Source organism: Archocentrus centrarchus, unplaced genomic scaffold (genome assembly GCF_007364275.1).
Source record: "Archocentrus centrarchus isolate MPI-CPG fArcCen1 unplaced genomic scaffold, fArcCen1 scaffold_24_ctg1, whole genome shotgun sequence".
Classification (NCBI taxonomy): Eukaryota; Metazoa; Chordata; class Actinopteri; order Cichliformes; family Cichlidae; genus Archocentrus; species Archocentrus centrarchus.
In genome coordinates this window covers 3,360,689-3,504,773 of record NW_022060254.1, presented here as the reverse complement: position 1 = coordinate 3,504,773, position 144,085 = coordinate 3,360,689, and the positions used below count along the sequence as shown (strand labels likewise).

General features: G+C 42.6%; 1 protein-coding gene and 1 long non-coding RNA gene across 2 annotated transcripts; both read right to left on the bottom strand.

Annotated features, from left to right (window-relative positions):
- Window positions 1-60,610: 60,610 nt before the first annotated feature.
- On the bottom strand, window positions 60,611-64,160 carry LOC115775817 (uncharacterized). The gene is made up of 3 exons (XR_004019397.1): window positions 63,726-64,160; window positions 63,261-63,577; window positions 60,611-60,667 (listed from the first exon to the last, which is right to left on the bottom strand). It is a non-coding gene; the product is annotated as an uncharacterized LOC115775817 (long non-coding RNA).
- Window positions 64,161-67,926: 3,766 nt separating this feature from the next.
- Window positions 67,927-100,324, bottom strand: LOC115775626 (NLR family CARD domain-containing protein 3-like). The gene is made up of 8 exons (XM_030723095.1): window positions 100,314-100,324; window positions 99,404-99,482; window positions 97,355-97,571; window positions 93,822-95,622; window positions 82,059-82,232; window positions 75,732-75,905; window positions 73,490-73,536; window positions 67,927-68,465 (listed from the first exon to the last, which is right to left on the bottom strand). The coding sequence occupies exons 1-8, from the start codon at window positions 100,322-100,324 to the stop codon at window positions 67,927-67,929; spliced, it is 3,042 nt and encodes a 1,013-aa protein (XP_030578955.1).
- Window positions 100,325-144,085: the final 43,761 nt, after the last annotated feature.

Genomic DNA, 144,085 nt, shown 5'->3' with positions numbered 1-144,085 from the left:
GCGGCAGCTCGTCTTTTAACCGGTTTAAAAAAGCATTAACACATTACCCCAGTCCTGTCATCCCTTCACTGGCTCCCTGTCCGTTTTAGAATCAATTTTAAGATTTTATTGCTTACTTTTAAAGCCTTAAACGGACTGGCACCTTTGTATCTGTCTGAGCTGCTTCACTGTCACACCCCTGTAAGAGCTCTGAGGTCATCGAACCAGCTGCTCTTACAGAGGCCTAAAACTAGACTAAAACAGAGAGGTGATCGAGCTTTTGCAGCAGCAGCACCAAAGCTATGGAACGATCTACCTCTCCATATCCGCACAGCTCAGACGATACACACATTTAAATCTCTATTAAAAACACATTTCTTTTCCTTGGCATTTGGCTGCAGTGCTACCTCCTTTTAGATGATTGTTTTATGGTATTTTATGGTACTTGTTTTAAACGTTTTAATTTTTAATTTTCTTATGTTATTTATTGTTCTTAATGTTTTTATTTATTTATTTTATTTTATTATTTTATTTATTTATTTATATATTTTTATTTTTATTTAGTATAGTCCTTGGGGTTACAGATCTTGTACAGCACTTTGGTCAACGTCGTTGTTTTAAATGTGCTTTATAAATAAACTTGACTTGACTTGACTTGACTTGGAGGAAGAAATGTTTGAGGGCGTGAACTGAAAGGCTGTTTTTCTTGTTATCATGAGACATTTGGAGGCACGGTTGCTGCCACTCAGTTTCTGGTTGTGCTTCAGTGAAGCTCGGTCTGAGAAGCTGCTGTTGGTGTTTAACACAAAGAGAAAAGCTCACTTCTTTGAAATGATTCACAGTTACAAAAATGTGACTTTAAACAGCTTTGACAGCTTTGATCTTCTGATCATCACACTATATCTGAGCTGCTGGACTTCATCTCAGAGCTTTCTGGGTCCTGATGCTGCGTTTCCACTAAGCAGCGACACTTTGATTAGGACACATTTGGAATTAAGATCCCAGATTTGCCAAAGATGTGTTTTTGTGTTTGTTATGCTGCAGCTTCACAGCAGATGGAAGGAAACTCAAAGAGCCACTAATGCAGCCGCTGTGCTGACTGCACATGGAGGATCTCTGCAGATCGTTGTGTTCCTCATCTTCCTCGTCAGCCGCTGCTTCAGGTCTCGCTGACACTATCAGACAGCAGCAGCTGTTATTGAGCCATGAAGCATCTGTAACCTTGTTGAAGCTGTTCAGGAAGAAGCACTGAGATTAAAGAGCCCGTTTCCCACAGAGATCTGGAGACAGAAGCAGCAGAAACATGAAGATACAACAATAAGAACAGATGTGGAACAGCTGCTTAGATCACTGAGAGCTCGACCATTGAAGAGTCTGATTCAGCTTCTTCACATAGAAATGAATATCAAATATAAAGATGGCCGACCTTATGAAACTCATGTGTCCATGATGATTGTTTTTATATCTCACCATTGAGCCATGAAGCTTAAAGTTTAATGGGTGACACCCCCCTGTCCCATTACCTAAGCAGCCAAAGCTAACTAGTGGGGGTATTTCCACCCTCCAAAGCAGTGGGGTAAAGAGAGCAGCAACAAAGCTGCAGCCTGCACAGCCACAGACGTTCTCCCACCCACGTTCACGGCCACCTAAACACGGCGGGTTCCCCTGAGAACCTCACTGAGCCTGACAGGGGATAGGTACGACATAAGCCCAGATACAGCCCAGCCACAGAGAGAAGCACATCATTGAGCCAATGACAGCAGAGGAACAAATGCTCGTTCTCCTAAACTCAGCAGCCTGCACCAAGCTGACCTTTGACCTCCCTGAGTTAAATGGATGATGGAAGTGAAATGGTCAGAGACATAAAAAGCACTGGTTCCCAGACAGGAGCTCCCTGACACTGTGAGTGTTCCTGTAGTGAGCTGATCTCAGCAGCTGTGACAGACTGAGCTCCCTGAGACGCTGCATTGAATTCCTGGATATATCTGAGTGATTTCCCCTCACATGTTCTTCCTCCTCCTTTTGGTAGATCACAGCAGCCTGGGCTCTTTCTGCCACTTTGATGCAGAGAAGAAGAAGAAGCTGCTTCAGGAAAGCAGCTGCGTTCATGGTCTCAGTGCACAGGCTGCCAGTCACGCTCACACACTGCATGTGGCTTTAAAGCAACATGTGTGTTCACTGCCACGATCCAAACACTGAGGAAAAGCTCTGAAATGTGTGCTGTTTGGAGCTGTGTCATATTACTGCATGCTAGGGTGTGTTCCTACAAACAGCTGAGCTCTGGTTTCTATTTTGAGGAGCACCTGCAGCCCAGATCTTGTTTCCAAAGCTTTAGTTTAGTTCTTTCTTCCTGTTTCCTTGGACATCATCTTTGCTCTTCTCTCTTCTCTCATAGAGATCTCATACAGACACATTTTAGTGAGCTCATTATGAGACTGGGCTGCTTCACTCTGATCTGGAAGTGTTTCCAAAAAGCACATGGAGCAGTGATGTGTGTGTGCAGCTGTTTTTAAAGAGCAGCTGTCTGTTTGTGAGGATGCACAGATGAAGCTGGGATCCAGTTTCAGCCTGTATCCACTGTTTAGCTCAGATCTGACTGAAGTCTGCTGAGCTCCAATGATCATGAGACTTTCTCCCAGCTGTCACAGGGCAGAGGAAGGAAACAGTCTCATCAAACTCTGGGATCAGAGACACAATGTGAAGCTCACACTTCTCTGAAATCCAACTTTAATGACAAATGTGAGCAGCTGTGCTTCTTTCTGAGACATCAATGTTTGTGAGCAGAGCTTATTATGATCAACCACTTTCTAACATCTTTATGGAACAAAGAGCATCAGTGCTGGAAGCCTCCTCTTTCTCTCTCTGCTGTGAAACGCAGAGATCCAGGAAAACATTGGTACCCACAGCCGTCAGGCTTTTCACTGCTCATACAAACAGCAGCTGAGCTTCAGACACATGAACTTCCCTCTGGGATTAATAAAGTTCTTCTTCTTCTGAACTTCCTGTAAGTTTGGCTTCATAAAGCGGGCTGATGATTGATGTCAGAGCATATGTTCATGTTCATAAAGCAGAGTTTAGACTGCACCCTGCCTTCATGCTGCTGCTGCAGCTCTGATCTCGTTACCTTCACATGTGTCAGGAGGAAAGTTTACCTGCTGCAGCTTTGATGGGGCAGGAGGAGGATGCAGTCACACACACATCAATGTTCACATTTTCATTTTCATGCACGGAGCCTGCTTTGATTTGACTTTGTGTTTCTATTGTTGAACCAAATGTTGGACACAACTCTGATGGAGCGGAGAACCACCCAGGGTGGAGCCAGGATAGAGCCCCCCCCCCCCCCCCCCCCCCCCCCGAGACCCTGGGTGGATAATAAGTGGCTCTAAAATGAAGGACTGATAGAATCAGAATCAGAATCAGAATCAGAAGGTTTTTATTGTCATATGGGTGAACAGGTTCACAGCATTAGGAAATTGCTGCGGTACTTCGTGCTTACAGAAAAAACAAATAAGTATAAAAACTATAAGACAATATACAAGTATACAATTTGCAAATATACAGAGATATTAGAGCTATAACTATAGCACAATATTACAAAATATACAGTGCAGAGACTAATTAAAAGATAAAAGAATGTAAACTATATTCCACTAATATGTACATCAGTGCAATCAGACAGGTGCATAGACATAGGGTCATCAGCGTTTGTGGAGGGTGGTGGTAACAGTCTTAGGGTAATTGTTCATGAGTCCAACAGCAGAGGGGAAGAAACTGTTCTTATGGCGGGAGGTTCTGGTCCGTATGGACCGTAGCCTCCTGCCTGAGGGGAGAGGGTCAAAAAGTCTGTGCCCAGGGTGAGAGTGGTCGGCTGTGATCCGACCTGCACGCCCCAGTGTCCTGGAGGTGTACAGGTCCTGGAGAGATGGGAGGTTACAGCCAATCACCTTCTCAGCAGAGTGCACAACGCGCTGTAGTCTCTGTTTGTCCCTAGTGGTGGCTCCAGCGTACCACACAGTGATGGAGGAGGTGAGGATGGACTCAATGATGGCAGTATAGAACTGCACCATGGTCCTTGCTGGCAAGTTGAATTTCTTCAACTGCCGCAGGAAGTACATCCTCTGCTGGGCCTTTTTGACGACAGAGGTGATGGTGGGCTCCCACTTGAGGTCCTGGGTGATGGTAGTTCCCAGGAAGCGAAAAGAGTCCACTGTGGTGATGGGGGTGTCAGTCAGGATGATGGAGGGTAGAGGGGCTGTGTGCTTCCTAAAGTCCACTATAATCTCCACTGTCTTCTGGGCGTTTAGTACCAGGTTATTGTGGCTGCACCAGGACGCCAGACGTTTGACCTCCATCCTGTAGGCCGACTCGTCCCCGTCTGAGATGAGTCCGATGAGAGTCATGTCGTCTGCAAACTTAATAAGCTTGACAGACTGGTGGTCAGAGGTGCAGCAGTTGGTATACAGGGAGAAGAGCAGAGGAGAGAGGACACAGCCCTGAGGAGTGCCAGTGCTGATGGTCCGGGAGTCCGAGACATTCTTCCCCAGCCTCACGTGCTGCTTCCTGTTCATCAGGAAGTCAATGATCCACCTGCAGATGGGATCTGGCACGTTCATCTGGGACAGCTTTTCTTGGAGGAGATCAGGGATGATGGTGTTGAAGGCAGAGCTGAAGTCCACAAACAGGATCCTGGCGTAGGTTCCCTGGGAGTCCAGATGCTGTAGGATGAAGTGCAGAGTCAGGTTGATGGCGTCGTCCACAGACCTGTTGGCTCTGTAGGCAAACTGCAGGGGGTCCAGAAGGGGGGCTGTGAGGGACTTGAGGTGGGACAGCACCAGACGCTCAAATGACTTCATGACCACAGAAGTCAGTGCCACAGGTCTGTAGTCATTTAGTCCAGTGATCCTTGGCTTCTTGGGGACAGGAACAATGGTAGCGGTTTTAAAGCAGACAGGCACGTGGCAAGCCTCCAGTGAGGAGTTGAAGATGTTCGTGAACAATGGGGCAAGCTCGTTAGCACAGTGTCTCAGTGTGGCAGGTGAGACACCATCTGGACCTGGAGCTTTGCGAGCTTTGACACTCCTGAACTGCTTTAGCACCTGGTCCTCCTGAATACAAAAGACTGTGGGGGTGGGGGAGGAGGGGGACTCTGGGGTGGGAGTCCTTGATGATGTGGGCTTCTCTGAGGTGTGGGGAGTGGGGGAGGTTGGGGGGTGAATATTTGTGTTGGCTGTATTGTGGTTGGGACTGGTGGAGGTGTGAAGGCTGCTGAACTGACCATCAAAACGACAATAGAACTCGTTCAGTCTATTTGCAGTTTGTAGGTCGTCTGTGGAGTGGGTTGTTTTAGGCTTGTAGTTGGTAATCTGCCTAAAACCTTTCCATACAGAGGCCGTGTCGTTCTCTGAGATCTGCTGCTGTATATTCTCAGAGTGATGTGATCTAGCAGTGGCCACTTCCTTGCTAAACCTGTACTTGGCCTCTTTGTAGCAGTCTTTGTCCCCACTTTTAAAAGCCTCCCTCTTCTCTATCCACAGCTGCTTCAGTTTGGGAGTAAACCAGGGTTCGTCACTGTTATAACACACCCTGGTGCGTGATGGCACAATGCTGTCCTCGCAGAAGTGGATATACGAGGTTACAGTGTCCGTGTAGTCATCCAGACTGTCGCAGGCAGCCCTCATTGAGTCCCAGTCTGTAGTTTCGAAGCATGTGCGGAGCTCCTCCACAGCCTCACGGGTCCACTGCTTTGTTGTCCTCACCACAGGTTTTGAGAGCTTCAGCCTCTGTGTGTACGCGGGGATCAGGTGGATCATGTCGTGGTCAGAGAGGCCGAGTGCAGCGCGGGGCACTGCGTGATAAGCCCCGCTTATCGTGCTGTAGCAGTGGTCTAGTGTCTTCTCCTCTCTGGTCGGACATGTGATATATTGTTTATATTTTGGAAGTTCCTGTCTCAGGCTGGCTTTATTAAAGTCCCCAAGTACGATGATAAGAGAGTCCGGGTATGTCCGCTCCATGCACAGAATCTGCTCTGTGAGCGCGCACTGGGCCTCGTGCACGTCCACGTCCGGCGGGATGTAAACAGCAGCCAGTATGAATGAAGCGAACTCCCGCGGAGAGTAGAACGGTTTACAGTGAATGAAAAGATATTCCAGTGAGGGAGAGCAGTGCTTAGCAATCACTGTCACATCCGTACACCAGCCACTGTTTATGTAGAAGCAGACTCCTCCACCTGTAGCCTTGCCGGAAAGCGCAGCTTGCCGGTCTGCGCGGAGGAGATGAAATCCCTCCAACTGGAGCGCGCAGTCCGGTATTTCCTCACACAGCCATGACTCCGTGAAGCATAACACACAGGATATGGAAAAGACTATTCATGCTCCTCATCAGTGTCAGTTCGTCCATTTTGTTCCTAAGTGAATGCACGTTGGAGAGGAAAATCCCAGGTAAGGCTGTGCGTAATCCACGTCTCCTTAGCCTCACAAGCACGCCAGCGCGCTTCCCTCTCTTTCGGCGTCTCACTTTCTGGGCCAGAGTGTGTAATAAAACCGCTGCAGATGCGACAAAAACAGGAAATAAATCCGAAGGTGTTGTGGACCTAATGTTGAAAAGCTCTTCTCTGGTGTAAGAATACCCAGAAGAGTGTCCAGACACAGAAATAACGCACAAAAACAAACAAAACAGAGCGCACCGAAGTACCAGGGCATCCATTCGCGGCGCCATCTTCGCCATATTCATACTGAATATGAATATTAAAGAAAAAGACACTGATGACACAGTTTCTCAGGTATGTGTCAGACTGAGCCAGAGTAACATGGATGAGATTTACAGTGTGAGCTGCTGACCCTGGATCAGCTACAATGATGTCCTGGACTGTCAGTATTATTACAGGTTGTGACGGTGACTTTGGTGTAACATTGTGAGGTCACTTCCTCCCCGACTGATGAGACCTGGAAGAAAAATGAGAGCGTGATACGAGAGGCTGATTATTCATGATGACTCAGCAATAATGCTGTGACGTTAGATTAGAACATGTGTGCAGTTCTGCTCAGCACCTCCATTCCAGTATAACATGCAACAAACACAAGGACAGCTCTCCTTGAATTTGACCGACAGCTTCATTAATTAACAGCATTTTTCTTCTAGTCATCATTTACTTATTAAAGCAGAAGCACACAGAGCAGCAGGGATCAGATGCTGATTGGTGCAGGAACACGCTCACCTGTGGAGGGCGCTGCATGCTGCTGTGTTCTCCTGTGGCCGGTCTCAGCCTTTGCTTGAAGCTGCTGCCTGTTTGGACAGTCTGATGCTGAGATCCTGCCCATGTGAGGAAAAGCTTGTAAACACACAGCAGTGATTAGTTCCAGATGTTCTTGCGTTTCTAATTTAAGGCTGAAACAGCTGCCACAGTCTCTCTGACAGGATCTCCTGTGAATGCGCTGACAGGTGTATCCACTGATCCACCTCACCTGGATGTTGTCTTTAAGCTGGAGGAGGACTTAAAGACTCACACACTGATTAAACAACAGTGACAGGTGCTGCTTCTGGCTGCTGTCTTTCATCCTGTGTCTGCAGCTGCAGTCTCACACACATTTGCACAGTTGCATGGTCATTAGCAGTGGGTGTAGCAGGGAGAGTTAGCTCAGAGTCTGAGGAGTGCTGAGAAGCAGGAGCCTGGACATCAGTAGTGTCTCCATGAAGACAGACGGTTACACCTGAGGGTCACACCTGGGTACGTAGGCTGGATCACCTGAGCGGGCCACTGGCACCGTGCTGGAGGCTAGAAGACGAGGAAGTCCCAGACATCCTCTTCCATCCCCTCTTTGTCCACCTCTGGGCTCAGGCATGCTCCATCTAAACAGAGGACAGGAACATGAGCGGGTACTGCAGCAACACTTCAAGATCAGTGAGAAGAGAAAGCTGCTGAAGTTAGGAGACATTAACTGATGCTCCAAGTGAAGCCTCTTTGTTTCCTGTAAAGCAGCTGAAAGCTGTAACGCACAGAGAGTGTTCTGCTCAGCTCTTTGAGCCCTTTATTAATATAATTACTGATGTCAGTGTGGGTCACTGATCCAGGAGCAGCTCAGCCTGTCTCAGTGAGTGCTGAATTGCAGCTTCATCACAGACACAGCATCATCTCCATCAGCAGCAGCAGCAGCAGGAGCATCTCCTGCAGTTTGTCTTCTCACCAGCAGAGGGCAACAAATCAGCTTCAATGGCGCTACAAACTCCTTCACAGTTAATGTCAACTACGTTAGTTATATTTGAGCTCTGCTGAGCCTCATCAATAATCCATCTTTAAACATCATTACAGTGTTTGTCCAGTTTGATCAATGACAAACTCGTCACATGTGACACTATTAAAGATGTTTGCAGCCCTTAAATGATCCTGTAATCAGCTCTAAATGTTCACATGATAAAAATATTGATCAGAAGAAGCTGAACTTTACAGAATGGATTTTTCTTCTCTTTATCACTCACAGCCATCTGCAGTCACTGTGAAATTTCTCACTAAAATCTCTTTGATTTCAGATCCCTGCTGTTCCCCACTTGTCCTGTAGGTGGCCTCACTGTGTTTCCAGTCACCCAATGCCCTCATCCATCAGCACGCCTGTTTCCTGCTCCTCCTGAAAGCAAACAGTGTGGCTGTCAGAGCTGAGCTGGGATCAGTGTGTCACACTGGCAGCTACAACGAGGTTTCATGTTAACAAGTGAACTTTACACTGACCCAGTCTGAAGTGGTATTAGACCTTTACAGAGATCAGGGCAGAGATACTTTTGCATCATTATTTAATAAACTAACTGACCTCCAGTTATCCAGATAGAATTTATCTTTGCAAACACAATGAAGTCTGGTTCCAACTGTAAATCTGTTTGTTTTCACCGAGTTACACAAATAAAAAATGTCTCACATGTCCTTTGGTTTAGAGAGTAACACAGGGAGGGAATGGCAGGCAGTGGACCAAACCACTGTCAGAGATATACGGGGGGTCCATTTTCCTGAGTGTTGTTGCTGACCATGTTCATCCCTTTATGACCACAGCGTACCATCTTCTGATGCTGCTTCCAGCAGGATAGCACACCGTGTCACAAAGATCAGATCATCTCAAACTGCTTTGCTGAACCTGACTCTGAGTTCACTGCAGTCAAACGGTCTCCACAGTCACCAGATCTCAATCCAACAGAGCACCTTTGGGATGTGGTGGAACCGGAGGGTCTCATCATTGATACACAGCCAACAAATCTGCAGCAACTGTGTGATGCTGTCAATATGGACCAAAATCTCTGAGGACCTAATAAAGTGGCAGTCAGTGCAGATTAAACAGAAGATGATAATAAAGGAACAACTCTGAGCAAGTAAAACCAAAACCAGCATTAAAACCACAACTTTAACAAATCATTTCAATATAATTGAAATAATCAGCAAATATTTGGAAACATGAAACATTTTAAGGCCTTATTTTTCTTCCTGTTAATGTCAGAGTTTTTAATAAGCTGCAGGAAGCCTGTTCAGTGTGAGTGGAGAGCAGCCAAGTCTCCTCCTCTGATAAATCTCCATCTGTGCCACTGAAAACAGTTCATCTGACTGCAAACATGTTTCCATTTGGCACTTCAGTCTTTACTCTGAAATTCAGCCTTCTTACCAGAACTTGTAAAACAGAACATCTCTCCTCTGTTCTGGGCTCCCTTCACTGGCTTCCTGTGTTTTAGGATTCATTTCAAGATTTTATTGTACGTTTTTAAATCTCTTAATTCTCCATCATATCTGGCTGAAGTAACACCTTATGACCCCTCAGGGTCACTGAGATCAACTGACCTGCTTAATGGACACGTATCATGCAAGATCCACTTTTTTAGCCCTTAAATACGTTTTGTTGCGTACTTTCAGTGTGTAGCACTACAGGAAATTGAAATGCATTCTATTCCGGTGCTGCGTAGATATCTTTATATTCTTTATGGGTCATATTTTTCAGGCTGTTCAGTTTTCTCTAGTCCCTGTGATATTTTCTGTCCTGTGATGTCAGCATTTGCCGTGGAACTGCTAAACAAGGTGTTCTGCTTCATCCATCTGAGTGTTCAGGAGTTTCTGGCTGCTCTTCATGTCCATCTGTCCTTCATCAACTCTGGAGTCAATCTGCTGGAAGACCAAAAGAGAACCTCCAAGAACTCTGAAACAAGAAAATCTGCAAAGAAATATTTCTATCAGAGTGCTGTGGACAAGGCCTTACAGAGTCCAAATGGACACCTGGACTTGTTCCTCCGCTTCCTCCTGGGTCTTTCACTGCAGCCCAATCAGAGTCTCCTACGAGGTCTGCTGACACAGACAGGAAGTAGCTCACAGACCAATCAGGAAACAGTCCAGTACATCAAGGAGAAGCTCAGTGTTCGTCTGGACATGTTACATATGTGTACCAAATTTCCTACATGTACGTGAAACACAGCAGTGGGAATTGAACTAAAGGTTGTGCTGTAGAGCCATTTTTAAAGGGCCATACCTGAAATGGTAAATGGACTAGTTCACACTTTTCTACTCTGTCTGAGCACTTGAGCACTACTCTGTCTAACATGTTTACATTTACCCAGTCACACAAGCACTTCCATGATTAACTAAGCTAAGTGCTTACTGTCTAACATTCATACTCCAACGCTTGCGTCGGAGAGCAACTTGGGGTTCAGTGTCTTGCCCAAGGATACTTTAGCATGCAGTCTGGAGCAGCCAGGAATCAAACTGCCGACCTTCTGATCAGTAGGTGACCTGCTCTACCTCCTGAGCTACAGCCACCACAGTAACCATTGAAACCATTACAATACTTAAATTTTCATCAGACCTGATGTGTGCAAAATTTCTTGAGTTTTTGAGCATGTTTAGGCCCTCAAAAAAGCAATTCTTATACCTAGATGTCCAAAGCAGTTACAATAGGGCCTTTGCACAGGTTGTGCTTGGGCCCTAATAAAACAGGTTTTTGAATTTCCCAGTTAGGGTGGACAAGACTTAAAGTGAGGCTTTCAAAAGAATTAAAACTTTGTCTGGGTCTTTGATTAATTACTAAGCTGGAATGGAAGATTGTGGCTAATCTTTCTTCTGAACCTGTGCTTTGAGCATTCTGACAGTTTGAATGTGGTATGTAGGGTATGTGGACCAAGTTGTTAATTCAGTCGTACAGGGACTGAATGGCCTGTAACAATGGGCCAGACACCCCATACTCCTGCAGCACCCCCACAAGATACGCTGAGGGGAGCGGCTTCTCTAAGTTCACAAGACACATGTAGTTTGGGTGGATAAACTCTCACACAAAGTCAGATGTCCTCAGAGGATAACGAGCTGGTCCAGCCTTACAGTCTTCCAGCCTGATTGCAGGCCCTGTCTCTTTTGTCTCTCTCCTAGGATTCTGCGGCTTCCTCTTTTGTTTGCTGACCAGGGGCTCCTGTCCTAAATCATTGCTGGGATTCTGTTGTTTTTTATGTTTGTGAAGATGCTGGACTGTTCCTTTATCAGTGTCTAACAGTATGTGTATGACAGTTATGTAATGTCCATGTGTACATACTGTGCTGGTCTGCCCCCCCTTCAGGATGGAGCCTGCTGGAGTTCAATGGCTGAGCCCAGGTCTGAGGAAGTGTAAGTGTGTTTTTAATGTGATTGATGAAAACAAAGCAGCACACATTCAACCATCTTCAAACTGTCACATCACTCATTCACATCTCTGATGTCAGGAGTCATCATCAAAGTGTCAATCAATGAACAGATGATGGATCAATAACTGCAGCTGGATTGTGTTTGTTCTCTCCATCAGATTCCTGTCAACTCACAATCGACACAAACACAGTGAACAAATGGCTCAAACTGTCTGACAATGATAGGAAGGTGACACAAGAGGGACATCACTCATATCCTGATCATCCAGACAGATTCGATGTCCATCCTCAGCTGCTGTGTAGAAATGGTCTGACTGGTCGCTGTTACTGGGAGGTCGAGTGGAGCGGAGCAGTTGAAATATCAGTGAGTTATAGAGGAATCAGAAGGAAAGGAGACAGTTATGACTGCAGGTTTGGACGGAATGATCAGTCCTGGAAACTGAGCTGCTCAAATGATGGTCCTCATTCTGTCCTTCACAATAAGAGAGAAACATCCATCTCTTCCTCCTCCTCCTCCTCCTCCTCCTCCTCCTCTGTCTCTAACAGAGTAGCAGTGTATGTGGACTGTCCTGCTGGCACTCTGTCCTTCTACAGAGTCTCCTCTGACACTCTGATCCACCTCAACACCTTCAACACCACATTCACTGAACCTCTTTATCCTGGGTTTTGGTTAGACTATGATTCATCAGTGTGTCTGTGCTGAGCTGAGTGTAAAGAGCGTCCTCCTGTTAGAGAAACACTCTGACTGTTGAACAGATAGTTCAGTCTGTACATGTCTGTCTCTTTCACTCACAAACACGTTTTCACATTCATGGATTCAATCAGTTGATGTTTGAAATTGTTCTCAATGATTCCTTGTAAACTTCTTCCTCTTCAGTCCTTTAAAGATGGAAGCTGTGATTATTCCAGGATCCACATGTTGTTTTTCTGTCTTTTTCCACTTTTGCTCTTTTCCCTGCAGTTCGTTCCCACAATGACTCCATGATGGAAATCTCTGATAAACTCATCAAATGAACAGCATGTCTCCCAGTTTTTGTGTGTCCTTTCTGCTCTTCTCCTTGTATCCAGTCTCTGCTGCTGTGTGCTGTGCTGCACTCACTCACAGATCAGAGTACATGTACAGTTATCCCACCGACACCAGGAGGAGACAAATGTTTGGCTTCATTTACAAACAACAATCTCAGCTATGGATTCAAACAGCAGCAAATATGGAAATGAATCCTATTCAAGCTCCACCTTTGACCTTTTCTTTCCCTTACAAAGATCGGAGCACTGGGAAGCGTAATGTTGGCTTTATTAAAAATCAGCAGCTTGAAGCTGTCAGGGAGAGTCTCAGGGTCAGGGTGCTGTCTCACTGCAGAGTCTTCAGGCTGAATCCTCCTGAGCTCACACACACAATTATTTCTATATTATATTTAGCTGATATTTTAAAAACAAAGCTCCACTGGAGTGAACAGAGATGAGGCCACTCTGACTGTTTGAGGTGCCGTTTACACGAGACCGTTTTCATTTTGAAACGGTGTCGTTTTGATGCGTTTCGGCCTTGCGTTTACACGACAACGGTGTCGTTTTGATGCGTTTCGCCCTTCTGTTTACACGACAACAGAGTGAAAACGATGTGTTTCAGAAACGGGGTCCAGAGTGGAGCGTTTCAGAAACGCACCGGCTTGCGTTTTCGTGTAAACACTTGAAACCGGGGTGATTTGAAAACGCTCGACTCGCACATGCGCACTATGGTTGCGACGGCCAGTTTTTCGCGCACGCGCAAACTGATAAACAGTACTCGCGGATTCACGAGTGCTTCTTATGCTTTTCCTGTGTTTTTACCGTTTTGTAATTCAGCGTTGTGTGCAGCAGCGATCCAACCTCATCATCGGTCCACACAAAACCTCTCACATTGGCCGTTTTGTAAGTAATGAACAATTTGCCGCACTACCTACTGTGTCACTCCACGCATGCGCGTCTTGCGTAAACAAACTGCAAAGAGAAAACCAACGCCAACTTGTGGCCTGGCATGGGAACTACATCGTTTTCATCGTTTCACATGTCCTCGTGTAAACGCGGATCGTTTCTGAAACGCCATCGTGTAAACGAAAGGCTGAAACGCATCAAAACGACACCGTTTCCAGTGAAAACGGCTTCGTGTAAACGGCACCTGAGGTCTCTGCAGTTGTTCCAACTTCCAGCTGATCTGAGAGCAGTGAAAGCAGAGCAGCAGCAGCTTGTCTCACACGCTGGTCTCCATCAAAGACTGCAGGTTTATCCACAGTGAACAAACAACCAGAGAAAAGCTGCTCCACCCAACAAGCTCCAGCCACCTCCAGCTTCTTAACAGCACACACACACACACAGACACTGAAGCTTCAGTGACAATAGCCAACTGTGGCCACAAGATGGCAGTAATGTAAAGGACGGATGCAAACAGGTGAGGGTGCTGTGGGAGTCAGGTGACTGAAAGCAGGAGGAGAGTGTGAGGACACCTGGTGGCTGGATGGAGAGTGAAGAGGTGAAAACAGCACAGGGCTGAGACAGGAACGCAGACAGGGGGCGCTACTAGACGGGGATCTGACCCGAAACAGAGCAGAGACCTCCTGTGGGTCTGAGGACGGCCTCACGCTGGAGAAGGATGAAGGAGTCTGACCTCTGACCCCCTTCACCTGTTTTCAATCTGTTCTGCTCCCTGTTTCACACCAACATAATCATAGCATCCTGTTCAGGGTCGCGGGGGGGGGGGGGGGGGGGGGGGGGGGGGGGGCTGGAGCCTATCCCAGCTGTTATAGGGCGAGAGGCAGGGTACACCCTGAACAGGTTGCCAGCCTATTACAGGGCCAACACAGAGAGACAAACAGCCATTCACACTCACATTCACGCTCTCATTCACACCTATGGGCAATTTAGTGTAGCCAATTAACCTAACCCCAGTAAGTACATGTCTTTGTAATGTGGGAGGAAACCGGAGCATAGCGGAAGCGAATGAATGAATGAATGGAATAATCATAGCATCAATATTAGGAATCATAATCTCTGCAAAGCTCTGCAAAGACCCCCTGCAGAGTCTGAATCAAGCCTCAGAGTCTGTTTGTGGTGGAAGGCCTTTCAGATCAGAGCCTCCTCACCTCTCTGAAGCTGAGAAAAAGGGAGAACTTGGCAGCAGTCGGCAGTGGTGGACCTGAGGCCTGAGCTGCAGAGTGAGTTCAGAATAGGTTATGTTTCTGTTAGCTGGATTAATTTAACCTAACATGGAGTCAGGTGAAGCTGGCTGTCAGCTCCCTCAGTGAACCCGTTTAAAGTTTGGACTCTCTGAGCTCTGAGAGCAAAGATTCAGTCTAAAAACAGCATTCAAACACAGGATCAGTCTGCATGTGGATCTGATCTCAGGTCAGCAGTGTAGCTGTCCTGTTTCAGGATCAGGAGACTGAAAAACAGAAACCTGCAGCCAAACAGCAACACTGTGTCTGAGAATGTGTCTGTTGTGCTGAGAATCTACCTTGTTGATGCCAGAGGTCAGAGGTGAAAGGTCAGGCTGCTCTGAGCTGATATAAAGTCAACAGTAATTCAAATACCACTCATTGTAACCAAGGTATGCAGAAGAGCATCTCTGAGCACACGTCAAACATTGAAGCAGACAGGCTGCAGCAGCAGAAGACCACACCGGGTACCACTGCTGTCAGCTAAGAACAGGAAACTGAGGCTACAGTTCACACAGACTCACTAAAAGTGGACAACAGAAGGTTGGAAAAATGTTTCCTGGTCTGATGAGTCTCAGTTTATGCTGCAGCATTCAGATGGTAGGGTCAGACTGTGGCATCAATAACATGAAAGCATGGATCCATCCTGCTTGTATCAGAGGTTCAGGCTGCTGGTGTTGGTGTGATGATGTGGGGATATTTTCTTGGCACCCTCTGGGCCCCTCAGTACCAGCTCAGCATCATTTAAACACCACAGCATTCCTGAGTGTTGTTGCTGACCATGTCCATCCCTTTATGACCACAGCGTACCATCTTCTGATGCTGCTTCGAGCAGGATAACACACCGTGTCACAAAGCTCAGATCATCTCAAACTGCTTTACTGAACCTGACTCTGAGTTCACTGCAGTCAAACGCCCTCCACAGTCACCAGATCTCAATCCAACAGAGCACCTTTGGGATGTGGAGGAACGGGAGAGTCTCATCATGGATACACAGCCAACAAATCTGCAGCAACTGTGTGATGCTGTCAATATGGACCAAAATCACTGAGGACCTAATAAAGTGGCAGTCAGTGCAGATTAAACAGAAGCTGATAACAAAGGAACAACTCTGAGCAAGTAAAACCAAAACCAGCATTAAAACCACAACTTTAACAAATTATTTCAATATAATTGAAATAATCAGCAAATATCTGGAAACATGAAACATTTTAAGGCCTTATTTTTCTTCATGTTAATGTCAGTTTTTAATAAGCTGCATGAAGCCGGTTCAGTGTGAGTGGAGAGCAGCCAAGTCTCCTCCTCTGATAAACCTGAGGCCACTGAAAACAGTTCATCTGACTGCAAACATGTTTCCATTTGGCACTTCAGTCTTTACTCTGAAATTCAGCCTTCTTACCAGAACTTGTAAAACAGAACATCTCTCCTCTGTTCTGGGCTCCCTTCACTGGCTTCCTGTGTTTTAGGATTCATTTTAAGATTTTATTGTACGTTTTTAAATCTCTTAATTCTCCATCATATCTGGCTGAACTAACACCTTATGACCCCTGAGGGTCACTGAGATCAACTGACCTGCTCCTCCTCAGTGTTCCTAAATCTAGATTTAAGAACGGGGGGAGTTGAGCTTTCTTTTTACATTTGTGATTTCTTGTTTATTGTTGTGTGTGTGTTATATTTATTTTATTGTGTTATCCTGTTTTCACGTCCATCACTTTGGTCAACCTTGTTGTTTTACATGTGCTTTATAAATAAATTTGGACTGGAAGTGACATCATGGCTCAAATGATTCATTATTAAACTGTTTCTTTAACATTTTTATTTAACCTTTGTAAGATTTACAACACAAACAATAAAACAGCAACAACATGAAGATAAAACAGATTCAGTACAAACTAACATGTAAGATAACTTTATAATGCAAATACTAAAACTAAATACAAATAACTGCATGCTACTACTTTCTAGAAAAAATGTAACTATGTAACATTTTCTTTCACAGCTCCCTCATCAGATCTTTACAGGAGATTCCATCAGAATTCTGTGGAGCCGGATCTCAAGGTTTTTAAGTTTGACCAGAAGAGGATCTTTGTGTGTCTGCAGATTCATTGTGATCCAATGATGGGAATGATTTCAGGCCTGCATGATCACGCTGATGTTTGCACAGAGCAGATAATTTAGTGAATGTTTTTGCACATTGGTAACAGTGAAACAGTTTCTTTGCAGCGTGGTATCGTTTGTGTTGGGAGTATGAAGTGAGATTCCTGAAGCTCTTGTCACACTGGTCACAGCTGTAGTTCCCTTCAGTGTGTTCAGTGTGTGTACTTTCATGAAGGTTACGATGACTTGAATGTGAGAAGCTTTTTTCACAGTGTCTGCACTTGTATGGTTTCTCTCCTGTGTGGACTCGTTTATGTACTTTAAGGTCACCTGCAGTGGTGAAGGATGACCCACACTGGTCACAGAGGTGCTTTTTAACCCCACTGTGGATGAGTTCGTGTTTCTTTAATTCACCTGTTGTGGGGAAGCTTCTCCCACATTCTTTGCAGTACTTCAGTTTGTGTCCAGTGTGTCTACGCTGATGTATTTTTAGGGTCACTTGATGACTGAAAGTTTTCCCACAAAGGTCACAGCGAAACGCTTTCCCACCACCACAGCGATGACAGGGCTGAGAACTGGATCCATCTGTGTGGCTCTGCTTCTAAACAAAGACACAAAGACAGTGTAAGTCAGGGAATTCCTTCAACATTTTTATCCTGTACGTCGCCTGGAATAAAGAGCATCTCTGCCAACGTCCAATTACATTTTACTGTTTACATTACAACACTCAGCTTACTGGATACAATAACTACAATACTACCACCATAATACTACAATAATACTCATTTAATACTGTAATAACCTTAATGTTGTAGTGGCACAATAATAATGTCACACAATAATACTAATGTAATACTACAATAAAACTGTAGTACTACATTACCACCACTGTAAATGTGCAAGAATATCAGTCTAACACTATAATCTTTATATAGTACCAGAATACCACAGTAATACTGCAATACTGCTAATGAAATACTATATACCACCATCATACTATCCAGACTGCGTTCATAGAGCACAACAAACTGTGGGACTCACTATAAGTGAGCAGTGAGTGATTTTGGACACAGCTGTGTCTGTTCATTTTTCATACGGCTCATTTCATACAGACTTTCTCCTGCAGTCTTCAAACAAGTCACACTTTGACTCTGTGAGCTGGAGAACGGTGGAACAAAGAGAGGACATGAGAGGAAGATGAGACTCTTTCTAAGGTAAAGAATCAAAGACAAACAATGTAAATGGTTTTAAAGGCCCACTTCCAGCTCTGCTGTGGAAACATTAACGTAAACGAGCCAAATATACGACAAAAAGTGGCATCAGAAGCAAACAGCAGAGCAGGCAGCCTGTTAAAGACTGACTCCCTGTGACAAATATTTAAACTGTTTGTAGTTTGGCTCTGTTTACTCTGTGCTAACAAAGCTTACAGGTGTTTTTACCTGCAGAGAGAAGAATTTGGGCTTCAAAGCAAAGAATTAAACAGAAATGTTTTGATAATTTGTTCTATGGTTGTATTTTATCATTTATTTTTTATGACAAGAAATTTTTTTTTATTCTATATACACCTGACTGAAGAAGGAGCCACTGTAAACCAACATAAAGACACATATATGCAGAAATAATAATACCATGATATACCAGGAAACTGGTGTATCATAAATAATACAGTGATATAAATGTTTGTCACTACAAAAAGTAATAATTTTGTTTCTTTTGATCATAGAAGCAAAAATCATAACTGAACAGTTGTTCCCAACAGTCAGGCTAAAGTTACAAGATCAAAATAAAAACACATACCTCACAGTAACTGCACTTGTAGAGTCTCTTTCTGCTGTGGATCTGTTGGTGTGCTCTCAGGTGATGTGGGAGTTTAAAAGTCTTATCACACAGGTCACATTTATGAGGTCTCTCCTCAGTGTGGGTAAACATGTGGGATTGTAACTGTGAGTCTGTTCCAAACTTTTTGCCACACTGATCACAGCTGTGCACATCATGTCCAGTGTGAATGCGTAGGTGTCTATTTCTGCTCCCTAGCTGACTGAAAGTTTTTCCACAATAGTCACAGCTGTATGCCTTAATTCCAGAGTGGGTAACTTGATGCTTCTTTAAGTGGGTACTGTGATTAAAAGCTCTGCCACACTGATCACAGCTGTACAGCTTCTCTCCACTGTGGATGAGTTGGTGTCTTTTTAAGCTTCCAGCCAGGCTAAAGGACTTTCCACACAAGTCACAGCTGAACGGCTTTTCTCCAGTGTGGATGACTTGGTGCATTTTTAGGCTACTCTTCGAGGTAAAATCTGTCCCACACTGATCACAGGTGTATTTTTTTCCTCCCTTCCTTCTGTGAGGTTTGTCAGCCTCCTGAGAGCGCTGACTTCTCGCTCCATGTTGGTCCTGCAGTGACAGAGATACAAACAGAGGCAGTGAGTGAAATGCAGTCATGGAACAAACTTCAAACTCCATTAATATTAGAGTTTTTTGGTCGCCTCCAAAGATCTACTAGGTCTATTACCTCCACCTACTGGTGAAAAAAAAAAGAGAAAACATAAATTTATGTAAAATGAATTCAAAGCATTAATTGGACATCCTGCTTATAAAGAATCATAACAGTCCAGCTTCAAAATGCCAAAGGATGGGACAACACTGCAAATGGATGAAAGCCATCCTGGAAACTTGTTTTATCTGTGAGCTAACAGACACATCCTGGTCAAAGATGAATCCAAGATTCCTCACAGGACTACTGCAGGCCACATGAATGCCATAAAAGGACAGCAAACACACACTTTTCAAGTACTGTATGTATATATTTTCTAATAAATAACAAAGCAAATATGAGCTCTCTCTCACTGAGTTTCTGATCACACTGACAGACAAACTCCACAGTGTTGAACTGCAGTTTGTGATGGTAGTTGTTCTGCTCTGCAGCCTCTGTGAGTTTGGTGTAGCAGCACATGAAGCAGCTCTCCACCTTCTGCAGCTTCTGCTTAGAGTGACCCTAAAGCTTGAAGCAGATCTTCAGAGCAGAACAAGGACTACTGCCACCAGCTGCACATCCTTGATGAAAATGATGTATTGTATGATAAACTGTGGGTTTGATCTGAATCTTGATTATTAATGTCTTTGTTTCAGTGTCCTGTTAAAATGTGACCTTTTTATTTTGTCTTGTTGTAACTTCAGTGCTAATTGGGACCATAATAAAACAAACCAACAGCAGCTGATGAAGTCACACAGTTTCAATAATAGTGTAACACTGATATTTTTCTCACCTGTTGTGTTGAACTCATTGTTTCCTCTGTAGAGGCTGAAAATGTTCCTCTGCTGCTCCGTCAGACTCTCCTCCTCCTGATAATCAGCTGCAGGAGAACATATCTGTATTAGAAGCTACCACACTGCACTGTTTGGGGGAATGAGCCCTTTAAGGCTGGATTTGGATTTATACACTTTTGTGGGATATGGCGGGTTCTAGTTGGCTCTGTTAGGGTGGGCATCTAGAAACAGTAGGTGGGAAACTTGTTTGAAACAAAGACAGAAGGTCTGAACAGCCGACTAGTAACTCACAGGTTTGTGGTTGGAGTCCCTGTTCATGTGCTGACATCTCTGAGAAGACTGTTTGTATTTGGTCCCTGACAAAAAGAATCAGAGCAAATAAAACCCTGAGAAAAGCAACATTTAGAAGATTCATTTGTTCCAGCAGCTCCAGGATGGTTTCTACAGGCTGAAGAACATCAGTCAGTGCAGGAATCAACATCTGCACAGTGATTTTCTATCAGAGGAACAAAGTGAATGCAGACACACACAGAGACAGACTCTCTCCAAACCCTCAGAACAAAAGCTGTCCAGCTTTGTGTGTCTGTCAAAATGTTTTGTACACATCCTGCTGGAATCAGTGTTGTTGCAGCTGCAGTCAAAGCAAGATGGAAACCATCAAGAAGGAAAGTTCAGATCCACTCAGACTAAATGTCTTCAGTCAGTCTCCAGTTGCTGAGAAACTGCAGTTTGGTGCTCCATTTGAAGCTCATGAAACTTTAAGCACAAAGTGAAAAACAGCAGAAAATCAGCATCATCGTTCCTGGAAGGAGAGCTGAGAGTGAGCTTTGGATTCTACTCTGCTGGGAACAAAGACAACTGGAGACACCACAGCCGAGTAGCTCCTCCTGTTCTGCTTCATCAGGTTCACCACCTGGGGCGCATGTGTAGTTGGTGCATCCATAAAGTCTCTGCAGAGGAGTCAGTGCGGTCATAAAAAGCTGGCAGGTGCACACAGACTCACACTGACTTTCTGATGATGAATTCTAAGTCAATCTGACCCAATTAGGTAGTTGTTTTCTACAAAGATGAATCTATTTTCTACAACTACCTAATTGACTTGAGTCTACTCAGTTTTGTTTGTTTTTGATTACATTTGAGTACCGCGTCAGCAAAGCAGCCTGAAAGTCCTGTGATTCATTTGTGTGTGACACCAATACAAAGGTGACTTCATTGAGCTAGCTCTAGATTCTGTTGTCAGCCACCGAGCACAAAAACGTCCGTGTTGGTTAGTGTGGAGCCAATTCCCTCGTTGCTGCCTTGGTTTTGATTCTTGTTAAAGAGTCGTTCTCATGACTCATCTAGTGACATCACTGCCTGACATGCAGTCTACTGACATCACATCTTCAGCTGATCTAAACCAACTGGAACCCTGGCTGAGTAGGTGCTGAAAAACTACCTGATACCAGGTACTACCATCTGATGGAAAACCCTAAAAACCGAGCAGAGTAGGCACTAATGGAAAAGGGCCAACAGCTACACAAACTATACACATGCTTAACAATGGATACACACTGCTGTGTTAAATTTGTACTGTAGGTATATGGTAACTACAAACCGTACTGAAACTCTACACCATAACCTGACTTGTGCCTTTCTAGAAATGTAACTATAATTAGACTATAAATAAATATAAAACGTATACTTCTACAACCTATTTTATTGTTACAATGTTTGTACTGAAACATTTAAAAGGATGCATTAAAAGGAATGATAAAGTGACTACAGGTGTGTTTCTGTTAACAAAGGTAAATTTAAAAAGAATTTTAAACAATCTAGTCCAGGTTTGAAGTGTGTAGGTGTTGTAGTTTTGGAGCTGGAGCAGTTCTAGTGTGATACAGATGCATAAAAAGGTTTCACAAATCACATCTGGATCACAGTAGAACTGCCCCAGCTCCAAAACTACAACACCTACACACTTCAAACCTGGATTAGATTATTCTGCACTAATAGCAGAGTATTTAAAACCAAGTGTGTGATTTGTGAAACCTTTATCTGATTTGTGAAACTTCAACAAAAGGCAATTTCAGCACCTTTTTTGCATTTGGATCACATTAGAACTGATCCAGCTCCAAAACTACAACACCTACACACTTCAAACCTGGACTAGATTGTTCTATCGTACTGGCTAAATAATTAGAGCACAATGAAAAGAAAAGTCAAAATAGGCAAGTATGTGTTAGTATGACAAGTCCTAGTTAAAACATAAACATGCCAAACTTCAAACTTGTAAACACTTTTATTTCACAGCTTTTCTTTGAGTTTAGAGATTTGATCGTCTCTATTTCTGCTCGTGGTTGCATGAGAAGCTCTCCTCTCTCACTGCAAAAAAGGCATTAAGTTATGAATCACTTGAATTCTTTTTCTGTTTCTTATACATGATTATTTTTGGATTGTCATATTGCTTCAGTCATTTTAATTCTCTTACCTCTCCTCCACTTGGCCATGTTCAATTTGTTCCACTGCCTCAGCCCTGCTTAGTGCTCTGGTGTTTTCCAGTGCATTTATGGATGCCTGCGTTACATCCAAAAATGTAATGGTAAAAACTGTTTTCTAAAATTACAAATATTTACTTTACATTCTAATAAAGGTTACAAAAGGGTTTACGCTAACATGTTTCATTATTTCAGACCCTGCTTCACCTCACCTATTTCTACCTATCTTTGTGGTGACCAGTGGACTTTCAAACAACAGATTTCTTTTGAAAAATGTTTTTGTTGCACTACTGGTCTTTTTTCATAAGTCAATGAGCATGAAGAACAGGTGCTAATGACCTCATTATTTTACTCAGGTGTGTTAAAGCAGAGATACATTTAAAAGTTGCAGGACACCGGCCCTGGAGCCCTGGATTTGAACCCCCCCCCCCCAACCTAAAGGAAGCCTTACCTTAAAAAAAGGTCAATGAAACCTAATAATACATACATTTCAATTGACAGTAGTAATCAAACAAGCCAGTAAAGTTCAGATTATGATTCACACTTGTTCCAAGCAGTTTCTTTATCTGAGGAAACCCAGCAGATAGCATCCAGTCAAGGACGTGCAACATTCACACTTTGTTCAGCATGGAGCCACAGTGGACAATGATTTGCATTTGCCTTTAACTTTGCAGCAAACCCTTATAGCAAGCAAGCATGTAGCGACAACGGAGAGCAAACACTTCATTTAACCTGGAAGAACCTTCCCATCGTCAGTGTGAACAGCCATCTACCATGACCAACTGGGGGTTTAAGCAGATAAACGACACTGACAAAGAAGCACTTATGTAGGAGTACTTTGTGTGTTAAAGAAGAGCAAAAAGTTAATACCAGAAGAAAGAGATCATGAAGTTGTTGGAAGCATTATCCCAGTTGGTATCAGAGATAAAAAGAACACAAGACCAAATCTTTCTACACTGAAGATGAAAAACATTAGAGAAAACAGAAAGTTAAACGTGGAAATAACAGCAAAATAATGCAAATTTCAGAGAAGGAGGAGTTCTGTATAGGCTGTATAGCTGTATAAGCGCTTTGAGTGCTCATACTGAGTAGAAAAGCGCTATATAAGAACTAGTCCATTTACCATTTACCATTCAGTTGTCCTGTGGTCCAGATGGAAAAAAGTGCTGAAATGGCCCTTTATTGAAGTTTCACAAATCAGATCAAGGTTTCACAAATCACACACATGGTTTTAAATACTCTGCTATTAGTGCAGAATAATCTAGTCCAGGTTTGAAGTGTGTAGGTGTTGTAGTTTTGGAGCTGGAGCAGATTAAAGATGCTAAAGGTAGCGAAAAATTAAGTGGAATGGCCCTTTAGCCATTTCCCGAATCGGAAACCAACTTCAGCTTCGTGCTGGGATCTCTATGCTCCTCTTTTCTCTCCCCTCACCGCCCAGCTGCTCTCTGAACATCATTTTAGGAGTTCACTTCCTCTCACGTGTTCATCACAGCAGCTGGACAATAAAGTTTATTGTGACCCTGATACTGCAGCAGATCGCTCTCATCCATTTCCTGTTCTCCCTTCAAATAGAAATGAGGCTGTAGAGGTTTGGAGCAGGCAGAAAAACAGAGTTTCTGCTCCACCTTCTCCCAGCATGCTGAGCTAATGATTAGCTGGCGTTTGTCTCCAAACACTCTCTCACTCTCCTCTCAGCGTGTTCACAATAAAGTGAACAGACACCGAGGAGAGCAGCAGAAGACCTCATTCAGGAGCTCAGCTCCAGATTAACTGAACTCACATTAAAGTTAGCTCCTGCTTACCTTTAGATGACAAGCTGCGGGATGAAGCTGCAACACTTTCCAAACACACAAAGAAGTCAGCGAGCACAGACCCGCGCGCTTCAAGGCAGACACATCCCACTTCCGGTCAATCCCACTGAACAAGATGTGGCTGCGATTGAGCCGGGGGCGCAGCAGGGGGCGCTCCAGAGTCGAGTCTGAGCTCCCAAAGAAATGAGTCCAAATCCGTCCTTCCTCCTTTTCCTGATCACTTTACCTTCATGTGGATGGAAAACGTCATGAGGTGAAGGAAAGGAGTGAAGGAGAGTTGATAAGGAGTTAGGAGCCTCAGACTGCTCTGACACTGATTAATAATGTGATGGAGGATGACACGAGTCTGCTGGGTGGAAACTCCAAAGTCCTGAAGATGGACTCTTAGATGTTTGTCCAGCGTGTTGTTGCAGTGTTGTTTCATGCAGCTCATATAAAAGCAGAGCAGCAGCAGGAAGATCTGCCTTCATCACTGAGGCTGTCATTGGAGAGAAAAAGGAGCAGGAAGCCCATAAAGTCACAATGTTCGTCACATTGTGAGTTGCTGCTCATTCTGTGTGCTCATATTTCCTCTTCCTGTTGCAGAGACGATCCAGTGTAGAAATCCAGAAACAGCAATTTTTGATGTCACCCCACAGGTTTTCTATTGGATTAAGGTCCAGGGATTGGGCTGACCGCTCCATAACTTTAATTTTGTTGGTCTGGAACCAAGATGCTGCTTACTGGTGTGTTTGGGGTCTTTGTCTTGTTGAAACACCCATTTCAAGGGCATTTCCTCTTCAGCATAAGGCAACATGACCTCTTCAAATATTTTGATATATGCAAACTCCCAGACGGCCTTGGATGGCTGTCTGTCTAAATCGCCTCTTGGAGATGTTATGTAAACAGATGCTCTTCACCCCCGCCCCGTGTTGTGACCTGTATGAACTGGTATCCTGGCAACCAAGGCTGACTATACCATCTTATCATGAACTGCTGGTCTGGAAGCTGTGTGACCATCACAGTATCCTGCTCGTCTCCGCTGGCAGCCCCTCCCCTACCCACCCTACTGCTCTCCAGGCTTTAAATGTGCTGCTGCTTTGCTGAGGTGTTTTTTGGAACCTCGTAAGGTGTTCACAATGAACACAGTACGAGATGATTTTTTTGAACCTACCTATCCCAGTGTATCTCTTTCTGTTTTCCTGCTAAAGGTAGCGCCGGCAAAACGGCTGCACGACCTCAGACACCTGTCCCCACTGTTTGTTTCTGTTTGTATTTCTCTTGGATGGGTGTTCTGGAACGCAAATTTTGTTATATGTTTACATATAATGACAATAAAGTCTTCTTGAATCTTCTAAGAAACATCCCCACATCATGATGCTTGCACCACCATGCTTCACTGTGTACTGTGGCTTGAATTCAGTGTTTAGGGGTCATCTGACAAACTGTCTGGGGCCCTTGGACCCAAAAAAAACTTACTTTCATCAGTCCACAAAATGTTTCTACATTTCTCTACAGGTCAGTCGATGTGTTCTTTGGCAAACTGTAACCTCTTAGCACATGCCTTGTTTTCCACAGTGGGACTTTATGGGGGCTTCTTGCCGGCAGATTAGCTTCACACAGGTGTCTTCTAATTGTCACAGTACTCACAGGTAACATCAGACTGTCTCTGATCACCCTGGAGCTGATCATTGGCTGAGTCTTTCCCATCCTGGCTGTTCTTCCATCCATTTGAATGGTAGTCTTCTGTTTTCGTCCACGTCTCTCTGGCTTTGCTTTCCATTTTAGAGCGTTGGAGATCATTTTAGCTGAGCAGCCTATTGTTTTCTGCAGTTCTTTTTATGTTTTCCCCTCTCCAATCAACATTTTAATCAAAGAACGCTGTTCTTTTGAACGATGTCTGGAACGGCCCATTTTTCTCAGGTTTTCAGTGCATGTACAACATGTGTTGGCTTCATCCTTAAATAAGAGCCACCTGATTGACGCCTGTTTTTTCACAGAATGAATGACCTCACTGATTGGACTCTACACTGCTATTATTTTGAACACACCCCTTTCAATTATTGTTCAATTACACAGACTCAGGAGCATGCATATCATGAATGTTGGGTCTGTTGGTTTTCTAGGACTCTACTACACCTACTGGTAAAGTATTTGGCATGTAGTAATATGATTTCTACCAAATATATTGATTGATCTGGTTAGTCATTGGACTGCTGTTATTTTGAACACAACTGTACTTTCATGATGTCCTACCAGGAGAAGTTTAACAGGTAATGCCATGAATGAAGCACATTTAACAGAACAGTTTACAGTTTTTACCTTAGAGAAGTGCTGCCGTTCACTCCCTGCTTTCTGCGTGAGAGTAGCCGGTAACTTTTGAAAAAACAAAAAACAACAACAACAAAAAAAGATGCGTTTGCTGAAGAGGCTCCTCTGTGGTCCCAGAGCGTAGCCGCTGTTTGGCGAGCCGCTGTCTGTGGGCGGGCCGGGTCCTGTCCGGAGGGCCAGAACTCAGGAACAGTCTGAGCGGATCGGCTGACTTGAAGGCGGGTCCGCCCCGAAGTGCTTTGCTATCTGGAAGCTGAGCATCATTGAAACACCACAGCCTACCTGAGTGTTGTTGCTGACCATGTCCCTCCCTTTATAACCACAGCGTACCATCTTCTGATGCTGCTTCCAGCAGGATAGCACACCGTGTCACAAAGCTCAGATCATCTCAAACTGCTTTACTGAACCTGACTCTGAGTTCACTGCAGTCAAACGGCCTCCACAGTCACCAGATCTCAATCCAACAGAGCACCTTTGGGATGTGGTGGAACGGGAGAGTCTCATCATGAATACACAGCCAACAAATCTGCAGCAACTGTGTGATGCTGTCAATATGGACCAAAATCTCTGAGGACCTAATAAAGTGGCAGTCAGTGCAGATTAAAGAGAAGCTGATAACAAAGGAACAACTCTGAGCAAGTAAAACCAAAACCAGCATTAAAACCACAACTTTAACAAATTATTTCAATATAATTGAAATAATCAGCAGATATCTGGAAACATGAAACACTATAAAGCCTTATTTTTCTTCCTGTTAATGTCAGAGATTTCTCAGCCACGGTCCCTAAACTGTGGAATGAGCTGCGCCCTCATGTTAGGTCAGCTCCACTCTGCATGTTTTTAAAGTCCACATTAAATCTCATTTTTATTCTTTGTCTTTAAGCTGCAGTGAGAGCTATTTGAGGCTTTTATTATATCTTTGATATTTTTGTGATTTCTTACATATATTTATTGCTGTGTGTGTGCTATATTTATTTTATTGTGTTATCCTGTTTTCATGTCCATCACTTTGGTCAACCGTCTTGTTTTAAATGTGTTTATAAATAAATCTGGATTGGAAGTGACATCATGGCTCAAATGATTCATTATTAAACTGTTTCTTTAACATTTTTAAATATTTTTATTTAACCTTTGCAGGATTTACATCTCAAACAACAAAACAGCAACAACATGAAGATAAAACAGATTCAGTACAAACTAACATGTAAGACAGGGGTGTCCAAACTACGGCCTGCGGGCCAACTGCGGCCCGCCGTCCATTTTTAATTGGCCCGCAGCAAATTAAAATAAGTATAATACAATATGGCCCAAGCGTCAAATTTCTGCTTGACTGCACTGCACTTTTTTTAACACTAGGTGGAGCTACTATCTTGAACAAGGCAGTTTCTCAACAAAACAAGATAAGTGAAGAAAAATGTCAGGGCAGACAAAAAATGGCGTCTATGAAGAAACGTAAGGTAGCGCATGAATGCAGAAGATTTCAGACACGGTGGGCAAATGAATACTTTTTCATAGAAGTGAAAGGGAAGTGTGTCTGCTTGATTTGTACTGAGACTGTGGCAGTGATGAAAGAGTATAATTTACGAAGACACTATGAAACCAAAAATCAGACGTATGCATCCTACACTGGTGCCGAACGAGAACATAAAGTTAAGCAAATGGCAGCCAGCCTGTTAGCTCAGCAACAGTATTTTTTTCGTGCTAATAAGGCACAAGAAAATGCCACAGTGGCTAGCTACGAGATAGCTCAACTCATTGCACAACACGGGAAACCTTTCTCAGATGGAGACTTCATAAAACAGTGCCTCACTAAAGTTGCAGGAATAATGTGCCCGGAAAAACTGCAGGAATTCAGCAGCGTGAGCATGTCCAGAAACACAGTTGTGCGGCGAATAGAAGACTTGTCTGCTGACTTAAAACATCAAATGTCAGATAAAGCTTGCGCTTTTGATTTTTACTCGATAGCATGTGATGAGAGCACAGATGCCACAGACACCGCACAGCTGTTAATTTTTTTGCGGGGAGTTGATGATAATTTTTGCATCACGGAGGAGCTGCTTGATCTTAGAAGTCTAAAGGGCACAACGACGGGTAAGGACATTTTTGAAGCGGTATCAGATGCAGTTGACAACATGGGACTTAAATGGGACAAGTTGTGTGGAGTTACAACGGATAGAGCCCCAGCTATGACCGGAGAGCGCAAAGGAATGGCCTCTATGGTGTGTGCCAAGGTTAAAAAGAGTGGAGGTGAGGCTGTGAAAATGCATTGTATCATTCACCAAGAAGCCCTCTGCTCCAAGACAGTCCAGCTCGGCGATTGTGATGTGCGCTGGCTAAGTCGCGGCTCCGTGCTGCAGCGGTTTTATGCCCTGAGGTCGGAAATTGACCAGTTTTTGAAAGAAAAGGGCCGCCCGCTTCATGAGCTGAGTGATCCTTTATGGTTGGCCGACCTAGCATTTTTAGTTGATCTTACCGATCATCTTAACTCACTTAACAAGAGCCTACAAGGCAAAGACCAGCTTGTACCACAACTTTATATGCAGATGAAGGCATTCTGCGTGAAACTCCGTCTCTTTGAGGCACAGTTACGCAACTTTAATTTTGCGCACTTCCCCACGCTGTCCGAAATCAAGAGTGCTTTTCCAAAGGCCAATCTTTCTCTTAAGAAAGGGAAATATTTGTCTGTTATCACATCTATGATGACAGAATTCAGTCAGCGCTTCCAAGATTTCTCTAATATTGAAAAACAAATCAAACTGTTCTCGACTCCCTTCCTGGTGGATGCAGAGGAAGTGGAAGAGAGTCTGCAATTAGAACTTATTGATATGCAGTGTGATGATTCTCTGAGAAATCAACACCAGCTTTTGTCCCTACCTGACTTCTATCGGAGCGTGGAAAAGGACAAGTTTCCTCTGATGAGACGCCATGCAAAAAGAATGATGAGTCTGTTTGGCTCCACATACATATGTGAGCAAACATTTTCATTATTAACTCTGAACAAAAGCAGACTGAGAACCAAAATGACTGACAGCCATCTCTGTGATGTCCTCCGCATCTCAACCACCAAACTTACTCCTGATCTGCCAGCCATCCTTCAGGCCAAAGCACAGCATCACTGCTCCCACTGAGTGCAGCACTGTTCCCATTTTAGGTGAGGTAAAAATACACATTATTATATAATCATGTGTAAATAAGTAATTAATTTATAAATTCAGTCAATTTAAGTTGATAACATTTTGCAACAAACATAAATCTGTTAACAAGCCCACATACATATTTGCATAACAAGCTCACATATACCCTTCCTCTTTCCCCCTTATATTTCCCCATTTTTATACAGGGGTGTGAAGAGGGAATCATGATCCCGAGTAAGAAGCAATGTGAGGCTGCCAACAGTGAAAAGACCTGTAAAGCAGCAGAATAAATGAAAAATTGAAAAATCATTAATAAAAAACTGTGATCCAGGCAATGTCAATGATTATTCACATGTGTTTGGTTTAATAACTTGTGATATATAAAATTTGTCCTGAACTAAGTGGCCCGGCCTTTTGTATATTTTTCCATGTGTGGCCCTCTGTCCAAAAAGTTTGGACACCCCTGATGTAAGATAAGAACTGATTTTTAATCTGACTGCTGGAGAAAAGCTAATCACTAACACGAACTCTAACAGCTAAAACACTTTAAATCCAGGAAGAAGGTTTCCTCAAACATTTCAATCTTATGGATCTTTAGTCTCAGATGTGTTAAATTCAGGGTTGTCAAACATAAGGCCTGAGGCCCACAAAAATATTCAATTAGTCCAATCCAGCCCACTGGATGGCAAACTTATAATACTGCTGCAATCTCACCTGAACACAACACACATTTCTGAGACTTTATAACACAAATACTAAAACTAAATACAAATAACTGCATGCTACTAATTTCTAGAAAAAATGTAAGTATGTAACATTTTCTTTCACAGCTCCCTCATCAGATCTTTACAGGAGATTCCATCAGAATTCTGTGGAGCCGGATCTCAAGGTTTTTAAGTTTGACCAGAAGAGGATCTTTGTGTGTCTGCAGATTCATTGTGATCCAATGATGGGAATGATTTCAGGCCTGCATGATCACGCTGATGTTTGTACAGAGCAGATAATGAAGAGAATGTTTTTGCACATTGGTAACAGTGAAACAGTTTCTTTGCAGCGTGGGATCGTTTGTGTTGGGAGTATGAAGTGGGATTCCTGAAGCTCTTGTCACACTGGTCACAGCTGTAGTTCTCATCAGTGTGTTCAGTGTGTGTACTTTCATGAAGGTTACGAGTACCTGAACATGAGAAGCTTTTGTCACAGTGTCTGCACTTGTATGGTTTCTCTCCTGTGTGAACTCGTTTATGCCTTTTAAGGTCACCTGGAGTGATGAAGGATGACCCACACTGGTCACAGAGGTGCTTTTTAACCCCACTGTGGATGAGTTCATGACGTTTTAATGCACCTGTTGTGGTGAAGCTTCTCCCACATTCTTTGCAGTCCTTCAGTTTGTGTCCAGTGTGTCTACGCTGATGTCTTTTTAGGCTCTTTTGTTCAGTGTAAGTTTTCCCACAAAGGTCACAGCGAAACGCTTTCCCACCACCACAGCGATGACAGGGTTGAGAACTGGATCCATCTGTGTGGCTCTGCTTCTAAACAAAGACACAAAGACAGTGTAAGTCAGGGAATTCCTTCAACATTTTTATCCTGTACGTCGCCTGGAATAAAGAGCATCTCTGCCAACGTCCAATTACATTTTACTGTTTACATTACAACACTCAGCTTACTGGGATACAATAACTACAATACTACCACCATAATACTACAATAATACTCATTTAATACTATAATAACCTTAATGTCATACTAAAGTACTGCCACTTTAACACTGTAATAATACCAGCGTAATACTGCAATATCAGTGTCCGACTAAACTGCTACCAACATAGTGCTACAATACTAATGTCACACTATAATAATACTAATGTAATAGTACTACTACTATTACTATGTAATACTACTGTCTTCATGATGTCAAAGACTGGTTAACACAGAAATTTCTTACTTTAAATGAAAAGAAAACAGAAACTATTGTGTTTGGAAGTCATATCCCTGTGGACAAGTTAGATATCCTTGGCCCTCTTGCCTTTTACTTCTCGTCGACTGCCAGAAACCTTGGGAGTGTTTTTTGATAGCTCCTTTAAATTTGAGAAGTAAGTGAACACAGTTGGAAAGACTGGTTTTTATCAGTTACGGCTTATTGCCGAAGCTAAATCCTATCTTCTTCCAAAGGACCTTGAAAAACTTATTCATGCTTTCATCACCTCTAGATTGGACAACTGTAATTCTCTGTATTTGGGTCTCGAACGATCATCTCTCCACCTTTGCAGGTAGTCCAAAATGCTGCTGCACATCTTTAAACAGGTACTAGAAAGCATGAACACATCACTCCAGTTTTAACAGATTTACACTGGCTCCCTTAAATGCAATGGCACCCAGCTATTTGGATAAGCTGCTCAAACTATATAACCCCAAGAGAGAACTGAGATCATCTATCCATATTCTTTTAGCGCAACCAAGGTCTCGTTTTAAACATAGAGAGGATTGGACTTTTGCAGTCGCAGCCCCCAATGATCATTTAAATCCTCTCTGAAAACTCACCTTTTTACCTTGGCTTTTAATTCAAGTTCAGTTTGAGTCCCAGCAGGTTTTATGTTGTGGTGTTTCTTGTTTTAGTGTGTTAGTTTTAGTTTGTTTTATTGCATCACATTTATTGTATTTCTTTGTTTTTACATTCTATGCTTTATTCTATTTCATTCACCTATGGAGTTAACTTGCTTAATTTTGTAGCTGATCTTGTAAAGCAACAATGTTGTTTTTAAATGTGCTCTAGAAATAAAATTGACAATGACATTGACTATAATAACATTGTAGTACTGCATTACCACCACTGTAAATATGCAATAAGATCAATGTTTATATAGCACTAGAATTCCACAGTAATACTACAATATTGCTAATGAAATACTATATATCACCATCATACTATACAGAGTACATTCATAGAGCACATCAAACTGTGGGACTCACTATAAGTGAGCAGTGAGTGATTTTGGACACAGCTGTGTCTGTTCATTTTTCATACGGCTCATTTCATACAGACTTTCTCCTGCAGCCTTCAAACAAGTCACACTTTGACTCTGTGAGCTGGAGAACGGTGGAACAAAGAGAGGACATGAGAGGAAGATGAGACTCTTTCTAAGGTAAAGACTGCTCAGCAAGTGTCCTTTGATAAACTACTAATTTAAAGCTTACAGGTAACGTTATCATTCATTTTAGAGTTTTAGTCAGATATTGGATCTGTACATGATGTTTCATCTTCTAGAAAGTTTTCTGAAAGCAAATGAAATGATAATTCATGTTATTCAAAGTTTATACTGGACAGTAAGTGCAGGCTAAACTGGGTAGTTTGCAGTGTTGTGGTTCAGTTTACAGTGATGAACTCTGTTGGACTGCTGCAGGGCAGACTGTGGGATCCTTGGTCACTGCTAGGTTAGGTCCTGGTAGCAGCAGAGACATTATGAGAGAGAGACATGGAGCTCAACTCTGAACTGAAATTTCTGACTAAATATTAGATAGAAAGATGGTGGAAGTATAACTACCAGGAGAGAAGCTGTTAAAATCTTATTTGTGTACAAATTCAGAAAACTTTTAGCTGATTTTATCAGATCTGACTGAATATTCTGTGCATGAAGTTTTTATGTCCCGTTGATCTTTGAAATCAAAGTTAATTTAGATAATGCTTCAAAATAACTGTAAGTGCTCCAGTGTGTTTCAATATGGCTGCAAAGTAACAGGACTCACTTCTAGAAGAAGTCATCAGTTTGAATTTAAGCTGATTGTGTTCTTTAGGGACACTTGCCAAACTCCAGCAGCCATAATGGCAAATGTAACATGGACCTATATATGGTAGGAAGAGGTTACACCACCCAGGAAGCTCCGCCCACACACAGCAACAGGAAACCAGGTGAGTCAAAGACAAACAATGTAAATGGTTTTAAAGGCCCACTTCCAGCTCTGCTGTGGAAACATTAACGTAAACGAGCCAAATATACGACAAAAAGTGGCATCACAAGCAAACAGCAGAGCAGGCAGCCTGTTAAGGACTGACTCCCTGTGACAAATATTTAAACTGTTTGTAGTTTGGCTCTGTTTACTCTGTGCTTACAAAGCTTTCAGGTGTTTGTACCTGCAGAGAGAAGAATTTGGGCTTCAAAGCAAAGAATTAAACAGAAATGTTTTGATAATTTGTTCTATGGTTGTATTTTATAATTTATTTTTTATGACAGTAAAATTATTTTTATTCTATATACACCTGACTGAAGAAGGAGCCACTGTAAACCAACATAAAGACCCATATATGCAGAAATAATAATACCATGATATACCAGGAAACTGGTGTATCATAAATAATACAGTGATATAAATGTTTGTCACTACAAAAAGTAATAATTTAGTTTCTTATGATCATAGAAGCAAAAATCATAACTGAACAGTTGTTCCCAACAGTCAGGCTAAAGTTACAAGATCAAAATAAAAACACATACCTCACAGTAACTGCACTTGTAGAGTCTCTTTCTGCTGTGGATCTGTTGGTGTGCTCTCAGGTGCTGTGGAGCTTTAAAAGTCTTATCACACAGGTCACATTTATGAGGTCTCTCCTCAGTGTGGGTAAACATGTGGGATTGTAAATGTTGGTCTGTTCCAAACTTTTCGCCACACTGATCACAGCTGTACGCATCATGTCCAGTGTGAATGCGTAGGTGTGTATTTCTGCTCTCTATGCGGCTGAAAGTTTTTCCACAAAAGTCACAGCTGTATGCCTTAATTCCAGAGTGGGTAACTTGATGCTTCTTTAAGCTGCTACTGTGAGTGAAAGCTTTGCCACACTGATCACAGCTGTACGCTTTCTCTTCCCTGTGGATGAGTTGGTGTCTTTTTAAGCTTCCAGCCAGGGTAAAAGACTTCCCACACAAGTCACAGCTGTACGGCTTCTCTCCAGTGTGGATGAGTTGATGATTTTTGAATGAATCCTTCCTAGTAAAATCCTTCCCACACTGATCACAGGTGTATTTTTTTCCTCCCTTCCTTCTGTGAGGTTTGTCAGCCTCCTGAGAGCGCTGGCTTCTCCCTCCATGTTGGTCCTGCAGTGACAGAGATACAAACAGAGGCAGTGAGTGAAATGCAGTCGTGGAACCAACTTCAAACTCCATAAATATTAGAGTTTTTTGGGAGCCTCCAAAGACCTACTAGGTCTATTACCTCCACCTACTGGTGAAAGTAGCACATTACATGCAGCCATGTACAAGGAAAAAGAAGAGGAAACATAAATTTATGTAAAATGAATTCAAAGCATTAATTGGACATCCTGCTTATAAAGAATCATAACAGTCCAGCTTCAAAATGCCAAAGGATGGGACAACACTGCAAATGGATGAAAGCCATCCTGGAAACTTGTTTTATCTGTGAGCTAACAGACACATCCTGGTCAAAGATGAATCCAAGATTCCTCACAGGACTACTGCAGGCCACATGAATGCCATAAAAGGGCAGCAAACACACACTTGTTCAAGTACTGTATGCATATATTTTCAAATAAATAACAAAGCAAATCTGAGCTCTCTGTCACTGAGTTTCTGATCACACTGACAGACAAACTCCACAGTGTTGAACTGCAGTTTGTGATGGTAGTTGTTGTTCTGCTCTGCAGCCTCTGTGAGTTTGGTGTAGCAGCACATGAAGCAGCTCTCCACCTTTTGCAGCTTCTGCTTAGAGTGACCCTAAAGCTTGAAGCAGATCTTCAGAGCAGAACAAGGACTACTGCCACCAGCTGCAGTCCAACACAGTGGAGTTGGAGTGTGTTGAACCACAGGATGAGAGACTCTGGGGATCACCACAACAGCAACGTCAACAGCTACAGGTACAGCATTTCCAAACCAGTAAGAACTGGAATCAAACTGGTTGAAAACAATGAGATCTAATGAGGAGAGAGTGGAAAAGTGCTATGAAAATATGAAATGTGTAATTATAACAGTAATGAAAATGACATTATAGATCAAATACTGCTCATTAAAATGATGTATTGTATGATAAATTGTGGGTTTGATCTGAATCTTGATTATTAATGTCTTTGTTTCAGTGTCCTGTTAAAATGTGACCTTTTTATTTTGTCTTGTTGTAACTTCAGTGCTAATTGGGACCATAATAAAACAAACCAACAGCAGCTGATGAAGTCACACAGTTTCAATAATAGTGTAACACTGATATTTTTCTCACCTGTTGTGTTGAACTCATTGTTTCCTCTGTAGAGGCTGAAAATGTTCCTCTGCTGCTCCGTCAGACTCTCCTCCTCCTGATAATCAGCTGCAGGAGAACAGATCTGTATTAGAAGCTACCACACTGCACTGTTTTGGGGGAATGAGCCCTTTAAGGCTGGATTTGAATTTATACACTTTAGTGGGATGCAGTGGGAAATGCAGCCTTCAACCTTCAAATGTTCAAGTGAACCCAACCAATACAGACACAGAAAAAAAACAAAAAAAACAATCTTGATCACAAGTGGACAAACTTCTGGCTTCTGTAGACAAAATAAAATCCAACATTTAATCCACAACATGATTAAAACATTCTTCTAAATAAATTGCTTATTATTATTTTACTATCAAGAGACTAGTACCAAAAATGGGACAAATAATTGTCAAAAGAACTCTTCTGACTTTTAGAGTCAAATTTTATTTTGCAGGTTTCAGCTTAAGCAATTTGCAATAAATCAAAATCAATCCTTAATCAAAATTCAATATTCAGAATCAATTCAAATAAATCAAAAGAATTAATCTCAGTCAATGGATTACTTATGAGCTGGGTTGAGGAATAGGGGCATGGAAGTATCCAATTTTGTCCAATAATCCTTTTAGGGAAGGAAAGGCTTCGAGTGAGTCGCTTGGCCAAAGCGACCGCACCCAATTCCAGTCCGTTGAACACTGCATCTGTGAAGTGGGGAAAAAGGAGAAGTCCAAAAGGAGGATGTTTCTGTCCTTCTGTCAACTGTCCTTTTTATAATCCTTGCGCTGTAGTCCAGAAGTCCTCTCTGACTCAGTACAAAGTCCAAAAGATAGAAATCTGACAGCGAAGCCACCTCCAACTTCAACTGCTAGGCAGGGAGAACTGTTCAAAGTCGAATTAGTCTCTGTAACCCAGTGGGTTCAAAATCATCATTTCTCCCTATCATTCATGTGTCATGTATTAGTTATGTGTCAATCACAGATACCCCCCTCTGGTCAAACCTTCCATGGACTGATATGTAATAATCTGAACCCCACTGGCTGAAATTGCTAACCCCGCCCACCTACGCAGCAGAGGCACGTACGCGCTGCAGAAGTAGAGAGAGCAGGAGAGCAGACGACAGCGTGTCAGCCGAGCTGAGTTTCAAACTTGGAAATAAACTGGAAAAAGTGGACAACACGACAACCTGGTTCACTTAAAACCTGTAAGCGAGTGAGAGAGACGGAACCGACCTCTTGGTGGTTTCGAGCAGTGCGAGCGTCTTGGTGAGTGAATTGGGCTGGGCTAGTGCAGAGGCAAAAATAGCTCGGAGGCTAAGAAAGCATCGGAGCTTGAATAGCAGCTAATTAATTGTGGGAAATGGGTGCTATATATTAGTAACCCAGGTTAATTTTATGTTGGTACTGTTTTGTTCTTGACTTGAATTGCATATTTTGTAATGTTTATTTTATTGAAGTCATGTCTCAAGCATAGCTAAAGCTGAACATTTATTTTATTCATTGTAACCATGTTAGGCTGTGATACAGAACACGTGTGTTGCCATCAAGTCTTATTGCAAATAAGCTAATGCTGCACCGGGGAAACGTATGGGAAATGTACTTTTATGCATTTCTATTTAATTTGTGATTAGTCCTCTTAAGTTTAAGTTGGAATTTAAGTGTTATTGAATTATATGGTTCATCATACTGCTTGATTACATTCCTGTACATTTTAAGTAGTATGCCTGAATGTGAAGCAAAACGGGATTTGAAATATATTTCATGATTGAACTGTAGACTTCAAATATGAGAAACTGAGTTAAGAAATACTTGAGCTATATTGAGCTAAAGTGAATTCTTATTGTGATGGTCCTGTATTTATACAGGCTAGCTTTTTTAGACATCGTGAAACTTTTATGGACAGGATTTCTAGGTGTAGCCAGGTGGCGGAAGGCTTCCTCCTTGGTGACCTCAGAGTCTCATCTCTGCTTTTTGCAGATAATGCGGTCCTGTTGGCTTCATCAGGGGGTGGCCTCCAGCTCGCAGTGGAACGGTTCGCAGCTGAGTGTGAAGCATGAGAATCAGCACCTTTAAGTCTGAGGCCATGGTCCTCAGCCGGAAAAGAGCCCTCCTCGGCTCAGGAACGAGTTCTTGCCCCAAGTGGAAGAGTTCAAGTATCTCGGGGTCTTGTTCACGAGTGATGGGAGAAGGGAGCGGGAGCTCGACAGACGGATCGGGGCTGCTTCTGCAGTGATGCGGACACTGCACCGGACTGTCGTGGTGAAGAGGGAGCTTAGTGTAAAAGCGAAGCTCTCGATTTACCGAGAGCTTCGGTGATGGGGTCACGAGTGATGGGGTCCCTCCGGATGAGCTGGAGGAGGTGGCTGGGGAGAGGGAAGCCTGGGCTTCTCTGCTTAGGCTCCTGCCCCCGGGACCCGGCCCATGGATAAGTGGAGAAGAAAGAAAGGAAGGAAGGAAGGATGGATGGATGGATGGATGGATGTCCCCCTGACAAGGAGGATGGCGAGCCACCCATTGAGATTCTGGAACTAAGCCGGCCCAATCCTTGGCCTACAAAGAACGAGTTAGTCTTTCACACCATCCTATGAACCTCCAAGGAACCTAGAACCTGGTCCAACAAGTAGGTTAATTACTCACAGCCTATCCATTTATAGATTTTCCTGTATGTGCTACATCTCCACAGAGGGTTTGGTCCAGTCCTCTCTGCAGGGCAGTCCTTGTCCGGGGGAAAAACTCCTGAAATTCTCATTTGATGCTTCTGCACTTCATCTTTTTCAATTCAATTCAATTTTATTTATAAAGCACCAAATCACAACAAACAGTTCCCTCAAGGCGCTTTGTATTGCGGGTAAAGACCCTACAATAATACAGAGAAAACCCAACAGTCAAAACGAACCTCTATGAGCAAGCACTTGGCGACAGTGTGAAGGAAAAACTCCCTTTTAACAGAAAGAAACCTCGAGCAGAACGGTGAGTTCAGTGAGGCTATGGAAAAAGACTTTCGGACGGCATCAAAGTGATTCTGGCAAACCGTCAGGCGACTCAGGAGAGGAAAGCAGTGCTTCACTCACACGGTTTATAATGCGGGTGGGGTGCTGCTGACTTCAACTGAGGCTATAGTCGGACGGTGGAAGGAATACTTCGAGGACCTCCTGAATCCCACTGACACGCCTTCTGTAGTGGAAGCAGAGTCTGGGGATGAGGGAGATGACTTGACCATCACTGGGGGTGAGGTCACTGAGGCAGTTAAACAACTCCTTGGTGGCAAGGCCCCTGGGGTGGACGAGACTCGCCCTGATTTCCTGAAGGCTCTAGCTATTGTAGGGCTGTCTTGGTTGACACGCCTCTGCAACATCGCGTGGAGATCTGGGGCAGTGCCATTGGATTGGCAGACTGGGGTGGTGGTCCCCATCTTTAAGAAGGGAGACCGGAGGGTGTGCTCCAACTTTCAGGGGATCACACTCCTCAGCGTCCCCAGTAAGGTCTATGCCAGGGTGCTGGAAAAGAGGGTCCGTCCGTTAGTCAAACCTCGGATCCAGGAGGAACAATGCGGTTTTCGTCCTGGTCGCGGAATGCTGGATCAGCTCTTTATCCTCTCAAGGATATTCGAGTGTGCGTGGGAGTTTGCCCAACCAGTCTACATGTGCTTTTTGGACTTGGAGAAGGAATTCGACCGTGTCCCTCAGGGTGTCCCTTTGGAGGTCCTGCGGGAGTATGGGGTGTCTGGCCCGTTGTTGCGGGCCATTCAGTCTTTGAACAACCGCAGTGAGAGCTTGGTCCGTGTAGCCGGTAATAAGTCGGATTCGTTTCCTGTGGGTGTTGGACTCTGTCAGGGCTGCCCTTTGTCACCGATTCTGTTCATAATTTTTATGGACAGAATTTCTAGGCGTAGCCAGGTGGTGGAAGGCTTCTTCCTTGGTGGCCTCAGAGTCTCATCTCTGCTTTTTGCAGATGATGCGGTCCTGTTGGCTTCATCAGGGGGTGGCCTCCAGCTCGCAGTGGAACGGTTCACAGCCGAGTGTGAAGCGGCCGGCATGAGAATTGGCACCTCTAAGTCTGAGGCCATGGTCCTCAGCCGGAAAAGGGTGGAGTGCCCTCTTCGGCTCAGGAATGAGTTCTTGCCCCAAGTGGAGGAGTTCAAGTATCTCAGGGTCTTGTTCATGAATGATAGGAGATGGGAGCGGGAGATCGACAGACGGATCGGGGCGGCCTCTGCAGTGATGCGGACACTGCACCTGTCTGTCGTGGTGAAGCGGGAGCTTAGTGCAGTGGTTCTCAAATCCAGGCCTCATGGCCCAGTGTCCTGCAGGTTTTTGATGTGTCCCTGATCCAACACACCTGAATCAAATGGCTGAATTACCTTCTCAGTATGTAGTCAAGTTCTCCAGAGTCCTGCTAATGACTTCTATTCTCTGGAGCTTGAAAAAGGCGACTGGACTTCTTTTTGTTTCTTGAAGACGTTTCACCTCTCATCCGAAAGGCTTCTTCAGTTCTCAACCAAATGGTGGAGAGACCCAGGTATTTAAACCCCTGTGGGCGTAGTCCCCTGGAGGTGGTTATGACCCTCTATTGATCATGTGCGTGAACACATGTGCCCAGGTGTGAAGCCAACCATTGTAGCCAACCTTTACATGGAGGAAGTGGAAAGTAAAGCTCTTGGTTCTTTCAAAGGGATGGCACCTAGCCACTGGTACAGATATGTAGATGACACCTGGGTCAAAATCAAAACCCAAGAAGTAGAAGCCTTCACTCGTCACATCAACTCAGTGGATAAATACATACGTTTTACCAGGGAGGACACCAGAGATAACAAGTTACCATTCCTGGACTGTGCGGTGCTTATCGAGGAAGATGGAAGCCTCAACATTGAAGTTTACCGGAAGCCCACACACACAGACCAGTATCTCCTCTTTGACTCCCACCACCCTCTGGAACACAAACTTGGGGTGATCAGGACCCTACAACACCGTGCGGAAAGTGTTCCCTCTAAGGCAGAAGGGAAGCATAAGGAACACACACAAATTAAGAAAGCCCGCAAAACATGCGGTTACCCCAACTGGGCCTTCATCAAATCAGCTAAGATGCACAGGAATGAAGGCCAAATACAAACTACAGAGAATAGGAAGGACAAGAGGAACAACATTGTCATCCCATATGTGTCAGGCTTGTCAGAGAAACTCAGAAGAATTTTCTCCAAGCATGACATCTCAGTATACTTCAAACCAAGTCACACCCTAAGACAAAAACTGGTTCATCCCAAGGACAAACCCGCCAAACACAAGATCAGCGATGTAGTGTATGCTGTTCAGTGCAGTGAAGAGTGCTCGGACCTCTACATTGGTGAAACCAAACAGCCTCTTCACAAACGAATGGCACAACATAGAAGAGCCACCTCGACAGGACAAGATTCAGCAGTACATCTGCACCTGAAGGAAAAAGGGCACTCTTTTGAGGATGCCAATGTTCACATTTTGGACAGGGAAAACAGATGGTTTGAAAGAGGAGTGAAAGAAGCCATCTATGTCCACTGTGAACAACCATCATTGAACAGAGGAGGTGGATTACATCACCAACTTTCCCCCGCTTACAGTGCTGTCCTGAGCTCCCTTCCCAGACGTCTCAACCCCCATTCACACCTTTGTTCCAGTGACCTCAATAGGGCACAGGAAACAATGGAGCGGAGTCCTAAATTGGTTTCAACTGAAACCACTGATTAAATATGACCCACGCCCCCTTCACACCTGGGCACATGTGTTCACGCACATGATCAATAGAGGGTCATAACCACCTCCAGGGGACTACGCCCACAGGGGTTTAAATACATGGGTCTCTCCACCATTTGGTTGAGAACTGAAGAAGCCTTTCGGATGAGAGGTGAAACGTCTTCAAGAAACAAAAAGAAGTCCAGTCGCCTTTTTCAAGCTCCAGAGACTACTATGGCCTGGATGACTGAGAATCTACACAGACATAATGACTTCTATATTTGACTCAGGTGTGTTGAAGCAGAGACACATCTAAAACCTGCAGGACACTGGGCCACGAGACCTGGATTTGAGAACCACTGGCTTAGTGTAAAAGCGAAGCTCTCGATTTACCAGTCGATCTACGTTCCTACCCTCACCTATGGTCACGAGCTTTGGGTAGTGACCGAAAGAATAAGATCGCAAATACAAGCGGCAGAAATTAGTTTCCTTCGAAGGGTGGCTGGCCTCTCCCTTAGAGATAAGGTGAGGAGTGCGGCCATCTGGGAGGGGCTCAGAGTAGAGCCGCTGCTCCTCCACATCGAAAGGAGCCAGTTGAGGTGGTTCAGGCATCTGATTAGGATGCCTCCTGGCCGCCTCTTGGGTGAGGTGTTCCGGGCATGTCCCACCGGGAGGAGGCCCCGTTGTAGACCCAGGACACGCTGGATGGATTATATCTCTCGGCTGGCCTGGGAACACCTTGGGGTCCCTCCAGATGAGCTGGAGGAGGTGGCTGGGGAGAGGGAAGCCTGGGCTTCTTTGCTTAGGCTCCTGCCCCCGCGACCCGGCCCCGGATAAGCGGGAGAGAATGGATGGATGGATGGATGGATGGATGGATGGATGGATGGATGGATGGATGGATGGAGCTCTCTGATATTTTATTTCCTCAGATTTTCATGCCAAAGGAGTCGGAATTGAACAGTAATTTTACAGGTACAGACAAACTTATCCAAGAGCTGTTTCAAACTAGAGAACTTTAAAATTATTATTTTTAGATATTTTGAGATTCATCCCATGTTTTGTTTTTTTTGTTTTCTTGTGTTCTTTTTGTTCCAGTTTAGCTTACATAGAAGGTGTGTCAAACTTTAATTTAAGGACATTAAGTTTGTATTTTGAATTTTCTGATGAGTTTGAGACCAAAATGCAAAAGTTAACTTTACAGTTGGATGAAAAATGAGACAGCTGACACTGACCTTGTAAAAGAAAAAGAAAAAAAAACACAAATACTTGCAATGAAGAAGCAGCTTTCACTCACTCACTCACTCACTCACTCACTCACTAACTCACCCACTCATAGACAGACAGAAGCTCATATTAGCTTTTTGCTTAATCTGATATTTAACTCTAGGTGCATTAAATCAGGTTCACTTTTGGTGGATTGAATCCACTTACTTAGTAAATTAGTAAATTAGTGGTATATGAAAATTGTAAGATCATTTTTCTCAGGCTGATTAACAAAATAAAAGATTTATAATAAAAGCCATTGAATAAATACATCCTCAGAATATTTATGGGCATTTTGATGTCCTCTCTTAGTTTGTGTAAATTTAATTATTGACCCACAAGACCTGCAGTTCATGGTATTTTGTTTAATTGACAGGGAAAAATTGGAACTTTCTCTTCACTGGACTTTTTCCACAGGTACCTGAGATCATACCTGAGACATTATGCACCTTTAACAGGAAACTAACCAGGATGACGGCCACATGTGAACAGCTGATGTCTAAAGAGGTGCAGGAATGCATCTCAGGGACGAGTGCTGACTACTGTGGTTTGAACATCCATGGCTTTGGTGAATATGAGCACAGTGTGCTGCATATATAACTATTACCTGTGCACTGATCAGTGATCATTTCTTTATGTTTGTAGTAAGATTTTCATCATGGAACTGGATTTGATCCTGAAAGGATGCAATCCACATTTTTTAATGAATTTGAGGAAAATTATTAGATAGTAACTGTTTCATGTTACTGTTTGTCATGTGGGCCAATTTATATGCAGAATTTATTTAGGACTGATGAAATTTAAATGCTAATCCACTTCACTGAACAACATTGACATATGAAAGACTAATGCTTGTTTTCTTTTTGTTTTTCAGGCCATAAGAAAGTATAGAAAGTAGGTACATCCATTATAAATATGACATTATTAAACTCTGTCTTAATTCTTTGCTAAATTCACAATCACAATAGTATAAGATTAGTTTTTACAAAAATCCTCTTCTGGCTCTGAACATCAATACAGTCCTGGCTGACCACCCGAGGTCAGGCTGCTGAAGTTGACCTCAGAAATGTCTAAGATCAAAACGGGGATTGTTGTATTATTCATGGTTTATGCCACATACATTTACTTACGTACGTTTACTTCCCTGAGAAATTTGTCTGGAAAATAACTTAACTGATTAAAAATACAGAAGCTTATAATGTTCTGTGTCATCATGAACTTTGTGTTCTGACTGTACAATGAACCACACTGATGAAGACTACACAATGATAGAAATGGAGACGTTGAGGTCACCCTGTTGTTGAAATTCTCTGTTTTCCACATTCTGTTTTGTAAATGATGTAATTAAGACTGATATGCTGTGACTATATGAAACTGTAAGTTGAATTAGAAAGTGCCAGCACTTCATGTCATCTCATGGCATGCAGTCTGACCCAGATATCTGAACTGTTTGAAATGGCTTTATTAAATGTAATAATTGGACTCCTTATTCTGATTGTTTGGTGTCATTCCTGTTCGATGAAACAAACACGCAGAAACCTAAAGGCTTAAGCAGCAACACACACACTTATTATTTAAATTCCTTCACAGACCATCACCCCACTGCCTTTATCCAATGGGCTGCTAGACTTAACCATTACTTCATTTTCTATTCACATATGGGTCTCTTAGGTACTTTCCATTCTGGGATATGTCTCAACATGTTTTCAACTTTGCTCTTGCTCGTCTCTAGGCAACAGTTTGAAGTTCCTCATTTACCCTTAGCTCAGTGATTTCACAATTTCCTTAATACACTGCTTCAACTGTCATTTCTGGTACACTTACACTCATCATTAGATTCTAAATCATATAATTCATTTTTTAACAATTCTATAAATCTGATTTATGATTGTCCACTCAGTACCAGGCTTAGGCTGTAATCAAGATCTCAACTCACTTGACACAGCGAGTCATTCAAATGGAACTTTTTAGGAGTTCACTTCCTCTCGTGTGTTCATCCACAGCAGTTTTCTACTAAGCTGCTAAAGTTAGCTCGATGCTTACCTTTAGCTGAGCTCACAGACAGAGATTAACGCTGTTCTCAAGTCAGATCCAGGAGATCAGGGTGCGCGATCCAAGTATAAATAGTATCGATACAAAGGTCGGTAGAGATGTTGGATCGATGCTTTAGTTTGTTTCTCTAAGTTCACTTCTTCTCCTCCAGGAAAAAGCAGCTCTCTCTGTGCTCCAACCACGCAGCCGCTCTTTGCTCCGCCCCCTCCTTCCTGCTGTTGCTGCGCGGTCATGTGACTCCGCTGCGCTCAGATATCAGGTGTGCTGCAAATTCACTGTAACAGCAGCAACTTATAAAGACACGAAACAGAGCAACAAAGAAACAAAGAGGAGGGAAATCATCATCAATTCATATTAATCATCAATAACCTGAGTAAATACAAACTGCACTTTTTCAATCATTTCATGCATTAAGGGAACAAAGTCATCCAAACCTACCTGCCCTGTGGGAAAAACTCATTTCCCCTCGTCTTCAATGACCAATGAACTGTGATGAAGCAGATTGTTGGAAAGCTGACTTCAGTCTCACTGCCACACTCAGGCCTGATTACTGCAGAGCTGCTCAATCATGAAGGCCCTTAAACACAAGCTGTGTGACAAAGTCAAGCAGCTCAAAGATGTCAGGAAGCAAAAAAGGAGCTTCCAAGACAAAGAAAGAGAGCGCACAAAGTTTTTTGAGACAAATTTCACGCTTCTGGAGAGCTCCCAGATTCGTTCGCACGTGGTGCGTTTAAATGCTGGTGGAAAGCTGGGTCATCTGAGTTTTATTCGGGGTCTAGTTTTCTTTTCTGCTGAACTTATTTCACTCTATACTTGTGTGGCAAATGGGATACCTCAGCACGCCTTAGTTATAACACATACACCTACATCTACTTTTTAATATTCCAAGACTGTGTACATATATGAATTTGTGAGCTGTACAAATGCAATTTCTTGGTTAACAGAAACGATCACTAGGTGGTGCAATGCTTCAAACAGGCAGTCAAACTGAGAGGCATGAAGGAAGAGTGGGAGACAGTTATGGTGGGGCATCATGGTGGTCCACCCTCAGAAGGAAGTGAAAGTTAAAACCTGCACACTTTGCTATCCGATTATAATGAGTATTTTTTGATTATTTCAGATTGCGTATTATGTGTCAAGTACTTTGATACAGTTCTTGCATTTCTCTGTTAGCTAGAACTCATCTTTATATGAGCTAAGCTACTTTAGCTCTTGGTAGCTAAGTCCTTGTATTTAGTCTGTACAGTTTAAGCCAGTACATTCCAGATCTATCAAAGCTCTCTCTAAGTTTATCACCAGGCTCGGATATTTTTATGATGTCGACCAACATGTAGGCTTAGGGAACCCCATTCACTAACCATTTTTAGGAATCCCCATATATATATATATATATATGGGGATTCCTAAAAATGGTTAGTGAATATATATATATATATATATATATATATATATATATATATATATATATATATATATATATATATTTAAATATACTATTAACAAATGTACATGAACAAAATGAAGACAGTTTTGGAAAAGAAAATACTCACCACGCAGCACCTCATGACACTTTGACTCTAAGATGATTCTGTTACTAATAATAACTAGAAGGAGAGCGCACTTTGAGCTGCTCCCTTATTTCCCAAGAACCACGGCGGATGGATCTGCATGTTTGATGTGACACTGGATGCACTTCCTGCTGCATCTCTGCACTTATCTGGGTTTGGGATCGGCACTGAGGGCACACGAGCCTGCGACCCCTGAGGCTGGTTTTTGTGTCTCCTCCCAGTCTCAGACTGGGATTTGTTCCCCCGCTGCACCACAGAGCCGCTCTTTACTAATAACAACAAAAACCGCTCCAACAACTAAGCACACATTTAGCTTGTGTGATGTTTGCAGAGTAAGAATGGAGAAATGGAAGAGATGGAGCTCAACACTGAACTATTTCATAGCTTTCAGACTGTTTGCTCAGGTGTCCCACAGCACTTACAGGCTGCTAATATCTGAATATTTGTGCAGGACTTTGTGTAACATACAGGTGTGAGACTGCAGCTGCAGACACAGGATGAAAGACAGCAGCCAGAAGCAGCACCTGTCACTGTTGTCTAATCAGTGTGTGAGTCTTTAAGTCCTCCTCCAGCTTAAAGACACCATCCAGGTGAGGTGGATCAGTGGATACACCTGTCAGCGCTTTTACAGGAGATCCTGTCAGAGAAACTGTGGCAGCTGTTTCAGCCTTAAATTAGAGCACTTTGAAACACAAGAACATCTGGAACCAATCACTGCTGTGTGTTTGCAAGCATTTCCTCACATGGGCAGGATCTCAGCTCTATCCTGGCTGCACCCTGGGTGGGTCTCCGCTCCATCAGAGTCGTGTCCAACATTTGGTTCAACAATAGAAACACAAAGTCAAATCAAAACAGGCTCCGTGCATGAAAATGAAAATGCGTCTGTGAACATTGATGTGTGTGTGACTGCATCCTCCTCCTGCCCCATCAAAGCTGCAGCAGGTAAACTTTCCTCCTGACACATGTGAAGGTAACGAGATCAGAGCTGCTGCAGCAGCATGAAGGCAGGGTGCAGTCTAAACTCTGCTTTATGAATATGAACATACGCTCTGACATCAATCATCAGCCCGCTTTATGAAGCCAAACTTACAGGAAGTTCAGAAGAAGAAGAACTTTATTGATCCCAGAGGGAAGTTCATGTGTCTGAAGCTCAGCTGCTGTTTGTATGAGCAGTGAAAAGCCTGACGGCTGTGGGTACCAATGATTTCCTGGATCTCTGCGTTTCACAGCAGAGAGAGAGAGAGGAGGCTTCCAGCACTGATGCTCTTTGTTCCATAAAGATGTTAGAAAGTGGCTGATCATAATAAGCTCTGCTCACAAACATTGATGTCTCAGAAAGAAGCCGAGCTGCTCACATTTGTCATGAAAGTTGGATTTCAGAGAAGTGTGAGCTTCACATTGTGTCTCTGATCCCAGAGTTTGATGAGACTGTTTCCTTCCTCTGCCCTGTGACAGCTGGGAGAAAGTCTCATGATCATTGGAGCTCAGCAGACTTCAGTCAGATCTGAGCTAAACAGTGGATACAGGCTGAAACTGGATCCCAGCTTCATCTGTGCATCCTCACAGACAGCTGCTGTTTAAAAACAGCTGCACACACACATCACTGCTCCATGTGCTTTTTGGAGACACTTCCAGATCAGAGTGAAGCAGCCCAGTCTCATAATGAGCTCACTAAAATGTGTCTGTATGAGATCTCTATGAGAGAAGAGAGAAGAGCAAAGATGATGTCCAAGGAAACAGGAATTCAATGCAGCGTCTCGGGGAGCTCAGTCTGTCACAGCTGCTGAGATCAGCTCACTACAGGAACACTCACAGTGTCAGGGAGCTCCTATCTGGGAACGAGTGCTTTCTATGTCTCTGACCATTTCACTTCCATCATCCATTTAACTCAGGGAGGTCAAAGGTCAGCTTGGTGCAGGCTGCTGTGTTTAGGAGAACGAGCATTTGCTCCTCTGCTGTCATTGGCTCAATTATGTGCTTCTCTCTGTGGCTGGGCTGTATCTGGGCTTATGTCGTACCTATCCCCTGTCAGGCTCAGTGAGGTTCTCAGGGGAACCCGCCGTGTTTAGGTGGCCGTGAACGTGGGTGGGAGAACGTCTGTGGCTGTGCAGGCTGCAGCTTTGTTGCTGCTCTCTTTACCCCACTGCTTTAGAGGGTGGAAATACCCCCACTAGTTAGCTTTGGCTGCTTAGGTAATGGGACAGGGGGGTGTCACCCATTAAACTTTAAGCTTCATGGCTCAATGGTGAGATATGAAAACAATCATCATGGACACATGAGCTTCATAAGGTCGGCCATCTTTATATTTGATATTCATTTCTATGTGAAGAAGCTGAATCAGACTCTTCAATGGTCGAGCTCTCAGTGATCTAAGCAGCTGTTCCACATCTGTTCTTATTGTTGTATCTTCATGTTTCTGCTGCTTCTGTCTCCAGATCTCTGTGGGAAACGGGCTCTTTAATCTCAGTGCTTCTTCCTGAACAGCTTCAACAAGGTTACAGATGCTTCATGGCTCAATAACACAGCTGCTGCTGTCTGATAGTGTCAGCGAGACCTGAAGCAGCGGCTGACGAGGAAGATGAGGAACACAACGATCTGCAGAGATCCTCCATGTGCAGTCAGCACAGCGGCTGCATTAGTGGCTCTTTGAGTTTCCTTCCATCTGCTGTGAAGCTGCAGCACAACAAACACAAAAACACATCTTTGGCAAATCTGGGATCTTAATTCCAAATGTGTCCTAATCAAAGTGTCGCTGCTTAGTGGAAACGCAGCATCAGGACCCAGAAAGCTCTGAGATGAAGTCCAGCAGCTCAGATATAGTGTGATGATCAGAAGATCAAAGCTGTTTAAAGTCACATTTTTGTAACTGTGAATCAGTTCAAAGAAGTGAGCTTTTCTCTTTGTGTTAAACACCAACAGCAGCTTCTCAGACCGAGCTTCACTGAAGCACAACCAGAAACTGAGTGGCAGCAACCGTCCCTCCAAATGTCTCATGATAACAAGAAAAACAGCCTTTCAGTTCACGCCCTCAAACATTTCTTCCTCCACTTCTTCTGAATGTGCTCTGCTGTGTGTGCTGCTGTGAAGACAACAACAACTACAGAGGAGGATCTTTGTGTTTGCAGCGTGCAGCTTGAATGTGTTGTGTAAGGGGGAAGAACAGCCACAGTTATGGACAGCAAACAATCCTCAAGTGTAACATTAAACATGGATTTAAAGATCATGTTTCCATGTGGTTCCTCTGCCGTGTCAGCAGGGCTGTACTGTGCAGCCTCTGATTGATCTGTAAGGATCACTTCTGTAATATGAGCACAAACATATCATTACAATATACACAGCAAGGATGATGACACTAAATTTACTGAACAGCTGGAAGAACATAAAAATATCTCCATCATTTCAAAGAGCCAGCAGAGTCATTAGAATCACAGTGAGCTAAAAGATGCTCTGAAACAAACTGCACTGGATGCTGCAGCTGAGGAGAAAAGAAAACTGCTTTGATCAAACTGGAGATTTGAACTCAGAGCTTCACCTGTGAGGACTTTCATATATGACCTTTGACATGCACAGCAGGAACAGCCATTTCTACCTGCAGAGCTTCATGTGTGGAAACCTTCACAATATTTAATAAAAACATGAGCAGCTAAACAGGAAAAAGCTGATTGTGAACCAAAAGTCCAACATCCAGTGAAGAAGAAAAGCTCAGAACAGTTGAAGGAAGAAAAAAGCAGAGAAACAGCTGTGAAGGAAAATGACATGAAATATTGATGACATCATTCAGCTGGATCAGCTCCAACCCTGTCATCCTTTATATTTGTGAGTTCTTACATATATTTATTGCTGTGTGTGTTAAATGTATTTTATTGTGTTATCCCGTTTTCATGTCCATCACTTTGGTCAACCTTGTTGTTTTAAATGTGCTTTATAAATAAAATTGAACTGGAAGTGACATCATGGCTCAAATGATTCATTATTAAACTGTTTAAAATTTAAAAATGTTTTATTTAACCTTGGATTTGTGAGATATGACAACAAAAACTCAACAATAAAACAGCAACAACATGAAGATAACACAGCCTTCTTACCAGAACTTGTAAAACAGAACATCTCTCCTCTGTTCTGGGCTCCCTTCACTGGCTTCCTGTGTTTTAGGATTCATTTTAATATTTTATTGTACGTTTTTAAAATCTTATAATGGGTTGGCTCCATCATATCTGGCTGAACTAACACCTTATGACCCCTCAGGGTCACTGAGATCAGCTGACCTGCTCCTCCTCAGTGTTCCTAAAACTAGATTTAAGAATTGGGGGGGGGGGGGGGGGGGGGGGGGGGAGCTTTCATTTTACATTTTTGTGATTTCTTATTTATTGTTGTGTGTGTTATATTTATTTCATTGTGTTATCTTGTCATGTCCATCACTTTGGTCAACCTTGTTGTTTTAAATGTGCTTTATAAATAAATTTGGACTGGAAGTGACATCATGGCTCAAATGATTCATTATTAAACCATTTGTTTAACATTTTTAAACATTTTTATTTAACCTCTGCAGGATTTGCTACACAAACAATAAAACAGCAACAACATGAAGATAAGACAGATTCAGTACAAACTAGTATCGGTCCGATCCTGGCCTAAATTACTGGATCAGATTTCAGAAAGAAATAAAAAAAATGCAATCCGATCCGATCCGACCCCACATTAGCTGCATTACACTTCTCTGGCGTCTCGTCTTCTTCATCTTGTGGGTCTGCGGTTGAACAAACCAGCGTAGAGCTGCATTACCGCCACCTACTGGAATGGAGTGGGGGATCTGGAGTTACAAAAAAAAAAAAAACCCTCCTCAGATTCTATTAAGTTCTCCGTCGCTGCGACAGATTTCCTTTGACACTGAGCGATCATCGCTGACATGTTTTTCCGCCTCCACCGCTCTCTGCCTTGTTTGTGTGTTGTGCTCGCTGTGCTGAGAATCAGCTGTTATTTTTTTCTCTACTTCAGCTCCCGGACATACTGCTAGCGAGCGAAGCTATTAGCACTGGTGACCGTCCGGTACCGGAAGGACCCCTTCCCCGTCAAAATATTTTTGATACTTTAATCCCTGATTTGTGACTAAATATAGACCTGCAGTAGAAACGTATTTAGGAGAAACTAGGTGCTCACGCAGCCCCTAGTTTTTCAACGTAAACACTGATAACACAACAACAGTAATCAGCTGTTTTACGTGCAGTCTGTCTGCACAAGCGGAAAGAGGCGGAGCCGGTGAGCTCAGATGGAGTGGACGAAATGTTTGTCTAGCGTCCAGATGAAGCTTTTCCCTCTGTAACCTCCATTAAACATTTACTGGGAAACAGCTGGAGGTCCTTCATCAACCACCTGATCAGTAAGTGAAGAAAAGAGAACTTTGTAGCTGCTCCATCCACCCTGTTTGTTTCACACAGGGAAAAAACTGCAGTACAGAAGTTAAAATATGCAGATGAACTGTTAATATGAAAAAAGTATTTCTTATCCAGTTACTCGGGTAATCGATAGAATAATCGATTGCTAAAATAATCAATAGTTGCAGCCCTAATGAAATTTGCAACATACCATAAGCCAATGCATCACCTTCTCACATATGAGCAACAGGATGCAGGTGACGTAAGTAAGTAAGTAAAGTTCATTTATATAGCACTTTACACAGACAAAAAGTCACAAAGTGCTGTACAATAATTAAAATACAAAATAAAAAAAACAAAACAAAACAGATAAAACACCATGCTAAAAACATAACATTACCATATTAAAAGAAAAAGAATAAAAATAATGTCAACAGGAAGCCTGGTTAACAGAAAAGTTTTCAACTGTTTTTTAAAAGATGCCACAGACTCAGCTAAATGGAGCTGGAGTGGTAAACAGTTCCAGAGCTTTGGTGCCACTGCCTGAAAAGCTATTCCCGCCCGGGTCCTTAGTCTTGTATGTAGGACAACTAAAAGATTTCGATTTTGTTGTGAGAGACTGTTGACTCATGTAAAATTGATCCAGGCATTTAAGAACAATTTTTAAAAATAATACAAAAAAGATCGGATTTGTATCGATATCGGCAGATATCCAAATGTAAAATATCGGTATCGGACATAAAAAAGTGGTATCGTGCCATCCCTAGTACACACTAACATGTAAGATAAGAACTGATTTTTACTCTGACTGCTGGAGAAAAGCTAATCACTAACACGAACTCTAACAGCTAAAACACTTTAAATCCAGGAAGAAGGTTTCCTCAAACATTTCAATCTTATGGATCTTTAGTCTTAGATGTGTTAAATTCAGGGTTGTCAAACATAAGGTCTGAAGCCCACCAAAATATTCAATTAGTCCAATCCAGCCCACTGGATGGCAAACTTATAATACTGCTGCAATCTCACCTGAACACAACACACATATCTGCAACTTTATAACACAAATACTAAAACTAAATACAAATAACTGCATGCTACTAATTTCTAGAAAAAAAATGTAACTATGGTAACATTTTCTTTCACAGCTCCCTCATCAGAGCTTTACAGGAGATTCCATCGGAATTCTGTGGAGCCGGATCTCAAGGTTTTTAAGTTTGACCAGAAGAGGATCTTTGTGTGTCTGCAGATTCATTGTGATCCAATGATGGGAATGATTTCAGGCCTGCATGATCACGCTGATGTTTGCACAGAGCAGATAATGAAGAGAATGTTTTTGCACATTGGTAACAGTGAAACAGTTTCTTTGCAGCGTGGGATCGTTTGTGTCGGGAGTATGAAGTGGGATTCCTGAAGCTCTTGTCACACTGGTCACAGCTGTAGTTCCCTTCAGTGTGTTCAGTGTGTGTACTTTCATGAAAGGTACGACTACCTGAACATGAGAAGCTTTTGTCACAGTGTCTGCACTTGTATGGTTTCTCTCCTGTGTGAACTCGTTTATGCCTTTTAAGGTCACCTGGAGTGATGAAGGATGACCCACACTGGTCACAGAGGTGCTTTTTAACCCCACTGTGGATGAGTTCATGACGTTTTAATGCACCTGTTGTGGTGAAGCTTCTCCCACATTCTTTGCAGTCCTTCAGTTTGTGTCCAGTGTGTCTACGCTGATGTCTTTTTAGGCTCTTTTGTTCAGTGTAAGTTTTCCCACAAAGGTCACAGCGAAACGCTTTCCCACCACCACAGCGATGACAGGGTTGAGAACTGGATCCATCTGTGTGGCTCTGCTTCTAAACAAAGACACAAAGACAGTGTAAGTCAGGGAATTCCTTCAACATTTTTATCCTGTACGTCGCCTGGAATAAAGAGCATCTCTGCCAGCGTCCAATTACATTTTACTGTTTACATTACAAAACTCAGCTTACTGGGATACAACAACTACAATACTACCACCATAATACTTTAATATTACTCATTTACTACTGTAATAAACTTACAGTGTGGTAGTGCTACAATAAGAATGTCACACTAAAAAAAAATACTAATCTAGGACTACAATAACATTGGAGTACTGCATTAGCACCACTGTACATGTGCAAGAATATCAGTCTAACACTAATGTTTATATAGTACCAGAATACCACAGTAATACTACAATACTGCTAATGAAATATTATATAACCCCAACATGCTATACAGAGTACATTCATAGAGCACAACAAACTGTGGGACTCACTATAAGTGAGCAGTGAGTGATTTTGGACACAGCTGTGTCTGTTCATTTTTCATACGGCTCATTTCATACAGACTTTCTCCTGCAGCCTTCAAACAAGTCACACTTTGACTCTGTGAGCTGGAGAACGGTGGAACAAAGAGAGGACATGAGAGGAAGACAGGCCCGGTTCTAGCCCACTGAATTTGGGTGGGCAGACTGAAAATGTAGGTGGGCAAGTATATATATAATATGACACAAAATATTAGGCTATATTTGTTTGTTTTTTGGGAGTTGAATACAGCCCTAGTAGGCACAAAGATATGCATATACCCTCTCCATTTATCTGGGTTTGGGACATCACAAAAAGTACACAGATTTGTGACCTTCTGTGGCTGGAATATAATTTTTTTTTTTTTTTTTTTTAATTCTTTTTCTTTATTATACAACAGTACAACAGAAAGAGAACAGCAACTGCAAAAAATTCAAAATGTGAAAAACTACCGAATCAGTCTTCTGTTTTTTTTTGGGCAAACTTTGTGACAAATTCATTCGGGAAGCAGGAACATGTGTCCTGAGCCACAGAGTATTCCAGCCAAGGTCTAGTGCGGTACCACGCCGGGCTGAATGAGTGGAACGTATTGGCGAAGGCAGGATAGTTAGCTAGTACTGGCTGTGTGGGCCAGGGTTATAATGGATTTTACATTATCGTTTAGTTTTAGTTAGTTTTTACTTTTGTTTCTCTAATTCAGTTTGTTTTGCTCGTTTTTATTTTTGGTTTAATGCTTAGTTTTAGTTTAGTTTCGTTAGTTTCAGTATTAGTTTTAGTATTTTCATACTTTGTCAGGTGCAAGAGTCAATGCACAAAAGTGACTATTGTGTAATAAAAACTCAAGATACCATAAAGAAATATATTCAACAACCAACAGTTCACGACACAGCAGCACTACATGCTAAATGTGTAATAGGTAATAGGACACACATGAACATCAACAGGGAGAAACAAAGAAAAACATGAACTCCCAAACTCAATAACTTCTACAATAAACTCCCAATAAAGTTCAGTGTCAGAACAGCAGATTAACAACAGCTACATGTGGTGTTTGACAAAAACAAACTCTTTGAAGGAGTCAAAGGTCAAATCCAGCTGCATCCTGATGTTCTCCACCACGCGAAGCTGCTTCTGTTTTGGAGCTAGCTTGGTTAGATGCTCGCTGATTAGACTCGCAGGGTCTTTGCGGCCTCTGTACACAACCTACGGAAGTGTCCGACCTCATGTCCACATTTATGCTTGTGTAGTTGTGTGTGTTGTGTGTGTTAATTACCTTGTGGTCGTGTGCTGCGGTGCCAGCTGGGACTTTTTTTGGTCCTCGCTCTTTGTGTTCAGTTTTTTGTCTGCAAACATATTTGTCCCTGTTTTTCCACTTCCTTCATTTCCTCACGTCCATTCCGACAGCAGTCTCCCTCCAGGAATTTGCTGACATTTGTGAGTCCTTATACTGTTGCTTTGATTATTATTCCTGATTGTTATTCTCTCACTGATAAAGTAGACGGAAACGCACAAGAACTGAACAGGTTAATCACAGCGTTGCGGCAGCATGGACCCGCTCTGAACCCGGTCGGTTCAGAGCGACTCTGCCGCTTTCTCGTGCACATGCTCCCAGCTTAAACTCGGAGAGCGGAAAAATGATCAATCCACAATAATTTCAGTTAGTTTTAGTTCGTTTTTTAAACTCACAATACAGTTTTAGTTAGTTATCGTTTTTTCCTTTTAATTGTAGTTTTTATTTATTTCAGTTAACGACAATGTTTTTTCAATTTCAGTTTTCGTTATTTCGTTCGTTTTCGTTAACTATAATAACCCTGGTGTGGGCACAGTGCTATTCATGTCCACAACAGTAGGACCTGGCGCTGAAATGGCCAGAGGAAGGACCTGCTTTGGGTCTGGGGATGTGGCTAGAGTAGGACTAGCATCAGGGGTGCTTGTGCTATTACATGCAGAGAAACTAGTCGGTAGATTGTCTGCTGATCGGACAGAGGAGGAGACGGAGCAGGTAACCCGCTCAAGGGGAGATATTTCACCACGGGCAGCAGCGGGACGGGAGCTGTTGGGGATACCCCAGTGCTAGATTTACTGATAGACGCGATACATGCTCATGGTAAAAAGAAGTAAAAATATCAACATGGAAATTAGAGTGTGACCCAGATTAAGGAAAAGCACGAAACGAGAGGGTGCAGCCCTGAATCAGGCCTCTTTCCCACCAACAGGGTTCCGGAACCCGTGCCGTAATTTGAACCATGAGGCGGGTTTTCCACCGCCGAAACACTCGGTGCTCGGCCGAAAAACGGGTTCAATTCTGGCCCCGCAAACTAGCTGGTCTCGAACCACGAACGCGTGTGAGAAAGTCAAAGTGTGGAAAATAAAAACTATTGTAGGCGTAGCTTGATGGGAGTTCCATTTGCTGCCCGCAGGCGGTATGGGAGATTTTGATTGGGCAAGAATCAGATTTGGGTGGGCTGAGCCCACCCTTGTCCTATGCTACCGCCGGCCCCGGAGGAAGATGAGACTCTTTCTAAGGTAAAGACTGCTTAGCAAGTGTCCTTTGAAAAGCTACTAATTTAAAGCTTACAGGTAACGTTATCATTCATTTTAGAGTTTTAGTCAGATATTGGATCTGTACATGATGTTTCATCTTCTAGAAAGTTTTCTGAAAGCAAATGAAATGATAATTCCATGTTATTCAAAGTTTATAGTGGACAGTAAGTGCAGGCTAAACTGGGTAGTTTGCAGTGTTGTGGTTCAGTTTACAGTGATGAACTCTGTTGGACTGCTGCAGGGCAGACTGTGGGATCCTTGGTCACTGCTAGGTTAGGTCCTGGTAGCAGCAGAGACATTATGAGAGAGAGACATGGAGCTCAACTCTGAACTGAAATTTCTGACTAAATATTAGATAGAAAGATGGTGGAAGTAAAACTACCAGGAGAGAAGCTGTTAAAATCTTATTTGTGTACAAAGTCAGAAAACTTTTAGCTGATTTTATCAGATCTGACTGAATATTCTGTGCATGAAGTTTTTATGTCCCGTTGATCTTTGAAATGAAAGTTAATTTAGATAATGCTTCAAAATAACTGTAAGTGCTCCAGTGTGTTTCAATATGGCTGCAAAGTAACAGGACTCACTTCTAGAAGGAGTCATCAGTTTGAATTTAAGCTTATTGTGTTCTTCAGGGACACTTGCCAAACTCCAGCAGCCATAATGGCAAATGTAACATGGACCTATATATGGTAGGAAGAGGTTACACCACCCAGGAAGCTCCGCCCACACACAGCAACAGGAAACCAGGTGAGTCAAAGACAAACAATGTAAATGGTTTTAAAGGCCCACTTCCAGCTCTGCTGTGGAAACATTAACGTAAACGAGCCAAATATACGACAAAAAGTGGCATCACAAGCAAACAGCAGAGCAGGCAGCCTGTTAAGGACCGACTCCCTGTGACAAATATTTAAACTGTTTGTAGTTTGGCTCTGTTTACTCTGTGCTAACAAAGCTTACAGGTGTTTTTACCTGCAGAGAGAAGAATTTGGGCTTCAAAGCAAAGAATTAAACAGAAATGTTTTGATAATTTGTTCTATGGTTGTATTTTATAATTTATTTTTATAACAATAAAATTATTTTTATTCTATATACACCTGACTGAAGAAGGAGCCACTGTAAACCAACATAAAGACCCATATATGCAGAAATAATAATACCATGATATACCAGGAAACTGGTGTATCATAAATAATACAGTGATATAAATGTTTGTCACTACAAAAAGTAATAACTTAGTTTCTTATGATCATAGAAGCAAAAATCATAACTGAACAGTTGTTCCCAACAGTCAGGCTAAAGTTACAAGATCAAAATAAAAACACATACCTCACAGTAACTGCACTTGTAGAGTCTCTTTCTGCTGTGGATGTGTTGGTGTTTTCTCAGGTGCTGTGGAGATTTAAAAGTCTTATCACACAGGTCACATTTATGAGGTCTCTCCTCAGTGTGGGTAAACATGTGGGATTTTAAGTGTGAGTCTGTTCCAAACTTTTTCCCACACTGATCACAGCTGTACACATCATGTCCAGTGTGAATGCGTAGGTGTGCATTTCTGCTCCCTATGCGACTGAAAGTTTTTCCACAATAGTCACAGCTGTATGCCTTAATTCCAGAGTGGGTAACTTGATGCTTCTTTAAGTGGCTACTCTGAGTGAAAGCTTTCCCACACTGATCACAGCTGTACAGCTTCTCTCCACTGTGGATGAGTTGGTGTGTTTTTAAGCTTCCAGCCTGGGTAAAAGACTTTCCACACAAGTCACAGCTGAACGGCTTCTCTCCAGTGTGGATGACTTGATGATTTTTTAATGAATTCATCCAGATAAAATCCTTCCCACACTGATCACAGGTGTGTTTTTTTCCTCCCTTCCTTCTGTGAGGTTTGTCAGCCTCCTGAGAGCGCTGACTTCTTGCTCCATGTTGGTCCTGCAGTGACAGAGATACAAACAGAGGCAGTGAGTGAAATGCAGTCGTGGAACAAACGTTTTTTGGAGTCTCCAAAGATCTACTAGGTCTATTACCTCCATCTACTGGTGAAAGTAGCACATTACATGCAGCCATGTACAAGGAAAAGGAGGGGAAACATAAATTTATGTAAAATGATTTCAAAGCATTAATTGGACATCCTGGTTATAAAGAATCATAACATGCCAAAATGCCAAAGGATGGGACAACACTGTAAATGGATGAAAGCCATCCTGGAAACTTGTTTTATCTGTGAGCTAACAGACACATCCTGGTCAAAGATGAATCCAAGATTCCTCACAGGACTACTGCAGGCCACATGAATGCCATGAAAGGGCAGCAAACACACTTTTTCAAGTGTTGTATGCATATATTTTCTCTTAAATCACAAAGCAAATATGAGCTCTCTCTCACTGAGTTTCTGATCACACTGACAGACAAACTCCACAGTGTTGAACTGCAGTTTGTGATGGTAGTTGTTGTTCTGCTCTGCAGCCTCTGTGAGTTTGGTGTAGCAGCACATGAAGCAGCTCTCCACCTTCTGCAGCTTCTGCTTAGAGTGACCCTAAAGCTTGAAGCAGATCTTCAGAGCAGAACAAGGACTACTGCCACCAGCTGCACATCCCTGATGAAAATGATGTATTGTATGATAAATTGTGGATTCGATCTGAATCTTGATTATTAACCCCTTAACTGATCGGTCCAAAATCAACAAAAACGCCTGAAAAAGCATACCCAAATTAAATCAGCTGCTGTTCCTGAGCAAAAGCTTGGTCTCTTTGTGAAGAAGACAAGCTATATTTTTCATTTTTGCAGTCAAAAATGCTGTAACTGTAATGAGTATGTAGCTATTAAGTTTTGAACACAGAAAAATAATCAAGCAGCAGAATGAAGTCTTGTCTAGCTGTATTTCAAATTTTATCAAGATAGCACAAAAACCTACTGTTTTGTAAAGGTTTTTGTGTGTTGATGTCAGGTGTGGTCTTGCTTGTGCCATTTGGAGATTCCAAGTGCCACATGAGAGCAGCCTTTGTTATACGAACTTCAAATGGCTGTAACTCCTCAATGCTTCAACATACAGTCATCAATGAGGGCTCTAATCAAAGATACCAACCCGAGGAATCCTCTGCTATACACAAAGTTACTGATAGTACAAATTAATTATAATTTATAGACATTTAAGTCAGAGGTTGCCCTAATTTATAAAAGAAGGAAAATGTTAGGCCTTCATTCACACCCCCCCCCCCCAGCCTATTTTCAGTGATTCCTTCACACACACAAAATAAATAAATTATATATTGATCAAAAGTTACAGTAAATGTAAACAATACATATTCATATAAAATAAAAAACCACAATCCTCCCAATAGTCCTTCTCTGATACACAACTTACAACCCCCCACCCCCACCCCCACAAACAAAACTTACACAAAGCATAAAGCTTTCTGTAAAACTTTAGACACTTAACTGGTCAAAAAAAAAGCTCTGAGCCTTTGTCCTCCTCATCCTCAGTACATCTAAACGGCATATAATACGACGACGAGCTGAGAATAAAAATTTGCACGTACCATAAAATGTGACCTTTTTATTTTGTCTTGTAACTTCAGTGCTAATCGGGACCATAATAAAACAAACCAACAGCAGCTGATGAAGTCACACAGTTTCAATAATAGTGTAACACTGATATTTTTCTCACCTGTTGTGTTGAACTCATTGTTTCCTCTGTAGAGGCTGAAAATGTTCCTCTGCTGCTCCGTCAGACTCTCCTCCTCCTGATAATCAGCTGCAGGAGAACAGATCTGTATTAGAAGCTACCACACTGCACTGTTTGGGGGAATGAGCCCTTTAAGGCTGGATTTGCATTTATACACTTTTGTGGGATACGGCCGGTTCTGGCCGGCTATGTTAGGGTGGACATCTAGAAACAGTAGGTGGGAAACTTGTTTGAAACAAAGACAGAAGGTCTGAACAGCCGACTAGTAACCCACAGGTTTGTGGTTGGAGTCCCTGTTCGATCTGGACTTGAAGGAAATGAGTTTTTATGAAGCTTCTAATATACTCATGGTACATGTTTGCTCTTACCAGCTTTACATTTATTTACCTGACAAATCTGTGTTTGACTGGAAAATAAACATAACTGATTAATGACACAGAAGCTCATAATGTTTGGGATCAGCCAAGAACAGTGTGTTTGTTCTGGGTATGTCTCTAACAGATGCCAGGACTCTGTCGGGTGAAATGGTCAGCCACTGATGGAGACCAAACAAACAATAAACAGAAACTCTGAGGTCATGTGAAGACGCAGCTGCTGGAATCCTTTGTCTTACACAATTCTTGTTTTGTATATGATGTAAGCAAGATTGATAAGCTTTGACTATATGAAAACCTGAGCTGAAGAAGAGAGGGTCAGTACTTCATGTCATGTCCAGTACTACACTGGGTATGGTATACAATTCTGACCCTGATTAATCTGTAAACTGTGTAAAAAGTGGCTAATTAAATTTAATAATTAACTCCTTATTCCATTGTGTTGTGTAATTCCTGATTGATAAACGAACACGCTGAAACCTGGGAGGAACAAACTGGTAACAGGTTTCTTCAACTGCAGCGACTGAGAGGTTTTCAGGACCGCTCCAACAGTTTGGATGAGTGTACAGATGCTGTGACGTCCTACATCAGCTTCTGTGAGGACAGCTGCACACCATCACACACCAGGGTGAGTTATAGTAATGACGAGCCCTGGTTCACAGCTAAGCTGAGGAGTGAAGGAACCTGAAAAACCAACCTATCCCCCCAGGTTCTGGCGTGTTCGTTTATCGAGAAATTAGACAATACAACGGAATAAGGAGTCCAATTATTAAATTTAATAATGCCATTTCAAACAGTTTACAGATTAATCTGAGTCAGACTGCATACCTCGTGTGAGATGGCATGAAGTACTGGCACTTTCTAATTCAACTTACAGTTGTCATATAGTCGCAGCATATCAGTCTTGGTTACATCATTATACAAAACAAGAAATGTGAAAAACAGAGAAATGCAACAACAGGGTGACCTCGAAGTCTCCATTTCTATCATTGTTTAGTCTTCTTCAGTGTGGCTCATTGTACAGTCAGGATACAAAGTTTATGATGACACAGAACATTATAAGCTTCTGTATTTTTAATCAATTAAGTTATTTTCCAGACAGATTTCTCAGGGAAGTAAACATACATTTAGTAAAGACAAACATATAGCATGAACCTCATGAAACTTAATAAAAACTCATTTCCTTCAGGAGGCTGAGGCTGGAAAAGGAGGAAGTGTTTCAGAGTGGAGACAGAGGCAGTTTCAAAGTTCAGGTTTAGCAAAGCAGTGAGAGGCTAAACAGGTGAACTGAGAGAAACTCCAAAACCAGTTTTCAGTGAACGACTCTGCTTCTGTCTGGAAAGTTCTCAGTGACCCAACCACAAGCCTAAAGCCCCCCCCCACTGCACCAGCAGTTCACACCTCACCAACAGCCTGAACAGCTTCTCCTGTAGCTTCAACAATGGGACAGACCTGTTACTCCCACACCCCAGTCCCACCACCTCCACCATTCATACTACAACAGGGACCTGCTCACCACCTCACAAGTCTCTCCACCCCCCATGACGCCTCTCTCCATAGTTGAGAGAGATGTAAATACTCTTTCAGAGACAGAACCCCCACAAAGCAGCTGGACCAGACTCAGTGTCTCCATCATCTACCACACAGTGGATCCCAGTAGAAAGCAAATATAGAAATAAAACAGGAGAACATCTGAATTCACTCTGTGCTAAACATTCATTTGATAGAAGGAACAATTGTAATCATAGTCAGATCTACCTGAGCTTTAATGATGGGGCCTTTTAACTCACACATTCAACACTTTTTACCAGCTTTCCTTCCTGGCTTTGACTGCTGCAGCTGTGTTTGACACTGGAAGACATTTTTAAATTATTCTTCATTCTTCATGATTATAGTTTATTCTTTTTGGGGAAATGCAGCTTTAAACCTTCAAATGTTCAAGTGAACCCAACAATACACAAGAAAAATCAATCTGATTGATCACAAGTGGACAAACTTTTGGCTTCTGTAGACAAAATAAAATCCAACATTTAATCCACAACATGATTAAAACTTTCTTCTTGTCCCAAATCACCAAGAGCCGCACATGAAGCACCACAATATGTTTTTATTCTCAGTGATTTCAGATATGAACTCTGTTTACTTTCATCAGTGTTTGTTAACATCTTCCTCTGCATTAGTTTATAGCAGCGAGTCATTCAAATGAGACTTTTTAGGAGTTCACTTCCTCTCATGTGTTCATCCACAGCAGTTTTCTACTAAGCTGCTAAAGTTAGCTCGATGCTTACCTTTAGCTGAGCCCACAGACAGAGACTAACGCTGTTCTCAGGTCAGATCCAGGAGATCGGGGTGCGCGGATCGATCCAAGTATCAATAGTATCGATACAAACGTTGGTAGTGATGTTGGATCGATGCTTTAGTTTGTTGCTCCTATATATTCACTTCTTCTCCTCCATGAAAAAGCAGCTCTCTCTGCTCCAACCACGCAGCCGCACTTCGCTCCGCCCCCTCCTTCCTGCTCTGCTGTGGTTTGTTGCTGTGCGGTCACGTGACTCCGCTGCACTCAGATATCACGTTTGCTGTAAATTCTCTGCAACAGCAGCAACTTATAAAGACACGAAAAAGAGCAACAAAGAAACAAAGAGGAGGGAAATCATCATCAATTCATATTAATCATCAATAACCTGAGTAAATACAAACTGCACTTTTTCAATCATTTCATGCATTAAGGGAACAAAGTCATCCAAACCTACCTGCCCTGTGGGAAAAACTCATTTCCCCTCGTCTTCAATGATCAATGAACTGTGATGAAGCAGATTGTTGGAAAGCTGACTTCAGTCTCACTGCCACACTCAGGCCTGATTACTGCAGAGCTGCTCAATCACGAAGGCCCTTAAACACAAGCTGTGTGACAAAGTCAAGCAGCTCAAAGATGTCAGGAAGCAAAAAAGGAGCTTCCAAGACAAAGAAAGAAGCTGAAAGGAACCAATGCAGACACAAATGAGCCTCTGACAAAGAAACATGCAGACACAACACCACAAGCACCAATACTAAGGAGACAAAACCACATTCAATCAACATGGATCAAAGTGCAAGATCAAAGTTACAGGAGCAGCTGAAGGACAAAAAGCTGTGATCATTAAAGAACTTTGAGCTTTGGACAAATATCACAAATGTTCACAATTATGAGAGCTTCATCCAAACCATCATTTCCCATCAGGAAGCCACAACAGTCTACTATCCATATAACAATGGAACAATAATCACTTTGCTCCTCCCAGGGCACCCAACCACCACCCAACCCTCCACCCAACCACCACCCCCCAGACTGACAACAGCTCTCCTCACCCACAATTCAGACTGACAGCTACCCCCCCACCCCAAACCCTAAAATCACCAACAGTAGTCTGGCACCCCCACCTGTTGTGTCAACCCTATTTTGTAATTACAACTATCAGACCAACAACATCTGTTGAGTCTATATTTGTTTAAGAGATGTGGCCTAAGACTCACGCAGCACCCAAATGCAGCATACTGTGTGGTACGTATGCTGTTTTAATTTTGCTGTATTTCCCCTATGAATATTTCTTTTAACTTTTGCCTGTGTGAGACTCACAATCAGAGCTTTACAGAACTGTGCATTTCTTTACCTCTTTTTTACCTTACCCCCCCCCCCCCCCCCCCCCCCCATGTCCCTTGCAGGGTTCCGTAGTTTCCTATTTAGCTGCTCATGTTGGTATTAAATATTGTGAATGTTTCCACAAATGAAGCCCTGCAGGTAGAAATGGGTGTTTCTGCTCTGCATGTCAAAGGTCATGTATGAAAATCCACACAGCCCTGAGTTCAAATCTGCAGTTTGATGTGTTCAAATACAGTGAGCATGTTTGCTGTGGCTTTGTTTTAGATCAAAGTCAGAAGTTGTTTGGTGTCAGTAACCTAATATGCCTCAGGCAGGTAGAACGTGGATGCAGGTGTTCAGAGGGACTGCTGTGTGTTTACTATAGTGAGGTAACTTTACTGATCAATACTATGCTTATTAAAGCAGAAGCACCCAGAGCAGCAGGGATCAGATGCTGATTGGTGCAGGAACACGCTCACCTGTGGAGGGCGCTGCATGCTGCTGTGTTCTCCTGTGGCCGGTCTCAGCCTTTGCTTGAAGCTGCTGCCTGGTTGGACAGTCTGATGCTGAGATCCTGCCCATGTGAGGAAAAGCTTGTAAACACACAGCAGTGATTAGTTCCAGATGTTCTTGTGTTTCTAATTTAAGGCTGAAACAGCTGCCACAGTCTCTCTGACAGGATCTCCTGTGAAAGCAGTGACAGGTGTATCCACTGATCCACCTCACCTGGATGTCGTCTTTAAGCTGGAGGAGGACTTAAAGACTCACACACTGATTAGACAACAGTGACAGCTGCTGCTTCTGGCTGCTGTCTTTCATCCTGTGTCTGCAGCTGCAGTCTCACACCTGTATGTTACACAAAGTCCTGCACAAATATTCAGATATTAGCAGCCTGTAAGTGCTGTGGGACACCTGAGCATACAGTCTGAAAGCTATGAAATAGTTCAGTGTTGAGCTCCATCTCTTCCATTTCTCCATTCTTACTCTGCAAACATCACACAAGCTAAATGTGTGCTCAGTTGTTGGAGCGGTTTTTGTTGTAATTAGTAAAGAGCGACTCTGTGGTGCAGCGGGGGAACAAATCCCAGTCTGAGACCGGGAGGAGACACAGAAACCATCCTCAGGGGTCGCAGGCTCGTGTGCCCTCAGTGCCGATCCCAAACCCAGATAAGTGCAGAGATGCAGCAGGAAGTGCATCCGGTGTCACGTTAAACATGCAGATCCATCCGCCGTGGTTGTTGGGAAATAAGGGAGCAGCTCCAAGTGCGCTCTGCTTCTAGTTATTATTAGTAACAGAATCATGTTAGAGTCAAAGTGTCATGAGGTGCTGCGTGGTGAGTATTTTCTTTTCCAAAACTGTGCATTCATTTTATTCATATAATTTGTTAATAGTATATATATATATATATATATATATATATATATATATATATATATATATATATATATATATATATATATAGAAATGGTTCCTAGAAATGGTTAGTGAATGGGGTTCCCTAAGCCTACATGCTGGTTGACATCATAAAAATATCCGAGCCTGGTGATAAATTTAGAGAGAGCTTTCATAGATCTGGAAGCATTGCACCACCTAGTGATCGTTTCTGTTAACCAAGTAATTGCATTTGTACAGCTCACAAATGCATATATGTACACAATCATAGAATATTAAAAAGTAGATGTAGGTGTATGTGTTATAACTAAGGGGTGCTGAGGTATCCCATTTGCCACTTCGGCACAAGTATAGAGTGAAATAAATTCAGCGGAAAAGAAAACTAGACTCCCAACAAAACTCAGATGACCCAGCTTTCCACCAGCATTTAAACGCACCACGTGCAAACGAATTTGGGAGCTCTCCAGAAGCGTGAAATTTGTCTAAAAAAACTTTGTGCATCGTTTTATCCGTGTATATCAGGTGATTCATGTACTTGTATTTAACGGTTTGTATGTGTAGGAACCTTTTTGAATTCCTAATTATCGGATTTGTGTGTGTACTTTTATTTTGTATTTGTAATTCCTTAATATTTGTATTTGAACACACATTTACAAGTACCTGAAGTTACGCACAAATTTCAAAGAATTACAAATTACAAATCCACCATTACAGACACAGATATTCTGAGTCACCTTTCTCTCCATATCTGCTCTGTTTTGGGTCAGATCCCCGTCTAGTAGCGCCCCCTGTCTGCGTTCCTGTCTCAGCCCTGTGCTGTTTTCACCCCTTCACTCTCCATCCAGCCACCAGGTGTCCTCACACTCTCCTCCTGCTTTCAGTCACCTGACTCCCACAGCACCCTCACCTGTTTGCATCCGTCCTTTACATTACTGCCATCTTGTGGCCACAGTTGGCTATTGTCACTGAAGCTTCAGTGTGTGTGTGCTGTTAAGAAGCTGGAGGTGGCTGGAGCTTGTTGGGTGGAGCAGCTTTTCTCTGGTTGTTTGTTCATTGTGGATAAACCTGCAGTCTTTGATGGAGACCAGCGTGTGAGACAAGCTGCTGCTGCTCTGCTTTCACTGCTCTCAGATCAGCTGGAAGTTGGAACAACTGCAGAGACCTCAGACAGTCAGAGTGGCCTCATCTCTGTTCACTCCAATGGAGCTTTGTTTTTGAAATATCAGCTAAATATAATATAGAAATAATTGTGTGTGTGAGCTCAGGAGGATTCAGCCTGAAGACTCTGCAGTGAGACAGCACCCTGACCCTGAGACTCTCCCTGACAGCTTCAAGCTGCTGATTTTTAATAAAGCCAACATTACGCTTCCCAGTGCTCAGATCTTTGTAAGGAAAAGAAAAGGTCAAAGGTGGAGCTTGAATAGGATTCATTTCCATATTTGCTGCTGTTTGAATCCATAGCTGAGATTGTTGTTTGTAAATGAAGCCAAACATTTGTCTCCTCCTGGTGTCGGTGGGATAACTGTACATGTACTCTGATCTGTGAGTGAGTGCAGCACAGCACACAGCAGCAGAGACTGGATACAAGGAGAAGAGCAGAAAGGACACACAAAAACTGGGAGACATGCTGTTCATTTGATGAGTTTATTAGAGATTTCCATCATGGAGTCATTGTGGGAACGAACTGCAGGGAAAAGAGCAAAAGTGGAAACAGACAGAAAAACAACATGTGGATCCTGGAATAATCACAGCTTCCATCTTTAAAGGACTGAAGAGGAAGAAGTTTACAAGGAATCATTGAGAACAGTTTCAAACATCAACTGATTGAATCCATGAATGTGAAAACGTGTTTGTGAGTGAAAGAGACAGACATGTACAGACTGAACTATCTGTTCAACAGTCAGAGTGTTTCTCTAACAGGAGGACGCTCTTTACACTCAGCTCAGCACAGACACACTGAGGAATCATAGTCTAACCAAAACCCAGGATAAAGAGGTTCAGTGAATGTGGTGTTGAAGGTGTGGAGGTGGATCAGAGTGTCAGAGGACACTCTGTAGAAGGACAGAGTGCCAGCAGGACAGTCCACATACACTGCTACTCTGTTAGAGACAGAGGAGGAGGAGGAGGAGGAGGAGGAGATGGATGTGTAACTGTTATTGTGACAGGTATAAAGAGGACCATCAGTAGAGCAGTACAGTCTCCAGGACAGATCATCGCATCCAAACAAACAGTCGTGACTGTCTCCTTTCCTGCTGATTCTTCTGTAACTCACTGATACATAAACATGTCCTCTCCACTCGACCTCCCAGTAACAGCGACCAGTCAGACCATCTCTACACAGCAGCTGAGGAAGAACATCAAATCTGTCTGGATGATCAGGATATGACTGAACCTCCTCCACATATGTCACCTTCCTGTTGTTGTCACACAGTTGTAGGTTTGTGTGTACTGTGTTTGTGTCGATTGTGAGTTGACAGGAATCTGATGGAGAGAACAAACACAATCCAGCTGCAGTTATTGATCCATCATCTGTTCATTGATTGACACTTTGATGATGACTCCTGACATCAGAGATGTGAATGAGTGATGTGACAGTTTGAAGATGGTTGAATGTGTGCTGCTTTGTTTTCATCAATCACATTAAAAACCAGAGTTGGGAAATAACGAACAAATACAAACAAGTACAAATACTTCATTAGTAGATTTTTCAGGTATCTACACTTTACTTGAGAATTCATTTTTCTGGCATATTTTTTTTACTTTTACTCACTACATTTTTACACAAATATCTGTACTATTATTACATTTTAAAAACAGACTTGTTACTTTAGGTTTAACACATTTAAGGGAAGTTTTTATTTCCAGTCACTGTACCTTCAAACATCAAGCTGATCTGAGCCTAAATGGAGGAACATTAACACTTAAGGGTGCATCCATCCCCGGGGCTTTTTGCATACAAAGACGTGAAAGAGTTAAAACTACACTGGTAAAGGGAATAAAGGGAACACTCAAATAACACATCCTAGATCTGAATGAATGAAATATTCTCATTGAATACTTTGTTCTGTACAAAGTTGAATGTGCTGACAACAAAATCACACAAAAATCATCAATGGAAATCAAATTTATTAAACAAAGGAGGCCTGGATTTGGAGTCACACACAAAATTAAAGTGGAAAAACACACTACAGGCTGATCCAACTGTGATGTAATGTCCTTAAAACAAGGCAAAATGAGGCTCAGTGTTGTGTGTGGCCTCCACGTGCCTGTATGACCTCCCTACAACACCTGAGCATGCTCCTGATGAGGTGGCGGATGGTCTCCTGAGGGATCTCCTCCCAGACCTGGACTACAGCATCCGACAACTCCTGGATAGTCTGTGGTGCAACATAACGTTGGTGGATGGAGCAAGACATGATGTCCCAGATGTGCTCAATCCGATTCAGGTCTGGGGAACGGGCGGGCCAGTCCATAGCTTCAGTGCCTTCATCTTGCAGGAACTGCTGACACACTATAGCCACATGAGGTCTAACATTGTCCTGCATTAGGAGGAACCCAGGGCCAACCGCACCAGCATATGGTCTCACAAGGGGTCTGAGGATCTCATCTCAGTACCTAATGGCAGTCATGCTACCTCTGGCGAGCACATGGAGGGCTGTGCGGCCCTCCAAAGAAATGCCACCCCACACCATTACTGACCCACTGCCAAACCGGTCATGCTGAAGGATGCTGCAGGCAGCAGATCACTCTCCACGGCGTCTCTAGACTCTGTCACGTCTGTCACATGTGCTCAGTGTGAACCTGCTATCATCTGTGAAGAGCACAGGGTGCCAATGGCGAATTTGCCAATCTTGGTGTTCTCTGGCAAATGCCAAGCGTCCTGCACGGTGTTGGGCTGTGAGCAGAACCCCCATCTGTGGACGTCGGGCCCTCATACCATCCTCTTGGAGTCGGTTTCTAACCGTTTGTGCAGACGCATGCACATTTGTGGCCTGCTGGAGGTCATTTTGCAGGGTTCTGGCAGTGCTCCTCCTGTTCCTCCTTGCACAAAGGCGAAGGTAGCGGTCCTGCTGCTGGGTTGTTGCCCTCTTACGGCCTCCTCCACGTCTCCTGGTGTACTGGCCTGTCTCCTGGTAGCGCCTCCGGCCTCTGGACACTACGCTGACAGACACAGCAAACCTTCTTGCCACAGCTCGCATTGATGTGCCATCCTGGATGAGCTGCACTACCTGAGCCACATGTGTGTGTTGTAGAGTCCGTCCCATGCTACCACGAGCGTGAAAGCACCACCAACATTCAAAAGTGACCAAAACATCAGCCAGAAAGCATAGGTACTGAGAAGTGGTCTGTGGTCCCCACCTGCAGAACCACTCCTTTATTGAGTGTGTCTTGCTAATTGCCAATAATTTCCCCCTGTTGTCTATTCCATTTGCACAACAGCATCTGAAATTGATTGTCAATCAGTGTTGCTTCCTAAGTGGACAGTTTGATTTCACAGAAGTTTGATTTACTTGGAGTTATATTGTGTTGTTTAAGTGTTCCCTTTATTTTTTTGAGCAGTGTACATAATTCATCTGTCACTGATAGTGCTAGTAGTGATATTATACAATTTTCACTACAGAGATTCTGAAGGAATTATGGCATCAGAGGAGGGGATGCAGAGCTGGAGTGAGAGAGTATCGGGAGAGGAGGAGAAGGTACAAACCGAGCATTCCATCTATTCTCATGGGTAACGTAAGATCTTTATCCAACAGGATGGAAGAGCTAAGCAGACTGCAGTGGGAGTACTGACAGAGCAGCCTCCTGCTGTTCACGGAGACTTGGCACACGGACCATGCACCAGACTCTGTTATAACTTTGGATTGCTTTCAACTGGTGAGAGCGGACCGGAGCATTAGGTAAGAGCTCTGGTAAAAGGAAGGAGGAGGGACTGGCAATGTACGTTAATGAGAGATGGTGTAATCCAGGACACATCACTGTGAAGGAGCAGTGCTGTATCAAAGACATTGAATGGTTAGCAGTTAGCATTCAGCCATACCACCTGGCCCGAGAGTTTTCAAATGTTTTTGTGTTAATTGTTTACGTCCCATCCTCAGCCAACGTTATGGAAGCCTGTGAGGACATTCACACCACCGTCTAGACGGCACATCCACAGTCCCTGATTATTATATCTGGGGATTTCACCCATGCCTCACCTTCTTCCACGCTCCGTAACTTCACCCAGGCCATGTTTACATGACATCGTTTCCACTAGAAACGGTGTTGTTTTGATGCGTTTTGGCCTCCTGTTTAAACAGATGCCTTTCAGAAATGCTCTGCGTCTACACGAAGACACTTGAAACAGTAAAAACAATGTAGTTCTTATTGCCAGGCCACAAATTGTGTGTGTTTTTTTTTTCCAAAGCTTGTTTACACAACATGCGCATGTGTGGAGGAACTCAGAAGGATGTGCCGCAAAGATTTGTTCATTATTTATTTGCTGCTGCACACAACACTCAATAATAAAACAGCAAAAACACAAGAAAATGTTGACTGTTATTTGGGCTACTCGAAATTTGCTGAACCACTCGTGAGTCCTAACCCTAACGAGTGCTGTTCATCTTTTGATGGATGCACAGAAAACTGGTGGTCGCAACCATAGTGTGCACGTGTGAGTGCCCCGTTTCCAAAAATTCGTTCATTTACACGTAAATCCAGACCGAAGCGTTTCAGAAACGCTCCGGTCTGAACCCCGTTTGAAAAATCTTTTTCACTCCATTTTCATGTAAACGGGAGGCTGAAACTACTGTCACACAAGTGACAATAAAACTGTAAACCTGCTGTTTGCCAACACAAGGGAGGCTTACAGATCATCACCCCCCCCCCCCCCCCCCCCCGCGCCCCTCAGACCACAATCTGGTCATTCTACACCCCACCAACACCTCCATTGTGAGGAGGAAATCCTCTACCAAAAAGATAATAGGGCCCCGTTTACACAACACTGTTTCAAAATGAAAACAGCATTGTTTTGATGCGTTTCGGCCTCCTGGTTACATGACAGCAGTGAAAACGTGAAAACAATGTGTTTCGGAAACGAGGTCCAGAGTGTAGCGTTTCAGAAATGCACCGGCATGCTTGTCATGTAAAGCTTGAAACCGGGATGATTTGAAAACGGGTGACTCGCACATGCGCGCTATGGTTACGACGGCCACAGTTTTTCCGTGCATACTCAAATTGATAAACAGTACTCGCGGATTTACAAGTGCTTCTTGTGCTTTTCTTGTGTTTTTACTGTTTTGTAATTCAGCGTTGTGTGCAGCAGCGATCCAACCTCATCATCAGTCCACACAAAACCTCTCACACTGGCTGTTTTTTAAATAATGAACAATTTGCCGCACTTCCTACTGTGTCCCTCCAAGCATGCGCATCTTGCGTAAACAAGCTTTGCAAAGAAAAAACCAATGCCAATTTGTGGCCTGCCATGGGAACTACATCATTTTCATTGTCACCGTGTAAACACAGATTGTGATCTGAAATGCTACCATGTAAACGGAAGGCTGAAACGCATCAAAACGATCCACTGGAAATGGTGTCGTGTAAACACCATATATATATATATATATATATATATATATATATATATATATATATAAATTCTGTTTGCTATTTTATTTTATTTTATTGTATTTTATTTCATCCTTCCTCTCTTTACTTGAGCTGTTGTAGTGTACAAATTACCCTTTAGTGGGATCATTAAAGTTTCTTACCTTACCTCACCTTAGCCAATGATAATGAACCCACTTCTTAAAAGGTGATTTCCCAGGTATCCAACCTGTGTAAGCCATAAAAACTTTGTGTCTCTCTGCTTCATCAATGGTGTTTACATCTCGTCTAGTTCACAGAAAGTGTGTTGCATCCTACAACTGGACTTTTTCCCCCTCACAAGGAGATTCCCATATTTAACCTCACAAAAACACATTTAATTTAATTTCACTACTGAGGTATTTTTAGTTTTTTCTTTTCCCCACATGGAGCCACTACAACCGATCTTCCCCCATCTGCTAATTCCTATTTAAATCCCTGATTGTAAACATTTTCTGTTTAGGTGATGAGGCAGTCACCCTGTATAATGTACTGTAAGTAGCAGCAAACAGAGCTTTTTAAACATTTTCACTGCATAATAGAGTTCAAATTGAGTGCATTCATTAGAATTAGAGTTGACATTGAAATAAAGTTTGTATTCTCATGTAAAAATATTGTTTTATTACTATATTAGTATAGCACAAGGTTCAATTACCTTTACACGAAAATAGGTGGCAGAAATGTCCTGCAAAGTATTACTTTTACTTTCTTACTTTGAATACATTTCAGAACATGCACTTTTTAACTTTTACTTGAGTAAAGATGTTGAATCAGTACTTCAGCTTTTACCAAAGTATTTTTAACAAAAACATCAAAAATATCTGTACATCTACGTAAGTACAGAATGTCTGTACTTTTTGCACCTCTGTTAAAAATACACTTACACTTCCTCAGACCTGGTGTCAACCATCGGACTCCAGCAGGCTCCACCCTGAAAAGAAGAGAGGGGGTCAGATCTGCACAGTCTCTGTGAGCAGGAACACATGGACATTACATCGCTCTCACACATACTGTTAAACACTGGAAAAGGAACAGTCCAACATCTTTACACAGACACTTCAATTCATACTTGGTTTAAACTTCTGATGATTTGGACTGATCCTGGATCTGTCACTGCTTTGAAGCTGTTTTTGGATTGTTTTCACGGTGATGAATCAATAAAGTCAAAGCATGGCTTCATTGTTACTTACCAGTGTATCAATAATAACAAAAGTATTTCAAGTGGAGAGAATATTGTGTGATCATCATGATCCTTTTGCTCACCTGACTCATTACATTTAGAGAGGTGCAGCTTCAGTCAGGATGTAATAATACACACAACAGGTACTCCCTTCATCAGAATCTAAAATCAGCTAATTCATATTTTCAGTGCAAATACAGTAATCAGTTAGCAGTTTTTATTCTCTCCTCTTCATGTTTGCGTTTGAAAGACAAATACATTTTTTTATCACTCTTCTACTTAAGTGAGAGGAATCCACCTAACCAAATAAAAACTTTTCTGAGTGCCCACAGACTGTGCCCGCTAGAGGAAGTTAACACAATGCCAACAACATGGGAACTTCTATTCTTCTGTTACATTAAGCATGTAAAATACAGTTGTTTCAGTGGTATGTTTTAAATCAGTTTGGCTGTGGACAATTCCTTTGATGATCTGCTTCAGATCTTAGTGAGGCAACATGAAATACATGTGAATTTATCTGAATTTAATCTGAATTTATCTGAATTTTGCCTGGCAGAGGCCCCAGTCCATGAGATGGTCAACTTTCACCTCTGGTAGAACTTAAACATCGTTCCAGGGGAGGCTGAGGACACTGAGTCTGAATAGACCATGTTCCGCACCTCGATTGTTGATGCTGCTCAGAGCTGTGGCTTCAAGGTGGTTGGTGCCTGCTATGGTGGTAATCCCTGAACCATATGGTGATCACTGGAAGTGAAGGGAGCCATCAAGCTGAAGAAGGAGTCCTATCCGGTTTGGTCAGCCTGTTGGACTCCAGAGGCATCTGATAGTATGGCCAGGCCAAGCAGAACATGGCTTGAGCAGTGGCCGAAACAAAAACTTGGGTGAGAGAGGAGTTCAGGGAGGACATGGAAAAAGACTTTAGGACAACCCTGAAGCGATTCTGACAAATCATCAGGTGACTCAGGAGGGGAAAGTGGTGCTCCACTCACACGGCCTGTACTGCGGGTGGGGCATTGCTGACTTCAACTGAGGTTATAGTTGGGTGGTGGAATGAATGCTTTGAGGACCTTCTTAGTCCCGCTGACATGCCTTCTGTAGTGGAAGCAGAGACTGGGGATGAGTGGGATGACTCATCCATCACTGGGGCTTAGGTCACTGCGGTGGTAAACAACTCCTTGGTGGAAGGGCCCCTGGGGTGGAGGAGATTTGCCCTCAGCTCCTGAAGGCTCTGGATGTTGTACGGCTGTCGTGGTTGACCTGCCTGTGCAACATTACGTGGAGATCTGGGCCAGTGCCACTGGATTGGCATACCGGGTTGGTGGTCTCCATCTTTAACAAGGGAGACCGGAGGGTGTGCTCCAACAACACTCCTCAACCTCCCTAGTAAGGTCTATACCACGGTGCTGGAAAAGAGGAACAATGTGGTTTTCATCCTGGTCAAGCTCTTGAAGGGCCAGAGCGTGTGTGGGAGTTTGCCCATCCAGATTACATGTGCTTTGTAGACTTGCAGAAGGCATTTGACCGTGTCCCTCAGGGTATCCTATGGGGATACTAGGGGAGAATGGTGTGTCTGGCCATTCAGTGGCCATTCAGTCCCTGTTACACCCGTAGTGAAAGCTTAAGCCTGTCATGATCCTGGTCAGTGGCCCAATGCGTCTTGTTTGAGTTATGTTTTTCAGTTCTGAGTTAGGATTTTAGGTTACTATGATTTTCTGTTAGTGTATCTGTTTTAGGGGCTTAGGGGTCCCCCTGGATGAGTTGAATAGGTCGCTGGGGAGAGGAAAGTCTGAACTTTTCTTTTCAGGCTGCTGCTGGTGCAACCTGACTCCAGATAAGTAGAAGATGGATGGATGGATGGATGGATAGATGGAATTTGACAGGAACTGAATGAAGAACACAGAATATGTTTACAGCTCTTCCTCCTCTATCAGACATTCTCTCCATACCTGAGAGTGTCCACTCTCCAGAGGGCATCTGTCAGTCCTGCCGACAGCAACTTCATTCCTGAGTCTCCTGGATGATTGTAGCTAAGGTCCAGCTCTCTCAGATGGGAGGGGTTGGAGCTCAGACCTGAGACCAGAGAAGTACAGCCTTCCTCTGTGATCAGGCAGCCTGACAAACTGCAGAACACAAAACAACAAACCATTTTCATTGAAGCTCTTTTTTGGGGGAGGGGTTGCTATCCAACCATTCACTTAATTTCAGTATAGTTTATAATCCTAAAATTCCCATTAGGGAACACAAGATAAGATGCATCTACTTTTAAAGACTCCAAGTACAACAAGTTAAAGCCTAAGAACAGAGTGATCTGTTAGGGCAGCCTTTCCCAAAGTCAAGAGTACTGCAGCCCCCACTTAAAAAAAACAGAAAATCTCATGGGGGCCACCCAATCTCGAATCTTCACTCTAATCAAAATACAAGAGAAAATTGTGTATTTCCTTGAAATTTTTATTCAAAGAACATAGAGAACACAAGCTGTTGGCTATGAATTGCTAATGCTACCCAGTCGTATGTGAACTATTAAACCCAATGTGTGACCCATCTACCATTAGGACACTTTAATACAAGATATGTACATTTGCCCCAATTACCAGTTTGAATTTTCTTTTTATATAAATTAATGAATTCATATAAATATTCAACTGTACATACTTGTAAGTAATTTCAACCTGAATTTATGTTATTACTGTGGCCCACCTGCAGCAGGGCCCCTGGTCCACACTTTGGGAGTAAGTGCATTAGGGTAAGACTCAACTATAAAACCATCACAGTGGCAGACATCCAGGAAAGGGTCTCACATATGAATAACTGGACGGCACCATGATACACACATACTGGCTAAAGAAGCTAACCGCACTCCATGATGGTATGAAGGCCTGGCAGCACAAATGAGCCAGCTGCTAGAGGCAAAGATGCAACCAAAATGGCTGACTGAAGGCCGGATGGTCCTGATCCCCAAGAACCCCTAAAAGGGACCAGCCCTATCCAACTACGGGCCCATAACCTGCCTCAGTAGAACATGGAAACTCATGTCAGGCATCATAGCAGCTAAGATGAGTAGGCATGTGGCACAGTACATGAGCGAGGCCCAGAAAGGATGTGGCAGAAGGACCAGGGGAGCAAAACACCAGCTACTAATAGATAGAGCAGTCACTCAAGATGGCAAGACTGACCAACCTGTGCATTGCCTGGATTGACTACAAGAAAGCCAATGACTCGATGCCACACATGTGGATCCTGGAATGCTTAGAACTATAGAAGATCAACAGGACCCTAAGGACTTTCATCAAAAACTCACTGGGTATGTGGAGAACACCACTAGAGTCCAAATCTGAAAGCCCATCGCACAAGTCAACATCAAGCTAGGTCAAAATGGGACACGCCCCCAAGGGTGGTTGAGAACAACAGAGCTAAGATCCCGTGGGACCTCCAGATAAAGACAGACAAACTTGTGATGGCTTACCAACCAGACATTGTAGTGGTGGACAAACAAATGAAGAAGGTTGTAGTGATAGATGTTCTAATACCAAGTAATGGCAACATCAAGAGGAAGGTACAAAAGAACATTGATAAATACCAAGGGCTCAGAGAGGAGCTGGAAAGGATGTGGAACAGGAAGTTAACAGTGGTCCCCGTGGCAATTGGAACACTCGGGGGAGTGACCCCCCAAGCAGGGGGAGTGGTCCAGCAGATTCCTGAAATGACATCTGTAAAAAGTAAATTTGAAATGTAAACACCAATTGATTATTGCTGAGTCCTGTCAGTGAACGTCGTGTTTATACACAGAGAGGAGCAGGATTGCCACCATGTTTCACTGTTGGGATTGTATTGGGCAGGTGATGAGCAGTGCCTGGTGTTCTCTACACATACTGCTTACAATCAATGCCAAAAAGTTCAATCTTTGTCTCATCAGACCAGAGAATCTTATTTCTCATAGTCTGGAAGTCCTTTGTGTGTTTTTTTGGCAAACTCTATGCGGGCTTTCATATGTCTTGCACTGAGGAGAGGCTTCCGTCGAGCCACTCTGCCATAAAGCCTCGACTGGTGGAGGGCTGCAGTGATAGTTGACTTTGTGGAACTTTCTCCCATCTCCCTACTGCATCTCTGGAGCTCACCCACAGTGATCTTTGGGTTCTTCTTTACCTCTCTCACCAAGACTTTTCTCCCACGATTGCTCAGTTTGGCTGGACGGCCAGGTCTAGGAAGAGTTCTGGTTGTCCCAAGCTTCTTCCATTTAAGGATTATGGAGGCCACTGTGCTCTTAGGAACCTTGAGCACTGCAGAAATTTTGTAACCTTGTTTAGATCTGAGCCTTGCCACATTTCTGTCTCTGAGCTCCTTGGGCAGTTCTTTCAACCTCATGATTCTCATTTGCTCTGACATGCACTGTGAGCATGTCAGAGCAGGTGTGTGCCTTTCCTAATCAAGTCCAATCAGTTTAATTAAACACAGTTAGACGCCAATGAAGGAGTAGAACCATCTCAAGGAGGATCAGAAGAAATGGACAGCATGTGAGTTAAACATGAGTGTCACAGCAAGGGGTCTGAATACTTATGACCATGTGATATTTCAGTTTTTCTTTTTTAATAAATTTGCAAAAATTTCTACATTTCTGTTTTTGTTCTGTCAAGATGGAGTGCTGAGTGTACATTAATGAGAAATAACATGAACTTTGTTGATTTTAGCAAATGGCTGCAATGAAACAAAGAGTGAAAAATTTAAAGGAGTCTGAATACTTTCCGTACCCAATGTACATGTACGATTATACACCCTATATATTTTAGTTGACTATATTCTTACGCTAATTAGTTCGACTAAAACTAGAAAAAACCAAAACTATTCAGAGGACTAAATTTTGACTAAAACTAAATTAAATTTTCCTCAAAAGACTATGAATAAAACAAAATCAAAATTTGCTGTCAAAATTAGCACTGATTGTAATATACATGAATGCAGTTTATAAGATTAGAAATGGAGCCTGAAAGTCAGTATTTTGTATGAGCTTCTTTATTCTTCAGCACAGTCTGATCTCTCTGAGGCAGCTTTCTGTAATTTCTGAAGTAGTCTTCAGGAACAGTTCTCCAGGCTTCTTGAAGGTCATCCAAAGTTCTTCTTTGGATGTTTCTGCCTTTTGTTACATTCACTGCCAGGACGCTCCCACATTGCTTCAGTAATGTTGAAGTCTGGGCTGTGGGGAGGCCAATCCATGACTGTTAGTGTTCCATTGTGTGTTTTTCTTTCCAGGCATGCTTTTACTGCAGTGCCAGCATGTTTTAGACTTTTCTGTGCTGATAAATGAGTTTTGACAAGATATCAGCACCAGTGGATGAAATGCAGGCCCAAACCATGACAGAACTTGCACTGTGTTTTACAGACAGCTGTAGACACTCATTGTTGCACCTCCCTCCTGATCTCCTCCATACATATCGATTATAATTTGAACAAAAATTTCCAATTTGTGCTCATCACTCTATAAAAGCCATTGTTCAGTGCCATTATTGACTAATTCATAGTTTGTTTGTTTTTTAAGCGGCTTTAATAAAATTCCAAAAAGCAGGATTCATGAGTATCAATCAGTTTATCTTCAGTACACATTTCTGAGAAGGCTCATCTGTCTGATTGTGGAAGGCCAGTTGGGACAAATCTGTCATGTAAATCAGGTTCGACATCAGGCAACAGAAGTGGGAGGAGGTGGTGGGTGTTCATATTAATGCTGATGACACATTATAAGCTACCTTTAGTGGGTAGCTTTTAAAATGATTTAATAATTGATAAAAGTGCAGCTCGAGGCTGCATTGATGGAGCTTCTAACAGGAGACTGAAAAGGGAGAAAGCTTAGATTGCTTAGTCTCTGGAGCTTGAAAAAAGGCGACTGGACTTCTTTTTGTTTCTTGAAGACGTTTCACCTCTCATCCGAAAGGCTTCTTCAGTTCTCAACCAAATGGTGGAAACATTTTGGACAGGGAAAACAGATGGTTTGAAAGAGGAGTGAAAGAAGCCATCTATGTCCACTGTGAACAACCATCATTGAACAGAGGAGGTGGATTACGTCACCAACTTTCCCCCGCTTACAGTGCTGTCCTGAGCTCCCTTCCCAGACGTCTCAACCCCCATTCACACCTTTGTTCCAGTGACCTCAATAGGCCACAGGAAACAATGGAGCGGAGTCCTAAATTGGTTTCAACTGAAACCACTGATTAAATATGACCCACGCCCTCTTCACACCTGGGCACATGTGTTCACGCACATGATCAATAGAGGGTCATAACCACCTCCATGGGACTACGCCCACAGGGGTTTAAATACCTGGGTCTCTCCACCATTTGGTTGAGAACTGAAGAAGCCTTTCGGATGAGAGGTGAAACGTCTTCAAGAAACAAAAAGAAGTCCAGTCGCCTTTTTTCAAGCTCCAGAGACTACTATGACCTGGATGACTGAGAATCTACACAGACACTTAGATTGCTTAGCACAGTGCTACTTAAAAAACAATTTACTTACTTATTTATTAGATTCACAAAAATAAATTGATGAAAACAATGTTTGGTGATTTGCAGTGGAAAATGTGTGAAAGGTCATACTGACTAAAAAATTATCTATTTTAGATTTTCAAAACTTGTCCCACCATTGGTTTCAGCTTTGTTTTAGACAGTGAAAATACTTCAGCATGAAATGTTAACAAAACATTTGTCAATCACAGCAAAGTTTTGTGAAGAAAGCGCCATCTCTTGGTGACACTGTAATTGAGGGAAAGGGGTGTGGTCATGGTGGGAGGTAGATACGCCCAGAAGAAGGAGGGGGACTTCCAGCTGACAGCCGGCTGGCAGCAGCAATTTTAGGTGGCTCCATCTGTATGCAGAACAGCAGTGGGGATGGAGCATCTCCTTGATAAATCCCGCACTTGACGCTGACTTGTACAATCTCATTGAAGTTGGCCTCTAGTGTTGTTTTCCACATCCCCATTGAGCTCTTGATGAAGGCCCTTAGGGTCCTGTTGGCCAGGACCATGTGTGTGGCATTGAGACATAGGCTTTCTTGTAATCGATCCAGGTGGTGCATTCTATCTATCACCTTTATTTATTGCGCCTGTTTAAACTCGTTATCTGTATAAACGCCTGTCCACACACTCAATCAATCCCACTCCAACCTTTGCACCATACATAAGACCAAAGAGCTGTCCAAAGACACCAGGAACAAAACTGGACACCTGCACAAGGCTGGGATGGGCTCAGTAGGCAAGCAGCTTGGTGACAAGGCAACAACTGTTGTTGCAAGTATTAGAAAATGGAAGAAACAGAAGATGATTGTCAGTCTTCCTTGGTCTGCGGCTCCACGCAAAATCACCACCTTATGGTGCAGAAATTTGGGTATTGTTTTAATCTAAAACAAACAAAAACATGTTAATATGAAAATTGTTAGATGGTAATTCAGAGTATAATAATAAGGATGGTTTTGAAAAAGGTCAGTAATCAGCACAGAACTTCATGGGGGGACCTGGTCAATGACCCGCACACAGCTGGGACCACATTCTCAAAGATGATCCTTAGTAACACACTATGCTGCCCTGGATTAAAATCCTGCAGGGCATCCAAGGTCCCCCTGCTCACGTCAGAAAATATCCAGGTCTGTTTTAAGTTCACCAATGACAATCTAGATGATCCAGAGGAGGCATGGGATAAGGTCATGTGGTCAGATGAGACCAAAAAAGAGCTTTTTGGTATCAGCCTCATCGTGTTTGGAGGAAGCAGAAAATGAGTAAAACAGCAAGAACCCCACCCCCACAGTGAAGCATGGAGTGGAAACATTATACTTTGGGGGTACTTTTCTGCAAAGGGGACAGGAAGACTGCACCGCATTGAAGGGAGGATGGACTGGGTTATGTATCATTATATTTTGGCCAACAACCTCCTCCTCCTAAGTAAGAGCATTGAAGATTGTCATGGCTGGGTCTTACGGCATGACAATGACCTGAAACACACAACCAGGGCAACTAAGGTATGTCTGTGTGTGTTGTTATGGTAGGCCCTGAAACAAATTTTTATGCTACTGATCAAATGTTCCACAGCAAATCACCACCTTATGGTGCAGAAATTTGTGTATTTTTTTACCTAAAACAAACAACATGTTAATATTAAAATTGTTAGATGGAAATTCAGAGTATAATAATATAAAAAAAAGGTAAATAAATGATCACTTGATAATTCTATAAGGATTAACTGTGTGTGCAACACTAGGATTCTAATTTTTATGATCACTGGAAAAGCCTGAATCCTTACCTGAGAATTTCCAAGGTCCAATGTAAACTTTCCAGTCCTGCAGAGACAAGCTTCATTCCTGAATCCCGAAGGTCATTATTACTGAGGTCCAGCACTCTCAGGCTAGAGGACTGGGAGCTGAGAACTGAATACAGAGCTTCACAGCTTCTCTCTGAGAGGTTACAGCCACTCAGTCTGAAAAACAATATTTTGGTCAAATTAAATCACTGTAGTTGCAGTTGGAACTGATTGATCTCCAGCGTGAGACCTTCTTGAAGGAGAAGTTCAACTATCTTAAATGAGTTTTATGCTTCTTTAAGCGCAAATAAATCATAAATGGACTAGTTCTTACATAGCGCTCTTCTACTCTATCTGAGCACTCAAAGCAATTATACAACATGTTTACATTCATCCGTTCATACAAGCACTTCCATATGGAACTAATCTAAGTGCTTTTATTGTCTAACATTTACACACATTCATACTCCAACACTTGTGTCAGAGAGCAACATGGGGTTCAGTATCTTGCCCAAGGATACTTTGGCACGCACCCCGGAATCAAACCGCCAACCTTCCAATTGGTAAGTGACCTGCTCTACCTCCTGAGCTACAGCCAAATTCTTTAAAAATCCTGCAAAGTGATTTCCTGGATTTTTGTTTCTCATTTTGCCTCTCGTAGTTGAAGTGTACCTATGATGTACAGACTTCTCTCATCTTTCTGTGTAGGAGAACTTGCACAATCAGTGCCTGACTAAATATGTCCTGCCCCACTGTAAATTCAAATATAAGTGCTGTCTCCAGGTGTAAAACACAATGAGGGACACCTGGAAATGTCAGGTCTGTGATGTGCTCCTCTGTCTTGTGGTAGACAGAAACAGTTTTTTGGAGTAGGACAAATAAATTGTGTGGCATCTTGAATTGAAATCTGGTTCTGGAAATAAAAAATGCACCTGAGAAATTGGAATAAAAATAGTTTTATATAACTTTGTTATTTGTTAAATTTGTACATAGGTTTTAGAATTTGCAAATTGCTTGTATTTTAAGTTGCAAAATGTTTTATGTTTATGTTTATGTTATATATGTTATATATTTATGAGATTTTAGGTCCAATGAGTCGTACGGTCAGCATTGAAAATTAAAAAAATTACTTTAGAGTCACATATGTCAGGATATGCTGAAAAAAAAATATCCAAAACAAAGGCAAGTTAAACAGCTTTAACACTAGAACTCCCAGAATTTTAGAACTACTAGAACTCCCATAGGTGGTCATTTTGACCACCATACATTATTTGCTTACATTTATAATAAATCATTATCATATGTACAAATATAATTTATAATCAATAAAAATATAAAAGAATAAATGGATCTGTAATATTATCAATCAACTAAAGATGGTTGTGGCAAGGAACATCAGTTACCGGAACATACAGTGCCTTGCGAAAGTATTCGGCCCCCTTGAACTTTTCAACCTTTTGCCACATTTCAGGCTTCAAACATAAAGATATAAAATTTTAATTTTTTGTGAAGAATCAACAACAAGTGGGACACAATCGTGAAGTGGAATGAAATTTATTGGATGTGTCAAACTTTTTTAACAAATAAAAAACTGAAAAGTGGGGTGTAGCATGCCCCCCGAACAAGGATGAGACTTTACTGATGGTTTGTGGCGTTTTTATTGAGCTACGACCTTTCACCATAGCCGTGTCAAACAACAACCAACCAACCAACCAACCAACGTAAGAGCTTTTGCCTCTTCGGAGGGGCTGCAAGTGAGAAGATAACTGAAGATACAAGCAGGATAAACCGTGTCTCCGTCCGTTGCATTGAAGCGTAAACAAGCTACAGTCACATTCAGCTCACTGCGCTAAACAGGAAGTGCACTTCAAAATAAAAGCTTATACACGGAAGCCTGCAAATTTACAACATTTTCAAGTGGAAAAACTACAATCACTTTGCTGCAATAAAACATGCTTGCGGTTACTTACACTCCCACCAAAATTATGAATGTTTGTTGGTTTACATCCGAACAACAACAAATAATTTTCAACAAGAGATAACCATTTCTACTTATTAACTTATGAACACTCTAATATCAAGATTAGCTTTTGTACTGGACGCTCTACAATAGAAAGCTTATTAGAACGTTGCCCTTTGTTATTCAGTCTCTTGTCTCCAAAGAAGATTTTTACTCTTCTCACGAGTCCATCCTTGCCACTAAAGGTCTCTAAGACTCTGGCAAGTCTCCATTCACCTCTGGGTGACAGTTCATTAATGTCCAACACAACATCACCTACTTTCAGGTTTCTTTTTGGTGAGTGCCAGCGCTGCCTGGCGATAATGTTGTGTAGATACTCGCGCCTCCACCTGCACCAGAACTGCTCTGCCAGAAACTGCACACGACGCCATCTCTTTGCTCCGTAGAGGTCCTCCTTTGGGAAAGCACCAGGTGGGGGTAGTGCTGCGCTGGATTTCATGTGGAGCAGATGGTTAGGGGTAAGGGGTTCTAAGCTGTCAGGATCGTTAAGGTTATCAACTGTCAGTGGGCGGCTATTGACTATGGCCATAGCTTCATAGAATAAAGTCCTTAATGAAGCATCATTAAGTCTACCATGGGCGAGTGACAGAGTTGTATTCAGTACACTTCTGACAGTCTTTATCTGGCGTTCCCACACTCCGCCTGCATGACTGGAGTGAGGTGCATTCATCACAAAGTCGCACTGTTTTTGGGACAAATAAGTGCTCAGTCTTTGGGTGTCTAGTCCATTTAGGGCTGCTTTAAGCTCATTTTGTGCGCCAACAAAGTTTGTTCCCTGATCACACTGGATTTGACGGACTGAACCCCTAATAGCAATGAAACACCTTAATGCGTTTATGAATGTGTCAGTGGATAGGTCGTCTAATAACTCAATGTGAATGGCACGGGAGCAAAAGCAAGTAAATATTAGTCCATACCGTTTATGTTGTTTTCTTCCTTCTATGGTAACAAACGGGCCAAAACAGTCCATACCGCAGTATGTGAAGGGAGGAGATGGCTCTAAGCGTTCAGCAGGTAAGTCACTCATTCTTTGGCCCTCTGGAGCCCTACGGAGTCTGCGACAGATGATACACTGACGGATGAAAGATGCAACTGTTCTGCTCATACCTGGGATCCAGTAACCAGTAGATCTGATTTCGTTTATGGTGAAGCCTTTTCCTTGATGCTTTACTTTGTCATGACAGTGAGATATTATGAGTTTGGTCACATGATGCTCTTTTGGGATAACAATAGGATGTTTGAAAGAGTCTTTGGTGGATGAAAGTCTCCCTCCCACCTTGAGTAGACCATCCTTGTCCACAAAAACATCTAGGTGGAACAGTTTGTTGTGATGTGGGAGCTGACTGCCTTTGCTTAACAGCTTTATCTCCTTTCCATATGTTTGTTTTTGGACATCCTGGAGAATGACATGTGCCGCTCTTTCTTGTTCATTCACTGTTGTAGGTGCATTTGATTTGACCTTTCTGACCCTTCTTGAGAGACGTGCTACAGCTTTGACTGCTTTAGACCATGACGAGAACTTTGACAGACGTTCTGCAAGGCTGAATGTCTCTGTAACTTTAGTTAACATTGTCTGTGTTTTTCGGACCTCTGGATCTCCAATGGACAGATCTAGCTCTATACTTGGTATTGTGGGCAGGTCCCTCTCCCAGAGAAAGGAAGGACCAGTGAACCAGTCAGATGAGAGAAGTTCAGTGACAGTTTTACCCCTAGATGCACTATCGGCTGGGTTCTCTGCTGATGGCACATAAAACCATTGCTGAGGGCTTGTGCATTGCCGAATCTTTTGGACTCTATTTGCCACAAAGGTGTGGAAACGACGTGCATCATTGTTTATATAGCCCAAAACTACCTTTGAATCAGTCCAAAAATACTCTTTGACTTGAGCATAACAGAGTTCCTCTCTTAGCATGTTACTGACTGCCGTTGATACTACAGCTGCTGTGAGCTCAAGTCTGGGTGTTGTGGTCAGCTTGGTAGGAGAAACACGGGCTTTAGCTATCACTAGTGAGCAGTGGATCTCCTCTTTCTCATTTATGGCTCTCAAATAGGTGCATTGTCCATAACCACTTGTACTCGCATCTGAAAAGTGGTGCAACTCTATTCCTTTAATGTCTCTAAAACTAGCTGGGAGGTAACAGCGAGTTATGTTTACTTTGTCTAGATTGGCAAAGTCACGTTGCCAGCTCTCCCACCTTGGCCTCAGTGCTTCTGGCAGGGGGTCGTCCCAGTTGATACCTTGGTGGCACATTTCCTGCAGGATCTGTTTTCCGATTAGCACGTATGGCGCCAGGAAGCCAAGGGGATCGTAGATGGATGCGACAGTTGATAGGATGCCTCGGCGTGTTGGTGGCTGATCCTTTAAAGTGTTGTCAAACTTGAAACAGTCCTTCACGATACTCCATTGAATGCCTAAGGCCCTTTCTTGTGGCATGTCTTTGAATGTTAAGTCTTTTGTTTTAGTCTCTATTGCACATTCTGATGATGGGATGCTTTGTAGGACAGCAGGGTTGTTTGAAATAAATTTGTGTAGACGGAGCCCTCCTTGTGCACATATTTCTGTAGCCTCTTGTGCAAGCTGTATTGCCCTTTCAACTGTGTTTGTGCTTGTCACTCCATCGTCTACATAAAAGTCTTTCTCCATAAACTCAGATCCCACGGGGTGTGTGTGACAATGTTCTTTTGCTAAGTACTTTAGTCCATAATTTGCACAGCCTGGGGATGATGCTGCACCAAAAAGATGTACCTTCATTCTGTAAACCTGTGGCTGTGTCTCTGTGTTGCCATTTTTCCACCACAGAAAACGCAGGTAGTCTCTGTCACACTGCTGGACATGAAACTGATGGAACATCTTTTCTATATCGCACATGAGAGCAATAGGATGTTGTCTAAACCGTAGGAGGATGCCTGTTAGATTATTGATTAGGTCTGGCCCTTGAAGAAGATGATCATTTAGACTTGTACCATTGTGTTTGGCTGAACAATCGAATACAACACGCAGTTTAGTGGGCTTTTTGGGATGATAAATCCCGTGATGGGGTATGTACCATTGTTCACCTTGTTTTCCTTCGTTGTGTACTTCTTCGACGTCACCCCTTTCAATAATGTCTTTCATGTAGGTTATGTAGTCTCTTTTGTATTTCTCGTCTTTATTGAACTTTCGCTTTAAGTGTTCAAGTCTGATTTCAGCAAGCCTTCTGTTGTCAGGTAAGTGTGGCCTTTGTTTGAATGGTAGAGGCATCTCGCAGTGTCCTTGTTCATTTTTCCTTATTCCTTCCTTGAGCTTGTCCAAAAAGATGAGATCCTCTTGCGAGACAGTTTTGTCGCTTGCTTTTGTGTCCTTAAAATCTGACTCTAGCACATTAATCACATCCATGGGAGTTACAGGGGGTAGTTCCTTCACTGTGACTCTATGACACAAACTTGACTTGGTTTCACTGAGCTCAAATGTGGAGCCTCCAACAATGCTCCACCCTAGGTCCGTGAGGATTGCATAGGGCTCATTGCCTTCTCCTAGTAGAACTTGTCTTGGGGCTAGAGATCTGGGACAGTTAAATCCGATAAGGAGTCCAACATCACAACTTAAAAGAGGTGGTATCTTATCAGAGATTTCTGTCAGGTGGGGCCATTGTTTTGCTGTGTCACTGGTGGGTATATTGTCATAGTTAATTGGTATAAAGTCCTTGGTGTATGAGGGGGGAAGATCGATGCGAACGTCTGAGTCATAACCTCTCACACACAATCCAGATACTCTGTGACTCTTAACAATAGAATGGACACCCAGCATAGTAGATAGCTTTAACTTTACAGGGTGAGTGTCTGCTTGTAGCTGGTTGCTTACTTCTTCACTGACAAATGTGCTGTCACTTTGTGTGTCTAAAAGTGCGTACACTAATTGCTCGTTAGTAGGGCTCTGAACCGTGGACACCCATACAGGAACGATCATGGATGTGCCATTTGACTGACCCACCTTAGTAACATTGAGAGCTGTGACTGCCGTAGTTTCTTGTGGAGTGCTAGGAGCTGCGTTGACAGGGCTTGGAAACCTTTCATTGGCATTGTGATTGTCATTGTGCAGACAAGTGGGATGCCTTCCCTTGCAAATGTCACATGTGTGTCTGTGGCGACAATCTTTGGCATTATGACCCACCTTTAAACATCCATAGCACAACTTGTTGTCCTTAACATATGTGCGCTTCTCCTCTAAGGGCCTTTCTGAGAAGTTTGGACACTTGAACAGCTGGTGGTTTTCATCTTTGCAAAACATGCAGGGCACCTTTAATTTAGTGTTGGTTGTCCTTCCCTTATTGTTTTGTACCATAGTTTGCGTCGTGAAGACATGAGTGGATCTGTTTGGTTTAAAGTCCTTTGTGGTCCTCTTCTCGTAGGATGAACTGCATGAATGAAGAGCATATGAAGAAGTGACAGGGTTGCACGCGATTTCTGCCTCAACTGCCACAAATTGTGCAAAGTCCTTGAACAAAGGAAAATCTTTTCCCTCCATGAGTGCAACTGTGACCTGACAATTCCAACGGGCTGCCAGCCAATCTGGAACTTTCTGCAACAACTTTTCCTCACAGTCACTTAGAATCTCTAGACCTTTCACATGGGGCATGGCTTGGAGACATGCATTTAGAAAGTCTGAAAATGTCCTTAGTCCTTCCGCATCCTTTGAACTTATTTTAGGCCATTTTGACAATTTGTCTCTAAAAGCTCGTTGGACAACAAAGGGCTGACCATAACGTTGGTCAAGCTTTTGCCATGCATCCTTGTAAGCCTCTTCATCACTGCGATAAAATATGCCCTCTAGACATTTTTGTGCCAAGCCTGTGACATACCTTTTTAGCAAGTGGAGTTTATCAGCAGGTGAGATTCCTTTGCAGTCCACAAGTGAAGTGAACGATGCCTTCCATTCTATGTAGGTAATTGGATCTCCACTGAAAACTGTGGGCATTGGCATTGGGATTCTGTTTATGGCTATACTGTTTTGAATTGCTTGGGCTAACTGGGAAATGTCTGTAGGGGGTGTTTGAGTGAAGACTTGATGGTTCGGATCGTTTGCAGCGGGGATTGACACGTTGTTTCGTGGCATTGATGAGCGAGGTAAGCCACTAGAGGGTGCTGGTGCTTCATGAAAGGATTGATGGTCAACAGAGAAAAGCATATTATCATTTTGCATTTGCTGATTGTCCATATCCACGTTCATTTCTCTGTCATAGGTCTCAAGTTTCGCACGAGCAGCTCGCATTTCTTTTTCTGCCTTCAAATGCTCAAGCTCTGATTTTTGTACCTCCAATTCCTTTCTGTGTTGCTCCTCTATGTCTCTTATTTTTTCCTTTTGTCTAATTTCCTCTTGCAAGATTTTATATTCCGCTTCCTTTGCAGCTAACTCTGCAGCTGCATCAATCCTTTTAGCTGCGATGCTTGAAGTATCAGACTGTTTGCCAACACTTAACTGAGAGGCAGTACCGTAGAGAGAGTGGGCGTATTGGTGTGTCAGGAGCTGATGAAGACGTTGCCTTTCTGTAGCCGAATCAAAGTCATCTATTGCTACTATACGTTCATTAAGTATTTTCATAATGTCCTTATTTACTGCTTCACAAGAGTCCATTCTGCGTCTAGTGTCAGGAGATGGCGTACTACGCTCCCTTATTTCACTGTACACTTTCATCATGTCCTGCAATTTCTTTTCAATATCATCTGCCATAGCACATAACGCTTGCTCGGATAAATCAGTTTTGAGGCTTTCCCTGGATGTTCTGATTAGTACTTTCCATTGATCATAGAGGCTTTGTAGTTTTCTGTCCTTTTTAATCAGTTCGTCTTTATTATATGCTAGCATTTTCTCCGTTAGCACGCTAGGCCGCTCTGAACGCCTGGGCAGTGTTAACTGAGCCGCCGTTTCGTTAAGCTCAGCTAATTGTCTCTCTTTGTGTTCAATGTTGTCCTTTAATTCTTGCCGTGACATACTCTCTGTATCTCCTTTGTGTAATAAACTTCTCGATTCATTTATTTCTGTTTGTAGCTTATGTGTGTGCTCTTCGATGCCGTCCATTTTCCTTGTTATTGTAGCTCACCTTCTCCTTTAGCCTTAGCTTGTTAGCCTTTAACCGTAGCTGCTCCAGCTCGCTGCCTGTGCCGTTGCCGTTGTCCTTAGCCTTCATGGGCAGCTCGATGTAGCACGCTGATGTGAAGCTCTTACTGTAGCATGCCCCCCGAACAAGGATGAGACTTTACTGATGGTTTGTGGCGTTTTTATTGAGCTACGACCTTTCACCATAGCCGTGTCAAACAACAACCAACCAACCAACCAACCAACGTAAGAGCTTTTGCCTCTTCGGAGGGGCTGCAAGTGAGAAGATAACTGAAGATACAAGCAGGATAAACCGTGTCTCCGTCCGTTGCATTGAAGCGTAAACAAGCTACAGTCACATTCAGCTCACTGCGCTAAACAGGAAGTGCACTTCAAAATAAAAGCTTATACACGGAAGCCTGCAAATTTACAACATTTTCAAGAGGAAAAACTACAATCACTTTGCTGCAATAAAACATGCTTGCGGTTACTTACATGGGGCGTGCAATATTATTCGGCCACTTTACTTTCAGTGCAGCAAACTCACTCCAGAAGTTCAGTGAGGATCTCTGAATGATCCAATGTTGTCCCAAATGACTGATGATGATAAATAGAATCCACCTGTGTGTAATCAAGTCTCCGTATAAATGCACCTGCTCTGTGATAGTCTCAGGGTTCTGTTCAAAGTGCAGAGAGCATCATGAAGACCAAAGAACACACCAGGCAGGTCAGAGATACTGTTGTGGAGAAGTTCAAAGCCGGATTTGGATACAAAAAGATTTCCCAAGCTTTAAACATCTCAAGGAGCACTGTGCAGGCAATCATATTGAAATGGAAGGAGTATCAGACCACTGCAAATCTACCAAGACCCAGCCGTCCCTCTAAACTTTCATCTCAAACAAGGAGAAGACTGATCAGAGATGCAGCCAAGAGGCCCATGATCACTCTGGATGAACTGCAGAGATCTACAGCTGAGGTGGGAGAGTCTGTCCATAGGACAACAATCAGTTGTACACTGCACAAATCTGGCCTTTATGGAAGAGTGGCAAGAAGAAAGCTATTTCTCAAAGATATCCATAAAAAGTCTTATTTAAAGTTTGCCAAAAGCCACCTGGGAGACACACCAAACATGTGGAAGATGAAACCAAAATTGAACTGTTAGGCCACAATGCAAAACGACACGTTTGGTGTAAAAGCAACACAGCTCATCACCCTGAACACACCATCCCCACTGTCAAACATGGTGGTGGCAGCATCATGGTTTGGGCCTGCTTTTCGTCAGCAGGGACAGGGAAGATGGTCAAAATTGATGGGAAGATGGGGCCAAATACAGGACCATTCTGGAAGAAAAACTGTTGGAGTCTGCAAGAGACCTGAGACTGGGATGGAGATTTATCTTCCAACAGGACAATGATCCAAAACATAAAGCCAAATCTACAATGGAATGGTTCACAAATAAACGTATCCAGGTGTTGGAATGGCCAAGTCAAAGTCCAGACCTGAATCCAATTGAGAATCTGTGGAAAGAGCTGAAGACTGCTGTTCACAAATGCTCTCCATCCAACCTTACTGAGCTCGAGCTGTTTTGCAAGGAAGAATGGGCAAGAATTTCAGTCTCTCGATGTGCAAAACTGATAGAGACATACCCCAAGCAATTTGCAGCTGTAATTGCAGCAAAAGGTGGCGCTACAAAGTATTAACACAAGGGGGCCGAATAATATTGCACGCCCCACTTTTCAGTTTTTTATTTGTTAAAAATGTTTGACACATCCAATAAATTTCATTCCACTTCACGATTGTGTCCCACTTGTTGTTGATTCTTCACAAAAAATTTAGATTTTATATCTTTATGTCTGAAGCCTGAAATGTGGCAAAAGTTTGAAAAGTTCAAGGGGGCCGAATACTTTCGCAAGGCACTTTATATGTGTATAGATTCTCAGTCATCCAGGTCATGGTCTTCTCAATAGCTTGAAAAGAGGTGAGTAGACTTCTTTAAATTTTGTTGAAGTCAGTTCTCCTCTTATCCAAGAAGCTTTTTCAGGCTTTTCCACCCAAATTTGGAGAACCCCAGGTATTTAAACCTTAATGGGAGTCGTCCCCTTTGGAGGTGGTCATTGACCCACTATTATTCATGTGCTGTAGCACAAAAGCTAAGGTGTAAAAAAAAGTGTGGGTCATTACCACCAGGGTTTTTGGGTGGAACTACTGTGTGACACCCTCCCTAAAATAAAAGGTGTGAGTCAGGGTTAAGGTACCTGGGGAGGGATCTCAAGACTACACTGTAGGTAGCTGACAGCTGATGTTTCAAACCACCATCTCAGTGATGGTCATTTACAGTTGACATTGATGGCTTCTTTTACTCCTCTTTCAAACAATCCCGCCTTCCCAGTCCACAATGTCAACAGCTGGAAGAGTGTCCTTCATCCTTTAGGTGCAGAAGTACAGCTGAGTCTTGTCATGCTGAGGTGGCCCTTCCATGTTAGGCCCTTGTGGAGTAGCACTCAGTTTTTCCAATGTAGAAGTCTGAGCACGCTTTGCTGAGTATGGCTGGGATTTCATGTTTGGAGAAAATTTTCCAGCATTTCGCTGACAAACCTGCTACATTAGAGATAATGTTGCAGGTTTGCTATTGCTTCCTAGTTGGCGTCCGACTTTCTTTCCTGTTCATCTTCACTGATTTGCTGAAGGCCCAGTTGGAATAACCACGTCTTTTGAGGATGCCACTGTTCATATTTTGGACTGAGAACAAAGATGGTTTAAAAGAGGAGTGAAAGAGTCCATCTATGTCCACTGTGAACGACCACCAGTGAACAGTGGTGGTGGTTTATGATACCAGCTGTCAGCTTCCTACAATACAATCTAGAGATCCCTTCCAGGTGTCTCAAACCCCACTCACACTTTACTTCAAGTTACCTGCTGAGGCCACCTGAAGTGACCAGGTCTCACAGGTGCCACAGTGGTTTCACAGGAAACCCTTTGTGGTAATGACACACTGGCTCATGTGACAGTGAATACCTAACGGTCATCAACCACCTCCAAAGGGTACAGCCCCCACTAGGGTTTAAATAAAGTCCAGCCAACTGTTTTCAAGTTCTTGAGAACACCAAGAATGACACTTTGAACATCGACAGCAGGTGGTAGCTATCAGGAGTCAAAAAGCATCCAATTTCACCAAATTATGCTGTATATGCATATAGTCAATATGACAGCTATGACCATGGCCACGACCATCTTTAGTTGATTGGTAACATTACAGATCCATGTATTCTTTGATCTTTTATTGATTACAAATTATATTTATACATATCATATTTATTTATCATAATTTTATGTAAATAATGTATGGTGGTCAAAATGACCACCAATGGGAGTTCTAGGTAGAAACACTCATAACCCCCTTGTGTCTTGTAATTTAAAAAAAAAATTACAATGTTAGAAAAAAATATACACATATTTAGGAAAGTGAGGGTCCAACAGTTACATGGGGTTAATAGCAAGAAAGATATTACACTGAAAAATTTGAAAATGGTCAAAATTACCACCTTGGGAGTTCTAGTGTTAAGGTAAAATATAAAGATAAAATCAACTTTTTTTTTTTTTTAAATTGTAGTGGACTACTGTTTTATTCAAGTCAACATTTTAATACTAAAGGGATGATGACATAATTACTTACAGAGCTTTGTTGGAAGCTGTGATCACTGGCAGCAGCCTCAGCAGAGCCTCCTCCGAAGCAGAGTATTTCTTCAGGTCAAACACATCCAGATCTTCTTCTGATGACAGTAAGATGAAGACCAGAGCTGACCACTGAGCAGGAGACAGTTTATCTGCAGAGAGACGTCCTGATCTCAGGGACCCTTGGATCTCCTCCACTAGAGAACGATCATTCAGTTCATTGAGACAGTGGAACAGGTTGATGCTTTTCTCTGCAGACAGATTCTCACTGAGCTTCTCCTTGATGTACTGGACTGTTTCCTGATTGGTCTGTGAGCTACTTCCTGTCTGTGTCAGCAGGCCTCGTAGGAGAGTCTGATTGGTTTGCAGTGAAAGACCCAGGAGGAAGCGGAGGAACAAGTCCAGGTGTCCATTTGGACTCTGTAAGGCCTTGTCCACAGCACTCTGGTAGAAGGATTTCTCTGCAGATTCTCTTGTTTCAGACTTCTGGGAGGGTGGTTGTTCCAGCAGATTGACTCCAGAGTTGATGAAGGTCAGATGGACATGAAGAGCAGCCAGAAACTCCTGAACACTCAGATGGATGAAGCAGAACATCTTGTCCTGGTACAGCCCTCTCTCCTCTTTAAAGATCTGTGTGAACACTCCTGAGTACACTGAGGCTGCTCTGATATCGATGCCACACTCTGTCAGGTCTGATTCATAGAAGATCAGGTTTCCTTTCTGCAGCTGATCAAAAGCCAGTTTTCCCAGAGACTCAATCATCTTCCTGCCCTCTGGACTCCATTGTGGATCTGTCTGAGCATCTCCATCATACTTGACCTTCTTCACTTTGGCCTGAACCACCAGGAAGTGGATGTACATCTCAGTCAGGGTCTTGGGCAGCTGTCCTCCCTCTCTGGTTTTCAGCACATCCTCCAGAACTGTAGCAGTGATCCAGCAGAAGACTGGGATGTGGCACATGATGTGGAGGCTTTGTGATGTCTTGATGTGTGAGATGATCCTGCTGGCCTGCTTCTTATCTCTGAATCTCTTCCTGAAGTACTCCTCCTTCTGTGGGTCAGTGAACCCTCTGACCTCTGTCACCATGTCAACACAGTCAGGAGGGATTTGATTGGCTGCTGCAGGTCGTGTGGTTATCCAGAGGTGAGCAGAGGGAAGCAGTTTCCCCCTGATGAGGTTTGTCAGCAGCACATCCACTGAGGTGGACTTTCTAGGGTCAGTTAGGATTGTAGTTTTGTGGAAGTCCAGAGGAAGTCGACACTCATCCAGACCATCAAAGATGAACACAACCTGGAAGTCTTCAAAGCTGCAGATTCCTGCTTCTTTGGTTTCAGGAAAGAAGTGATGAACAAGTTCCACCAAGCTGAACTTTTCCTCTTTCAGCACATTCAGCTCTCTGAAAGTGAATGGAAACATGAACTGGATGTCCTGGTTGGCTTTGTCTTCAGCCCAGTTGAGGGTGTATTTCTGTGTTAGGACTGTTTTCCCAATGCCAGCCACTCCCTTTGTCAGCACTGTTCTGATTGGGTCATCTCTTCCAGAAGAGGCTTTAAAGATGTCTTCTTGCCTAATTGTTGTTTCTAGACTGTCTGATTTTTTGAATGCTATTTCAATCTGTCTGACCTCATGTTCATCATTGACCTCTGCAGCCCCTCCCTCGGTGATGTAGAGCTCTGTGTAGATCTGATTCAGAAGGGTTGGGTTTCCTGCTTTAGCAATGCCCTCAAACACACACTGGAACTTCTTCTTTAGGTTAGACTTGAGTTTAGTTTGACTCCAATGGAAGTCCCTAATGGAAGTTCCTAAAAGGACCAACAAACAAACTATATCAGTCAAGGAGTGCACATGCTTTGAATTTATGTTTGTCCATTACTTGAGACATTAGTAGATGTTCCATTTAGAGATTTCCTGTTATGGAAAAAAAACAACATTCACTTCGCTGCTGTTCACTCTACATTTCTTTTAAAACACTTTCTAGTGTTAATGTGTACGTGTAAACAAGATAATGCCTAAAGTAGCAAAAACTGGTCAAGAAGTCAGTGAAAAGTCAAAACAACACAAGTTAAGTAACTACCGTCTTTGTGGCAAAGCACAGAGAGCTACTGCTAGCATGGTGGTGACGGGTGGAGAGGAGAAACATGAGGACACTAAAATGGACATCTGTTGTAACAACCATAAAAAGTGAGTTCTCCTAGATATTTGACAAAGTCATAGAAGCAATTGAGAGTATGGGAAAAGAGATAAATTCTTGAAAAGAAGGGCTAGCACAAACCAAGATACAGTGGGGAAAATAAGAATTTAATACCCTGCAGATTTTGCAAGTTTTCCCTCCTACAAAGTTTGGAGAGGTCTGTAATTTTTATGGTAGGTACAATTCAACTGTGAGACATAGAATAAAAATAAAAAAAATTATTATTGCATGAAATAAGTACTTGATATAATCAAAAAACAGAAATTAATATTTGGTATGGAAACCTATGTTTGCAGTTTACAGAGGTCAGATTTTTCTTGTAGTTCCTGACACACTGCAGCAGAATGCTTGCTGGTTGGTAGGTGATTAAATACTTGTTTTATGGAATACAATGCAAGTTGATTATTTACAAATTATACAATGTAATTTTCTCAGTCTTTTTTAATTTAAACTCTGTCTCTCACAGTTGAAGTGTAAATACATTAAAAATTACAGACACCGCACCACCACCACCAGCCATCTTTGTAGGTGGAAAAACGGCAGTGTATAAAATACTTATTATCCAGACTGTATCTTACACCTGTGCAATTAATTTAATACAATAAAACCATACCAGACATATATATAAAGTGTGACTCCAAAGGAACATTAATAAATTGCATATGGGAATTCAGGCAAAATAATATTTTGGTAATGTGCATTTATAGACTTTAGTGTGTTGAGTACAAAAAAGTGTATAGCCTTGACCTGGAAAAACATCAACTGACCCAGTACCACCCAGTGGTTACAGGAGATGTTATCTAGCTTGCCACTTGAAACAACAGTACAATAGGCCAAGCTGAAAAACTAAATTACCTTTGTTGGTAAGAGATGCTTTAATTGTTTCATTGTTTTATTTCTGTTTCTTTATTTTACTTTATTTTTTGTTTTTTGTGTTTTTCTGTTGTTAGAGTAATGTTAGAGTAATATAATATTAGAGTCTCTGGAGCTTGAAAAAGGCGACTGGACTTCTTTTTGTTTCTTGAAGACGTTTCACCTCTCATCCGAAAGGCTTCTTCAGTTCTCAACCAAATGGTGGAGAGACCCAGGTATTTAAACCCCTGTGGGCGTAGTCCCCTGGAGGTGGTTATGACCCTCAAGAAACAAAAAGAAGTCCAGTCGCCTTTTTCAAGCTCCAGAGACTACTATGACCTGGATGACTGAGAATCTACACAGACATATAATATTAGAGTGATTATTCGATAGTCGGTTGATCGACAAAATCTTTAATAAAAATATTGTGGTTAAAAAAATGTTCCATGTATCCAGCAGCTTAAATTTTTTTTGAGAAGGTTTCCTCTTACTGCTCTGTAGATGTTCAGCCAGCTCCTCCTGCTTCATTGTCTTCAGGAAGTGCAGTGTGATCCGCACAAATTCCTCCCTGCTGCTCCTCTGCTCTTCACAATTGATCACCTCATCCTCCCTCTGACTCTCTAAACATCCTGGGTAAGCTGGCCTCAGAAGCTTCTGGATCTTCTTCAATTCATTCTTCACAAAAGTGATGATGTTTTCCTCCAGCAGCTGGAACAGAATACTATATGAATGACCTAGTTACCCATCAACCTTGACTGGCTGGGTAGTGAAAGAGAGAGTTCCCATGGTGCACTGAGACAGGTTATGGGCCGACTGTTGGATGGGACTGGTCCCTTCTGGGGGAATATATATATATATATATACAGTGGCTTGCAAAAGTATTCATACTCCTTGACCTTTTCCATATTTTGTTACATTACAACCACAAACATGAATATATTTCGCTGGACTTTAATGTGAAAGACCAACACAAAGTGGTATACAATTGTGAGGTGGAAAGAAAATTATACATCATTCAAAACATTTTTTACAAATAAAGAACTGAAAAGTGTGGTGTACAAAAGTATTCAGCCCCTTTTCTCTGAGTGCAACCAGTTGCATTCAGAAGTTGCCTGATGACTGCTAATGACTAAAAAGAGTCCACATGTGTGTAATCTAATCTCAGTACAAATACAGCTGCTCTGTGACGGCCTCAGAGGTTGGTTAAGAGAATATTGGGGAGTAAACAGCATCGTGAAGTCCAAAGAACACACCAGACAAGTCAGAAATAAGGTTGTGGAGAAGTTTAAAGCAGGCTTAGACTAGAAAAAGATTTCCCAAGCTTTGAACATCTCACGGAGCACTGTTCAATCCATTATCTGGAAATGGAAAGAGTACGGCACAACTGTAAACCTACCAAGACAAGGCCGTCCACCTAAACTTACAGGCCGAACAAGGAGAGCACTGATCAGAGATGCAGCCAAGAGGCCCACGGTGACTCTGGATGAAATGCAGAGATCCACAGCTCAGGTGGTGGAATCTGTCCACAGGACAACTATTAGTCATGCACTGCACAAATGTGGTCTTTATGGAAGAGTGGCAAGAAGAAAGCCATTGTTAAAAGAAAATTTATAAAAAGTCTCGTTTGCAGTTTGCCAGAAGCTGTTGGAGACACAGCAAACATGTGGAACAAGGTGCTTTGGTCAGATGAGACCAAAATTGAACTTTTTGGCCAGAATGCAAAATGCTATGTGTGGCGGAGAATTAACACTGCATATCACTCTGAACACACCATCCCCACTGTCAAATATGGTGGTGGCAGCATCATGCAAAAAAGCTCTGGGGCTGCTTCTCTTCAGCAGGGACAGGGAAGTTGGTCAGAGTTGATGTGAAGATGGATGGAGCCAAATGCAGGGCAATCTTGGAGGAAAACCTGACTGGGGCGGAGGTTCCCCTTCCAGCAGGACAACGACCCTAAACATAAAGCCAGGGCTACAATGGAATGGTTTCAAACCAAACATATTCATGTGTTAGAATGGCCCAGTCAAAGTCCAGACCTAAACCCAATCAAGAATTTGTGGCAAGATCTGAAAACTGCTGTTCACAAACTCTCTCCATCTAATCTGACTGAACTTGAGCTGTTTTGCAAAGAAGAATGGGCAAAAATTTCAGTCACTAGATGTGCAAAGCTGGTGGAGACAAACCCTAAAAGACCTGCAGCTGTAACTGCAGCAAAAGGTGGTTCCACAAAGTACTGACTCAGGGGGGCTCAATACTTTTGCACACCGCACTTTTCAGTTTTTTTATTTTTTTAAATTTTTTGAATCATGTATAATTTTCTTTCTACTTCACAATTGTATACCACTGTGTGTTGGTCTTTCACATTAAATTCCATTGAAATAGATTTATGTTTGTGGTTGTAATGTGACAAAATATGGAAAAGTATATATATATATATATATATATATATATATATATATATATATATATATATATATATATATATATATATATATATATATATATATATATATATATATATATATATAATGTGCACAAACCATAAATATGGAGTCCAGTTGTGTTTGATACATCTGGGAAGACTGGCTGCTGGGAATCTCCGAACTCTCCTCGTCCAATCTATGGAGGAATGAACAAAAAAAAGCAGTGAAGGTTAGTATCTCCCTGTATTTTCGCTTACGCTCTTATTATCATAATACCAGCAGGACAAAGGTTCAATTACAACTAGTGTCTGTCCATGTCCTCAGAATACACCCTGACCAGCTTTTTTGTTTTCGTCAAAAGGCTTTTAACAAAATACTGCTTTTAAAAATCTAAACAGCTAAATATTCAATGTATTAATTCTGTATTAGCCTAACACTAATTCTGACTTTCAATCACCCTGAAGAGGAAATGGCATCTCACTAATTCAGAAGATCTTCATTTAGCTTGGAAAAAGGAGTTTGTTGCTCTCCATATCAAAAAAGCCCTCCATAATGGACATATTACTACTGATCACTGATCACATTTTTTGGTAGAAATATGATGGTGGTTAAAGGCTGTTAAAGACCATATCAGCCAAGATAGCTAGTTATTAAATGGTTAAAAGTATGTAGACAATGTCTTTCACTGTCTAATATCCAAACTGGGAGCTAGTTGCACAGCAGATCCTTCAGCCCTGAAAGCTGATGGATCTGCCTCCCATTCTATTCTTAAGTATCCTAGGAGCAACAACTAAGCCAGCAGTCTGAGAGTGAACTGCTCAATTGGAGTGCTATGAGCTTATAAAAATTGAGAACACCACACTTATAAGCAGCCAAATAGTTCATGCAACTCAAAACTGTTGAGTGCTCTGAAAGATTAATCAAGCTTTATGTTTACAGGACTCTGCATTTATGAGTAAACATGGCTAGTTAAATAAACATTTTTAAGTGTGTCGTATAATGATATCACTTCATGTGCGTGACGTACACAGACATCATCTTGTCAGTATCCTGTACCCCAGAAAATGTCATTCAGCATGGCTACCCCTGCAAGAGGTAGCAGACGGTACCTGGAGCAACAAGTAAGTGAAGCAAAAATACCTGAAAAATCTTATTTTCTGCCACCGACCTTGTTAGAATATTGTAACAAAGGAAAAATTTCGTCATTGCACCGCTTTTACATTTGTCAGTATGTTTGATGATGCAGGCTGCTGTTAACAGTCTGCTTTTCATTATCAGTTGTGATTTTCTGCCGCATCAGCATTTTCACAGAATATTTAAATGGTCCATTGCACTGTTTGCTGCGCTTTTTAAAAATTTTCTTGTGACACTTCCCAACAGTGTACGCACATGCTTGGTTTATCAAGGCCTCTGTCATGGTCCGGGGTCCAAAGGACCCCGTGTGTTTTTGTTTTGCTTCATTTTGTCTGTTCTGTTTTGGGATTTCTTTTGGTTGTGAGGTTAATTGTTATTTCTAGTCCCTGGTGTTCTCTCTGTATTCTGTGTCAGGTCTGCGTTTCTGTTCCATCGTGTTACTTCCTGTTTTATTTTGATAGTCATCCAGTTCTGGTCTCTTGTGTTTAGTTTTGCTTCCCCTGGTCTCGTCAGTGTTATCAGTGTCACCTGTGTTCCCACCTGTTTCCTCTTCCCTCATCAGGCCTCTTGTGTATTTAAGTCCAGTGTTTTCAGTGCCTGTTGTCGCGTCGTCGTCTATGTCTCCTGCTGTGTGTCCTGTTCTGCCTTCATATTTTGCTCTGTGTTTTGTCACTAGCTCTGCTAGTTTGGCCTTCTGGTTGTGCACCTAAAAATAAAGACGAGTTACCTTTTACCTGTGCCTGACGTGTCCTGCATTGGGGTCCTCCTTCCTGCCTGCCACACAGACGTTACATGACAGAACGACGCGACCAGAATGGACCCCGCGGATATGGAGGTGTACAGCGGCTCTCGCCTGGCTCTGGGGGGACCCGGATATTGGAAGGGTCCCCGACAACGCCGCTCACCTCTACAGCCTAAGCCGCAGGTTTATCGTGGGGACGGACTGTTTTTGGCTCCAGCCGCTCCCGCACCTGCCTCTGCGCTCACTCGCCCCTCTTCCCTCTCGCAGTCAGAGCAACAACGGAGGAAGAGGAATTCTCGGCGGCAGCGGAGGGAGTTTTCTCCGGAGCCAAGTGGGATGACGCCAGAGGAAGCGTTTTCCCGGTACCTGGGATATAAAGGTCCCTGGCCACCCAGTTCACTCTCTTCACTGCCGCCTCAGCCTGTTCCGGAGGGCAGGCAGCTAGACTCCCAGCAGCGGTGGAGAGGATCCCCTCCGGCGCCGTGCGGTATAAAGCCGCGGATTTCATCGCCACCATCGCCGCCGCAGATTTCCCCGCCGTCTGCACCACCAGTATCTCAGCCCACCAACACAGTGAGTCAGTCTGTTTTGGGTTCAAAAGGAACTATTAAACCACAAACTGTTAGCAAGGCTCACATGGACAAACCCGAAACCATATCATACCGTGAAGCTATGGACTCAGCGGCTCTTGCCCTGTTTGAGGAAAAGAAAAAAATAATCATTCGGAGAGTGGACACTCTGTGTTTTGAACTGTTGTCTGACCCGTGTGAGGAAGAACAGAAAGCCATTGCAGCCAAGCTTCAAGGGCTGGTTGATAACTCTCCTTGGCTTCTGGATTCCTTACACGGGTTAGTAAAGGACTTTCTGATCACCACCCTTCGCCTTCAGCCATCCACACCTGCAGCAGCAGAGCATCCGCCCCAGCTTCAGTCTCCGTCGCCTGCAGCAGCAGAGCATCTGCCCCAGCTTCAGTCTCCGTCGCCTGCAGCAGCTAAGCATCCGCCCCAGCTTCAGTCTCCGTCGCCTGCAGCAGCTGAGCATCTGCCCCAGCTTCAGTCTCCGTCGCCTGCAGCAGCAGAGCCCCCGCTGCTACAGCCTGCTGCAGCAGGCCCCAAGCTACAGCCACGCACCAAGCCGCCTGCAGCAGCAGCAACAGGCCCCAAGCCACAGCCACGCTCCAAGCCACCTGTAGCAACAGCTGCAGCTATTCCCCTGTCTCAGTCAGCTCCAGCTCCAGCTCCCGTCGCTCTGCCCCGTTCTCAGTCAGCTCCAGCTCCAGCTCCCGTCGCTCTGCCCCGTTCTCAGTCAGCTCCAGCTCCCGTCGCTCTCCCTCGCTCTCAGTCAGCTCCAGCTCCAGCTCCACTCGCTCTCCCTCGCTCTCAGTCAGCTCCAGCTCCAGTCGCTCTCCCTCGGTCCACACTGTGTGTTTCAGTTAGCTCCTTAACCCCCTTGGTTCCTCCGGTCAGTCCAGTTTCAGTCCCAGTGCCCTCAGCTCCAGCTCCCTCTGTAGTTTTGGTCTCCTCATCTTCAGTCTCTCTATCTTCAGTCTCAGCTCCCTCTGTAATTTTGGTTCCCTTAGTTCCCCCAGGGTTAGCTTTCTCTCCACTTCAGTCAATGTTGTCAGCTTCCCCGCAGTCTGAGTCAGTTCCAGCAGCTCCCAAGCAAACTCAGTCAGAACCCACAGTGTCAGCCCCAGTAGTTGTGCCTCGCACCACAGTGTCAGCTCCTGGTCAAGTCGCTGTGCCTCGCACCACAGTGTCAGCTCCTGGACAAGTCGCTGTGCCTCGCACCACAGTGTCAGCTCCTGGTCAAGTCGCTGTGCCTCTCACCACAGTGTCAGCTCCTGGTCAAGTCGCTGTGCCTCGCACCACAGTGTCAGCTCCTGGTCAAGTCGCTCTGCCTCGCACTCAGTCAGCTCCTGCTCCTTCTGTACCTCCGGTCACGTCAGCTTCCCCAGTGTCAGCTCTCCCTAGATCTCAGTTAGCTTCCACGCAGTCAGAGTCCCCAGTGTCAGCACTACCAGGTACCTCACAGTCTTCAGTGTTAGCTGTGGCAGTCTCCCCTCAGTCTCGGCCAGCTGCAGCTACCCCTCAGCTTCTGCCAGCACCTCTTGTATCAGTCTTAGTAGCTTCCCTGTCTCAGCCCCAGTCTCTCCCGTCGGCTGCTGTAGAGTCTCTAGTCTCCCAGTCAGAGTCCCAGTCAGCTCCCCTGTCACCATCATCCTCACCATCGGACTCACCCAAACAATGCCCTAAGCAGCCCCAGCCGTCGGAGGAGACGACTGCGCGCCCTGCAAAGCAGCCCCAGCCTGCGCATCCAGAGCCCACGCTGGAGGGTCCCGCTCAGTCCGAGCCTCCTGTCTCGTCTGTTTGTCGCCGGCGCCATTGGAAGCGCAGCCGGCCTCCTGTCCTGTCCCGCGGTCGGCCTCCAGTCCTGTCTCTTCGCCGCCGCTGGGAGCGCGGTCGGCCTCCAGTCCTGTCTCTTTGCCGCCGCCGCCGCTGGGAGCGCGGTCGGCCTCCAGTCCTGTCTCTTCGCCGCCGCCGCCGCTGGGAGCGCGGTCGGCCTCCAGTCCTGTCTCTTCGCCGCCGCTGGGAGCGCGGTCGGCCTCCAGTCCTGTCTCTTCGCCGCCGCCGCCGCTGCTGGGAGCGCTGTCGGCCTCCAGTCCTGTCTCTTCGCAGCCGCCGCCGCCGCCGCTGGGAGCGCGGTCGGCCTCCAGTCCTGTCTCTTCCCCTGAACATTAAACAGTCCCCCTGAACATTATGGACTGTTTTCTGGCCTTGTGCTGTTTTTTGTTGGGGCCCTGTTTTTTTTGTTTTTGGCTTTTTGTGTTTTTTGTTTTGCTTCCTTGACTCTCCTGAACTGCTTCATCTGTCTCCACCTTCATCGCCTGGACTTTGTTTTGGACTGCTTTATCCGGCCTTGGGCTGCCGCCTGTTGTTCTCGCTCTGTGTTTTTGGTTTTTTTTGGACTTTATCCCGTCCCTGGCAGACCCCCTGCACTGTTTTTGATTTCTGTTTTGTCTCCCGGGTTTGGTTTTTTTCGGTCCCTCGTCCGGTTCCCCCTCCTCCTGCCCTGGTCTGGGTTTGTTTTGTTTTGTGTTTTGTTTCGGTTGGGACGTCTGGGGCCGTCCCTTGAGGGGGGGGTACTGTCATGGTCCGGGGTCCAAAGGACCCCGTGTGTTTTTGTTTTGCTTCATTTTGTCTGTTCTGTTTTGGGATTTCTTTTGGTTGTGAGGTTAATTGTTATTTCTAGTCCCTGGTGTTCTCTCTGTATTCTGTGTCAGGTCTGCGTTTCTGTTCCATCGTGTTACTTCCTGTTTTATTTTGATAGTCATCCAGTTCTGGTCTCTTGTGTTTAGTTTTGCTTCCCCTGGTCTCGTCAGTGTTATCAGTGTCACCTGTGTTCCCACCTGTTTCCTCTTGTGTATTTAAGTCCAGTGTTTTCAGTGCCTGTTGTCGCGTCGTCGTCTATGTCTCCTGCTGTGTGTCCTGTTCTGCCTTCATATTTTGCTCTGTGTTTTGTCACTAGCTCTGCTAGTTTGGCCTTCTGGTTGTGCACCTAAAAATAAAGACGAGTTACCTTTTACCTGTGCCTGACGTGTCCTGCATTGGGGTCCTCCTTCCTGCCTGCCACACAGACGTTACATGACAGCCTCTCTGTAGCTACATAGAGCTGCGTGTTATATTCTGAAATTCGTACTGCAGTCTCACAATATAACACATTACATTTTTGTCATTGAAACAGGTCAAGTCATTATTGTCATTATTTGTGCGTCACCGTGGTTGGAAAGACAGCTGTGGTTCAGCAGTGTCTGAGAGAATGAGCCAGTTTACTAGCGATCACTTAAGAAATGTTAATATCTGACAAGCGTGGTTCTGCTAAATGTATTTTAGTTGGGTTTTTCATAGTAATTCATAGGACACATGCATAAATGAAACTCTTTTTGTTTTTTGTTTTTATTTATGTGTATATGTAGACCTAATTGGTAAGACACATTAACACTTGAAATGTAGTCCTAATAAATGTTCACTGTTAATTGGTTTAATATCCCTTGATTAATCTGTTCCCAGAGGATCAAATCTTTGCAGACAACACTGACTTCTCTACTGGAATTTAAGCACTGATTTCAAACTGGACAATCCACAAGTGAGAACACAATCTTTGTTCAAGAGTTTAAAAGTAATTCGTCTATAGTTTAATTTTTTTTTTTTTAACTGTTTCATATACACACAGGCTTGGCATCTAGACTAACTGAATTCCTATCTTTAATGTCTGCACAATTCAGGCAGAAGAAGCATAAACAACCCTAATAAAGCACATCCCCATTTCAAAATAAAAAGAGCCAGATGAGAATAAAACCAGACCATCTTGGAAGAAATGAGACTGCAGATGAAACATGACTTTTAGAAGAATAACTGAAACTTTCAGTTAATAGAAAACCTCATGCAAATGACCTTTGCCTTCCATTGCCAGGAGATCATTCAGGCAGATCCATTGGTGAAAGACTTCCTGCAACCAGGCTTTCAGATAGAATTCCAGGTAAAACACTCTTTTTTTTTTCTTCTTTACTCATGTTTTCTATCTCCCTCGTCTCTACTGACTAGCTCTTTTTAATTTTCCTTTGCAATCCAATAATAATGCAGTTGCCAATACATTATGGACTATTCAGGGTCAGTATTTAGGTGGTCTGTAGTGCGTTGGTTTTATCCAGTCTCCCTATATTTTACATGAACAATAATGCCTCTTAATCAGATGATTGTTCCTTTTGGCTTCTGTGTCTCTGGTTTTGTTTAGGTTTGTGCTGAAGTCCACGGTATCACAAATGTCAACCTACGTAATCAGTTTTATGCTGATTTTGACAAATGGACACCTAAACTGTTGGCCTTGTACAGAAAAACGGCAGCACGCACTGGCACAATATCAGACACACTGCGTGATGAGATCCAGGTGAGATAACAGATTACTTTATTCTAATTAAGCAAGTAAGGATAGCTGTGTCTAAATTTGTTAGTGCCATCATCAAAATAAATATTGTGTACTATATAAGTCACATTCAGTTTTAGACACAGAACAAAAATTAACTGTCACTGATGTATTTTAGAAAATATCGATACGTTAATTATCCTGTAATATACATGTGTTTTTGGCTTGGGGTCTGCTTTTGCTCCACTAGCAAAACAGGACTTCAGCATGGTACAGCTGTGTCAGTCATTTTGTCCAAAAGCATGAAAGCTTTTTGACATGAAATGCATGAAATGAAATGTATGGTGGTCCTTCTTGCCCACACTGTATACCTGTGTGAAGAGTACCCACACTTCCTGAAGACATAGAATGTAAGTATCTATAGTTTGGCAGAAATGGTAGTATTTCCAATAATCTACTAAACCCTGTGTGTAGGGAGTTTATGTAGGTGTAACTGGAATTATTTGCCTGTAAGTGTATATGGATACATATACACACCACACATCATGCATACAGTACATGATAGATGCCAACCTGGGGTGTATTTTTATTATTTAGTTAACACGTGTACAATATTTATTAGGGATGTTCCTAGTAAATAATTTTATAGTTGACAAAATAAGGGGAAAAAATTAGCCTGACCAACTAGTCTAAAACTAATAAACACCCAGATATCAGTTAAATTTTAAGCCTATTTAAACGCACAATGTCAAAAACTGTCTAAACAAAGACATTAAGAAAAAACCCCAAAATAAATTAATGTTAAATATATGAAAGCACAGGTGATGTTTATGCTTCATTTAGAATATAGAAAATAACTGTGCATGATGAACTATGCTCATTTTTCAATTCACGGCATGCATATCAATAAAAGTTAAAATATAAAATGATAATAAAACAATACAGTACAAACATCCATCCATCTATTTTCTTCCTATTAACCCTTGTAATGTACTGGGGTCATTTTGGACACTAAATGAAATCTGTTCCCATCAAAATATGTTATGTATTCATCAAATTATCTGAAAATAAGAGGGGCTGTTCAGTGCTCCACAGTTTATGATTAGAATCATTTTGAATCAAAGTGATTGAATTTTTTGTTTTCATTAAATTTAATAACATCTGTTGTAACATGGGGTCAGAAAATACAGTCAAACCATGCAGAGTCATTTTAACCCCAGAAGATAATAGGTGTAATCCTGAGCAGTGGAGCCCAGACCTCCCTCTCTCCTAGTCTCTTCCTCCAGCTCATGTCTGATTCAGACTTCAGCGCAGAAACATAAAATGCTGCAATATTTTCCCTCATGAGTCCTAATCTTTGCTGTGATCTTTTTTGTTTTTTTAAGGCGCAAACACATTTGTCCCTCTATTTTTTTCACTTCTTTGTCCAAACCTGGGGGAAGTAGTCAGAAATGCAGGGAAGGAAATGAAGGGGAAGGTGTGCTTCAGGTTACGTTGTACAACTTGTAGCAATAACTAGCAATATTAGACTTAATAAAAATATCAGTTATGACAGTTTTCTGTAATGATGTCAGGGCTGCAGCTCAGTCTGGTGAAAGATTGTTTTGTAACATTTAGGACAAACATTTAAGGCACCGAGTGTCACTTAAAATATTAGCAATTAGACTAACTGTGTAGTACGTATGGTACCGACTAGTGACAACAGCGACAATTAGTCAACTAGTCACAAACATTCCTATTATTTACTTTATTTGTTAATATGCTGTAGTTACAGGTTGTAATTACCTGTGAAATACTCATGTGTAAATATCTGTGGACTGATGCATTTACATTGTTGTTTGGATTGATGCATTACATTTGGACTGCCCAAGGAAATTTGTTCACACTTTTCCCTTCATTCAAAAGATCTCGATGGGATCCTGATGGCAAAGAACTGAAACCTTGACTTCTCAGTCTAAATAATGAACTGTTTCTAACAGAGTAAGTAAGCTTTCATGCAAGCTGTTGTTTGCATGCTTTTACACCAACAAATTTGTTTGTGGTTTCAAGTTCCATAACTTGACACTATGTTGAATACATCATTGGACTTTAATAAAAGAGTTTACATTTGATATATAAGTTTAATAATATTTCCTGCTCTCCAAATATGTACTTGTCTCAAATTTGCAGTTTGCCAAAGAAACTGATAAAGAAGAGAAATCAATTTGGTGAGATTTTTTTATGTTTAATTTATTTCTTATTTTAATAAGACTTGATAAAAAAAATAAACTTATTTATTTTATCAGTCTCATTGTATTTTACACAAACAGAACTCATGTTCTCTGTCACACACATACAGCCACACATGCACTCAATCAACCACATTTACCCACAGCCATCAAGTGTTTTATTTTGTCTAGAGTCCAGCTTGTGAGTACACGTGCTTTCTTGTGTGATGCATGTGCAAATTTTCCTTTGTGTCAATTATTTTCACTGATTTCAGAGGCAGGGCTGATCTGTGTTAAGTTTTGTAAAAGAAAATCACATGTAAGACAGATAGCTACAGCACTTAAAAACATGAAAAATGACCAAAAATATTTTGATAAAAGAAATTTATGACAGTAAAAATGTTTTAAAAAATTTACAATTGGACTTTTGTGTCTTTTGAGTATTGTGTACTCAAATAAGTTATAAGTATGTTGATATTTCTGGAGTTGCTAGAGCTCTTTTAAAATAAGTACATCTGCATCAGTATTATTATGTATGGTAAACTAATAAATAACATTCATTAAAAAAAAACACCGAATGTACTTAAAATGTTAGGAAAGATGTTAGGAAATTTTTAAGTATGAATAACTAATAAATTTTGCATTGCGACTTACTTAACAAAAATAAGTATTTAAACTAAAATATTTTGAGGTAATCAGTTTCCAAATACGTTTTGAGTATTCTGAAATTGTTTGGGTCTACATATATGTAAATCATTCACTTGTGGTCTATATAAAGTAGAACTGCAATGCTTTGGTCTGAAATCCTTGTTATTGTAGCTCCACAGACCCCTCGTTTACCCCTGTTCTGAGGCACATCTTAGAGCAGTTCATTCATGGGCTTCATAGATAATTGGGAAAGTTTCTGGGGAAAACCTGGTCTTGTTAGGAGAGACAGCATCCATCCCACTTTGGATGGAGCAGCTCTCTTTTCTAGAAATCTGGCCAAATTTATTAACCCTCCTAAAACCTGACTACCCAGGGTTGAGACCAGGAAGCAGAGTTGCAATCTTACACGCCTCTCTGCAGCTTCTCTCCTCCTGCCATCCCCCCAAAACCCCATCCCCATAGAGTCGGTGCCTGCTCCCAGACCACCAAAAAACAAAGCTAAAATCAACAAAAAACTATTTAAGCATAAAAATTCAAAAACAATAAATAATACAGCTTTATCAACTGCATCAAAGAATAAAACAATTAAATGTGGATTATTAAACATTAGGTCTCTCTCTTCCAAGTCGCTGTTAGTAAATGATTTAATAATTGATCAACATATTGATTTATTCTGCCTTACAGAAACCTGGTTACAGCAGGATGAATATGTTAGTTTAAATGAATCAACACCCCCGAGTCACAGTAACTGTCAAAATGCTTGAAGCACAGGTTGAGGAGGAGGAGTAGCAGCAATCTTCAATTCCAGCTTATTAATCAATCAAAGATCCAGACAAAGTTTTAATTCTTTTGAAAGCCTGACTCTTAGTCTTGTCCATCCTAATTGGGAAAATCAAAAACCTGTTTTATTTGTTATTATCTATCGTCCACCTGGTCCTTACTCAGAGTTTCTGTCTGATTTCTCAGACTTTTTATCTGATTTAGTGCTCAGTTCAGATAAAATAATTATAGTGGGTGATTTTAACATCCATGTAGATGCTGAGAATGACAGCCTCAACACTGCATTTAATCTATTGTTAGATTCAATTGGCTTCTCTCAAACTGTAAAGGAGCCCACCCACCACTTTAATCATACTCTGGATCTTGTCCTGACATATGGCATTGAAACTGAAGATTTAACAGTATTCCCTGAAAGCCCCCTCCTGTCTGATAATTTCTTACATTTACATTTACTTTAGTGGATTACACAGTGGGGAATAAGTTTTATTACAGTAGAAGTCTTTGCGAAAGTGCTGTAACTAAGTTTAAGGATCTAATTCCTTCATTGTTATGCTCTTCAGTGCCAAGACAGTGCAGAGCAGCCACCTAAACTCTGTTCCCAGTGAGGTCGATTATCTCATCAATAGTTTTACATCCTCACTGTGTACGACTTTGGATACTGTGGCTCCTCTGAAAAGGAAAGCCTCAAATCAGAAGTGCCTGACTCCGTGGTATAATTCACAAACGCACAGCTTAAAGCAGATAACCCCTAAGCCGGAGAGGAAATGGTGTCTCACTAAATTAGAAGATGCTCATTTAGCCTGGAAAAAGAGATTGTTGCTCTATAAAAAAGCCCTCCGTAAAGCTAGGACATCTTACTACTCATCATTAATTGAAGAAAATAAGAACAACCCCAGGTTTGTTTTCAGCACTGTAGCCAGGCTGACAAAGAGTCAGAGCTCTGTAGAGCCGAGTATTCCTTTCACTTTAACTAGTAGTGATTTCATGGATTTCTTTACAAATAAAAAAAAAAAATCCACAACCAACTCAAAGATTTATCTTCACGTTTGGCTGCTTTCAGCACTGCTGGTATTTGTTTAGACTCTTTTGCTCCAGTTGATCTTTCAGAGTTAACTTCAATAGTTACTTCCTCCAAACCATCAACATGTTTATTAGATCCCATTCCTACTAGACTGTTCAAAGAACCCTTTCCAATTATTGATGCTTCTATCTTAAATATGATCAATCTGTCTTTAGTTGGCTATCTACCACAGGGCTTCAAGGTGGCTGTAATTAAACCTCTACTTAAAAAGCCATCACTTGACCCAGCTGTCTTAGCTAATTATAGGCCAATCTCCAACTTTCTTTTTCTCTCAAAGATTCTTGAAAGAGTAGCTGTAAAACAGCTAACTGATCATCTGCAGAGGAACGGTTTATTTGAAGAGTTTCAGTCAGGTTTCAGAATTCATCACAGTACAGAAACAGCATTAGTGAAGGTTACAAATGATCTTCTTACAGCCTCTGACAGTGGACTCATCTCTGTTCTTGTCCTGTTGGACCTCAGTGCAGCTTTTGATAATGTTGACCATAACATTTTATTACAGAGATTAGAGCATACTATAGGTATTGGCTAATTCTGGTGCATTTACTGTAATGTTAATTAATGTACACTGTCCCTGTCAAATAAACTAATAATAATAATTAAAGGTACTGCACTGCAGTGGTTTGAATCATATTTATCTCATAGACTCCAATTTGTTCATGTAAATGGAGAGTCTTCTTCAGACACTAAGGTTAATTATGAAGTTCCACAGGGTTCTGTGCTAGGACCAATTCTATTTACAATATACATGCTACCCTTAGGCAATATTATTAGAAAGCATTGCATCAATTTTCATTGCTATGCAGATGATACTCAGCTTTACCTATCAATGAAGTCAGATGACACACATCAATTAGTTAAACTGCAGGAATGCCTTAAAGACATTAAGGCCTGGATGGCCTGGATGACCTCGAAAATCTCAGAAACATGGTGTCTAACCAGATACTTACTCTGGATGGCATTACTTTGGCCTCTAGTAACACTGTGAGAAATCTTAGAGTCATTTTTGACCAGGATTTGTCCTTCAATGCACATATTAAACAAATATGTAGGACCAATTTTTTGTATTTGCGCAATATTTCTAAAATTAGAAACATCCTTTCTCAGAGTGATGCTGAAAAGCTAATTCATGAATTTATTACTTCTAGGGTGGACTACTGTAATTCGTTATTATCAGGCTGTCCTAAAAGCTCCCTGAAAAATCTTCAGCTGATCCAAAATGCTGCAGCTAGAGTACTGACAGGGACTAGAAAGAGAGAGCAGATTTCTCCAATATTGGCTCCCTATTAAATCTAGAATAGAATTTAAAATCCTTCTCCTCACATACAAGGTCTTGAATAATCAGGCACCATCTTATCTCACAGACCTCATAGTACCATATCACCCCAACAGAGCACTTCACTCTCAGACTGCTGGCTTCCTTGTGGTTCCTAGGATACTTAAGAGTAGAATGGGAGGCAGAGCCTTCAGCTTTCAGGCCCCTCGTCTGTGGAACCAGCTCCCAGCTTGGATTCGGGAGACAGACACCCTCTCTATTTTTAAGATTAAAACTTTCCTTTTTGATCAAGCTTATAGTTAGGGCTGGATCAGGTGACCCTGAACCATCCCTTAGTTATGCTGCTATAGGCCTAGGCCTCTCTGGGGTTCCCACAATGGACTGTTTCTTTTCATTCACCTTATTTACTTTGTTTATACTCCGCTCTGAATTTAATCATTAATCGTTATTAATCTCTGGCTCTCTTCCACAGCATGTCTTTTCTCTCCCCTCAACCCAACCGGTCGTGGCAGATGGCTGCCCCTCCCTGAGCCTGGTTCTGCTGGAGGTTTCTTCCTGTTAAAAGGGAGTTTTTCCTTCCCACTGTCGCCAAGTGCTGCTCATAGGGGGTCGTTTTGACTGTTGGGTTTTCTCTGTATTATTGTAGGGTCTTTACCCACAATACAAAGCGCCTTGAGGTGACTGTTTGTTGTGATTTGGTGCTATATAAATAAAACTGAACTGAATTGAATTGAATTGAAAGAAGGCTGCATATATAACTATTACCTGTGCACTCATCCAGTGATCATTTCTTTATGTTTGCAGTAAGATTTTCATCGATTTTAACTGGATTTGATCCTGAAGGGATGCAATCCACATTTTTTAATGAATTTGAGTAAATTATTAGATAGTGACTGTTTCATGTTACTGTTTGTCATGTGGGCCAATTTATATGCAGAATTTACTTTGGACTGATTAAATTTAAATGCTAATCCTCTTCACTAAACAACATTGACATATGAAAGACTAATGCTTGTTTTCTTTTTGTTTTTCAGGCCATAAGAAAGTATAGAAAGTAGGTACATCCATTATAAGTATGACATTATTAAACCCTGTCTTAATTTTTTGCTAATTTCACAATCACACTAGTATAAGATTAGTTTTCACAAAAATCCTCTTCTGGTTCTTAACATCAATACAGTCCTGGCTGACCACCCCAGGTCAGGCTGGTGAAGTTGACTCAAAAGGGGGATTGTTGGGATATTCATGGTATATGCTACATATATATCTTATGTACCTTTACTTGCCTGAGAACTTTGTTTTTGATTGGAAGATAAACATAACTGATTAAAAATACAGAAGCTTATAATGTTTTGTGTCATCATGAACTTTGTGTTCTGACTGTACAATGAACCACACTGATGAAGACTACACAGTGATAGAAATGGAGACTTCGAGGTCACCCTGTTGTTGAAATTCTCTGTTTTCCACATTCTGTTTTGTATAATGATGTAATCAAGACTGATATGCTGTGACTATATGACAACTGTAAGCTGAATTAGAATGTGCCAGTACTTCATGTCATCCCAAATGGTATGCAGTCCTGAACCAGATTAATCTGTATAACTGTTTGAAATGGCTTTACTAAATTTAATAATTGGACTCCTTTTTCCGTTTGTTTGTGTCATTCAATAAACGAACACGCAGAAACCTAAAGGCTTAAGCAACACACACTCTTATTAATCAAATTCCTTCACCATTTACTCTCACTCTCTGGGATGTTTCTTAAGAAATCTAAAATCCAACCCACTCGATTAAACTTAGAGATTAAAATATTCTAAAAGCCTCAGGTTCCAGATTATTCTCTGTCTTTAATATTTCAGACATCACCAAATTTTCAAATGATGTCATCACAATGCATGTCACTGCAATGGGTCTAAAATCAAAAGGTTTTGGACAATTGTGTTTATGGACTAGAACGTGTTCACAATATCTTTGTGTTCAGTATCAAATGATGGATGTCTTTAAGTTTATGAATCACTTCCTGCCTCTATGATAAAGTCAAATCCATCAAATCGAGAATAAAAACTGTATTTGAAGCAAAGACTGATATACAGACAGTGGGACATGTTTCACTAGTTGCCACTGGTTAAACATGTTTGCTGAAGTGGATTTTCAGCTCTTTAGAAACCAAAGGCTTGTTTTTCAGAGACAGTTTCAATGGGATTGAGGGAACGACGTGTTTGCACTGCAGTTTCTATCCAACAACATCAAGCAGTTAAATCAGCTCTCAAAGAGTTCATGTTACTAACAGCTCACCTCTCTGCAGCAGAGGGATGGTGTCCTTTAAAATCAATGGGGAAACCTTTAGACCAGTCACTCTTTAAGGACAGACAGCTGGGTTTAGGTCCAGGTCCAGGTTGGTTCCTGTGAATAATGATGCAGCAGTGATGTGAGTGCTGAGCTGGGACATGGAGAAGAGTCATGGACAGTTAGAGATGGTCTTCTCACCTCTGAGCTTTGGTCTGGCTCTCATGTTCCCCACGTAGAGTGGGAGGGACTCCCTCCTCTCTGTCCTCACACTGATCCATGCTGCTGAATTTACACCAGCTCACACACACTTTCTACCTTCACCTGCAGAGGAAACACACATCATTCATGTGCACATCAAATGACAGCTGCAAAGCTCATGTCTGATGTGTTGGACTAACATCCACTCCATCTGACACACCGCTTTCATCAGTTCACTACAAAAAGTGTCCCAGAGAGCCGATTTCAGCCTCCAGGTCAAACATGACTGTAGAAATGGCAGAGAGCAGCTTAATTTCAGGAACAATGCCCAGGACCACGCTGCTGCTGACAGAGGCTTCACACTCTGACTGCTAGCTGATATCTGCTTTCAGCCTCTGAGCTGCCTGCTGCCTGAGCTCAACTTGGTCACATGGCAGCAGCAGAGATGGAAGCTCCCATGGTACCTCATTAAGGTTTAAGGTCAAAGTTGACTAAAGAAATAATGTGATGATGGTATGAGTTACCGTATAGACTAGTAGCATTTAGTTGTTTAGCTACAGATTTAATCCTTATTATCTGCTCCTATTGGCAGCAGTTTCACACTGACACTGAAAGCTCTTCTTCACTCAGAAACAAAAGCGACAGCAAACTGAGTCAAAGACAGAAATGTAATTTCTAATATTCAGCAGCTTTATTTCCTGATCCATGACTGTAAGAGGCTCATCCATGTTAACATGTTGGAGAACTGGACATTTCAGTGCATTCAGAAACAGCTGCAGTCAGAGAAACAGATGCAGAGACAGAGGAACATCATGTGACTGAAGAAGAGTTTAGCTTTCTTGTTCAAACTCTGCACAGATGCAGGAAACAGCAGCATCAAGTTTGGAGCTTTCAATGACCAAAAATCCTGTTAAACAGTTACAGTTTTAACAGGATTTCTGACCCAAATTAATTTTAAGAACTTCTTAGTCATTATTGTTTGAGTGTGTCTTATAGTGACCTTTGACCTTTAGTTATCTCCTGAAAATGCCATCCTTTACTTCTTCAGTCTGTTTAATAATCAACGAATGATGTTGGAATAATCCATCAGTCTGTTTTAGTGTTTTTCATCTGATCTGTTAAACTTACTGCATTGCACTGGTTATACAAACCCTACATTTCCTTGCAATTTAATGTGAAAGACCAACACAAAGTGGTATACAACTGTGACGTGGAAAAAAAAATTATACATGATTCAAAACATTTTCTACAAATAAAAAACTGAAAAGTGCGGTGTGCAAAAGTATTCAGCCTCTTTTCTCTGAGTGCAACCAGTTGCATTCAGAAGTTGCCTGATGACTGCTAATGACTGAAAAGAGTCCACCTGTGTGTAATCTACTCTCAGTACAAATACAGCTGCTCCGTGACAGCCTCAGAGGTTGGTTAAGAGAATATTGGTGAGTAAACAGCATCATGAAGTCCAAAGAACACAGCAGACAAGTCAGGAATAAGGTTGTGGAGAAGTTTAAAGCAGGCTTAGGCTATAAAAAGATTTCCCAAGCTTTGAACATCTCACGGAGCACTGTTCAATCCATTATCTGGAAATGGAAAGAGTACGGCACAACTGTAAACCTACCAAGACAAGGCCGTCCACCTAAACTTACAGGCCGAACAAGGAGAGCACTGATCAGAGATGCAGCCAAGAGGCCCATGGTGACTCTGGACCAAATGCAGAGATCCACAGCTCAGGTGGGGGAATCTGTCCACAGGACAACTATTAGTCGTGCACTGCACAAATGTGGTCTTTATGGAAGAGTGGCAAGAAGAAAGCCATTGTTAAAAGAAAACCATAAAAAGTCTCGTTTGCAGTTTGCCAGAAGCCATGTTGGAGACACAGCAAACATGTGGAACAAGGTGCTTTGGTCAGATGAGACCAAAATTGAACTTTTTGGCCAGAATGCAAAATGCTATGTGTGGCGGAGAATTAACACTGCATATCACTCTGAACACACCATCCCCACTGTCAAATATGGTGGTGGCAGCATCATGCAAAAAAGCTCTGGGGCTGCTTCTCTTCAGCAGGGACAGGGAAGTTGGTCAGAGTTGATGGAAGATGGATGGAGCCAAATACAGGACAATCTTGGAGGAAAACCTGTTGGAGTCTGCAAAAGACTTGAGACTGGGGCGGAGGTTCACCTTCCAGCAGGACAACGACCCTAAACATAAAGCCAGGGCTACAATGGAATGGTTTCAAACCAAACATATTCATGTGTTAGAACGGCCCAGTCAAAGTCCAGACCTAAACCCAATCGAGAATTTGTGGCAAGATCTGAAAACTGCTGTTCACAAACTCTCTCCATCTAATCTGACTGAGCTTGAACTGTTTTGAAAAGAAGAATTGGGCAAAAACTTCAGTCACTAGATGTGCAAAGCTGGTGGAGACAAACCCTAAAAGACTTGCAGCTGTAATTGCAGCAAAAGGTGGTTCCACAAAGTACTGACTCAGGGGGGCTGAATACTTTTGCACACCACACTTTTCAGTTTTTATTTGTAAAAAATGTTTTGAATCATGTATAATTTTCTTTCCACTTCACAATTGTATACCACTTTGTGTTGGTCTTTCACATTAAATTCCAGTGAAATATATTTATGTTTGTTGTTGTAATGTGACAAAATATGGAGAAGTTCAAGGGGTATGAATACTTTTGCAAGCCACTGTATCAGGAAGTGTGTTCTCAGCTTTGAAGACAAACCAAATAAAACATTGACTGGGAGCTGTGAGCTCCCAGTCAATGTTTCTGTTCCTCTTTTCTCTTCATGGCCTCAGAAATATTCACTTTGTTTGTACAGCATTTACTTTGCAATGAAACACTGTTAAGGGTTGCTCAGTGTTTGAGCAGGCAGCCATATATGCTGTGTGGTGGTGTGGGGGGGGCACAGGCCCGAGTCCCAACCTGTCACCATTTACCATGTTTCTTCCTCTGTCTCTCTCCACTCCAAACTTTCAAATTCTATAAGTTGTAAAAGGTCCAAAAAATAATTAAAGAAAAAGATAGCAGAGAAAAACAGTCCTGGAGGAACTTTTGGTGCTTTAAGTAACAGGAGGAGGTCAAATTTTTAAACAACAAACTGCCTATAAAATGTCATTGAAAATATGAATTCAAACCTGCAACTATTATTCTCAGATTCTGCTTACACACACACACACACACACACACACACACTAAAAGACAGAGTGTTTAACTCAGTGCTCCAGCTGTGACTCTGTTACCATGAACTATGGAGCAGCAGATTTCTGCTGAAACTAAACTGCACACAGCTGATGTTAGCCAGGAAAACACTCCAGACTGCTTCATTACCTTCACATCGAGCTTCACACAGAGACGATCACTTGACACTAAGTTCAGGAAAGAGAAGTGAAATCTTAATAAGGAAGGAAACACTGAGAGAGGCATTTGTGGGAAAGCTGTGATTTTAAGCAACACCAGAAATGGATCAGTGTGGACTTTAGAAACATGTAGAAACGTTTATTGGAGGCTTTCTGTCCCATTATTCAGTGCAGAAACAGTGGTGTGTTTCTTTCGTAATGTGAGACTTACTGTCAAAGTGCTTTTACTGAAGATCAAAGAATACAGTCAGTGAATTTGTGGAAGCTGTTTTTAGCTGAACTGTGTGCTTATTCCAATCTGAGCTGAACAAAGTTTCCACTGCTGCAGAGCAGGAAGCCTCTTCATGAGAAAGTTTTTTTTACACTTGATCTTCTACTTGTTTTAACTGTATTTGTAAACTCTTACCCTCTCATTACAATTAATAATGGCTCTTCTTTATCAATTTAGTTGAGAAGTAATTCTATAGATTAATTTAGATATAATCAGTATTTTTATATGTTTTATTTTGATTGTGGGAAACAATTTTGTGATAAAGTCTATTTTTATTTTTCATGCATATGCCCCGAGTAATTTGTGATGATCTATCCAGTGCCTCCCTATACTTTTCATAAAGATTGTAATACATGGTATCTGTGTAAAATTTTAATGACCTCTATAACTTTGTTGGGGAAAAAGACTTATCAGTACATATAAGGAGCTGATGATGGGAAACAAAAGTTGATGATGGGAAACAAAGTTGATGATGGGAAACAAAAGTTGATGATGGGAAACAAAGTTGATGATGGGAAACAAAAGTTGATGATGGGAAACAAAAGTTGATGATGGGAAACAAAAGTTGTAACACTGAACAAAGCAATGACAGATACACTGAGGGCTAATGGGAAGCAGACACAGCTGGGGAATCAGGAACAGCTAAAACCAATCAGGATAACAGTACAGGACAAATAAACTCACCATGAGACAAGATAGAGGCAAAAGGTGATAATTTAATATTAAATATTGAAATTTTCACTCCTGATTGAATGTCTCTGTGTGTGGGGGAGATTTTTTGCATTGTCGAGTTTGATTGTATCCCCGAGTCCAAAACATCAGACTGAGAATGTTACACAAATTAATTTCATTTATAAACAGAGGTTAAATATTCCTGTGAATGCAGTTGTTAGGTTACAACTTCCAAACTTGTTCATATTAAATTCATAATTACTCTATAAATGTTACACTGGCTGCAGTAATCCGTAATAAATAAGCACAGAGTTGCCTCTTAATACTGTCTGTACTAAGAGGGGACCTGATACCCCCCACCCCAACCCCCATTCCCAGACCTTGTGTGGGCCATGAAAAGAATTCATCTTATGAAGTGGGGCATGACACAGAAAACATTTGAGGTCCACTGCGATAAGGAAAATCATATCATATAGCTCCCCCTGGAAAAGTCATAGCATCCCAGTAGCACACTGTAAACCCAGATTTTGATTCCACTTAAAAATATTGAGTTCATATTACTCAAAATTGCCTAGAATGTGAACATTACTTGTTAATGCTGAGTAGACTGCACTTTTTGATGGTCTATCTTATTGTAATCATGTGTTTGAGTTCAAACAACTTAATATCATCAAGTTTTGCACCTGCTAAAAATCTAGTTTAGACCAGTTTTAACAGACTGGATTAACGTGCAGCTGCATTGTGGTGTGATGGTTAGCAGTGCTGCCTCACAGGTAGAATGCCATCTAGAAGGTCTGGGTTCAATTCTGGCTTGGCCCAGGCCTCTCACTGTTTGGAATAGAAGACATTTGGTGTTTTTGTTCACAACGTTCTCTTGTATAGTTTTTTTATTGTTCCATGGACAAATGTTATTTGTAAATGTTAATGTACCAGCATTCAGCAGGGCTGAGTTTTATCATATTTACCAAATTTAAACAGACACAGTTCAACACTGTAAAAGATATTTGCATTACTGGGCAGCATGGTAGCGTGGTGGTTAGTACTGCTGCCTCACAGCTAGAATAGCTATCTGATAGTCTGGGTTCAATTCCACCTTAGCCCAGGTCTCTTGCTGTTTGGAGTTTGTATGTTCTCCCTGTGTCTGTGTGGGTTTCCTCCCACAATTTGAAGACATGCAGTTACTGGGGTTAGGTTAATTGGTCTCTCTAAATTGCCCACAGGTGTGAATAGTTGTCTGTGTCAGCCCTGCAACAGGCTGGTGACCTGTACGGGGTGATCCTGCATCTTATTGCCTTGTCAGCTGGGATAGGCTCCAGCCCCCACCACCCCCACACAACCATGAAAAGGATAGGGGAATTAATTGATCAAAAGACATTTTATTTTTTCATGAACTATAAAAGATAAGTTTGGTCAATTAGAACATACAATTTAGTTCAACTGGAAATGGAGTAGTGCTTACTTAACAGGTTGAGTTAAATAAACTGTTTCATTACTTAAAAAATTTAAGGCAACGAGTTACCTTGGTTTTTTTTAAGTAGATTCAACTTATCAGTGCACCCCCAAGCTTGTGTCTGTGTGTGTTGAGAACTGAAGGAACAAATGATTCTTCATAGCCAGTGGCGGTTCCTGATCTGGGGACCATGGCAGAAAGCTACATGCACCACACAGCAGGCAGAGGGCACTCATTACCTCCCAAGCGGAGTAGTGCGGTAGGCGCTGCTGCAGCAATTGCTATGGGGGGTGCTCGCTCAGGGGTACAGGCTAGGACCGCCACTGTTCATAGCACCCTCAGTAAAATGCTTAGCCCCCCCTTAGCACCTGCAGAAAAACATTTCTGGAGCCGCCACTGCTGAATTGAGTCTCTGTTCAGAATCTTACATTTGTGTTACCACTGGTTCAGGGGAGTGGAAAACAAAACAACCAAATAAAATAAAAGTTCTACGGTCTGTTCCAGGAAGCATGTTCAACGAACTCTGAGACAACTTGACAACTTGAATCTCCATCAGATGAAGGTGAATTCTAATTTCGCTTTTGATTTATAAAATTTAATTATTCAGCTGCAGCCTGACGGACAAACTGCAGGAGACAGAAAGTGAAGATAAAAATGTGGAGAAACGGCTCAGACTGAGTTTACTGACTGACCTGTGTGTTAGACACTGAGACAGGTCAGTTTATATTTAATTAAAACTGTTTTTGCTGCAGTTTATGACTGCTCAGTTTATGGCCATTTAATTGTTTAAATAATCATACAGTAAAAATTGAATCTATTGATAGAATAGCACCGTCACTTTATTCATTCTTTTAATGGGGAATTCAGACGGACTCGGACATGGTTTGCAGATCCATTATAGAGCCGATGATCACTGATTTAGTGTGTTCTGTGTCTAAAGCTTCACCAAGATCAGTGTGATCTAACAACGATGCTACAGTAACTACAGTAAATGTTTCAGAGGAACTTCATGTTACGTCCAAAAATAACAAATAAACGTCTAACTGGGATTTCAGTGCTTGTAGAAACATAAATGTCTGCAGATGAATTCGCTCCTCTGACGCTCTGACAGCCACTTTATGAAGGAGGAAATGAATGGGAGTGTCAGACAGGTGGTTCAGGTGCAGCAGGAGGGGCGGAGTCTGAGAGACACTCAGAGTTTGTTGGATAAAGCCTGCCAGGTTAGGTTCACAGAGTCTGTTACCCCGATAACTGACTCAGAGTTGGAGTTAGCTCTCTTTCTGAAACAGAAAACCCGAGTTTCCCTCATTTTAGGGTTAACAAGCTCAGAGTTGTAGCTAAAGCTGCTTCCTGCTCTCTCAGTTAGAAACGTTTTTGGTAACATGTAAAATGACCGATGAATGAATAAGTCACCTGTCACTGGTTTATCATGTTTAGCACATAAATATGGAAACCTACTTTGAGTTTCTAAGTGATTGAAGTGCAGCTGTGAAAAACATCAATCAGAAAAAACTGGAGACATTCAGTCAGTGTTTTCAGTTACAGAAGCAGATCAAACCTTCGAAGACAGTTTCAAAAGCAAACTGCTTCTTCTAAATCTTCATGAATGCATGATTTCAGAAACAGCCGTGCTGCTGCTCTGATCCCAGAATTATACTCACACGCACTAAAAGATGGAAGAAGTCGTCCTCCAGCTGTGACTCCGTTACTGTGAACTATGGAGCTCCAGATTTCTGCTGGATCTAAGCTGCACACAGATGATGTTAGCCAGGAAAACTTTTCAGACTGCTTCCATTAGCTTCACACGGAGCGTCACATGGAGACGATCAGGTGACACCAAATTCAGCAATGGGAAGTGAAACTTTAATGAGGAAGAAATACTCAGACGGGACTTTCCAGGCCAGATTTTGGTCAGCAAAATCTTTTTAATAGATTATTTATTATTTATCAGACTTAAACAAATGAAGGAGCTGAAAAGAAAAACATTAAAAACAAAAAACATACAACAACACCAACAAAAAAAAAAAAACCCCAGTCAAAACAGTCTGTCAGCCTGTGAGTATGTTGACAAAGGATTTAAAAAAGAGAACAAAAAGATATGCATGTCAGTCCAAAGTGGGCAATTAAGCGCGAGACAGAGACCTAAGGGACAACAGACAGTTCAAAGAACAATGAGGTACAGACAGTGCAAGATTAAAAAAACAAAAACAGTTCCAAATGGTCAGAATAATCCTTTAGGCTAAAGGAACCTGAAAACCACCTTAATGCTTTTAGGTTGTGCGTGTTCTTTGATCGGAAAGATTTCACACAACACATAAGATCAGGAGTCAAATACTAAGTTTAATAAAGCCATTTCAAACAGGTTTACAAATCAATCTGGACCAGACAGCAAACTATGACTAAGCTAATACAGTCAGCAGAATCAGGGCACAAAGTCTGAGGCCTCTCTAAGCCAGTCCAGATCTCAGATACTCAGATTATCAGCTTCTGTTACATCATATGCAATCCAAAAATGTGCAAGAAGAAGGATCCCAGCAGCTACTTCTCAGATGGCCTCGGAGTTTCTCCTCATCACTTGTTTTGGTTTCCTTGTTGTCTCCTCCGCGTCTGTGTCTGACCATCACCAGAGCCTCGAATATCTGAGATTGATAAACACATACCCACCAAGAACACACTGTGCCTGACCCCCACCAAACATATGTACTTCTGTATTGTTAAGCAACTATTTTGTTTATGTTATACTCGAAGGCAAATAAATGTAAGGATGGCAAGAGCGAACATACTCTATACCGTGAGAATATTTGGAACTTCATTCAGAATTTCGTGTCTTTGTTACTCAGTGCGTCTGGTGTGTTAAGGCTTTAAGACAAAAACTGGCTCATCCCAAGGACAAACCCCCCCCAAACACAAGATCAGCAACGAAGTGTGCAGTGAAGAGTTCTCGGACCTCTACGCTGGAGAAACCAAACATCTTCTTCACAAACAGCTCGACAGGACAACACTCGGCTGCTCATCTGCATCTAAAGGTCAAAGGTCACTCTTTGGAGGATGCCAATGTTCACATTTTGGACCAGGAAGACAGATGATTTGAAAGAGGAGTAAAAAAAGCATCTATGTCCACTCTGAATAACCATCATTGAACAGAGGAGGTGGATTACGTCACCAACTTCCCCGCTTAGAGTGCTGTCCTGAGCTCCTGACTGAGAATCTACAGAGAGATATTAGCACTTTACATATGACTGAGCAGGATTAGTATTAGTAATTAGTAATTTATAACTAACAGTTATTTGTTTTCTTTATGTTTTTTAATCTAATTTTCAAGGAAATACATCACTTTTTATTTTGATGAGTGTGAAGACAGTCTTCTAGCCAGGAAAGTGTCACAGGCCGGGGCCCCAATGGGATTTCTGGGAACTACCTGACTTTGAGAACCACTGGGCTACAGTATTAGCAGCATTCCGGTTAAGTATAAAACTGTTCTAATACGATCATCTGTCTAACAGGTCCCTAAGAGGAGATGAGTGTCTGGACAGTAAATGAATTTCTTTGATTGGAAGCAAGATTTTGTCTCTTATTGTTACTCCAGCACCTGTGGAGGCACAGCCTGTGGAGAGCACTTCCTCTGGCAGGACCAGCCCCGTGGGGAGCACTTCAACTTCCTCTGTGAATCAGGTTGGACTCACAAAACACGAATGCATGTTTACGCATATTGTATGTTGCCTTTATAATCTTACCTCATGTCGCTTCAGGTGCTGAGGACGGCATGCAAAAAGTGTATTTCTCGAGCACCAAGGATGCCACAAGTGCATAGAATCCAAAAAGGGAATAATATGCTGTATTCCTGAATGCATCTCATTTTTGTTGGAAATTGTTTTCATTTGAAACTTCTTTTGCACTGCCTTTGTTACGTAAACAATTCTAGCTTCTGCACCGAAAGAAATATTCATCTTTTTTTGTAACTCCAGTGCTCATGAAGCACTGAATAGAGTCATAAACAGAGTCATAAACCACTGATTTCTGCTGGCTGCTTCATAACTCATGCTTAACGTAACTGTAGCCATACAAAATGTGTGAATTTTGTCTTACCCCTGACCTTCTGTTTCCGTACTGAGTTTTATTCCCAGTGCTGTGACTAGTCTGCGTTACTGTCCCATGTCTGTGTCTCTGTTTCCCTGTGCGTGTTCCTTGTTTAGTCACTTCCTGTTTTATTTTGACAGTCTTGTGTTCCCTGTGCTTTGTGTTTAGTTTTGCTTCCTCTGTTATTAGTTTCATTTGCTTCACCTGCTGCGCCCTGCTGTTTCCTCTTGCCCTGATTACTTGATGTGTATTTAAGTTCTCAGTTTTCTTCTGTTCTTTGTTGTGTTGTTGTCTATGTTCCAGCTGTGTGCTTCTCTGTTCCCTGTACCCCTTAGTTTTAGTTCTGGCCACAGACCAGCCCAGTTTATTTGTTTATGCAGTCCTTGTTTTCAATAAAGTCCTTTAAGTTCATTTTTTGCCTTTTTCTGAGTCCTGCTTTTGGGGTCTGCCCTTCCTACCTGCCACAGCAACCATGACACCCATATCACCCCAACAGAGCACTTCACTCTCAGACTGCTGGCTTACTTGTGGTTCCTCAGATACTTAAGAGTAGAATGGGAGGCAGAGCCTTCAGCTTTCAGGCCCCTCTTCTGTGGAACCAGCTCCCAGCTTGGATTCAGGAGACAGACACCCTCTCTATTTTTAAGATGAGGCTTAAAACTTTCCTTTATGATCAAGCTTATAGTTAGGGCTGGATCAGGAGACACCAAACCCTTCCTTAGTTATGCTGCTATATATAAAATTAACTCTAGACTCCTTAGAAGAGTAGAACAGCAATATGTCAACATTCATCATAATTACTTATGATATGAATACTATCCACTACATAACAAGTAGCTTAAACTCTTCTTTAACAGGGATTTTAACCAACCCTGTAACCAGTTAGATTCTCATAAAGAAACCACTTATAACTCACATTTTGGGAGAACTTTGAACAAATCATAATTATTCATTGAGGTCCTTTAGAATGAAGACTTAAAAATGTCAATTCTAGTTCAGGACTCCATGTTATTCTTTTTTGGAAGCCTACACTCTACATTACTCTGGATGGCATTACTTTGGCCTCCAGTAACACTGTGAGAAATCTTGGAGTCATTTTTGACCAGGATATGTCCTTCAATGCACATATTAAACAAATATGTAGGACTGCTTTTTTGCATTTGCGCAATATTTCTAAAATTAGAAAAATCCTTTCTCAGAGTGATGCTGAAAAGCTCATTCATGCATTTATTACTTCTAGGCTGGACTATTGTAATTCATTATTATCAGGCTGTCCTAAAAGCTCCCTGAAAAGCCTTCAGCTGATCCAAAATGCTGCAGCTAGAGTCCTGACAGGGACTAGAAAGAGAGAGCATATTTCTCCCATATTGGCTTCTCTTTATTGGCTCTCTGTTAAATCTAGAATAGAATTTAAAATTCTTCTCCTCACATACAAGGTCTTGAATAATCAGGCACCATCTTATCTCAAAGACCTCATAGTACCATATCACCCCAACAGAGCACTTCGCTCTCAGACTGCTGGCTTACTTGTGGTTCCTCGGACACCCTCTCTATTTTTAAGATTAGGATTAAAACTTTCCTTTATGATAAAGCTTATAGTTAGGGCTGAATCAGGTGACCCTGAACCATCCCTTAGTTATGCTGCTATAGGCCTAGTCTGCTTGGGGGGTTCACATAATGCACTGTTTCTTCTCATTCACCTTATTTACTTTGTTTATACTCCACTCTGCATTTAATCATTAATTGTTATTAATCTCTGGCTCTCTTCCACAGCATGTCTTTCTCTCCCCTCAGCCCCCTCTCAGCAGATGACTGCCCCTCCCTGAGCCTGGTTCTGCTGGAGGTTTCTTCCTGTTAAAAGGGAGTTTTTCCTTTCCACTGTCGCCAAGTGCTGCTCATAGGGGGTCGTTTTGACTGTTGGGTTTTCTCTGTATTATTGTAGGGTCTTTACCCACAATACAAAGCGCCTTGAGGCGACAGTTTGTTGTGATTTGGCGCTATATAAATAAAATTGAATTGAATTGAATTGAATTACAATGCTAACACAACACTGCCCCTAATTCAACTTTCTCTGATCCTCAGGACTCAATGTGACTCTGATTTATTGAGAAACCAAGTATGTTAACATCGCCCCACCCACTGCTGTCAGGTGTGCTTCCATCTCCCATATCACAGCAGGTCAAACCTACATTTACCAGTGTGACTGAAGCAGCGTGGAGGGTCACTTTGTGAGCGTGTTTCTTTCTCTCACCCCTCTTGGGTGGCAGTAACATGATGGTGGTGGTAAAGAGGCTCTGCTGGTCTGATGTGCTGCAGGCATCATCACTGGGATCTGCTCAGCCTCCACAGCCAACAGGAACAGACTGTGTGGCTGAGACTGCGCAGGTACATGTAGTTAAAGAGCCATTTATTTGGTGCTGTGAACAACTGGCTGAATGAACAGGATGTAATATCAATGAAATTGTGTTCTTGACTTACAAATACAACACAAAAAATCTATTAAATGATTAGAAAGAAATGAGCTGAGAGAGAAACGACTAAATCAAATAATAAATGCAAATGAAATACAAAGAAACTCAAAGCAAGAACAAATGGTTCCACAGATGAAGTAACTACCAGTAAATGCATTGTTAATATAAAAGCTCATCAAGTTACACAGACGTACAATCATTCTTACCTGTAGACAGTTCACCCTCGTCTGACAGTAAAAAGCTCCTTTGGGATTTTTACTATGCACAGCTTTTATTTACTTTGTTGTATTTTATTGTTTTTAATTATTTTTAGTATATATTATAGTTCATGTAGTTACTGATGTATCGTATATATTTAGTTAAACCTGTAAAGCTCTTTGGTCAGCTGAGGTTGTTTTAAAGTGCTGTAGAAATAAACTTTGACTTGAGTTGACTAAAGAGGCAATATTTGTAAGTGACTTTATTGAATATGAATATTTGCACTGACTCATCATTACTGAACAAACTGGTTGTGTTACTTTACATTATCAGTGTGTGTGCTAAGAAAGGCACGTGTTTGAAAAAGAAAACAAACAGAAAGGTCAAAGGGTAAGTCCTGTATAAATTCACAAGAAATTCCCACAAATTCTTCTTATAGTCAATAAAGAAGGCTCATGATGCAGGTTTGAATCCTGCAAAGTGCTCACAGACCGGATGTCCCTGTTCTCTGTTCATGGATGCATTCTTGACCATTTGAATTTAGTCTGTGTAGATTCTCAGTCATCCAGGTCATAGTAGTCTCTGGAGCTTGAAAAAGGCGACTGGACTTCTTTTTGTTTCTTGAAGACGTTTCACCTCTCATCCGAAAGGCTTCTTCAGTTCTCAACCAAATGGTGGAGAGACCCAGGTATTTAAACTCTGTGGGCGTAGTCCCCTGGAGGTGGTTATGACCCTCTATTGATCATGTGCGTGAACACATGTGCCCAGGTGTGAAGGGGGCGTGGGGATATTTAATCAGTGGTTTCAGTTGAAACCAATTTAGGACTCCGCTCCATTGTTTCCTGTGGCCTATTGAGGTCACTGGAACAAAGGTGTGAATGGGGGTTGAGACGTCTGGGAAGGGAGCTCAGGACAGCACTGTAAGCGGGGGAAAGTTGGTGACGTAATCCACCTCCTCTGTTCAATGATGGTTGTTCACAGTGGACATAGATGGCTTCTTTCACTCCTCTTTCAAACCATCTGTTTTCCCTGTCCAAAATGTGAACATTGGCATCCTCAAAAGAGTGCCCTTTTTCCTTCAGATGCAGATGTACTGCTGAATCTTGTCCTGTCGAGGTGGCTCTTCTATGTTGTGCCATTCGTTTGTGAAGAGGCTGTTTGGTTTCACCAATGTAGAGGTCCGAGCACTCTTCACTGCACTGAACAGCATACACTACATCGCTGATCTTGTGTTTGGCGGGTTTGTCCTTGGGATGAACCAGTTTTTGTCTTAGGGTGTGACTTGGTTTGAAGTATACTGAGATGTCATGCTTGGAGAAAATTCTTCTGAGTTTCTCTGACAAGCCTGACACATATGGGATGACAATGTTGTTCCTCTTGTCCTTCCTATTCTCTGTAGTTTGTGTTTGGCCTTCATTCCTGTGCATCTTAGCTGATTTGATGAAGGCCCAGTTGGGGTAACCGCATGTTTTGAGGGCTTTCTTAATGTGTGTGTGTTCCTTATGCTTCCCTTCTGCCTTAGAGGGAACACTTTCCGCACGGTGTTGTAGGGTCCTGATCACCCCAAGTTTGTGTTCCAGAGGGTGGTGGGAGTCAAAGAGGAGATACTGGTCTGTGTGTGTGGGCTTCCGGTAAACTTCAATGTTGAGGCTTCCATCTTCCTCGATAAGCACCGCACAGTCCAGGAATGGTAACTTGTTATCTCTGGTGTCCTCCCTGGTAAAACGTATGTATTTATCCACTGAGTTAATGTGACGAGTGAAGGCTTCTACTTCTTGGGTTTTGATTTTGACCCAGGTGTCATCTACATATCTGTACCAGTGGCTAGGTGCCATCCCTTTGAAAGAACCAAGAGCTTTACTTTCCACTTCCTCCATGTAAAGGTTGGCTACAATGGGAGACACTGGGGAGCCCATGGCACATCCATGCTTCTGTCTGTAGAATCCATCATTGTATTTAAAATATGTTGTGGTAAGGCAGAGGTCTAAAAGTGCACAAATCTGATCTGGGGTGAAGCTGGTTCTGTTCAGTAAGGAATCGTCTTCCTGTAGTCGTCTTCTGACGGTCTCCACTGCCTCAGTTGTGGGTATGCAAGTGAAAAGTGAAACCACATCAAAGGACACCATGGTTTCATCTGGATCCAGTACAAGATTCTGGACCTTGTTAGTAAAATCTGTAGAGTTTTCAATGTGGTGGGGTGTGATGCCAACAAGCGGTGATAAGATGGTGGCGAGGTGTTTGGAAATGTTGTAGGTGACCGAGTTTATACTGCTGATAATGGGTCGAAGTGGGACTCCTTCTTTGTGGATCTTTGGGAGTCCATAAATGCATGGAGTGGCTTCTCCAGGGTACAGGCGGTAGTAAGTGGGGCGGTCAATGGCTTTTTCCTTTTCAAGTTGTTGCAGGTAGCAAACAACTTTTTTCTTGTAGTTGCTTGTGGGATCACGTCTCAAGACCTCATAAGTATTGTTGTCACTGAGGAGTGTAGTAATTTTGTTGTGGTAATCCGATGGGCACATGTGTTCACGCACATGATCAATAGAGGGTCATAACCACCTCCAGGGGACTACGCCCACAGGGTTTAAATACCTGGGTCTCTCCACCATTTGGTTGAGAACTGAAGAAGCCTTTCGGATGAGAGGTGAAACGTCTTCAAGAAACAAAAAGAAGTCCAGTCGCCTTTTTCAAGCTCCAGAGACCATTTGAATTTAGCAAATTACAGAAGAGAAGAGGCAAATCAGTCAGATGCTGCGTGTCCTTGGACTGTTTCATTTGCATCGCTGGCTTTCCCAGACAGGCATGACTGTAAGATAAGGGTGACAGAGATAAGGGCCCCGTGATCCCTGACTCTGCTCATCTGTCTAACAAAGGTGCAAATGTACACAAGTCTTTGTTCACCTTCTGGCAACACATCTTTGTTTCAGTCACAGCCACAAGTTTGGTTGTTGAGACACACAAAAAGTCTTTGGACATTTCTTCTCTCTGAGCTGTTTTTCCTGAAGCGTGTTCGAGCAGTTTGGCTCTATAAAGCAGAGGGAGCAATAAAGTGGTCATTTATTCAGCTGCAGCTTTGGAGGAGTGCACGTTGCACCTGTCTGAGCAGCGTTCAACCAAACTGCCTGTTAGTAACACCTGGGGTGGATGAACTGGAGAGGGTACATGAAACATGAACATGAGCGGGTACTGCAGCAACATTTCAAGATCAGTGAGAAGAGAAAGCTGCTGAAGTTAGGAGACATTAACTGATGCTCCAAGTGAAGCCTCTTTGTTTCCTGTAAAGCAGCTGAAAGCTGTGATGCACAGAGAGTGTTCTGCTCAGCTCTTTGAGCCCTTTATTAATATAATTACTGATGTCAGTGTGGGTCACTGATCCAGGAGCAGCTCAGCCTGTCTCAGTGAGTGCTGAAGTGCAGCTTCATCACAGACACAGCATCATCTCCATCAGCAGCAGCAGCAGCAGGAGCAGCATCTCCTGCAGTTTGTCTTCTCACCAGCAGAGGGCAACAAATCAGCTTCGATGGAGCACCAAACTCCTTCACAGTTAACACACAGATCCCTGCTGTTCCCCACTTGTCCTGTAGGTGGCCTCAGTGTGTTTGCTCCCAGTCAGCTGATTTCCTCCTCCAGCAGAACAGCCATTCCCCGATCTTTCATCACTTCCTGTGATGGTTGGAAATTGTCCCTAAAAAGCAAATGCAGTGATTTGCAGTCACTTGCATCCATATTTCAGGTCAAATCCTGCAGAGACAACAGATCAAAGCTGAAACTGGAAACTTTCCTGTTTTTAACACACATTTGAAATTTGATGCCAGTGAGACATTTGAAATGAGCAGGGGCAGGAAAGGCTCCACATCATCTCCAGCTGATGACCTCTGCTCTTTGTGTTAGTCAGCAGTGTTAAAATGTGCTGACAAACAAGCAAACAGTGAGTGGATTACAAAGACATCAGAGGCTGTGCAACACTCCCAGCGTGTCATTACAGAGGACACGCACACATCAACAGACTCACACTGAAGTTTCCTCCAGATTTGAGCTCAAATGCAGGAAAATGTTTCAGTAACACAGCGTATCACTGAATCTGAGCACTGAAGCTCTGAGTTCAAACACAAAGAGCAGGTTGATGAAGCTGGAACTGAACCTGCAACCTTCCATTTCTAGTTTCTCACTGAGCCTACTGAGGTATTCAGCTGCTCTGCACCACCAGCATCCACCACATCATTGTGGAGGTGTGACTGTGTGAGTGACAGCAACTATTAAAAAGTGCCTTTCTACAAACAAGAAGCTCAAAGCTGGATTTGAACCTGCAACCTCTCTATTTGGATCCACACACTGAAGCCTGGGAGCTGTCCAGCAGCTGCTCCCCTGCTGATGAATCTGACTGAAGGAGGCGCCAAATCAAAGGTGCAAAAACCAAAACAATGGGGCAAAAATGGCAAAAAGAAACAAACAGAAAGGTTGTTGGATGCAAATGAAGGCGAATCCACATGAATTTGCTGCGTTTGATAGAAACATGAAGCTGTGCTTGTGTGTCTGTGTGCTGACAGCTGTAACACACTCACATCCTGACCTCTGACAGCAACAAAAACAGCAGAGCCTCCATCTGAAGCTGCATTTATACTAAATCATCATCATTTCTTCTTCAGGAACTTGATGTTGTTTCTCACATTACACAAAGTGAAAGTGTTTCTATCAGAGCTGCATTTGAATTCTCATTAGCAGCATGTCATCTTTGTGAGGCACATTTCCACTAAACTCACTAAAGATGCTAAATGTTCCCTCAGGAGTCAGCAGCTGAATGAAGACGTGATGCTGATCCAGCTTTAAACAAACCAGAGCACTGAAAACATTTGAAGCTTTAGACACTTTGTTACCAGCAGCCTGTTACAAACACACATCATTTGTTCCCATTTCTTTGGTTGGATCCATGAAAAATGCCAAAGATAACACAGTTTGACACACATCAAATAGTATTTGTGCAGAAACAAGGTGATCATCACAGAGATATTAGCTGCAGACTTGGAGGAGCAAAGAAGAAGAAGAGCTTTGAATGGCTGATGTTGATTCCAGATGTGTCTCTGCTAACTGTGAGCAGCACACAGTTTATCCACTGCTGCAGGAGCTCGTTTTACTGGGACAAACTGGATGCTGCAACGTGTCGCTCATTTCAAAACACTTCATGTCAACTGTGTTCATTAAAGTGGCATCGTGCAGTTTGTGTTTGCACCTCCAGAGGGCGACAAATCAGCACAGACAGAGAGCTCGATTCAAACTTTGCTGCCATCAGTAATAATTCTTCAAATATGATCATCAGTGTTTGAGCAGCTATGATATCAGGGACAATCTAGACATGTGTGACAATACTGAACATGTTTGACGCTCCTTCAAAATCATATGATCCACTCTCAGTCTGCACTTTCATTGATGAGCTCAACATGTTCAAATGTGCTTTGAAGAAGCTTCAATCAAATAAAGCTTTGATCACAGGATTCATGTGAGCAGCAGATGAACTTTGGACCTGTTGCTCTCTAATGTGGACCATCAGCTGCTCTGGAGCAGGTCAGGTCTGCAGCCACACTGTGTGATAGCAGACAGGTATAGAAATGATCAGAGGAGCTGAGGGTGAGCCTGGCAGGCAGCTGGATGATGGACTGATGAGAGGTGGATTGAAGGTGGAGATGCAGATGCGTCAGCTGGTTCAGGGAGGGCTGTGTTTATCTGCTGAAGCCCTGATGGTCCCACACAGACAGAACAGAGGAAACAAAAGGAGAACGAGCAGGTGGAGATCAGCGATGATCCATTTCAACAGAGAGAGACCTTTGACCTTTAACTCAGCAACAAAGCAAACATCTGATTCACAGCTCAACACAAACTACTACACACGTTTCTGTGTTTACAGCCCATCTCACATGTGTGCAGCTTCCAAATATTGTGACAAAGTAGAACAAGTGACTCCTGAGTTATTGTGCAGCAGACTTTTGTCCTTCCATCCCCCAAACAAACTGCAGAGTCACCAACATGAGACACCTGCGAGATGGAGAGAACCTTTAGAATAAACCAATGTAGAAGTAAATGTTTTAAACTGAGATCTTGTGACCTCCCCCCAACCAGGACCACTCAGAAAATGGGAGCAAACCGAACAGTTGCACGTACTCAACGCAACCTGTACTAACGCTGTCGGAATTTGTCCAAAAGCAAGACAGCCCATTACAGGTCAAGCCTGGTAGTGTGAAAAGCATTGGTCCATCTGTTAACATCCCAGCCAGATGTGATCCTAGCCCTATATCGCCATTTGTATCATATTTGCTACGCAAGATTCTGTGACCTCTATTTTATCAATGTGATCAATATTTACCACAAAAACCTGTTGTATATCATTTGAGACATGTGATCTGCCCTCTAGTGGATTAACAATGTACTGCATGCAGTGGAACAGCTTTTTTTTGCCTTTTCAAAATGTCTGCTGACAGGATGTCATCCACACATGTTTTTCTGAAAAACCTTTGCTAATTTTTGAGAAGTTATGGTAAGAATAACATCAATTATTGTTAGTAATTTTTAAAAATAAATACTTCCTTTGTTGAAGCAATGCATAATTACTTAAAAAATATTTTTCAATATTACAGTTAAACCGTGTTAAAAATGTGTGTATCAAATTTAATACTGCAGGTATTTAAGGTGTTCCAGTCCTGAACTGTCATGTGACATTTTAGTAATTTAATCTACAGAATTCCTGCCACAATACAACCACACACTATTTTTGATGATTGATATAAACTGGTTAATCACTGAAATGCCATTTGAAAATACATTTTGGGTATTTTCCAATGGGTTCCTTTGAAATTATCATCTCTATGCTGTGCTGACGAATTATTTACGTGTGTATTTTTAGATGTCAAAGAGACTTGAGGAAGAAGAGAGAAAAAGAAAGTACATTGAAAATGTCATCAATATGATAATAGATGGAAATTCAAGTGACATAGAACAGTTAGGAGAAGATGAGGAAGAGGAAGAGGAGGAGGAATGGACTCCTCAGGCCATGCATGATGAAGATGATGGAAGTTCAGCTAGCAGTGATGAGGAAGGCTATCAGGATGAAAGTATAGCCCAGACAAGTATGGAGGTTGAGGTCTCAAGAACAACTCTGGACACAATCAGTAATGAGTCAGTGAAGGGCAAGGCAAAACACAAAAAATACAGATGGAGAAAAATACAATATCAAGCTCCATCTGTCGATTTCATTCCAAGTGTTGAGGAAGACACAGAGCAAAGGTGTGACATGACACCATACATGTACTTCAAACAGTTTGTTACTGATGAAATGCTACAGGAAATTGCTGAACAAACAAACATGTACAGTGTACAGAAGCAGGGCAAGTCAATAAACACAAATGCCAAAGAGATTGAGCAGGTTCTAGGCATGTACATGCATATGGGGCTAGTACAAATGCCCAGTGGGAGAGCCTACTGGGAGATGGAAACAAAGCTCCCTGCAGTTTGTGATGTGATGTCTCGAGATCGGTTTCTGAAATTGCTGACACTGATTCACTTTCAGGACAACCTCAGTGCATCTGATGATGCAAAGAAAGACAAATTGTGGAAGCTCAGGCCATGGTTACAAAAACTGCAAAAACAGTTTCTCTGCATTCCTCCTGAAGAATGCCACGCAGTTGATGAAATTATGGTACCATTTAAGGGAAAGTCTCATCTACGTGTCTACATGCCTGCAAAACCTCACAAATGGGGTTTCAAAATGTGGGGACGAGCTGGACAGAGTGGCTTTCTTTATGACTTTGATATTTGTCAAGGTGCAGAAAACCCAAACAGAGAGAAGTCTGAAGTTGGTGTTACTGGAGAAATTGTGCTGAAAATGACATCAACACTTCCTGCAGGAAGAAATCACAAAGTCTTTGCGGACAACTACTTTACATCAGTTCCTCTGGTCCAACATCTAAAAGACAGAGGAATCCACTACATCGGCACAATCCGCATGAACAGGATGAAAGACTGCGTCATGAAAGATGAAAAAGAAATGAAGAAAAGTGGAAGAGGGTCAATGGACTTCAGAGTGAATCAAGACAACAACATCATTGTGAGATGGTATGACAACAAAGCAGTGAACCTGATTTCCTCTTATGTCGGCATTGAACCTGTGGGAAACGTGAAACGCTGGGATCGCAAGTCCAAAACTCATGTGATGGTTCCCAGACCAGCCATTGTTGAAACATATAACAAGTTCATGGGAGGTGTTGATCTCCTTGACATGCTGTCTGCACTTTACAAGTTCAGCTTCAGATCCCGCGGATGGTACATGTACATCTGGTGGCACACTGTTACTGTAGCAGTCATCAACGCTTGGAACCTCTACAGAAGAGATCAAAAGAAGCTACAACCTAAAATGAAACCAATGGCTTTGCGAAGATTTCAGGCTTTGGTTGGCACTTCTCTCACAACCGCAGGAAAGGTCAAAATCAGGTGTGGCAGACCACTGTCCTCTTCAGAAGCAACTCCAACACCACCCCGTAAAAGGCCAAGCTGCAGTGTCCCTCTTGATGTGAGAAAGGATGGCACTGATCATTTTCCAACATGGGAAACCCAGCAGAGATGCAAGCACTGCACTGGAAATCACTTTTCACATGTGTACTGTGCAAAGTGTAAGGTACATCTGTGCCTGAACAAGGACAGAAACTGTTTTTGTGCCTACCACCAAGTGAAATAAATGGCTGTAAAAGGTTCAATGTAAAAAAAAAAACAAAAGAAGTAAACTGCCTAGAGTGTTCTAAACTTGTTAAATGTTATGGGCAAAACAGTCTTTTGTTCCTTAAATTAACATTGTTGTGAGCAAAATGTTACCAAAAAAGCCTAGTGTATCAGATGTGATACAAAAAAAATATCATAAACAAAGTTATGTGGCAACAAATTTTTTTTGGATTTTGTTTAAAGGCCTAATAAACATGTCAATTCTAAAAAATTAGAATTTTCTGACTATTTTTTGATGGGTCAGGCTTTAAAGGGCTAGGGTCACGCCTGGGCCTGAGATTGTAATGACCAGCAGGAAATGAATCTGCCTCGGATCGGGGCGACAGATTACCGCCAACCATGTCGGCCATACTGGAGGGAGGGTCGGCAACAAGGTCAATATCCGAGACGTCTGCAGCACCGCCCTCAGTGGGAGAGGATGCAGAGCGTCCATTCAAAGTGAGGGAGTCCCAAGTGTGAAACGGTTGCATATTCACAACATGAAAGACTCCAGCATCCACGCCTGAGTCCACCCAAGTGAGCCTGTAGTTAACATCACCAAGCCTCTCAGATACGCACAATGGTCCTTCAAACAGGGGTGCGAGCTTGGCGGTAAAATGAGATTGTGAGTCAGACTTAGGGTGGGTCTTAATCCTAACAAGATCGCCAACACGAAACGTGGGTGTTTCGTCGTCTGAGGTCATAATAGCGTTTTTGTCTGTCATGACTATAGTCAAGCGCTGCTCTGGCATGATCGTGAGCTTCTCTTAGGGAGGCCCTAAGAGTCTCAGGGTACGGTACACCCGGTTCATCAACACCTGTCTCAGACGGCTGTGTGATGAGGTCAAGGAGGGTGTCCAACTCGCGACCATAAAGCATCCCGGCCGGACTCAAACCGGTACTGTCATGGGGGGCGGTACGGAGAGCAAAACAAATCTGAGGGACAAATTTGTCCCAAGAAGTGTGTTTGTCCCCCACGTACGCACGAATTGCAGTCTTCAAAGTTTGGTTGACACGCTCAGTGGCGTTTGTCTGGGGGTGATACGCTGTAGTGAGCCTGCGCACGGAGCCGAGGGCAGAAACGACATGTTCAAACAGCTCACTCACAAAAGGAGTTCCCCTGTCAGAAATCAGGTAAGTTGGGGTACCGTGTTTAGCAAAAACATCGGTAACAAATTTACCCGCTGCCACTTGAGATGTGGCCTCCTTGATTGCGGCTACTTCGACCCACTTAGTGAAGTAGTCAACAAACACTAGTAGATATGCATTACCAGTAGGGGTACGAGGAAGCGGCCCAACAAAATCAACACCCACGTACTCCCAGGGCTTTTGAGGCACAATGGGGACCATAAAACCTGCAGGCTTTGTCTGACTGGGCTTAGTGAACTGGCAGACTGGGCATGAAGTTACATAACATTTCACATCAGCAGCCATTTTGGGCCAGAAAAACCTGAATTGCAATCTAGCTAAGGTCTTATAAACACCCAGGTGACCTGCTGTGGGGTGGTCGTGATAATAGTCTAACAAGGCACCTCTCATTGAAATAGGAACAAACAGTTTCAACTCTTTCAAAGGGTGTAAAGCACACGTGGACTTAGAATTCTTGTAATACAAGAGAGAGTCATACACAACATACTGCGGCAAGGTGGACTGAGAGTTCACTTCAGTGTCTCTTAGGAGTGGACCCGTGACATGATCATCCAACTGCAACTGTCTCAGTTGTGAACGATCAGTCAGCATGATGGGGGCAGGGCACGAATGTCCAAACTGCCGATGATGGCATGCTCAGGCAGTAGATCCGTCGGCTTGTCATCGGGCAGGGGTAAGGGATTTCGGGACAGTGCATCCGGCACCTTGTTGTGCACGCCAGGTTTGTGCACTACTGTGAAATCAAAGTCCTGTAGGCGAAGCGACCAGCGGGCAAGCCGGCCTGTAGGGTTTTGACGTGACATGAGCCATTTAAGGCTATTGTGGTCAGTGAAGATGGTGACATGAACACCTTCAACATATGGACGAAAGTGTTCTAGGGCCCATATTACAGCAAGACACTCCTTTTCCGAAGTGCAGTAGGGGAGTTCAGTTTTGTGAAGGGAGCGACTAGCAAAGGCCACAACATACTCACAACCCTTTTCATCCTTTTGCATTAAAGCTGCACCCAGACCAATGTCACATGCATCTGTGTGAATGGAAAAGGGGCGCTTGAAATCTGGGAATGACAGAACCGGAGCGGATGTGACATGGTCTTTTAAAGTGTCGATGGCTCTTTGGCAGTTGTCGTCCCAGTGGAAAACGTTGCCCTTTCTTGTAAGGTAATGGCGGGCGTAGTCCTTAATGAAGCGTCGCTAATAACCAGTCAGGCCGAGGAACTGACGGACATTTTTCACTGAGGTGGGAGTACTAAACTCCCTAACCGCTTTGACTTTGTCTGGATCAGGTTTAACGCCCGATGATGTGATCCAGTATCCAAGGAAGGTGAATTCATCGAGGCAGAACTGGCATTTTTTGAGCTTCAGGGACAAGCCAGCAGCTTGCAGTCTGTCTAGCACTTCTTTAAGATCCGTTAAGTGCTGTTCAAAGGTAGGTGAGACAATGACAATGTCATCCAAATAGACTGCACATGTCTTGTAAATGAGGCCAGCAAGCACTGAGTTCATGAGCCTCTGAAAAGTTGCGGGTGCATTGCAAAGTCCAAAAGGCAGCACCCGAAACTGGAAGAGACCACAGTGAGAGATGAATGCAGTCTTAGGTTTAGAGTCCTCCGCTACAGCGACTTGCCAGTAGCCTCGTGCTAGGTCCAATGTTGACACAAATTTCCCCCTTGCCAGAAAGTCTAACGACTCATCAACACGAGGAAGGGAATAAGAGTCTTTTCGAGTCACCTGGTTGAGGCCACGGAAGTCCACACAAAACCTTGGGTCAGTAGCTGCTCTGTTGACAATGACTACAGGAGCAGCCCAAGGGCTTGTGGAGGGCTCTATGATGCCACCGTTTAACATTTGTTGCACCTGTTCTTCAATTATTTGTTTCTTAGCAGGCGACGTGCGATAGGGTGGGAGATTAAGTGGTTTTGCATCGCCAGTCTCTATGACATGTTCAGTGAGAGCAGTTCGACCAAGGTGACCGTCGAACATGGAGCTAAACTTGGTGAGTAACCTGAGTAAAGCGTCTTTGTTGTCCACGCAGAGGTTTGCTTCAGACACTTTAGCTGTGATGCCTGAGTGAAGTGCATCCAACGACATCACTGTGTCCGCTAGGTGCGAGTAATTGTTCTGAAGGTCCTCATCCTCCTCCGCGAAAGGGCAGGGGATGTCATCCACGTAGACTGTTCTTGTGGGAACGTGGATGGACACCGAAGCTCTTGTCATAAAGTCCATGCCCAGAATGAAAGGGGAAGTCAATTTTGGTATTATTGCAAAACGTTGGTAAAAGTTTTTGTTCATGAATCCAATATTGAGCCAAATGAAACCCTCAGGGATGCAGGTAGCGTTATCTGCAAGATTAACTGGTGGGCCATTCCACTCACTTGTGTTTTTTGGATAGGAGTCTTTGACTTGAATGAGGTCCGCTCTGACAGCTGAGAGGGAAGCACCCGTGTCGAGAGTGGCCTCCACTGATGTGGCATTAAAGTTTACTTTAGTTTTTAGGGGGGTATTCCAGTGGACTGTTGAAAAATTGTCTTCTAAATGTCCAAGAATATGCCCACCTTGCGGTGAAAGGGGTGAGTGAGGCTCCGTTAGCAGCTGGGGGAAGGTTGGCCTCTGCGAAACATCCTCCCCCCTCTGTAGTTTCCCGACTGTCTGTGTTGTGACTGGGCCAGGGCACTGTCAAATTCAGCCTTTTGTCGGCTTGAATCAGTGGGGCCTGATGGCGGGAAGGTTTGGACCAAGTTAGGGCCTGCGTTATCTGCAGTTCTCTTTGTCAAATAAGGTTGTTACAGATTGGGCAGGTGCGTGCAGTGACCCCTGGCTGAGAGCATTTGAAGCAGAAGGGTTCAGGCTTATGGGGTTCTTGGTGACGTGGGGAAGGCTGAAGTCCACTTGGGCCGAGCACTGTGTGGAGCTCATGAGCTCGTAGCAGAAGGTCCATTACAGAAGTGATGTTAGCACCATACAGTGCAACTCTGTATTTTTCAAGAGTGTGTTTGCTAATCAGGTCGATTTGGTCTTTTTCAGGTGGAGGGCTTTTCATTTTGCCAAACTCAGTCAACATGTGGGCGATAAAAGTTGGGAGTGGTTCGTCTTCAGCCTGAACCCGATCCAGGAGTCCTCTCAGAATGTGTTCTTGATTATCAGAGGGCAGAAAAACTGTCTCGAACAGCTGACAGAACTGAGCCCATGATGTGATATGGGATCTCAGGGCTTTGAACCATTTTCCAGGCTCTTTTGTGAGGAAGTGAGACAGTTCGTTTAGTAATTGTCCATCAGTCAGGTTCAAAGAGGATTTATATGTGCCCACTGCATGTAACCAGTCCTCAGGTCATACATCGTTGTCTCCAGTATACACAGGAGGCTCAAGCTTGGTGTGATGTAAAGCTGCTGCGATCACTCTGGAAGTGTCAGTGAGTTCGAGCGAGTGAGATGGAAGGAAAGGGTTTGTAGGTAGAAATGGGTTGGTGGATAGGAATGGATTAGTACTGTTGGTAGCAATGGCAGGTTCAGTTCTGTCCTTTGCAGCAACATGAGGTGTTGACGTGGCCATTTGGAACACGGGGGACTGTTGGACTGCAGGAGGGAAAAGGTTCCCTGCCAAGAGGTGGTCCCACTGTTTGAGTAAACTCTGCTGTATAGTCAATGAGTCACGTACACAGTCACTAAGTCTATCCACTTCTGTTCTCAACTCTACCACCTGTTGACTAAGGTCTGGAGGTGCATCCTCAACTATCCTGAACATTGGTGATGAGGTAAGCTCAACATTTGAGTAAAAGTTGTCTGGGTAATGCGCTATCGTGTTTTCCAAATCTTTAAGTCACCCCCAGGACACAGTACAGTCCTTATACAGTGGTAAAAATAGTCAGTCAAACTACGTTAGACTGACACAGAGAAAAACTGTCAAAGTGTTAGTCAAGGCTAAATTTGAAAGAAAAAAAAATACTTCAAAATGTCACTGTGACTAAAATGAGACTGGAGTGATCAAACTCATAAAGCATATCTTACAAAAGCATGTCAGCTACAACTAGTGCTTAATGTAAAAGGTGATCAGTATAGTTTAAATTTATACTGAATACATGAGCTGCACTAACAATCGGTTAGGTCACTACTGGTCAAGTCACTACTCACATAGGCTGTCATTAGTTCAGTCTCAGCAGGGAAAAAGAAGAATAAAAGGGAAAGTCGGCATAAATGTTCAGTTCCAGACTCTCCACGGCAGAAGTTATTAGCAGAAAACCGATCCAATATTATGTCCAAATAACAGATCCACGGTGGTCATTTGCGTCGCGGATTTAGCTTTTTTTTCTTTCTTCATCCAAGCAGAGCCGCGTTGTACTCACTGTGGTATCCAGGATTTAGTCGGGTCCCACTTGAGCAGAGTCTGTGACGGCAGCCGGAAAAACGTTCAGACGCCCGCCGCGAGGGGACGAGCCAGAAACTCACATAACTCCGACGAATCCTCAGCGGGATCCGACTATCATCTGATAGCCAAGGAAAAAGTTCGGGCGCCAGTTGTAACGTGAGGCGAGGTGAAGCCAGCCACGGAGGTGTGCAGATGGATAGCTAAAAGAGCAACGACTGGTAATTTTCCTCAAAAAGTGTGGTTTATTTCAAACATGAAAAAAATAAGGCACAACAAGCACAACATTCCGCGTACACACAGAGGTTAAGTCTCTCTCTCTCTCTACAGAACAATGAAGAAAAATGGTAACAGTCACAGTAAACAAGGAGCGCCACCATGTGGCGGTACACAGCATTACAATAACAGTGACCGTTACAGTATGATCACCCTGAGTTAGCGCGTGCGTGAGTAAGGACAGAAAGCCATCATCAATGGAGCGCCGACACCAGGATTCACTATGACACCAATCTGTCACTCTGATCAGTGGCTCACAGCTGCTTAAAGCCTGCGTCTGTACTTCAGCACAGACGCAGAGCATCATTCAGTCCTGCCAGCTGCTTCTTGGTAGCATTTCAAGGATGAGCGACTCCACTTTCTCTGCAGCGAGACAGCTCAGAACTTTTTAGCAGTCTCTCCTGTCCTGATCCTCCCATATCATCTGCTAGCATCAATAAGCACACACTAGAACTGCATCTACACTACAGCTCAGAAGCTCGCTGTGAATTAGAAACCTCTTGTTTTTGTTGAGTGACACCAAATGGATCCTAAATGTAAAAGAATAGAAATGCTTCATAGTTCCAATATCTCCATGTGTGTACAGAGGCCCGTCTGCACCAATAATAGCTCCTGTGTTCCAGCGCTACATTGTGTTAGCTAATGTAAGTTTATCATGTTAAAGCCCAACTTATCAGTCAAATCCAGCTTTTTCCAAAGATGTGAGCACAGAGCTAAACTATGGAGCTGATTCAGGAACAATAAATGTGCCACATTAGTGTCTGGATCCTCCCAGTTTCTCTTTCTAATCTGATCACACCAAGTTTGCACTTTTCTGTAAAGGCAGTGGCAAAGCCAGTGGTTCAAACTCTGCAACTTTTTATCAGTTTCACACATGGAATCATTTTCATTTCTTACAGGAAGAATTCTCCAACAAGCTTTTCCAACAGAATTATTTGTCTTTCATCCATTTTGAGAGCAGCTGAAGCCACAAAGCTGAAGTTCCAGAGCCCAAACTAACCAAATGTAATGCTGCTGTTGATCAGCACAATAGTTTGAGCTCTGCTAATGGAGTCACTGCAAAGATGTTTCTAATGAGAGATGCTGTTTAACGGTGCCTATTACCTCTCCCCCGCTCCAGTCAGGCAAATCTGCCTAGCGCGCGGCCGCGGAATGAGCCCGTAAACACATGAACGAGCATGACGGCCAGCTGATGCGGGCTGACGGCATGCAGCGGAGATCAGAAAAAAAAACAAAAAACTTGTCCCAGAAAATCCGGGCCGGACTACGAAAACATACAGCAGCTGTTTCACTTATTAATACAAGTAGTCACGAACTGGAAATGTCTTGTCTATACTAATGCCACATTAATTACATCTCCCTGTTTGTATCCCATGAGCGACAAGTCGAGAGAGACGCCAGTCTCACACTGACACTGCTGAGGGGGTCTAACTCATCATGTGATCCCTCCGCGACACTGTTGACACTACTGAAACGTGAAAAAATAAGTCCGCATTGCCATAAAGATGGAGCAGTCTAAGCCAGGGTCTAAACAAACGACGAAACGTTTGCCATTTGAAGACAATGCAACAGTTGCCAGTTTACAGAATGAGCTCATCAGCCTGGCAGGACAGTGGGACCGGTTAAAGACTTCTGTAATGGAGGAGTATCCAACCAAGGAAACAAAGGAAGGGCCACAGGATGCTGAAGATGAGATGGAGATAGTTTGCAAAAACTGTTCATCTTGCAATGACTGTCCATTTTGCTGCTGTCGCGTTCTGAGGCAATACAATCTCCTTACAGATGCATACAGCACCATAGGGCTTGCATACAAGTTTCTGCTAACCCTGTCTGTAACACAGGTAGCTTGTGAAAGAAGCTTTTCCACTCTAAGGTTCATCAAAAACAGGATTAGGAGCTCTCTTTCACAACAGCACCTTGAGGCTTTCATGCCCACGGCTACTCAGACAGATGTCCTAAAGATGCTGGAGAGTGATAAAATTATAGATGGTGTAGCAGAAAAGAGTCGGTTGCTGCAGAGGTTACTCACTGAGTGAACAATGTAGGTTTCAGTAGCTTTCCAGTTGTTTTTCCCCTGTATTTTGTCAGGGTCAAGTTGTTAAGTTTGTTAGTTATTTTGTTATGCCATATTATTGTATTATTGTAATCATATTATTGCTGGAAGTAATATTGTCCATATGACAATAAAAGTCATATACACTACGTGCCATGTATAGATTCATATACAGTATACACACACACACACACACACACATACAGATATATATATATATAGTGGGCCAGTCTGTCAAGAACTCCCGGGCCACTTTTTCTCCCCAGTCCGCCCCTGATCTGATCTCCATGCTGCTGCTCATATAGCACACTGTGTTTGGACTCAGTCCAACAACCTGCTGTCAGATCTTGTTTGCAGTCTGTCAGAGAGCTGTGGGAGCAGAGATGGGCTGTAGTTTGTGAGCAGCTTTTTCAATCTCTTCACACAATAAACCATCATT

Coding starts and splice junctions, on each gene's coding strand:
- LOC115775626 (XM_030723095.1), bottom strand. Junction 75,906..82,058: donor TGGACCTTGGAAATTCTCAG/GTAAGGATTCAG, acceptor TGTGTTCTGCAG/TTTGTCAGGCTGCCTGATCA. Junction 68,466..73,489: donor GACACCAGGTCTGAGGAAGT/GTAAGTGTATTT, acceptor TCTCTCCATCAG/ATTCCTGTCAACTCACAATC.